At 35.1% G+C, this 139454-nt stretch overlaps 17 protein-coding genes, 2 long non-coding RNA genes, 1 other non-coding gene and 1 pseudogene across 24 annotated transcripts; 14 read left to right on the top strand and 7 right to left on the bottom strand.

Annotated features, from left to right (window-relative positions):
- The first annotated feature begins 7498 nt into the window (after positions 1–7498).
- LOC114714021 (myosin heavy chain, clone 203-like) lies at positions 7499–10197 on the top strand. The gene is made up of 2 exons (XM_028898719.1): positions 7499–7659; positions 8403–10197. Exons 1-2 carry the CDS (start codon positions 7499–7501, stop codon positions 10195–10197), a joined length of 1956 nt encoding a protein of 651 aa, XP_028754552.1.
- Positions 10198–10992: 795 nt separating this feature from the next.
- Positions 10993–17273, top strand: LOC114713996 (mechanosensitive ion channel protein 2, chloroplastic). 2 transcript variants are annotated; one of them, XM_028898693.1, is made up of 14 exons: positions 10993–11064; positions 11572–11792; positions 11897–11956; positions 12400–12563; positions 12801–12924; positions 13045–13142; positions 13225–13338; positions 13638–13701; positions 14451–14600; positions 14692–14802; positions 14981–15148; positions 15235–15348; positions 15743–15799; positions 16245–17273. In XM_028898693.1, exons 2-14 carry the CDS (start codon positions 11715–11717, stop codon positions 17004–17006), a joined length of 2064 nt encoding a protein of 687 aa, XP_028754526.1. In that variant the 5' UTR covers positions 10993–11064; positions 11572–11714; the 3' UTR covers positions 17007–17273. The 2 variants fall into 2 exon arrangements, with proteins under 2 accessions (XP_028754526.1, XP_028754525.1); XM_028898692.1 differs by having other exon boundaries at positions 11572–11798.
- Positions 17274–17337: 64 nt separating this feature from the next.
- Positions 17338–23745, bottom strand: LOC114713997 (O-fucosyltransferase 39). Its single transcript, XM_028898694.1, has 10 exons — positions 23393–23745; positions 21786–21848; positions 21604–21685; positions 21442–21512; positions 21272–21360; positions 20970–21173; positions 19978–20248; positions 18990–19217; positions 18533–18730; positions 17338–17783 (listed from the first exon to the last, which is right to left on the bottom strand). The coding sequence occupies exons 1-10, from the start codon at positions 23528–23530 to the stop codon at positions 17574–17576; spliced, it is 1554 nt and encodes a 517-aa protein (XP_028754527.1). The 5' UTR covers positions 23531–23745; the 3' UTR covers positions 17338–17573.
- Positions 23746–28364: 4619 nt separating this feature from the next.
- On the top strand, positions 28365–29265 carry LOC114714020 (very-long-chain (3R)-3-hydroxyacyl-CoA dehydratase PASTICCINO 2-like; annotated as a pseudogene).
- Positions 29266–29384: 119 nt separating this feature from the next.
- LOC114713999 (uncharacterized) lies at positions 29385–30054 on the top strand. Its single transcript, XR_003737400.1, has 4 exons — positions 29385–29437; positions 29547–29647; positions 29721–29801; positions 29888–30054. It is a non-coding gene; the product is annotated as an uncharacterized LOC114713999 (long non-coding RNA).
- An 877-nt stretch (positions 30055–30931) lies between these two features.
- LOC114713998 (guanosine nucleotide diphosphate dissociation inhibitor At5g09550) lies at positions 30932–36710 on the bottom strand. The gene is made up of 13 exons (XM_028898695.1): positions 36580–36710; positions 36185–36247; positions 36020–36103; positions 35380–35487; positions 35112–35284; positions 34423–34534; positions 33524–33604; positions 33381–33443; positions 33163–33264; positions 32931–33055; positions 32077–32287; positions 31776–31850; positions 30932–31007 (listed from the first exon to the last, which is right to left on the bottom strand). The coding sequence occupies exons 1-13, from the start codon at positions 36664–36666 to the stop codon at positions 30957–30959; spliced, it is 1335 nt and encodes a 444-aa protein (XP_028754528.1). The 5' UTR covers positions 36667–36710; the 3' UTR covers positions 30932–30956.
- Positions 36711–37846: 1136 nt separating this feature from the next.
- LOC114714012 (MADS-box protein JOINTLESS-like) lies at positions 37847–41311 on the bottom strand. Its single transcript, XM_028898711.1, has 9 exons — positions 40985–41311; positions 40607–40809; positions 38994–39072; positions 38825–38889; positions 38644–38743; positions 38509–38550; positions 38384–38425; positions 38162–38289; positions 37847–38028 (listed from the first exon to the last, which is right to left on the bottom strand). Exons 2-9 carry the CDS (start codon positions 40786–40788, stop codon positions 38010–38012), a joined length of 657 nt encoding a protein of 218 aa, XP_028754544.1. The 5' UTR covers positions 40789–40809; positions 40985–41311; the 3' UTR covers positions 37847–38009.
- Positions 41312–49846: 8535 nt separating this feature from the next.
- Positions 49847–66442, top strand: LOC114714019 (kinesin-like protein KIN-14B). Its single transcript, XM_028898718.1, has 24 exons — positions 49847–50207; positions 51780–51903; positions 52140–52226; positions 53584–53754; positions 53841–53947; positions 54181–54312; positions 54437–54615; positions 55177–55338; positions 56079–56170; positions 56999–57150; positions 57879–58052; positions 59268–59414; positions 59854–59884; positions 59986–60194; positions 60826–60897; positions 61406–61461; positions 61546–61768; positions 62228–62419; positions 62559–62750; positions 63234–63584; positions 64142–64240; positions 64694–64834; positions 64928–65086; positions 65841–66442. The coding sequence occupies exons 1-24, from the start codon at positions 49986–49988 to the stop codon at positions 66291–66293; spliced, it is 3927 nt and encodes a 1308-aa protein (XP_028754551.1). The 5' UTR covers positions 49847–49985; the 3' UTR covers positions 66294–66442.
- Positions 66443–67363: 921 nt separating this feature from the next.
- Positions 67364–74144, top strand: LOC114714008 (GPI ethanolamine phosphate transferase 2). Of its 2 annotated transcripts, XM_028898707.1 has the most exons (18): positions 67364–67557; positions 67743–67836; positions 68067–68111; positions 68232–68399; positions 68511–68595; positions 68689–68795; positions 68889–68969; positions 69130–69182; positions 69262–69364; positions 69981–70124; positions 70437–70533; positions 70712–70937; positions 71035–71125; positions 71218–72225; positions 72985–73077; positions 73192–73475; positions 73689–73842; positions 74005–74144. In XM_028898707.1, the coding sequence occupies exons 1-18, from the start codon at positions 67433–67435 to the stop codon at positions 74068–74070; spliced, it is 3024 nt and encodes a 1007-aa protein (XP_028754540.1). In that variant the 5' UTR covers positions 67364–67432; the 3' UTR covers positions 74071–74144. The 2 variants fall into 2 exon arrangements, with proteins under 2 accessions (XP_028754540.1, XP_028754541.1); XM_028898708.1 differs by lacking the exon at positions 72985–73077.
- A 2965-nt stretch (positions 74145–77109) lies between these two features.
- On the top strand, positions 77110–82023 carry LOC114714023 (uncharacterized). The gene is made up of 3 exons (XM_028898721.1): positions 77110–80648; positions 80769–80996; positions 81401–82023. The coding sequence occupies exon 1, from the start codon at positions 77171–77173 to the stop codon at positions 78254–78256; it is 1086 nt and encodes a 361-aa protein (XP_028754554.1). The 5' UTR covers positions 77110–77170; the 3' UTR covers positions 78257–80648; positions 80769–80996; positions 81401–82023.
- Positions 80772–81808, top strand: LOC114714018 (transcription factor bHLH131). The gene is made up of 2 exons (XM_028898717.1): positions 80772–80996; positions 81401–81808. The coding sequence occupies exons 1-2, from the start codon at positions 80772–80774 to the stop codon at positions 81806–81808; spliced, it is 633 nt and encodes a 210-aa protein (XP_028754550.1).
- Positions 82024–82244: 221 nt separating the features above from the next.
- Positions 82245–85417, bottom strand: LOC114713995 (IMPACT family member in pol 5'region). The gene is made up of 6 exons (XM_028898691.1): positions 85102–85417; positions 84874–84915; positions 84247–84362; positions 83670–83775; positions 83502–83555; positions 82245–83104 (listed from the first exon to the last, which is right to left on the bottom strand). Exons 1-6 carry the CDS (start codon positions 85348–85350, stop codon positions 82946–82948), a joined length of 726 nt encoding a protein of 241 aa, XP_028754524.1. The 5' UTR covers positions 85351–85417; the 3' UTR covers positions 82245–82945.
- Positions 85418–86445: 1028 nt separating this feature from the next.
- On the bottom strand, positions 86446–92784 carry LOC114714002 (ubiquitin carboxyl-terminal hydrolase 17-like). Its single transcript, XM_028898699.1, is given in 13 exon segments — positions 86446–86611; positions 86613–87206; positions 87300–87361; positions 88217–88429; positions 88542–88626; positions 88857–89014; positions 89118–89232; positions 89353–89515; positions 89605–89690; positions 90140–90228; positions 90329–91074; positions 91160–91275; positions 92153–92784. Coding segments are annotated over 13 exon segments (2760 nt in total). The 5' UTR covers positions 92425–92784; the 3' UTR covers positions 86446–86550.
- LOC114714005 (uncharacterized) lies at positions 88828–110535 on the top strand. Its single transcript, XR_003737401.1, has 3 exons — positions 88828–88838; positions 94595–94599; positions 110393–110535. It is a non-coding gene; the product is annotated as an uncharacterized LOC114714005 (long non-coding RNA).
- On the top strand, positions 94600–94681 carry TRNAS-GCU (transfer RNA serine (anticodon GCU)). The gene has a single exon. It is a non-coding gene; the product is annotated as a tRNA-Ser (tRNA).
- On the top strand, positions 95473–96693 carry LOC114714003 (mitochondrial uncoupling protein 5-like). The gene has a single exon (XM_028898700.1). The coding sequence runs from the start codon at positions 95632–95634 to the stop codon at positions 96562–96564; it is 933 nt and encodes a 310-aa protein (XP_028754533.1). The 5' UTR covers positions 95473–95631; the 3' UTR covers positions 96565–96693.
- Positions 99937–105532, bottom strand: LOC114714004 (uncharacterized). 2 transcript variants are annotated; one of them, XM_028898702.1, is made up of 2 exons: positions 105128–105532; positions 99937–100167 (listed from the first exon to the last, which is right to left on the bottom strand). In XM_028898702.1, the coding sequence occupies exons 1-2, from the start codon at positions 105449–105451 to the stop codon at positions 99997–99999; spliced, it is 495 nt and encodes a 164-aa protein (XP_028754535.1). In that variant the 5' UTR covers positions 105452–105532; the 3' UTR covers positions 99937–99996. The 2 variants fall into 2 exon arrangements, with proteins under 2 accessions (XP_028754535.1, XP_028754534.1); XM_028898701.1 differs by lacking the exon at positions 99937–100167 and adding an exon at positions 104562–105028 and having other exon boundaries at positions 105128–105510.
- Positions 110536–116473: 5938 nt separating the features above from the next.
- On the top strand, positions 116474–118576 carry LOC114714024 (uncharacterized). The gene is made up of 4 exons (XM_028898722.1): positions 116474–117096; positions 117343–117605; positions 117861–118085; positions 118173–118576. Exons 1-3 carry the CDS (start codon positions 116502–116504, stop codon positions 118083–118085), a joined length of 1083 nt encoding a protein of 360 aa, XP_028754555.1. The 5' UTR covers positions 116474–116501; the 3' UTR covers positions 118173–118576.
- A 1445-nt stretch (positions 118577–120021) lies between these two features.
- On the top strand, positions 120022–120848 carry LOC114713985 (uncharacterized). Its single transcript, XM_028898680.1, has one exon. The coding sequence runs from the start codon at positions 120090–120092 to the stop codon at positions 120771–120773; it is 684 nt and encodes a 227-aa protein (XP_028754513.1). The 5' UTR covers positions 120022–120089; the 3' UTR covers positions 120774–120848.
- Positions 120849–125049: 4201 nt separating this feature from the next.
- On the top strand, positions 125050–127599 carry LOC114713988 (cyclin-D4-2-like). 2 transcript variants are annotated; one of them, XM_028898685.1, is made up of 7 exons: positions 125050–125600; positions 126118–126204; positions 126318–126416; positions 126507–126714; positions 126793–126914; positions 127031–127300; positions 127409–127599. In XM_028898685.1, exons 1-6 carry the CDS (start codon positions 125289–125291, stop codon positions 127271–127273), a joined length of 1071 nt encoding a protein of 356 aa, XP_028754518.1. In that variant the 5' UTR covers positions 125050–125288; the 3' UTR covers positions 127274–127300; positions 127409–127599. The 2 variants fall into 2 exon arrangements, with proteins under 2 accessions (XP_028754518.1, XP_028754517.1); XM_028898684.1 differs by having other exon boundaries at positions 127031–127599.
- Positions 127600–130293: 2694 nt separating this feature from the next.
- On the bottom strand, positions 130294–136420 carry LOC114713987 (ATP-dependent 6-phosphofructokinase 5, chloroplastic). Its single transcript, XM_028898683.1, has 13 exons — positions 135727–136420; positions 135530–135620; positions 135010–135083; positions 134017–134128; positions 133508–133603; positions 133280–133381; positions 133115–133189; positions 132629–132769; positions 132413–132529; positions 132216–132320; positions 131996–132076; positions 131178–131306; positions 130294–130917 (listed from the first exon to the last, which is right to left on the bottom strand). Exons 1-13 carry the CDS (start codon positions 136050–136052, stop codon positions 130750–130752), a joined length of 1617 nt encoding a protein of 538 aa, XP_028754516.1. The 5' UTR covers positions 136053–136420; the 3' UTR covers positions 130294–130749.
- Positions 136421–139454: the final 3034 nt, after the last annotated feature.

Raw genomic sequence — 139454 nt, 5'->3', positions numbered from 1 at the left:
TATATAAACAAACTACGATTTTGATCCATGATTGCATTCACGTGTTATATATATCGTTGGCTTGTGCATAGTGTTTTTCAAACAAGAGCTTCTATAATGTCACAAGTATAAAATTCATTAACATAGCAAATTACAGTATTTATATTTAGGGACAAAGTACACATTAATTTAACACAGCAGTTGGCATGTTTTTCAGATTATTACCTTTTCCCCCGTCTGACTGTCTGAGAAAATATTAAGAATTTGAGCTATTTATTGTGATTAATGTTAAGGCTCTAATTAAGTTTCCTGATATCTGGTCCTATTGTTTAGGATGTTAGCGGGACCACTTATTTTGAACTCCCCAAGCGACTAAGGCCAGAGTAGGACCCACCGTGAGGATTATGGGGTTATCAGCATGGCACGTAATAGACGATGAATCACATCTGTAATTATTAAAGCTGTGACGTAAATCCAGCTTTGTTTTCTGGTTACAAAAAGTTTAGGCAAGTCAGGTCCTGAAAACTCATCAGGGTCAGGGTATATCTCTAAACTCAAAGAGTGCTTATAGAAGTACTTACAGATCGCCCACTAACATGGTCCTCACATCGGCAGCGGGATTCGAACTCACGACCTTGTGGGTTATGAGCCGACTCTCTACCAACTGGACCAACTCTTGTTGTTAATCCAGCTTTAATTTGCCTAATGACGGAAAGTAAAATCACACTGATATGTTGGCACCCTGAGAGCTTTAAGTAAATTAAAATATACTAGTTCCTGTCCTAAATATAAGAGATAGTTGACTAATCTGAGTAAATTAAAAAATAAGTTAAGTTAGTTATTTATAATAAATAAGTGTTATTTTTTCTAAAATATACTTATTAATTAAGTTTATTGTCTAAAACTATCATTATTAGAAAAATTATTTTTAAAAAATGAATAAATATGAAAAATAAAGTAAATTAGAATCTTATATTTAAAATTAAAATAAAAATTAAATAAGATTTTATATTAAAAAACGGAAGTGTTTGAAAAGACATTGATTATTCCTTTATTACCTCCGTAATTAAACACCACGGTGACGTTACTATCACCACTTACGTACGTTAACTTTCTCTGTCTCCTAGCTAATCAATTGAACCTCACGCTCAGACACACACACACACTCTCTCTCTCTCTCTCTCTCTCTCTCTGCAAATCTACCCCATCGTATTCAAATATTGCCAGGTCTGATTAGGGATATTTTTCATTAAAATATTCTTGCTTGGTGCTGGATAAGCCTGTTATTACAAGTTCAATCATTTCTAATTTTATTTTGAAATGACAGTGTCACTGTTTTTTTAGGGGTACGTTTAATATGAGAGATTTAAAAGGAAATGGCGAAGAGGGAAGAATTTTAATTATTTCTTTTTTTAGTAACACCTAAATTTTAGAAAAAAAGGAAAAAATTTTTCCTGCCCTTTCCTCCTCAACCTTCCCTCTAAAATTAGAAGGATTTGGAGAGAAATAACAATATTTTATCATGTTATGATCACTATATCCATATTTATTTTTAATATCCTTATACTACCCTCAATTCTTTTCTTTTTGTCTCCACACACTCCTCTCTTTTTTGTATGACCAAATATTTCATTCAAAGATGGGATACAGTACAAGTTGTGGCTAAACATTATTTCAACCTTTTTTCTAATAATACTTCATGTTCTACAGTGTATTAGAATTTTGGTATAAGTATTGCTCTATATATTAAATGTTATTTGCAATTCTATTTTATTAAACATTTTATAAAATTTGAAAAAATAATCTTAAGTTAAATAAGGACAAAATTGTCCGTGTAAAAATATTTTTCCTCCCCTCCTCTCATGAATCAAACAAGGTAATATTAAAACTCCTCCCCTCTTTTTTTTTTTTTTCCTTCTATTAAAATCTCTCCCCTCATATCTCGTATTCCTCTCATTGAGCCAAATAAATCCTAAAAAAATCTAGTAATGTTGTTCGTTTCATTATTTTTTTTTTTGGGTTACTTTTCAATTTGTATAGGATCCTATGCGTTGATTTTGATGTATTTATTGCTCTTGTATGTAAAGTAGCTTTTACCTTGACAAATAAGATAAACATAATCGTCACTAAATTGGGAAAACAAATAAAAAGAAAAACAAATCGCATGGCGCACGGTACAACGTATTCGTAGAGTAGGTGAGTTGAAAAAAAAAGTTGTTTCTTGTCATTAAAGAAAAATACGACTACCTCCGGTTCTTAATATAAGACCTCATTTAACTTTTATATTAATTCTAAATATAAGAGTCCAATCCATTTTATTTCTCATATTTACTCAATTTTTTCTAAGAAAATCTTTCTAATAATTATAGTTTTAATCAATATACTTGATTAATAAAGATATTTTAGGAAAGACAACACACATATTTATTATAAATAACTAACTTAATTTTTTTTTAATTTTTCCAAATTAATCAACTAACTCTTGTAATTAAGACCGGAAGTAGTATCATTAAACAGATACGACATACCCAAAAAGTAGTTCTAGACATAAAAGATGATAAGAGTCAGGTAAAGTTATTTAAATGTAATTGTCAGCTCTTACTTTATCACCTAATTATATTGAACAGGACCAGAGTTAAAGATTAAAAAATAAATAAAATAAGCGCCGTTCTTTTATGGGAGTGTGTAATCCACTTCATTATCTTTGCCACTTTTCTTATTTACATAGGACAATTACTTAATTAGCTGGAAAACAAAAGTACATATATTAATTCCAACTTTGGTGATGCATTCCCCAACACTGGTCACTTTGATCGGTTATTTTCGTAGAGAAGAGCTTTGTCATTACGGCCCGGGAATATATAAATATCCATTATCTTACTGTCGACTTCTAAAAATAATAAATTAATGCCTACTACTTAATTTTATTCAAAAGCATAACAAGTAGTAGTACTAGTTTTTAATTTATGAAAATAATTTTTTGCTAGTAAAATTATATATATTACTCCTTCGATCCTTAATATAAGGCCTATTTAACTAATTTGATTAAATTAAGGAAGTTAGATAAGTTAGTTAATTATAAGAAAAGTGACACATTTTTCCTAAAACACTATAATCATCTTTCTTAATACCCCTCTTCCTCTTTTACTTGATTATGGTTAAGGGAATATTCATAGGGGTAATTTAGAAAAAATTGATAAATATAATAAAAGAGTCTTATATTTAGGACCAAAACCAACTTGAGAATTGGGTCCTATATTAAGGACCGGAGGAGTACTTTATTTCCGTTCTGTTGTATGTGTAGGACCACGACACCGGCGCCTCTCATAACGCGTTCAGTCAAATTGGCTCCAAATTATATGTTTGTGGGACATGTCCTCCCACTTGCATTAGTGGTCTCTTCCTTTGTCACTAGTCACTGCCCCAAGGGGGAAAAAATGAAATAGTTTGTAAAAGTTATTTAATTATCTGTGTATATTAAAAAGTCAAATAAATAAATAAATTATAATAAAACTGATATGATTTTTAAAAATATTTCTATATAACATTAGATCGTATATTAATTTATAAGTTGTGTAAATTAATTTTGAGGTAAAAATAATAAATATGAGAGATAGTTAAAGATGATTGACATTTTATATTAATAACCAAATTGAACCCCAACTAATTCTTATGTAAAGATAAGAGGAAATACTATTTAAGTACTCCTTTGATCTTTAATATAAGATATAATTATTGAGTTAATTTTGATCTTAAATATAAGACCTATTTCTTATATTTATTAATTTTTTTCAAATTATTTCTATGGATACTCCCTCAACCATAATCAAGTAGAAGAGGGAGAGATAATATTAAGAAAGATGATTATGGTGTTTTAGAAAAAAAACATATCATATTTTTTATAATTAACTAACTTATTTAATTTTTTTAATATAATCAAATTAGTTTAAAAGGTCTTATATTAAGAATCGGAGGAATATTTATTTATCATTGTCATGTGTTTTTTAATATAACTACATGACATAACACAAGTCCAATTAAACGTTGTTGATTTCAAATATTAATCCCAACATTTTGTTCTAGCATACATAATTTGAACTCCAAACATGTTTAGAAATCGTATTTAATACTCTTCTGATTTTAAATATAAAATTTATTTTGTAGAATAACTTATATTAAAATAGGTCTTATATTTAAGACACAAAGAGTATTATATATATTATCATTCTATAATTTATATTCTCAATACGAAACCTAACTCATGATTGCTCCGAAGTTAACTTTTAGCTTTGCGCGGCCCATGGAAAACTTTCCATGTACACTGATAGCTTAATTCTTTTGCCGTATGTGATTGTTCTTTAGTGGATTAAAATACAATTTCATCTATAACTTTAAAAATTAATTAAGGTTAATGGGTTAAACCATATCTCAGAGCCAAAAGAATAATATTAAACTACATATATATATTTTCTTCAAAACTAGCCCTTAGGTGACCAATAATTTCGTTTGTCTCGTAGCTGACAGAGGCGAAACAATTTGATTAGTTTGGAGAATGGCGTCATGTTTAGTTAAAAAAAAAAAAAAAGACGAGTGGAAGTGATTCATAGTCCATATGTAATACCTACAAAAATTGATAAATCACTAAACCCTTTTTTTTTTTTTTTGAAAAAATAGTTCTTTTAATCCAAAACGATGCTTCGATCATCAAATTGATTGCTTCTTTATCACTACCAAACTAATTTATATATTTCCGTCCATTCACGTTATTGTTACATGGCCCTTGTTTATGGAACCTAGCGAGGCAAGCGAGGATACTGTACCTTTAGATACTTAGTATAAAAGTTAGATAATTAATTTATAAACATTAATAAAAATAGTTAAGTTAGTTATTAGTAATAAATGTATACTGGGTTTTTTTAAATATCTTTTTAAATCATATGTACTGTGATTTTTTTAAAATGAAAACTCCCTCACCATATGCAATTAATAAGAATACTTTTAAAAAAATTATAAATTTGAAAGACAAAATAAATTAAGATTTGAGAAGTTAAAACAAACCTTTTATTTAGCTATTATATCCGGTTCTAATTATAAGAGTCAGTTGACTAATTTGAGGAGACTAAAAAAGTAAGTTGAGTTAGTTATTTGTCCCAAATAAATGTTATATTTATTAAAATATCCTTGCTAATCAAGTGTATTAATTAGAACTATCATTGTTAGAATGACTACTTTGAAAAAAAAAAGGTATAAATATGAGAGACAAAGTGAATTAGGATCTTATATTTAGAATCAAAATAAAAGTCAAACAGGATTTTATATTAAAGACCGGAGGTAATATTATATTTAAGACTTCAGATAGTTTATAATAGTGGAAGTATCTATTTCTCTTTATATAAAGAGGAGAGTTTAAAGCTAGATGCTGTGAGGGGGTTTTGGCTTGATTTGTAAATGATGATTGGTGGAAATTGTTTAGGAGGGAAGTTACACCTAAGCCTAATAATAACTGGTTTCTATGCTGCGGAAATATAACTCTTTCCATTTCCTATAAGAAAGATTGGTTAAATAATTTACATGAATTAGTTAAATTCAATTATAATTTTTAAAATCATCCTTGATCAAGTTGAGATGAGATAGGCAATGGAAATAAAGAAAGAGTAATTTTGAAAATAACTCTTAAATATTTTAGAAAAAAAATCTTGTATTAGAAGTCATGAGTCACGAGTCTTGTATGATTCGTATTAACTGGCTTTTCTTTCTGTGAAGAAAAAATAGCTGGAGATAGCACATCATTGTACTTTCTTTCTTTTTTTTTTTCGCCTGAAAGATCATTGTGCTTGATCCTTGATGCACAAGGCCACAAGTAATCTCCAGCGCGAAGAGGTTCTAATTTTTATATTAATTATTTTCCCTTCGTCAATACATGAAATTCAAGAGAATAAGTTGATCACAATATATATATTTGTAAAATCATTTGATGTTCGATACGACAAACAAATTCAAAAATTCAAGTCGAGTTCTCTCACAATAATTTTTTCTATTCAGCATATTCACTAAAAATCATTTAATTGATATTAACCTGTCATGGGTGATGCTTTCCTCCCTCACCGTCTCTCTCTCTACTTGAATTCTTTTTAATGATCCTTTCAAAAAAAAAAAAATCCTTTGATATAAGCAATATATTCATATTTTATTTTATTATATACTAATGTATATTGGGAAAAAAAGCTACAGAGCAATGAAACCCTTTTAATTGGAGATTTAAAAAGAATTAATGATTTGTAAATAAAGTTAGACTATTTGAATACGAGAAGTTCCCCCGTTGTTCCAGGATTTTTCTTTATTTCCGCTTTTCTTCTCAGTTTTTGTCGATTGGATAGTACGGTTTAATACAAGGTAATAAAATGTTAACCCTCAAAAGTTGTTCTGACTTGCCTTTTGTATTCCCAAAAAAAAAATGGTAACCCATGCAAAATAATTAGTAAGTTAAAAATGAATATGAAAGCTCATATACCTTTTTTTTTTTCGTTTTTTAACAATATAGTAAAACGAACGAATATCATTATAATATTTTACTAAGGAAAAATATATTTGCCAGTCCTTATAGTTTGAGTAGATTTTGAACTATATCCCTATAATTTTTTTTTTTTATTGAATCCTTATAGTTAATTTTGTTAAATTGATCAGTCTTTTTGTTACCAAAGGTTACAAACACTGTTAATGTAAAGGGATGGGCTGTGATCTGACACTCTCTCAAACACAAGTTTGCTACTCTCTCTACCATCTGTCTTTCTCATCTCTCCAAGCTAACAACTCCCAGGGGGAGTGAAGAAGGACTCCCTCAAGTTGCTGGTTATTTGTTTAAAATTTATAGGTTTAGAAGTTTGAGAATACTAAAAAACTTTTAAATAAAGAAAGACAAAGTCCCTCATTAACGCTCCCTATACCTCGCTTGTTATGCCAACTTCCAAGCACTTGCGCAGTTTAAAATTTTGCCTATGTTAACGGTGAAGCAATATAGTGCCTCCCATCAAGTCATCAGATCAAATCTAGCACTCTTTAATGGAACCAAAACTTCCAAGCACTTACCATCTTCTCTCGTCTCTCTCTCTCTCTCTCTCTCTACGTCTATGAGGTCACAATTGCAAGAAGCTCCATTTTAAGAGGTCAACCATAATTGTTGCCGAAGTAGTGCCTGAGCCAAATCTTCAAGGTGTCTCTCTCATGGCAAACGACGACACTTTCTCTTCAGTTAGAAAGTATTCCTTTCATTTCTTCTCTCTGTTCATACGTGCTCTGTTTTTTTTTGTTTCAAGCATCGTGAAACAGAACCAAGAGAATGAACTAAAACTCTCCACAATCTCTCGTTACGACCAACTCGATATCATCTTCAGCAATGTCAAAGTCTTAGGGAATCAATCAAAGAACCAAAGATTGTCAACTTCGACGTCGACGAGTTTGACAGAGTCGTGCGAGTGAACATGAAGGGTGTAGCTCTCGGAATCAAGCATGCGGTAGAGTGATGATACGCAGGCGATCTGGGCACATCATATCAACGTCGAGCATCACGGGAGTCTTGGGAGGAGTGGGTCCTCATGCTTATAAAGCTTCAAAGCATGCCATGGTTGGGCTCATGAAGAACACAACTTCTGAGTTGGGGGAATATGAGATTCAGTTTAGCTTGTGAGTTGGGAAAATCTGGGCGCCATGGAACTCGACGTGGTTAGCTTGGAGAGATGAGAGAGACAGATGATAGAAGGAGCCACATGCTTGGGTGAGAGAGTGGCACATCACCCTCTGTCACTTTACATTAACAGCAATTGCAACTTTTACTAACAGAAGGACGGATGAATTTAACAAAATTAACTATAAGGATCCATTAAAAAGAAATAAAATTATAGGGGCTCAATTCAAAATCTACTCAAACTATAAGGACGGGCAAATATATTTTCCTTTTTACTAATTATAAAAGAATCATTGACATTCCTTGTCTTTAATTAGGAATTTCCACTACTGTAAAACCGTTAATTTTGCTTATAGAAGTTGGTCAACTACTTGTAGCCCTAAGCCGTTGGCTTTTTCCATTTTTCCTGAATCAAATGAAGCAAAACGTGTGTTATGTTACCAACATCCCCTATAATACGGGCAAGTTTTTCTGAAGATAACAACACATGCATTGTGTTCAATAACCTGATTTAACCATGTTATTGAAAACTTGTTATCTGGTTTTGCAATAACGACAAATCATGTTCTTGTTGGTAGACAACCCTGAATGTTGATTATTTAGTTTCGTTTTCTACTATGTAACCTGTAATAGGTTCTCTAAATTCTCACCTTCTCAGGCGACCACCTGAGTTAGCTTGAGAGAGCTCGGGTGGCCTCCTAACAATATTTTCATTTTTTTTTGTATGTTACATGTATCTCAGGGTTTCGTTTCGAAGATCATTTGGAAGGTCTATCATGATGGCCACCACCAAGGTCTATGTTTCCGAGGTGGACAAACTTAAAGCAGAATTGAAAGAGAAGACAGAATCTTTTGAGAATCTTAAGAAATCCCATGATGCTCAGGCGGATGAGATTAACGAGGCAAAGCTTTTGTGTGAAGATCTTAGGAACGATCTGGAGAACAAGGAGTCTATAATCAAGCATATCAGTTCTGCAAATGATAAACTACGAGAGACTTATGAGGAGAGGTTGAAAATATTGGAAGATGAAAAAAGGGCGTTGATTTTGGAGTTAGAAGAGGCAAAGGAGAAAGCTTGTTTATCAATTCCCATAAAGAAATGCTTGGAATCCGAGAAAAGTTTAAAAGCAGCGAATGAAGATGAGAAGTTTCACAAGTTGATAGAGGAGGAGAACAGAATGAAGGAAGAACAAGTTACATGGAAGAAAGAACAACTTGAGAATCTGGAAGAAGCACAGGTGGATAAGGAGAAACAAGAGGAGAAGATTAATAATGCAAATGAAGATCCAGAGTTGGAAACATACGCATTGCTTGATGATATCTCTTCCCTGCAAATAAAATTGCATTCTCAGACCAAAACTCTAGAGCAATTGGAACGTGAGTTGCATATGTCTAAACTAGCCCTTGCTCGTGAAGAAAGCACCAGAAAGCAACTAGAAACTCAACTTTCAGAATGTAAGGTTCAATTTAATAATTCGAGAGACACATCGAAAGAGCAAGAAAATCAAGAGTTAGAGGCAAGCAAGGGAAGTCTTCTTGAATCTTCAATAATTGATGAGTTGAAGTTGGAGAATGAGGAGTTGTCAGTGATGCTTCTAGTGTTGCAGCAGGCGATTTCTGAGGCTCAAGCCATGGATAATAAGGGTGATCACAATAATGAAGAAAGCGAGCTTGAAATTTACAAGGAAAAACTTGAGGAAGCTTATGATGCTTTGGACCAAGCAATCATTGAATTGGACGAGCTGATTTATGAAGGGAGCGAATTGGAATGTGAAGTGGGGACATGGAAGTCAGCTTGTGAACGATTAAAGAATGATTTGGAGGAAAGCCATGCAAAACGTAAAGAACTTGAAGCTTCACTTCTTTCACAGGTAATTTTTGGAGAAAGCCTCGAGCAAGAGAGAAGAGTGGATGAGAAACAAGTAAAGGAAGCAGAGAATGAGAGAGTGAAATTTCTGGAGATCATAGAAGAGAAGGACAAGATCCTAAAGGTGCTCCAAAAGGAGATAGAATGGCTAGAACAAGAAGCATTTAGAAGAGAATTTGAAAGTGCAGTGGTGGTAAAAAGCCTTACAGAGAAAACAAACGAGCATGTGAAAGACAAGTTCTTACAGCTAATGAATGAGCGAAAGATGAGAATGGATGAAATTATGCAGCAAATGACATCACTTGAAGAGCATTTCTGTAATTCACTGACCACTTTTTCTTCATTGCATGAAGATGACGAAGTTCCTCATAGTGAAGCAGAGGCCATTCTTCAGAAACTGAAGAACGAGAACAACAGATTGATGGAGAAAGCTCACAGGTTGTCATCAGAAAGGGAGCATCTGCTGGATTATTTTCTGGGGTTGGGAGATAAGATCTGTGAATTCTCGACTGTAGATTCCGAGCTAATGGATATGGTGGGAAAGATGGCGGAGTCTTTTGAGAACAAGGACGGTGATGATGATGATGATGATAACGAGTCCCATGCAAGTAAGAAAATGATTGAGCATCCTGCTACTGGGGTTAAGAACCTCGAAGCCATTTCGACTTAAGGGATTAACAATTAGTTGCTATGAGGAAAAAAAGATGATTTTGAAGCATGATCAATAAATTTTTTTAGATTGTATGATATTTCAATTGTAAACGACACTTACACATAGGCGATCAAGCTGTCGTTTCTTTTATTGTACGACTCTTGACCATTGACATTATTATTCAGTTCATTTGAAACATTTTCATCTCTGTTCTGTGGGTTGCTATCCTGAAAGAAGGCGATCCAGATTTGTAACAAAATCGAGTCATGGATGTTGACCTCACTGTAATAAACAAACTCGATATTTTTGCAACGTTGTTATAAGAATATTAAACAGGTACTTTAAAATTAATACAAATATATCTGTGACAAGTGATTAAGAAAATGAAAAATTGCAGAAAAATCATCCATTGCAATATTTATCATTTTGAGGGCTACAATCTGTGCAACTTAATAATTGAAGATGAGATCAACGTGACTTGTGGAGGCTTCTAAAGAAGTAATACTTAGCATTCATCTTCATGTAGAATACACATTGGACCATCACATATGCATTCGATTTGAAAACGTTTACGTTTTGGAATTTTTAGAGATGACTCCAAACTACCATTTATGGCCAAAAATTAAAAAGAAGAAAATGACCAGAACCATACAACTGATGGGAAGATTTATTTTGATCTTCGATGGCTGCGTGGTGAAGACTAACGGTACACGTGGAGAACAAAACCGTGTCTGAAAGTGAAAGCATGGAATTTCTTGCGCGCGTGTCTAGGCCACGACGCAATTAGCCCCATAATAATTTCATGCGCCAAAAATTCCTGTCACTTTGGATTATATTCGTGATTGCTATGAAGTTCTTCCGAGCCAGCTTCTTCGTCTTTGTCAGGTAACCAATGCGCCACAAATTTCAAGTTCTGAAATTTATGCAAGACTAGTTATAACTCATTTTATCACATTCATGACAATTTTCAGCGACGTTGAAAGTTTTATATAATCCCAGCGAGTGCCTACTTTTCGTGAATATGAGCTCGATGAGTTAGACTCTCTTTCATTGCGAATAAATTCCTGACAAAATTGAAACTTGCTGGTGCGATGAGTGTTGATAAGCAAAATTGGAGCTAAAACAATGACAAGAAAATTCCAGCGTTGAATATCTTGAATCGTGAGTGATAACACGATGGTTTTTTGTTTAGCTGTTGAGTGTAATTTTAGTTAGAAAACTACTTTTCAACGTGGTTTTGAGGAAATCGGTTTCTTTCAGAAGCCATTTTTTGTCATCCGTGAGAGTCGGTTAAGTGAAGTTTTTTCTTTTATGAGGAATTAAGGTTAAATTGTCTTCCCCTGCTCCAAAGACAACCATTCTAGTCCTCACACGAAGTTTGTTTCATTTCAGGTTTCTACTCTGACAGATTGACAAGTTTAATCTGCACTGCTTCAGCTGTGTTGAATTGGAGTGAAATCTACTGTGCTTCTGATTTTCTTTTGTCTTCTTTAGCGGTCAGCGAAACCTTGTTGGATAGTCATTTTGATTTAGGGATGGCTCTTCCCGGTTCTCTGCAGCTGTCCCATGATTTCGGACATTGCAGGAACCCGGGCTGCTATAACCAATATATGGTACTAGTACTAAATATTATATCCTTTTTTTTTTCGTTTTAAATTTTGTTCATGGTTTATTACGTTTGCTCTCAGTGCTTACTTTAATGTTACATAATTTGCAGGGGCTACTGTACAGAACCAAGTTAGATTTATCAAGTGCAGCTCCGTTATATCATGTTTCGGTATGCTCATGTTTCTAGTGTTATTACTCGCCTTGTGGATTACTGTTGTCGAATGTGAACGACATGTGCTGCTCCACCCGATCGATCCCTTCGAATATGGGGCTTCTAATCAGTATCGTACTTTTTCATGATTTGTTGTCTTTCTATCATTAGTCACAATAAATCTTTTCTACGATAATTTAAATCTATTGCAGCATTCAACAGCCAAGAAGTTTGTGCGTTGCATGAAGTATTATGTTTTCTATTTATAAATAAATTATTTATTTGCATCTGTCCTGCTTCCGCAATATTGTAAATTGCTGCGTGCCTGGGGCCCTGGACTCCAGTGATGCTTGAATCTTTATATATCAGTGAAATAAGCCCCACAAACTTCCCCTTTTGTATCCTTCTCATTCATGTTTTTAATATATTACAAAGGACTTCAATAAAATTTTTTATCGCAGTTCCTGAAGCAGGATTGGCGGAGAACTCAACTCTTTTGCAATATAAATAGGCCAATACATACCTTATTTTGCAAGTCACATGCTTTTAAGTGCCATTCTTTTCTTAGACAAGGCCCGCAAAGTGAGCTACCTATTTCTACGGTGGCGGCCACAGCACCGGCAAGGTAAATTTTATCATCTAACAGTTACCAAGTGCGGGGTTTTAAGCATTTTATATGTTGGCATGCACTGTTTACTCTCTGCCCTTATAACAAGCGTATTCTGAAGCTATGGCATCTTTGTTCTTAAAAGGTTTCAGAAGATGGTTTGTTAAGAAAAGTCTTTTTCACTTTTTCAGGGCTACATATTTTATTTTTACTGTTGTGTTTGCGGTAAAAAATTTCATATTTAATTCTATGCAGGTCTTATAATCTATTACAATGTAGTCCTGTCACAGTAAAGTTGATTCCAGCCATTGGCATCATCACTTTTGCAGTATGGGGTGTTGGCCCATTAATGTATCATATAAGAAAACTGCTTCTCCAGGTATGTTGTAGTAAATAGTGCTTTCATCTCTGTATACCGCGTCCATGATGATGGGATAACATGGTTTTCCACACACATTATCTATTACCTAAATATAATGTTGGACTCTTTTTCTTGCAGAGGAGCGACAATAGTTGGAAGAAAAGTAGCACACATTATGCAGTAACTTCTTACATCCAGCCATTACTGTTATGGACTGGAGTTATGCTTATTTGCAGGTATAACCGTCATGGCATAATTATATATATATTTTTCCAATGTGCCTAGTTTCCACTCACTCAATTGTCACGTCAATTGCAGAGCCTTTGACCCATTAAATTTACCTTCAGAAGCAGCTCAAGCTGTCAAGGAACGGCTTTTGGCTTTTGCACGATCATTGTCAACTGTACTTGCCTTTGCCTATTGTATATCACGGTATGCCTATTTTCTGGTCTTCAGCATGATCTATTGAAACTGTTGAATGGTTTGGTAATTCGTATTAATGTTACACCTAGCAATTTCTGGTTGAAATAATTTGCACTGAAGCTCTTCCAGCCTTTTTTCCCCTTCTTGGAGAGATATTGTCTTGCTTTCTATGGTATTACAAATTGCAATGCCTTGCTTGTTTACAACTATGCTTTTTTGTTATTCAATCTGATCTCTGTTTCCAATATGTGTACTTCATTTAATAGTTTACCAAAACACGGAACTTATTATATAATAATCTTATGCAGTATGATTCAACAAGCACAGAAATTCTTCACGGAGGGTGCTGCTGATGCCTGTGAGACAAGGAATGTATGTATCTATGCTTTATGGAAAAGAAACTGGCTTTATGATCCAGAAACTTGAATCTGTATATTATCAATTCCATTTCACAGTCTGTCTAGGATGCAATGATCAATGATATTGTTCATTAAAACATGATTTCCCAATCATTGAGTATCGCATTATGGTTGAATTTTGTTATTCAACTTTTAGATCGACCATTAACCTTTATTTTAGTCATAGATCATAGTCGGCAATTCACTAGATCTATTTCTACAACAAAAAACATACAGCTTGGAGCACTTGAATCCATTAGGGTAGCCTTGCTCTCTTCAGGGATACAAATAATTTAGTAAGGCTGCGTGTTTTGTAGATGATGTACCATATATGGAAAACTAATGACTTGGTAGCTGTGGTGCTCATAAGAACCATGTGTCATACACTGTCTTAGCTAATAGGATTTAATATTTATCAGTTTTGATTCCTTGAGATTATGTTTTTAATAATGCATCTCTAGATTCTTGGGTGAGATATGATATCTCTGGACCGAAGTTTCTCTATTTAATGTATTTGATCTATCATAAATAAAACAACAGAATTAGTTGAGTTCATGAGAGCTCGCTGTAATTCATGCTTACTATTCACTAATCTGCAAACTGCAATCTACTGTGGATAATGTATGAGAAAATCTAGAATTTGGGGAATATATCTTGTGGAAGCATAACTTGTCATGATTCAATTTCAAAGATAGAATGATTTATATTTGTCTGCCTTTTCAGATGGGATTCCAGTTTGCAGGCAAAGCTGTTTATTCTGCAGTATGGATTGCTGCCTTCTCTTTGTTCATGGAGTTGGTGGGCTTTTCTACTCAGAGGTGGGTTACCGCAGGAGGTCTCGGGACTGTTTTGTTGACTCTTGCTGGTCGTGAGGTGTGGGATTTATTGTTGCCTCTGTCCAGCCCAGTTCATATTTGTGATGTTATGATGAAGCAAAGTCTCACAATAAGTTTCGTCTGTTTAGATATTTACAAACTTCCTTTCAAGCGTGATAATTCATACAACTCGGCCTTTCGTGGTGAATGAATGGATTCAAACAAAGGTTGAAGGCTATGAAGTCTCTGGTACTGTGGAGGTATATGTTTGGTGTTCAACTTGCAAAAGTTTGAGCATGGGAATTTTATGCTTCTTATATTCTGTATAATTTTATGCAATAAACAAACAGGGACCAAAATTGCAAATGCATATTTTTGGCGCTTCCGAGGCCCCTTATTTTGATGCATTTCTTCACTGATGCTTGTTCTTTTATGCAGCATGTTGGCTGGTGGTCACCCACAATTATACGTGGTGAAAATCGTGAAGCTGTTTATATTCCAAACCACAAGTTCACAATGAGCGTCGTGCGAAACCTCAGTCAGAAAACACATTGGCGTTTCAAGACCCACCTGGCTATTAACCATATGGATGTTAATAAGATAAATGTGAGAGGCACTTTCATCACTTAGCTTTTGTTACCATCAAGTTCTTTATGACTATCCTTCAGTGACGTGGTAAAGTACTTATGCAGAACATTGTTGCTGACATGAGAAAAGTCTTGGCCAAAAACCCTCAAGTCGAGCAGCAGAAGCTGCACAGGAGAGTGTTTCTGGACAATATAGATCATGAAAATCAGGCTCTTTTGGTCAGTATGAACTAAGTGCTTAAAATATCTTACATGTAAATTCTGTGCCTTGGTTGACAAAAATCTTGAATAAATAAAATTTTGTCTGTTATTCCTCATGAACCAGTAAAACATCAATGAATATTTGAAAAATTAAGCTGAAATAGTTTATGCTGTTCAGTATGTAAAAGCTCGAATGGTTCAATTACATGCGGCTGTCTCAGGTTATGCATAACTGAAAGTTTTGCGTTGTCCTTCACTTTATCTAATTGTTACTCAATATCAATAGATGGGCCCTTCTTCAGTGCTCATATGCTCATCACTGTAATACAATTTGGATCATATTTGTATTCATGTCTAGCGAAGCATATCTGTACATCATTTCATCTCTGATCTTTTCCCATGTCTTGCACAGATAATGGTGTCCTGTTTTGTCAAGACCTCGCATCACGAAGAATTTTTGTGCGTTAAGGTAAGACTAAGTCCTTATGTATATTAAAAACTGTCAATCATGCGGCAATCGTATATATAGCATGTTATGCTGTCATCTTAAATTCAGTGCTAATTACGAAGTAACTTGCGATGACTTGTTTCTTTTTTACTTTGCGGTCATTATAAGCTTACGATACCATGACCTTCAGTTTCAATCTGTAAATAGATTAGTTTACCTATTTGGTCCCTTAAGAAGTTACTGCTAGGCAGTATAGTAGAACCAAATAGATGGGAAAATTCTCTCTCTCTCTCTCTCTCTCTCTTTGTTTTTTTTTTTGGGAGATCAAAGAACCAAATAAGACGTAATTTTTTTCCCCAAGTGGTGATGGATATTTTATTGAAGTGATCCTGGGTCTGGAGCATATCATCTTCTTTATTATTCAAATCTCGGCTGATTTTCAATTTATTTACCCCTGAAACATTAGGAAGCTTTGCTACTGGATCTTCTTAGGGTTGTTGGCCATCATCGAGCCCGACTTGCAACCCCAGTTCGAACACTGCAGAAAATTTACAGTGATGCTGACTTGGAGAATATACCATATGTGGATTCTGTATTTAGTGGTACTGGAACAGTATCAAACAGTACAATAATAATAGAACCACCGTACAAGATCAAAGCAGATGATACGACAAAGAGTCGATCAGCCACGCAAACCAAGGTTGGGCCAGCGGGGCCAGATCATAAGGTCAGAGAAACTCATTCTGAGTCGAAGGCAGATGTTGAAGCTGTGATGACTAACTCTGATGCGAATGGAAACTTGAAGGTCGCCGTTTCATCCAAACCCAACCCTGAAGTGGGTGAACATGAGCCAATGAAATCGGAGTCAAAGGAAAACCTGGAGGCTCAGCACGTGTCTGTTTCTAACTCCAAAGTTAGTGAAGCTGCTGTAAATAACATGACCGAGAAGAATTCTGATGTCATACAATCTAAGAATGCTGTCAAAGGAGGTGGACGTCCTAAGAATACGCCAACAAAACAGAGAGATGAAAGGAAACCGGCGGCACAGCCTCAAATGCCTAGGCCTGTCCTTGAAGAGAATATAGTACTTGGCGTAGCATTGGAGGGATCAAAAAGAACTCTTCCCATCGAGGAGGGGATCGATTCATCTACTGCTCGAGAGGCAAGAGAAATGGCTGCCCAGGGGAGAAATAGATCCTTGACAGCTGAGAACGGGGAAGATAAGTAAAATTTCATTTGCTTCAGGTGAAATATCTGGCAATCTGACGAAACAGGCTAAGTTCTAGGCTTAGTTCCTAGTCCTGTTCATTTCAACTTGGACATAGAGCCCCAGAAAGCGCGAGCGCGGATTAATTTCCTGCGTACGTATTTACAAAGAGATCGACCCGGGGTAATCTGATTGGTTATTGATTTCCTGTTAATACGACACACAAAGGGCTGTAATTATATGATTTGTATGTTCTTGCTGTTTTTAAATTGAATAGATTTTATTTGTTCAAACTACCTAGTTCAACAATGAGTTTATCTTCACATCCAGTGCTTTGAATGGATCTTGCTCCTCATAAACCACTATATATCGATCAATACTATTCCTGGTAAGAATGGTGCTGGTTCAACATGAATGAGATCCAACATACAAAATACAAACTACAAGCACTTTTATCAACATGTAGAAAACCATATATGATAATGAGCGCGGAAATGCATTTATTCATCAGCCACAACTGTCAAATAATCAGGACACTCGACTATAAATATAAAATACAGAGACTACATACGTGGACAATTAAATATACTATGCTCGGCACATGCAATCAGGTGCAGGATATGTATATATGGACTGTTTTGGCCTTCTCAGCCTGAGTTCACCTTGCCTATTGTGGTGTCCTTCAACTACCGCTTGCTGGAACTCTGACCATTCAATGCTCTTATTCAGGAAGAGTTGGCCCATTAATGCCATGTTTGGCCTTATAGTCTTCAAGTTCAAGTAAGTTCGGTGTCCAACCTATCAAACGTTGCAGCATTAATATTAATATCAGCTTGGATTCCACAAGCAACACATCAACATCAACTCATAAAATCTATTGGAATGTTAACTATTCATAAACTATGAACAGTGAGCTAATTTCAAACTTCATATCCGTTGGACCCACATCTAGTAATAGTAATAATTAATGGCAGTTTCAAGGATGTTAGTGCCCTGTGTCTTGGAACAACCAAGCTATAATTGATGAAAAACTGATACATAAGACCAAAAGCAATTACTTAACTGCAGTGTATCAGTGATAGGACAAAAGTACTGACATAAAGCCCTCGGCATGCAGTCATGCAGCTAATTTTAGGAGATTTTACGTCCTCATTAGTGGGGTATTTTGTTACATTTTAATGCATCAAGGGCGCCCATGCGGAGAAGGGTTAAAATATGATTTCTCATGAAAGAAACAAACCTTGTAACATGAAATTTTGTTTGCGTAAAAGGAAGTGCTAAAAAGACAGTTAAGTGCATTAATGTGATGGGTTCTTAACTGTCACTTGTTTCCAGTGACTCTTTTAAGTTTTGCACGGGGACAGAGAGAATTAAATATGAACATGAACCTTCAGAATCGATCGGATCCAACATCAACTTGTGGGTAACGAGTCACTACACTAGGCTAGTCCTGTGAAGTAATATTGCAGAGCTATAATTCGAGTTCTTAGGTAGAAAATGCATTGAAGAAAAGTCATCTCACGTAGAAAGGATCTGGCACTACTCACCATTGCATTATGCATATTTCCAGGGGAAGCAGAGATGAAGATGTCGCTATGCATGCCAACATAGTAATCAACAGCAGCTAACAGAGAAGCTTTTCCTTTTATCAGGGAACGCTCTTCTGCTGAAGCAAGGCTCTTTTTGCTTTCCATCAGAGGAAATAATTCTCTCAAGGCTGAAATCCGTGCTTCTCCCCCATATACCTGGGATTAGACAAAAGCTGTGCCTTAAAACTTGGTAAACATGAACGTTCCACCTTCTTATTTTAGCAAGGGGCACGGAGTAATTCAAATCAGGGACGGATTTAAGGGGGGCAGTGGCTGCGCTCCTCCCCATGTTACAAAGATTCTTTTGAAATTGGTTTGTTTTAATTTGTAAAAAATGTTAAAACTAATTCGAGATTGGTCCCTTGATTCAAATGCATGAATCTTGACGGCATAAAACAAAAGCAACATTACAGACCTTGTGAGAGGCAAGATACAAACGGGTGCTGTTGTCAAATCCCAAAGCTGCTAGCAGCAAACCAATCTCTTCTGGAGTCATTGGGCACCGGCCCCGGCTCCTCAACTCCTCATCAGTGAATTGAGAATTAAGAACCCTTCCTTGCCAGATCCGCTGTCGATACTTCGCAAGAGCCAATTTTTCAAGTTTTCCCCCACCAAAATCACAGGCTGAATGGGCTGCCATATCCTGTGACACAGAGATTTACAAACCTAGACTCCAAATTTACAACTAAAACATGTAACGGTGCAGAGAGTAACATATTCAATGGCAGAAGATCCATATGATGCTAATTATTGAGTGAATGGATTATACTTTCGTAGTCAAAATTTAGGGATCGAACTGATAATTGATGACAAGTTATTTTTTACCAGAATAATTGAAAAAAAGTTAGAAGGACCATAAGTTATATTTCCCTCTTAATTATTGTATTGGAAAACATCAACTTAAGTTATTCTAAATTGGAAAAACACAGCTATTTTATATTGGTAAAATAAATATTTAATACTCGCTATCTTGTACATTTAATGAATATAAAGATATTTTGGTCAGAATAGATGTGTTTATAGCTTGTCTTTCTGTTGCATAAGAGGTCACCGTATTGCATCATTTAACTTTAGGGGAAGAGATTTTATATTTTATTATTAGAGGGAAGGTTAGGTAACTTGTGCATTTCTCAAAAGAGCAAAAGGTAATTTGCCCTCATCTTGATCGTTGCTGATGCTGCTGCTTTTATCAAGAAAGTAAACTATCTCTTTGCTTAGAAAATCCCTTTATTTCCTGTAAAATTTTCCATTTTACCGACTAACTAACTAACTAATTATTGAATTTAAAGTTACCGGGTGAATGCAACCTAACCAGGCAGAAAATTTGCCAAAATTTGCAGCATCAAAATAAAAGAACCAAAAGAAGCATTACAAACTCGTCAATAGATGGATTAGAGCAATACCTTATCAAAGCGAAGGTGTAAAACAACAAACTTCCTTGCTCTTCTACTGTTACTGGCTTCAGTGCTCTCTTGAAGGTAGTTGGTACCCATTTCTTCAGCAGAATCTTGAGGGTAGCGAAGCCGGCTTATGAGTGCATCTCCAAGTGTTCTGATGTGAGGAACAAAAACTAATGCTTGAAAGTTGACTTTGCAGCGTAGCCGCTGAATATCCATTGGCAGGTTGTCATATGTAAGACGATGTGAGAATGGAGAAATTGCAGCAATGCCATAACTGCAATGAAACAAGAAATCAGGGTCCATGGTTCTAAGAGATGACAAAGTGATGCATAATCTCACTGTGCATGTACATTAAATTCAGTCATATCATTATAAACTTTCACACTATGCAACCAACTTCGATTACAGAGGAAGGTTGCATTGGATTATGCTTGGACTCAATATGTCAGAAATATTTTGATGATTGCTTGGGTCGTCAGCAAGGAAAGAGCTTCAGAAGTCAAAACTGAATAATTTTCAATATTTGTTGCTTCGCCCAATCTCTAAATTTTACAAGCCATAATAAAGGTAGTATGCAGCTTCCTTTACACAGAAGAAAAATCAGTGCCAGTGGGGGAAATGCTAAAGGTCTTAGGCCATTAATTTAAGCAATGATTCATAAAAGAGCTTTATTATATCAACAAATGCCTTCAAAATGCATGCAAACCTCTTAAAAATACACATTTTTTAATTTGGAATCTCATACTGCTTTCAGATATTAATTTGAAACACCATGAAAAGTGGTTATAGTTACTTTACAATGCAGGGTTCGGTCTGCCATGTGCTTATAAAGAACAACTTAGAAACAACTGACAGAGCAGACAAATGCTCGATTATGATAATCATGCACAAAACATTCAGCTTTAACGTTAAAAATAATAATAATAATAATCCTGAAAATTTCATTCATATCCAAATATCGAGCAACGCCCTAATAGGTTCAGGTAACCACCAACCTTTGTAGGACAGGCAAAACATTGTCCAGATACCATTGGGCTGTTGCATGAACAGGAGCAGCCTTGATTCTCGTTTCTCGGATAGCAGCAGCATAATACTCCCTTACACTCCAGGAAAATTCTTCAGGCAGCTCTTTAACTATAGAAATGTCATCCTTCAATACATCAATGAAGTGATCGACGTCAAATATATCCATGAAGGAGCTGCAGAGAAATATATTCGACCTCAGCATATAAAATCATTAACAATCCATGATATATATTTAATAAAAAAAAAATGGAACGATGGCCCCAGCAGGTACCTTGAATCCCGCCAAACAGGATTTACTTCAAGGTATGGGATTACAAGAGTTGCATTCAGTATCTTTGCAACAGCAACCGCATCACATATCTAAACCCAAAAACAAACACAGCATAAATCACACATCTTTTGGAATAATGATATATAAGATTTTGGGCTTTTAATACCTACCCCCATCCGCTGCTGGTTCAACCCTCCATCAAGAAACACCTGGATAAATCCCTCAGACCTCTCTGGTAATGCTGCTCCACGGAAAGATAAGGAACCATTTTAAGTACCAAAACAATCAAAGAAAGAACTTAACCTAAAGTGAAAGGTATTAACCTCACTCACATGGAACATTGCTAGGTTTAACGCAAGTTTTCCATCCTCGATTTTCTAGAGGACTCCACAGATTAGAAAGTTGTGACGCTGACTAGACAAGGAAATTAAATAAAAATGTAAAAAATAAACAGATATTGATAAGTAGAAATGAGTAAATAATTTGAAATTGCATATACTGCTCAATCTCTTACAGTTCCACGCTGTATAGCACTCCTGAGAAGACGTGAATGCCTAGGTTTTATAGCACCCAACTCCTGTATAAAGCAGTTGCAATTATAAGTTACAGGAAGCCAAAATTAATAGCGTGTGCAGTTAATAGAAAACAAAGCACGGACAGTGTCCCGGGCGGGCTCCTCTCTGATACTGATATGATGATCATTTTAATAGCATGGCAGCATATAAACACGAGGAATTACTTAAAAAGATAGACGTTTAGAATATAATCTTCCCTGCATTCTGATCACATGTTAGGTTTGGAGCATCGTGAAATATAATATTTTGGATTAAAATAGTATGAGTTTTCCTTAATGACGTAATGTTATAATTTCATACAGAAGTCTTATGATCTTGAACAGTACCCAATGCATTTTTTGTATTTAGTGGATACAATATTCCACGTTCAATAAGGATAAAGCTTTAGAATAATAAAAACCTTAAAAACAATATAAAATTTTGGCTATGGAGGTTAACCCATTTTTATTGTTCCTTTGCTGCCATATATAGAAGATAGTTAAATAACTTTTCACAAGTAATTAACATAACATTTTAGCTCATTGCTGCAGATTTACGGTGTCATCTTACTTAAAGCATTTAGAAATGTCTAATGGTCTAACAATATGGAACAATAGAAACAAACAAATACACAAGACATAAAGCACATCCAGATTTTTGGTTGAATAGTAAAAAGGGAGGAACAAAGGAAAACCTGCTTCTGTTAACAGACGAAAGGATTTCTAGGCAATAAAACAAAAACACTTTTTTCGCCGAAACAACAATTTGATGAATATTTTATCACATAAATTAGCTCAGAATTTCAACAGCCAACAATCATCATCGGAAGCCATAGCAACTTATATCCAAAAAAATTTATGATCTAACAATCGTTTACTATAACAAATTAACCAGGAATAGAGCAATCTGAACATCTTGACTGCTTTACTCAGCAGGGTAAAACTTCAAGCCGTTGCTTCCAAGCTGGTATCGTGTTCATCCTATGAACGAACAATTTTTCTTTCCTTTCTTTTCATCCTCACTTTAACAATTAAACCAGATGATGAACGAGAGTTGATCCAAGTTCAATATGAAGAGAATATGCTGACACAAAGGAGTCGATTTTTGTTGATGACTTTCTCTTTAAACTTGTTTTGTTGAGATTGGATATAATATATTTGGCGAATGATCCATACATATATATACTGTTTCAAGGGCGAAACTTGCCACATTTAATTAACAAAAACAAAGCCATCGAATTTCGCAACTTCTCTACCATTAACACCAGGAAATGTAATTGAAAATCAAATTTTATTTCCCACAATAATAAATGTTCTTGCGCAGCTCAGAAGATAACCATTACCGAACAGGGAACATAAAAAATTATCAGTCTGCAGAATCCAACAGTTTCTATGAACACTCGAGCGTTCAGTTACAAAAAGCAAATATTTGTGGTAAAAATAAAGCAGCTGGAGAGGCCGCCCAACAGAATGTTTCATAATCCACTAAAACTACAAGTAGGAAAAAAAACAAAACCAAAGTACCGGAGCAGAAAATCAAGCTAGGAAGGGGAGGAAACTGAACGTACTGGATTTACGAATGGCGAAGCAGAGGCCAGAGGAAAGAACAAAGGAAACAAGAATGCTGAGAGAGGCAGTAATAAGCAGAGGCTAGCCTGTGACGCTAGTCTGTGAGGCTGATAGTAGTTCTGGTGCTTGAGCTCCATGATCGTCCAGACTTAGACCGGGGATCTGCAAAGTGACAAGGAGTTTCCCCCACTAAAGACAATCAACGCAGGGATAAGAGGGAGGATGAACAAGGCCAAAGCCGAGCCCGTTATGAGGACAACAGATCTTTTCTCTATTGGGTTTTGCGAAAATTTGTACGGGAAAGAGAGTAAAGGCGAGCTCACATGGACACCTGGCTACCTTCACCGAGTAGAATAATGAGGGGTTGCGTCTTTTTCAAAAAAGATGGTTTTTTTACGTTAACAAAGTGGGAATCACGGGGCGAGAAAGAGAGACGCAAGATGATCTAAAGGTCACAGACTCTCACAAGTGTTGACACTGTGGCTGTGATAGCCGTGGAGAGATTTATTAGACCGTTGACGGTGGGTGTCCGCGTTGTTGTTGTTGTTGGTGTAGTAATTTTTGCTGGTGCCTTTTAATCAAGCTTTTCTGTGACCACCGACAGTACAGTTTCCCTGTCGCCCGTGGATGAGGATGGGAGCTCAGTAGCTGGCAAAACTACACATTTAAGGGGGGGGAAATATAATTTACACGTTATTTTCTAATTAAATATTTTAAAAATTGTATTCTGTTTGAGAATATTTAAGAATAAAAAATTATCATGCATTTTGATTTTTACAGTCTTTATTGGTATTAAATTCTGTTATGAAAGCGTTATGAGGACAAGACTAATAGTAACAATTTTAGAGAATGCATGTGACAATTTTACGAAACAGTCAGTAATAACTCACATGGCATGTTGTGAGTCTTATCATATTTATTTGTAATAAATTTTCTATTCAATGAAAAGAGTCCAGATCCTAAAACTTGTAATGAAGGGGGGAACTTCCTGCATTTGGCCTTACAAGGAATCTCCCATAAGAAGAAGCAAATAAGTGAAGATGCCTAGTTCTTGCAAAGATCCTCATTGCTGAGTTGTTGTAATGGAATATAAACTTCTGAAAATAGCTCAATAGAATCTCAAGATTGATTAAACAAATAAATATGCAAGTTTATTTCATTCGGTTGGTGTATTGGTTTTGGTTGGATTTGTAATGAATGATACTCCCTCCGTTCCTTATTATAAGAGACATTTGATGCTTAGAGCATGTTCCTATATATAAGAGACATTTAAAAGTTGTCTCTACTTTTTTGTGTTGATTTCCTATTTTACCCATATTTATTATCTCCAACTCACACTCTCTCTCCCTCCCACTTCTCTTTCTTTTAATAATTTAATTGTTCTTTCTCATGCTCTCTCTCCTTATTAATGAGGGCATTTTTGGAAAAAAAATTATACTTTTTTACACATTAATTGTTCTTAACTAATTTTAACTATTTTTTTGATCAACGTATTTCGGTTATTTGTCTCTTATAATAAGAAGAGTACACGCTAATTTAGGTGAGATTTGTCGGTGACAATGGTCTAAGTTCAACTTCATAGACCCAGAGTCTTCTTTTTTTAAAAAAGTATATTTTTTAATTCTTTTTTGTGAGTGGACTCATGTACTTAAATTCCAAGATAAGCATGGAATCTCAGATTATTATTAATTGCTTATAAAAGATTAATAATAACAATAATAATAATAATAAAGAGGTAGTCAGAGCGTGATCTTTAAGCGTGCTTGGGCACATACAAAATAAGCTATCGTAATTATGATCATAATATATATATATATATAAACGCACATCTCAGTTAAATCAGATCCAGCATCGACGTTGGTGTCCAGAACTAACGATCTTTACGAGGTTTCAAGCTGCATCACTTGGCAGAAAAATATGCTTATAAATTGGGTGGCTTGACTTTCATGACATGTTGGTTCATCATCCGAGTTACTTACATACCAAGTTAATATATAGAGTTTTTTCTTTAATTTTTTTTATTTTTATGAAAAGTTACAATTATTCTTAATAAAACATGTTATTTTTTGACTTGAAACACAAAATATTGAGGGAATAGAGCAATTGAAAAAAAGAGCAAGATAAATTTCCATCTCTTCCCAATAGTCTAACTTCCAATTTATTCACCCCCAGTGTGTTATGAAATATTTAGTAAAATATTTATGAATTAAATATAAGGGTAAAATCCCAAAATAAAAAGTTGAAAAAATAATTTTGGAAGAAATTCAATTCCTACATTCACGAAATTAAATAAATACATGTATGATACATCTAATGTGACAAAAAAAAAATCGACGTGATACATTCACCTCCGTGAATCTAAGAAATCGAATTTAGTAATTAAAAAAAGTCGGCTGGATAAGTTTGGCCGGAAAAAAAATAAATACGAATATATATATATATATATATATATATAATGCGTTGGCAATAAGTGTATGTATATAATGAGATGCAGAACTGGCGAGCTGGGACCAGCTGTGAAGAGGCATTTAAGTCATTAGCTGATATATTGCAGTTTTTAACATTATGCAATTTAATTGCAAACGATACATCCAATGCCATATTTAACTTCGCTCATTGGCCAAATGATATTTGGATTTGTTGGCAAAAAAATGATTTATTTGGAGTCATTCCTTACTTATTTATAGGACAAAGCTCACCCATGATCTGGGACAGGAAAAACTCCATATAAGGGATCACTACATATTACGAGTTAAGGTCTTAGCTTCAAGTATACCTCTTTTAGTATCTCGACTAACTTCAGGATCAAACCCCCTCCATGTTATGAGAGAGTTTGACCCCTTCGCCAGTTGAATCCAAGGATGAGGAGTCAAACAAAGTATATTTTGAGCGAACTAATTAATGGCTTATTGAGGTATTTTAATTTCTATGCATGAGATTTTAATCATTAAGAGTGTCGTACTTTTTTTTTAAAGTATAGATATTCTCATATTAAATTTAATTTTATTTGAATCATTATTCCATACTAAATGTAAATATTTCTTCCGAATTTTCCGTACACTCCTGGTAAATCTGTGAAAGTATCCTAAATTTACTTTAAATATATGAAATATAAATAATCAAAGAATCAAAGGGCAAGGTGTGATCGATCCAACTTATTTCCGCGTCTAATCAAATAGGGTATCATATTGTCTCTGTCTAAAACGGTAAAGCCAGCGGCGGGAGGAATGTTAATGACATGTGATGGAATATCAGAGGTTGATGGGTCTATTTGTTGCAAGCTGTTCTTGCCACTCCTTTTCTTCCTTTCCCTTTTTATGCTTTTCTGGCGCTTGCTTTACACCACATTGGAATTGGAATATCTCTTTCTTCCTCGCGTCCGCTACCACAATAAGTAATAGGGAAAAAGAAATTGCATATGATACCCAAATTTGAAATATAATTATAAGCAGTATAATAATCATTCTGGTTTTGCTGCTGAAAAGATAGAATTTATTCAAATTTATGAATTTCTTAATGAGAAGAGTGTAATATTAAATATTTTGATAATAATTTTCACGATAATTAATTGAGAAATTTATCTGTAAGTCGTCTAAGATTTAAGCTTGAAAAATAATTATAATATTTAAGCATGAAATTTTTAAGACTTTTTTGTTTAGATGTAATCCCCCGCGAAGTGGGTGCCATAGTTTCCCAGAATAACCTGCAAAATTATGAAGGGGGCAGCATTCTCTTTTTAGATTCTAGTCTGCGCTTCAGCGCTTCTCAAATTCAAATTCATGGGTATCATATAATCTCAAATCATGACAAATTAGTATAGTTTCGATCCATTTCATATTGGACTCCGGGATTGTGTTGGTTGGGTTTTAAACTATCATTGGCCCATGCCACCCAAACCCACATTATTCCGGCCATAGATTTAAGGGGTGTTTGAAAGCATTTTCGTAAAAAGAAACAAATTTTTTTATATATTTATTTTGTGTATTATAAAAATATTTTTAAAATTAAGATTTTAATTCCATCTAAATACCTCTTTATTCCTATTTCCTAGCAAGTATTCAATTCTTTTCTTATCTTTTGGTGGCACACAGGGTGGCCTAGAAAATCTCCAGTAAACAAAAACTACTTATCTCTATGCATTGGGAACCCGCTCACAATCACAAACATCCTAATCAAGAATACTGGGCCATACACACTTCCCCAGATCCGTATCCAGGGCTCATTTTCTCCCGAGAAATGAATAACTAACTAATAATAATAAAAAACCGTTAGTTATACCGATAAGAGTTGAGTCTAGTACAATAAACTAGTTCCTCACAACTTGATAAATTAATATCTGAATCTCAGTTCAAAAAGTATCTACATTTAGTACTCGGTTTTATCTTAAGCAGGACTATTTCCAATAAAAAAAAAACAACATGTACCTAAAAAAAAGCCATGTTAGTTATTTATAAAAAAAATTATGCTGGCTTATCTAAAATACTCTTAATTACTTAAATCACATTAGAAACGGAAGATTGAGGCCTTCAAAGCAAGTCTCTTAGCTCCTACAGCCAATATTTAAAGAAAATCATGAGAAAGAGAGAGCGTGAGCGAATCCAAAGCGGACGTGGCGTTGGGCATCCGGCGGGTCGGTGAGCAACTGGGCATCAGGTGTGCCATTTATTATTCATTGTTATTTATTGCCACTCTCCATTCTGTACAGTCACACTTGTTCCTATCTTCATCCAGCTTCACTTGTTCTTCCAAGATCAAGACTGCTCGGTACATGGATCAATGGCTTATTTCCTCCGATCAAGTTATGAAAATTTCTGTATTAAATTTTGAACAATAAATAGGCCTACCACTTAACTATCCATTTTATTTAGTTGTTGCATCTATTTTTCTCCAAGCCTTCCAGCACTCTCTTCATAGCTAGTTTCTGTCTTTTCTTCCATCCTTCCCCCTCCTTTCTGCTCATCACTTTCTTCAATGACAGCTTTCATCCTACTCATAAGACGCCTCTACCTTGCTCTGTACAACTGGACCCTTTATGTTGGATGGTACTAGCCCATAATTTCTTTTAGCCAAATACTTTGTCTTACTTTGCATTTACTATATGCGTTGAAAATTTTTAGAATGGAAGTCTGATCATCTTTTTTTTTTTTTTTAAATTTTTGTGTCAATCACAGTTGCACATTAATATAAATGAAATAATTTGATTTTTCCCCCCCTTTCACCTCGGCCTCATTTCTGTCGAGTGAGAAGGTTTCCGGTGCTGCATCTCGTTTTGAAGACATTGAAGGAATCGGGTCATGAACTTGTATACAATGTGGCCGGAAAGCCTTTGCTTTTTGCTCAAACAGCTGCTGTATTAGAGGTACCTGTACCAAAAACAACAGATTCTTCTTTATTATGGATAAACACTTCTGTTTGTTTCCTTGTGGAGTTATATTAACTTTTTCCCTTCTCTTTTTCCTTGGTATGGCTTTGACTTGAACAATGTGGTAGATATTTCATGGCTTAGCAGGTGAGAGATCCCTTGCTCATCAGTCATTACCTTAGTCTATGAAGATCGTCATTTGTGTTAAGAATCAGTGCTTATTATGGATTTCTTCTCCCTTTTCATTCTAGAAGGGTTGGTGAGGTCTCCTGTAGCAGCAACGTTACCACAAATAGCATCAAGGTTGTTCTTAATGTGGGGCATATTATGAAGTTTCCGTGAGGTTGAAACAAATTAAACTTTTTGTTGCTTTGTTTGCTCAAAGTTGAAGCATATATTATATCCTTCAATTATAAAGTTTTGACTTGTGACTATTAATGACAGACTCAGACTCGTGTGCTTGTTAGCTCCCCATCAATCAGCTTTTCTATTACTGAGGCAAGTACATGACTGATGCTTTGTTTTATAATTTATTCGCTTGATGAGACCGGAAGACTAGTTATACAAATAACATGTCTCTGCTTCTTGTCTTATTTACTAGACACATCGAGGCAGTACTTGAGATGAGAAAAAAAAGTCAGATAAGTCTTAAATGAAACATATGAGTTTATGGAATCTACAGGTTTGAACTTGCTCCATCATCCCCTGAAATAGTTGGCTTTCTTCTAGTTGCCTAATCCCTTTGGTCGAGAAGATGTGTGAACTATGATCTATGATCAGTAATACTACAGGTTCATCTTCTTTGTCTGCCAAACATCTAGGCCATTCGTTATGCTTTTTATGGGATGAAAGAGGCTTTTGGTTTTGTGCCTTCATGGCTTCTATGACTAAGGTATGAGGTTTGAATTTTGAGGTAGATTAACCCCCAAGTTGCTGTCGTATTCAATATAATTTTTGCTTTGCAGGTATAGCACCTTCTTTGTGATGTTTATAACGGCATCATCAGTGGAATTGGGTTAATGTGTAGTGGCTCGCCTGTTATTAAGGTAATGAATTTTAATCTTGTAGGAAACAGAAAATTCTGTCTTTTTCGTTTGTATTTAATCCTCGGGTACTCTATTGGGTTTTACAGGGATCAGAATCTCCTCAGATCCGTGAAAATGCAAAGTTAGAGAGGATTAGGAAGAGATTGTGCTTTTATTTCTACGCATGTTGATCCCATGAAAGTGAAGCTCATTCTTCTCTTCCTAATTTTCTTCATTGTGAAATTCTTTTCGGTTTCAAATAGTGAAATCCATCAACACACATTCCTTCCCCCCCCGGGGGAATTAGAGAGATAAATATCATAAGATATACGAGACCTTATTTCTAATTAGTTTCATGATTTCAATTTCTGATGTCTCACTTCCACACAAAAGTTGATCAAATTTGAGTGGGTAAACTAACAACTTTAAGGCTAAATTACACTTCAACATCAAATCACAACACTACTAATCCCATGGAGGTGTAGAGTAAAAAATAATTTATATTTTAAAATCACAACACTACTTGTGATCTATAACAAACCAAGAACTCAAGCATATTGGGAATGTATACGAGTTGGATTTCAAACAATTTAGAAATTTGAAAGACAATTCAAATCAACATGATTGAGAGATCAATTGACCGGGTCAAGTTGGATCCCACCTCGATGAACATATTTTTAAATAATTATTTTGACCATATAAATTTTGATACATACATCTTTTCAAAAATCTCTCCAATGGAGGCAAGAGAAGTGTTCAAAAATGAAATCGAATACTAATATAGAAGCTAAACTTTAAAATGTGATAATTTGGTCTTTGTGCTCCATCAATGTTTGGACTACTACTATTATCATTATTATTTTTTTTTTTTGGGTGATGATACTAGCAGCATATTTGCACAGAATCTTCAGCTACCTGTTAATGAAGAAACTTTTACTTTATTTGCAATGTCAAAGAGGTAAGCACAATTGTCAAACTAATAGGAATTGAACAAACAAAAGGCGTCAAAAGAAGAATTCTCCTTGCTCTTTGGACAAAGTAGAGGGCACACAAACTTTAAGGACAAAGTCAATCTTAGCCCGCGCGTTCGGGAGAAGAAATATAAGCAAGCACAATATCATCAATCGCCAGGCGCAATGGCGCTGATTCAGAATTTTACCGCTAAGATGCCCAAATTTATTCTTCGGCAGCACTCGCAGCACTCAGATCAACAGACAGGTCCAACTCCTGAGATTAGGAATCATTGAAAATAATGAATTAGTTGAAATACTTTAGTATTGACAGTATCTTTCATCCATGCGGAAAATTAAAAATGAAACTGAAAGGAGACCCTGATGGCCCAAAACCTTGAAATCAAAGCAGTTTGATGCATGAAGCTTGTCAAATCTTGAGGCATTTCTTTTAACTCCAAGATGATTAATCAGTATCCTCATTCATGTCTATGAGAGAATAAAAGATCGAAGGGCTAGTATTCTCTTTACAAGGATCATGGTTCACAGATTTGATAGACACTACCCCAATGCCTATAGATTTGCCGGGACTCTGAAATAAGCAGCTTGATATATAAAAAGGGGTTTTAGGACCACCCCGTATAAGCCCGGAAAAAATGAATTTGGATTCAGACTAAGGGGGTGTTTGGATGAAAACCAAACCATAGTTTTCAGAAGTGCTTTTACGGTTTACGATGTAAATATGTGAAGGAATTTGTCTCGTTTTACAAAAAAGTACTTCTGAGAAGCACTTTTGAGATTGCCAAACACCCCCTAAACGTGAGCTCCTTTTTTTGTCAAATCCTAAAAAAAGAAAGGCTAAAAGCCCAAAACACAGTTAAAACGCAGATGTCCGCATGTTCTTGTTTCCTACAGCTACACTAAAATACTAGAAACTTCAGCACGCAGAGGGGAACTTGATTCTTTAGTTCTTAGATGAGCTAATAAATGAAGGTTCGGCAACCATTTGTTCGCATGGTAAGCAGAGGATGAGAGAAATTATTACCTTTCCAGTTATCTTGCTGTACATGGCAATCACATCTCTCACCGTGGTTTCGAAATGGGTCGTTGCGTCATAGCTCTGTAAATAAAACTCTTCCCATAAGAATAACTTGTATAAACGAGTAGTTAAAGATGAAAATAAAAGCCAAGTTAACAATGTCATAACATTATCCTTTTGGGACGAGATGAATTAATGCTGAACCTATTCTCTCTCATGTATCAAACATTCGCGGCTAAAGTAAATGACACCAATTACACAAACTTGCCAGATCAGAGATAGATATAAAACTTCCCCTTAAACTTACCGTGGATATGAAGCAGTTGTCATCAGCGCTTTGATTGTCTGGTTCATATCTATCGTAAGTGTCAAAAAATATTTCATCTGTGGGTCCAAGAAGATCTATGCCCGGCTTCAATTCCACTTCAGGATTGTCAGTCTCTGCTTCTGTGGTAACAAAAGCGATGTATTTTCCTTTTGGAGCGACATTGTGAGAGTAGGAGCAGCAGAAAAGGTACCTTAAGCAATCATTAACCGAAAATAATAAGATATCCCGTTGAGCAGACTATTTCCAAGTCATTCAGATCAAGGGCCGGGGTGACAGCCCTTTTCTTATGTACGTTATTTGTGTAATCAATTTATAAAAAGAAAAATTATTCAATATTTCTTGAAAAATAAAACTCACGAGTAAAAATATTGTAACGTAGCTAATAGTTTTCATATTTTGCAATATCATGCTTTAAATGGTAGAAGGTTTTAGATTGGAACTTGAGCCTTTTCAAATGACAAAATTTAAAAACAATACACTTTTAACATTATATCTTGTTACTAAAGCTCAGAGAATTGCAGGAAATTAAAGAAAAACTTATGTTTTCATATTTATATTAATAGACTCAAACTTTAACATGTTAAGATAAAAATTTTGATTCAGTTGTTTTATTTTCATTCTCTCTTTCTTTCACTTTATCAGATATCATTTATTCTTAGTTTTTAAAAACATTGATCTCTTATTTGTAATATTTTTCAACTTGATCCTGTATTTGTAAAAAGCCTCTGTGTTTTCTTTAAAATTGTTTCTCATTACTAAATATGCGGTAACTAACTAACGGCTACATTCAAAACATGCTTAGTTCACTATTCGTAAGAACTTGATAAACGTACATATCGGATTTACGGTCAAGCTGTTTCTGAGGCAGAATAACCTGGACTGACGAAGAGTCATTAGTATTTGGGATCGGATGGCTCATAATACATATAGCACGGGCCACTTTCCCGACCTTCTTCACCTATTGATAAACTGATAGGGTTAGCTTAATTAATAAATAAATTTTAAGAAAGACTCAAAATGATCATCACGTAAGTTGGCAGTTGGTGGTCGTTACAAGTTTTGTACCTTGTCGGGTAAGTATGAAGGATCACAAACAACTTTCTTGCATTTAGCTGTCTCTCCTTCTGAGGTCACGCCCACAACCTTTCCACTTTCATCAAACTCAACCTGTCGTAAGTAAAAATAAAAAAATCCTGCATCAAGCTCTGATTATCGAGGAGGACCCTATAAGGAATTCATATTTTTTACGTACTTACTACTTGGAGTTATAAAAACATATATACCTTGCATTCTGGTTTGTTGAGCATGTAGGTACCACCATAAACAGCGCTCAAACGGGCAAATCCCTGCCAATAATTACAATAGTCAGAGTGACGAAGAAATTCCAAAGGCATGCTCTTTCTCCGCTGTAGTGTGTATTACAAACCTGAGGAAGCTCTCCCAGACCATAAAGTGGATATATATAAGGGGATCCACCCTGAAATCGTGCTAAAGACTCTGCGTATAGCTTTTGCAAAACCATAATTAAAATAAATTAGACTTTCAAAATCATTACTGTGAACAAGTGCATGCATGAGAGAAGACAAAACTCTCTTTCCAAATGAAAGCTCTAAGAGAACAAAATCCAATTCTTGTTATGCTTCAGACCATCATAGACCAGATGCGATGAAAAATCTTGCATAAAAAGAAAGTTAAAAATGAAGATTAGATTGATATCATGCATATGAAGTTTGAAATAGGCTTTTCGGAACGCTTCATAACTTCTCCCACTCCCATGATTCCATAACAAAAACCTTACCATTCTGATTTCGTTGTCTACATCCGAATCCAAACACCCCCCCCCCAAAAAAAAAAAAAAAAAGCGGAGGGCTTCATAAGAAAGTGTTCCAGTACGATAATCCTTTGACATCAGCCACACATTTATCACTGATCAATCTAAGGTAACGTTTATTTTTCTAGAAGCAGGAAGCACAAACCTACTTTTGCAGTGTTGTACTGGTCTGATGTTGATAAAAGGAGAAGGGAATCCCAAGAAACACTTAACTAACAGGCCATGCCAAAATTATTGGGGCAGCAAGTTGGCTGGTTAAAGGACACAGCGGGAAATAGGAAATGACCTTCCAAGCAACGGCATTGATGCATGATACGTACAAAAGTAGTATTCAAGTCATTAGATCCGTGTTACATCCATATATATATGCCCTATATACAATAACAAGCTTACTAACCAACCTACTGAATCTCTTCCCAACTAATTACAAATTCCCATATAACATGCACACGCACTGAAATCAAAAAAGCAAATTCATTAGAAGAACTAGGTACCTTCATTCTTTTCACAAAGTCTATTGCAGGCTGGTTCAGGTAAGCATCATCCAAATAGAGCGCCAAAGCATGGCCAATGAAGTCAATTGTGTTGTCATCTAGCCCGTATTTCCTAATTAGAAGCAAACTTCGAGTTATTTTGCATCGCGAATAATCATTGTGATGGAAAGCAAACAAGCATGAGATATTCAATATAGCGAATAATCGAATCAAAAGATTATTTAAAAGTTTATTGCCATAAAAGAAAAGAACGTCACTCCTCATCCAACATTTTGGACGGCTTCCAAAAATTTTATTACTGGAAAGTAAATAAATTAAACAAATATTTTTTGAATTTATTTTAAAGGTATAGAAACCTCTTCATTTTTAAAATATACATTAGCCTACTCTAAAAACAAAACTATACTTTAGTTGAACCACTTGACATATTTTTAATGGAAGATATCTTAATAGAAGGAATAAATTAATAAAGTGAAATATATTTTGAAAATAGACTAAGATCTGTTAAATTTCAACAAAAATAGAAGAGTGGTTCAATAATTTATTTTTTAAAAAAAATTATGGAGAACCCTACTGTGATTAGAAATATCACTTTCGGCTTGAATTGCTATTTAATTTGCAAGAAAAAGTGCTTAAATTAATCACACACAGACACACGATCTCAAGAGTAAATGACAGTGATATAGTACGAAATGAGTTCTTTTGCTGTAACTGTGTTAAGGTCCAGTCCTTCTTTAGATTTCGGATCATTTTCATCAAAGTCTTGGACATAAATGAAAAACTTTCGAGCGCGCCGCTTCTCAAACAATCCCATAAGGGGAGATTTCAAAGCCTCCACATCATTTGCTGGTACTTTATGAATCTGAAGCATACAATCCAAGTCATCAGTTTACATTTTATTTAGAAAATAAATAACTAGGCTTTAACAAAATTTTAGTTAACATCAGAACCTCATACCTTCTTTTTATTGTAAACATAACTGCCATCCACTGCCTTGAAATTCAGATATTTTGTAACACTAGTATGGATGAGAACACGAACCAAAGTTCCATTGGCCATCATGAACTGTTGAAGCGTGATTAGAATATTAATGGTAAGCACTAATCAGTGTAGGACAATCTCTAGCATTATATTGGTTTTTTTGTAATCTAAAGTGGTTCTTGCCTTTAATAAATTTGGCCAAAATTAGATGTCAATCAAAATTTTATCAGCAGGTCAATTATAGGCTACTAACTTTCAAGCATCACCAATGGTTTAGCAGTTGGTTTTTCTACTTAGTGTAAAAACCTAAAATAATCAAATGCTAAATAGTACAGGATTACGTGTTTCAGTCACACCTGTACCTTCCCTGTGCTAATACTTTAACGTTCCATGTAACGATTCAAACTTCATTTGAATTTCTCTTAACAAGTTTGTCATCAAATATCAAAAGCCAAACAGCAGATTATTCGAGCAAGCACAAGCCAAGTAGCAGTCAAAGAAGTATCAGATAGTCCTCGATATAAATGCGAAAAAAGGAATGTTTCATTTACTCTACTCTTGCAACAATGATCGGAATAGGTAATATATTTTAAGAAAATGTACTCGTCCAGCATACCTTTGGGATCATATCAACATTGTAGTCTTTGCTTGAGCCTAAATGCTCTGGAGGATTGTCATTGCCCCTGAATCGCTGCCAAAGCTACGCAAAAAGGAAATTCATGGCACTAATCATATAAATCCTAAAAAGAGAAACAAGTTCAGATGAATACTAATCGGTTACCTGTTTAAGATTAAGCGATGTGGATTCTCCACCATAATAGTCATTTCTATCCATATGCAGCACCTGATCAAAGCCGAGACAGTTAGATGTGACCAAAACACCAGCAGGTAGATGTGTACCGATAAGTCCGTGCACTAAAGCCGTAGGTAGATGCAAGGAAAACTACACGGATCCATCACTTAAAGGTACCGAGATGATAGAAAGTTTACGAAAGCATCTCTCACAAATCTGATAACATATTATTTTGTTCTTTTGTAATCCAGTTGTCATGTTATCGATAATCAAATATTCAGAGGGAGAACTGAGAAAAAACTTCCAGCGCTAATCAAATTGACGGAACGAGAGGTTCTTAAGAAAAAAAGAAAATAAACTTGGTGAGGAATTGAGAAGAGTACTTTGAGTCCATCGACAGAGAGGAGGCCACTCAGGATGCATTCTTTGAGTCCGGTTCCGAGCACTATAACATCATACTCTTCATCCATGGCGGAGATAGAGATCGAAGATACAGAAAAGACGGGAAAGAGAAAGTGCGAAAGAGGGAGTGAGAAATGGAAGAGAAAAGAAGAATCAGGCCTTTCATATTGGGAGCAGGGGAGAGGGAGTGGAGGTACCGGGTGTCGTGCCAGCGTTCCGCGAGATTCGATTTTACCGGTAACCTCGTGATGTTAACGACCCTCCGCACGTGTGAGGATCCGTTATTATTTTTGCCCCATAGAAATTCATCTGAAAAATATACGACCACGATTTTGTAATTTTATTGGGCTATTGTTAGCCGGACTTATAATAAAGCTGTGTTTTTAAGACTAAAATATATATTTAGTTTTTTTAAAATTAAAGATTTTAATTTTACTCCTTAATTTTAAAAAGTATATACTCTTCTGGTTTTAAATATAAGACTTTAAAAGAATATTTAGTTTTTTCAATCCTAAAATCCTTAAACTTAGATAATAATTTTTTATAATAACTATGATTTTAAAATATTTTATCAACATTAAAAATAGTAGTATTATTTTTTTTGTTAATAATTTTTTAAATTAAAAATATATTTTTTAAAATTAAGAAAACAAATAAAAACTTTATGTAAAGTTAAAAAACTAAATATATATTTAATTTTTTTAAAAAAATTAAGTTGCATCCAATAATTTTAGTAATAAACCCTATCTTTACCTCACTTTATAACAAACCTAAATACGGATTTAATGTAAAGCTTCAACTCAAATTTTAGTAGCACGTAAAAGAATTAAATAAACATTTTGACCCTGTAAATAAACATTTTTGAATCATTTTATGTACGAATATTAAAAAAATATAAAAGTATGTATCCAACAAAACTTACATATAAGCACACCTTTTGCTCATCATATTATAATCATAAATTTCAGTAAAAAGCACCTCGACATGTCTCGATATTGTTATGAAGCCATTTTTTCTTCTTTCTCTTCTCTATTATCCACCAAATTTTGAAGTCATCAATTTGTCTAACTTTTTGTTTGCTTTTGGTCAACACGAAGCAATCTAATTGGTCCACGTAATTTTTTTATTATATTCATTCCTCTAGAACTTGCACCGATCCAAATCCAGGTGATATGCGAAGTTACAAACAATTCCCTTACATGACCCACGCCATGCGCCGGCTACTTGTTACAAAATACCCGACATTTGCTCAATCCATACCCTCTCGACTTGTCATATTGTACTATTATAGGTTAGCAGTTAGCAGAGATAGAATCTTAGGATAGCACAGGTTCAAATGCAATTTAATTAAGGGAATGGAACTACTTTATCCTTCCTTTTTCTCTACGCTTTCCAACCCTGGAAATCTCCTTCAACCAGAATATGGTAGCCTGCAAGTAAGAGATCGACAATTCAATTCAAGAAAAAAGGTGGTTATCTCGGATTGAGTATATACATATGCCTGACTACTGAACATCTGCCCAGAAAGAAGATTTAAATGGTTTAGTACTCAATAGAACTCACCCCAATCTGAGGGACGTGTCTGAGTTGACATCATATTCTTGAGGATGCCCAGTGCAGCAAATATTATCGACAGACTCAGATGACTGACCTTCCACAACACAACATTCCTCACTTGGCATTTCTGTCACCTTCGGTCCCAACAACAAATAGACAAGGATTTTTTATTAGCAATTGCAGCAAACAGATGATAGGCATACAAATTGAACAAAGATCAATTCCTACCTGACGTTTTAAACGCTCATTCTCTTCCATTAATTGCATTCCCTGGTGGTCCGGTAAGATTTTAGTTGACGGGAAAAAGTGATGCCAATAAAATGTATAAAGTGTCCTGAGTTCTAGTCTCTAACCTTTCTTTCGAGATCAATGATCTCATCCATCATCATCTGTGACTGAAATTAAGCATTAAGATTTTAATTAGAGGGAATATCAAAGACGGCACGAAGCCAATGATTCCATAGAACAGCAATGTATGTTCAACAGACCTTCGTTTCAGTTACACGGGTCAACCCAGCTTCAAGAGAGGTCTCAAGTTGCTGTAATTCCTCGATATTCAAACCTTGAAGATCCTCTCCTCTCATTTGCCTGTATATAATTTTTTAAATAGAAAAGGTTCCTCCCACTCATGACCGAAAAAATCATTCACGAAATTGAGGGAATAAATACCGTAGCTGACGGGTCTTCTCGGTAATCTCCTTGCTCAAACTCGAGTAGTTGCTGTCCTCAACTAGCTACAATGTAGGTTATATTATACATCTTTTAAATAATTAACTTCAACCAAATTTTGGCATGACAAATTTAGATTCACGATACATATGAAACAGTATTCACTGACCTGCAACTCAAGAGACGGTTGGTCCAGCTTCGAGAGGTTTTTTGAGTGCAAATGACGCCTTTCTAGTATTTTTTTCATGCTTCCGGAAGCAAAGCGTCAAAAGATTAAGAATAAGAATCACAAACACACAATCAACCCTTGAAAGATTACTGAAAAATTCGCAGATGCCATGATAAGCCAACATAAGGAATTTTCTGAGCCACAAACTCCAAGTTCATAGATAATGAAATTGAGCAATGCATGTTAGAGAACTTCTTATAGCAAAAAAAGATTAGCAACAGCAGGCTCTGAAAACAACTTAAATTAAGATCACAGACGTTTAATTTTTAAATTTACATCGAATCACTTTTGAACGACAAATATGGCACAGGTTCGTTTTACGCGAGCCTGTTTTGTCACTGATCAATGATGAAGAAATTTTGATCAGTTATTACCGTGATGAATCGTGCTCATTCAGATTGGATGAAAACACTAACTAGAATTTAGAAATAATAATGATAATCATCAATTTCATAGCCAGTAAAAAAGTCAGTGCCGTTTGTATTTTGCGATAATATACATTTCTCACTCAGAATATGTGCGTGTGTTTAAAATAGAAGTAATGACCTCCTATAAAAACGTTAAACTACCGGACAAAATTATAAATGATACCAAATATTCAATACTTCAATAATCATCAACATATCTGTCATCACATAAAATTAAAGCCTTCCACTACTAAATATAAATCGTAATGGAAGTTCTCACTAATATTTGGGAAGTACGTGCTTCGATCTTTTTTTTAAAAAAAAAAAAAAACTTCACTTCATGCATATTGCTACTCAATAAACAGTGTCAAAAATAAATGACAATATATGGTCAGCCAAAAAATTATTGCATGATAGGCCTGGATGACTTGGACTTACTAGGCCTGTTTTGCACGCCGTGCACAGTTGTCTGTATATAGCACGGGGGAAAGATGCATCCATCTGATCTAATTTTACGTGCATTCACTCAAAAGAGAAAAATTTAAAGTGCATGTTTTTTGTGTTTTTACAGTATATCTAACACTCCCATCTTACATCTTATATTTTTAGCAGATTAAGCACTCTAACCTTGTCTTATTTTTAAAGGGCATAGGATGCATCGTATAATATATATTGACTCATCTTTAAATTTTAGAAATTAAAACAATACCCACATTTTGCACCGAAAAGAAGTCGTCACTACTACCCCTATGCTGTCTTTTGCATTTTCATCGCCTATTTCGATTAACAGTAAACTAGCAGCAATGAGTAAGAGATCTTAAAAAAAAAAAAGAAAGAACTCACTGATGACTTTTTCTAACTTTCTTCGGGTTTACACAACAAAGAGTGAATATAAAAATCGAAGCTTCAAGAACGCAGACGACATTACTATCTTCCTGATCTGGACGCTAAAAGGAAATAAAGTAGAGAATCGAGAGTCTGCTTCTCCCGCTGTTTATTAATTATGACTATGATTATGATATTTCCTGCAGACCGTTTGGATATTTATATATTTAGCATTAAAGACGCCTTTCAGTCAACTCATGAAACCCTCGGTTCAGTGATAATTTTGCCAGAAAGATGGAGATGTGATGAAGAGAGAGAAACCTTGAACTAGAGTAGTGAAAGAGCTTGCCGGTGGAGGAGAAGATCACAACAGCAACATCTGCATCGCAGAGAACTGAGAGCTCCTCAGCTTTCTTGAAGAGTCCTCTGCGTCGCTTCGAGAACGTCACCTGCCTCGCCGTGGCGTTGTCGATCTTCCTAATCTGAATTTTCTCCCTCGCCATAGTCTTCTTCTTCACCTTGTTCTTATTTGGGGGGAAAAAGCGAAAACATAGAACATTATCATTCCAAGTACGGGAGTCACTATCAAGGTCATATAATTAGAATTCGATTCTCAATCCGATCAGGAGAAAAAAAAAACAAAAGAATTTGGCCGAGTTTTAACACACAATAAACCAGCATGCAATTAAAGAAGGTCACCTGAAAAGACAAAGAAAACAAAAAAGTCAGTGAAGCGAAGGAAGGTTGGATGACTGTTGGTGGAACTTCTGGTGTATTTGAGCAAACGCAAAAACCAGGGGTGCCTGATACCAGAGCGACTTGTTATGGGAAAAGATAGGCAGGCATTAAGCTAAATTTAGGCTACAATCTCATCGGTAAACCTAGTCACTGAAAAAGTCGTCTCGTTATAGATTCAGATGCAGACAGCTAGAAAATTCTTGAACAACGGAAAATTTTAGATGCAGTAAAAGGCGACGAAAATGGTATTGAACTGTGAGATGGAGCCCATGAAAGCGTTGCTCGCTGGATCACGGGAAGGAGATGGTGGTGGCTTTGGTTAGAGGTGCCGTTTGGTTGTGCAAGAGCGTTTGTGGTGCGCTGCGTAACAGAAACTCGCCAATGGAGGCGTGTGCAAAAGAAGAGGCCTTTAATGATCAAGGGAAGGACTGTCTGTATATGTTCTTCCTATTCTTAATATTTCATTCGATTTTTGAGTTGATTTTGGTCTTAAATATAAATTCTATTTATATGGTTATTCCCTCAACCATATTTAAGTAGAAGAGGGAGAAGGAGTATTACGAAAGATGGTTATGACGTTTTAAAAAAAATGTGTCACTTTTTTTATAATTAACTAACTTAACTAGTTTTCTTAATCTAATCAAATTAGTTAAATGAGTCTTATGTTAAAAATCGAAGAATACGTAAAAAGAAAACAAACAAGAAAATGTAAAATATTGAGGAGAATTTTATAACTAATTTTTTAATCATGATTAATAAAATATAAGATAAATATGTTAAATAATTTTTATCTTAATTTACATAACACGTGCATTTTTTTGAAAGCCATCCAAACAGGAGAATATCTTACACATACATTGAATATAGTTGCATGTGAGGAGGATAGCTTACACACTATGAAAGTTAAATTGCACCCTCCATGTTTTGAAAATAATGAAAAATCATTTGCACATATTCGGAATATTGCACATAATCTTGCATGTTATGGAAGTTAAACTGCGCACTCCGTGTTTTGAATATAACAAAAGATTATCTACACATATACTGAATTTAATTGCATATGGGGCAGACATCTTGTATGTTATAGAAATTCGATTACATCTAATGTATGTTGCACATAATGAAATATCAATTATATTTATGGGGAGTTGACTTGCACGTAAGGAAAATGCAATTGTACCTAATATATAGGCACATAATGGAAAATTTAGTTATACTTAAAGATGATATATTGCACATTATTGAAGTTTAGTTTTTTTTTTTTTACCTGTATCATTGGAGTTCAGTTACACCTTAGGTAAGTGTATTTAATGAAAAATTAATTGCATCTACATGAAATTTAATTGTATTTGGGGATGATATATTGCACATTATTATAGTTTAATTGCACCTAACGTAAGTGTACTTAATTGAAATATCAATTGAACTTACACAAAATTTAATTGTATTTAGGGATGATATGTTACACGTTACTAGAATTTAGTTGTATTAAAGGTTAATTGCTTATTAGAATTTAGCTGTATTAAAGATTAATTACACCTACACAGAATTTAGTTACATATAGAGATGATACATTGCATGCTACTGGAGTGTCGCCGTGTGGGTGTGTACCCCTCAAATTGTCTTGCCCTGATTTTTCTTGTTGATTTCTTTTTTTTTAAAAAAAGGAAAAAGTTTTAGTGAGGATGATATGGTAATTTCATCTGGAATTTTTTATTTATATTTAAGGACTTCAAGCTCTCTGACATTTTTTCAGGGACTTATTCTCAGATAAATTTTAAATGGGTATTTTTTCTAGAAAAAATTAAAAAAAAGAGTTTGGAATTGCAAAAACATAGATAAGAATCTTTGATAACCTTACTTTGAGTTTTGACAATTTCAAGGTATATTATTTTTATTCAAAATTCAAAGTGAAGTTCAAAAATTTCTATTTGCGTTTTTATAATTCTAAATTTTTTTTTTGCAATTTATCCTATTTTTTATCTAATTTTCCCAAACTTTTATTATTTTAGAATAAATTTAATAACTAAATTTTGTGTGAAAAAGCTAACAAGTGACTGTGGAGCCGAGAGAATAGCAAGTTAATGAATCATGAATGTACCTGTCAATAAATACATATATTTATGAGAAGGAAACAGTGACTTTGGTTTCACTGCACAACAAAGACGAATGCCCAGAAGGGTGTGAGCCTGTGAGGGACTGTGGCGATTTGACGTGGGAGAGAATACCCAATCGGGGGTTCATAGGTTAAAGTGGGAGAGAATACCCAATCGGGGGTTCATAGGTTAAAGAAAAGCCGATAGGTCACATCGGACGTAACAGTGTTGTGGTAGTAAGTAAATATAGAGAGTTAGGCACAATTGTGGGGGGCTTCCCTGCAACGATGAGCCCAATCAACCTCGCCTTGCCCTGCGCAGTGACTGTGAGAGTGACTCTACTAGTAGAGGGCATCCTTTTACGGTTCGCTCCTGATCCGTCTATTTGGTTAGGCCTGGACTTCTTTTCCTCTCTGGTCACCACGCTCTTCCGGAATGCGAGGGCCCCTTGTCTTGTCTTCTTACAATTGTAAATGTTAGCTAAACGCCTAAACATGTAAAATTTGGCGCTTGTCTAACCATGTTTCTTTAGGATCTGTTTGGCTCGATAAGATAAAAAGAAGAGAAGAATTTTAATACTCCTCCGATTCTTAAGTAAGACCCATTTAATTAATTTGATAGATTAAAAAAGTTAGGTAAGTTAGTTAATTATAAGAAAAGTTACACATTTTTTCTAAAACACCATAATCATCTTTTTTAATACTTCCTCTCCATTTTTATTTGATTATGGTTGATGGAGTATCTATAGGGGTAATTTAGAGAAAATTGATAAATATGATAAATAGGTCTTATATTTATGACCAAAACCAACTCAAGAATTGGGTCCTATATTAAGGACTGGAGGAGTAGAAAAAAGGGAAGAAAAGAGAGTAGAAAGATTTAATATTACTTTATTTGAATTTATAAAAAGAAAAAAGAGATGAGGAGTTTTAATATTACCTTGTTTGATTTATGAGGAGAGGGGAGAGAAAAATATTTTAACACAAACAATTTCACCCTTATTTTATTTAAGATATAGGCATAATAATCATTATATGACAAAATATGAACATAATAACTACAATATGATAAAATATTACCTTTCCTTATAAATTCTTCCACTTTTGGAAGGGAGGTTAAAGAGGGGAGGGGAGGGAAAATTTTAAAATTTGTGTGTTACCAAACAAAAAATGATTAAAATCCCTCTCATCTTCTTCAAATCCCTCGTACCAAACACACCTTAGGGGATACGGACCAAACTAATACGAGGATTGAGGCTTATAAATATTTTCATGGAAATAACTCTCATATGATCTCGAAGGATATTAGACATAAAATTTGTTTGGGATAATGTCTAAAAGTACTTATGTTTTTATATAAATCAAAATAAAACTCTATTTATATATTTAGTTCATATTTATAAATTATAATTAAAAAAACTACTTATATATGTACTATTTTAACCTGATCCATAGTCCTGTTTCGCATAGCAGTGACAATTAAATCCTTTAAAATATAGAGGCTATGTTTGGATCTCCGCTAGAGATTAAAAAAAAACATATGAAAAAGTGTGCAACTGACTTTTATGGCTTATTGTGGCTCAGAAGATTATTTGAATATAGCTTCTTTACTAGCTGGTTTATGGATAAAAAATAACTTTTCTAACTGATTTATGAAAAAATTATATAAAGCTTATGATCTAATAGTTATGTGATTTCATTTACTTTAATTAAAGACCAAATAAATTTTAATTTATATTTATGTTTGTCTATTATGTATATTTAATTAATTATCTACAATGTGTTTTCAAATTTTTTCCCGTAACAACTATTTTTATTTTACAATTTCAAAAATAAACTATTTATATTTTATCATAATAATTTTACGTATTTTTTTAAAATTATTATCACATTAAAAACATAAAATTTCAAACACTATTATTCAGTAAAGTCCATGTTCTTTTTAGTTGTTTTACAGCTAAACAACTTTTCTATTAATCATCCAAGCAACTTTTAATTTTTTCAATTGACTTTTTATAAACATCTATCCAAACATAAATCATATTACACTAACTGACTTTTACTCTAACTTCAGTTACAAAAATTAGTTGGACTAAAAGTCAGTTTTGACCAATGCTAATTCAAACACACCCAAAACATTTGTCTATATCACCGTTTAAAGACCCAAACACGTCTAGGAATTTGTGAAATGAAGGGTTAAAACTCATTTGTGATTTTTTGTTTATTTGGATCAGCGTTATTAAAAAAGCTCATAACTGACTTATCACTCGACAAAGGCTATGTTTGGATTGTAGTTGGAGAAGCCCAAAACACATGAGGAAGTGTGAAACTGAGGTTAGAGGCTTATTGTGACTCAAAAGATTGTTTAGATAGGGCTTCTTTTCTAACTGACTTATAGGAAAAATTAACTTTTCTAATTGACTTATCCAACACGATCTGGATCAACTTTTCTAACTGACTTATGAAAAAATCATGCAAAGCTTATGATCTAATTAGTTATGTGATTTCATTTATTTTTATTAGAGACCAAATGAATTTTAATTTATATTCATGTTTGTCCATTATGTGTATTTCGTTAATTATTTACAATGTGTCTTCAAATTTTTCTCTGTAACAAATATTTTTATTTTATAATCTTACAAATAAACTATTTATATTTTATCATAATAATTTTACGTATTTTTTAAAACTATTATCACATTAAAAACATAAAATTTCAAACACTACTATTCAATAAAGTCCATACATTTTCCAGTCATTTTACAACTAAATTAACTTTTCTATTAATCATCTAAACAACTTTTAACTTTTTCACCTGACTTTTTATAAGCATCTATCCAAATATAAATTGCATTACACTAACTGACTTTTACTCTAATTTTAGTTATAAAAATCAGTTAGATTAGAACTCAATTTTACCCAACACCAATTCAAACATACCCAAAACCAACGTTATTTTTTGCTCCTTTTCCCACGTTAGCACCGCATCCAGCGTTAAGGCTTTTCACATGCCCATCTTCTCTTTCACACGCATCATTTCTTCCCTCCTCATGAATAATGAAGTCCATGTTAATATTTTTATTTCATTTTTAGTCACTATTATTTTAATAACTAATAGTCTGTCCCCAAAAAAATTAAAACAATTCACTGATTAAAAATTATAATTTTTATTTTCATTCTGATTTTTATGTTTGACTCATCAAAATAAAAAAATATTAAAATTAGCTTTTTACTTAAAATATGACAAGTTATATTTTACAAATTTTTCAATAATACTCGGACTCCTTTTAAGCCATTCTCACAATTAATTTTAATATTTCTCTTAAAATTGTTACATTATATACATATAATATAAATATGTATTATTTAATATAATTCATATTCTTTTAAATCATTTTATATCTAAACTTATTTTTTCATTAATTATCCAAACAAGTTTTGACTTTTTTAATTAATTTTTTATAAACATCTATCCAAACATAAATCACATTAAAATAAAAATGAGTTAAAATTAAAGTCAATTTTACCGTAACCAATCCAAACATACTCAAAACTGGTTCTGGGCGTTGGACCGCATCAGCGGTCTCTGACTAGCTTCAGCTCACAATGAGGCATACCTCCCCGCCCCCGAGGGGGCCCCCAAAAAAAATGAGGGCATGGTAATATCTACAAACTACAGCCAGCATAAGTCAAATATTAAACATCGTGCAGTACCTTTCCCTATTTCAAGTCTTTGTAAATTCATTCAAACAAAGCTACAGTTACTTACAGGGCTGTCTGTTGACGGAAGATGAGTGGGAGGAGAAAGGAAAGACAAAGAATGCTCTTTTTTTTTTTTTTTGTTTCCCAGTATAAACCTGAAACCCATGGATTATGCTGTGAATTGGCACGTGCAGCTTGTCTTTAGTCCCCCCTGGGGGGCCCGGGGGTGTCGGGCGGATCAATTGTGGCGAGGATAAGTAAGTACTACGTTTAATTATTCTTTCCGTTTTTTTGTTTGTTTGCTTGGAGTATTGTACCCTGCATTGCAAATACTGCATCCGTCTTCAAGCAACTTCACAAGGGGCACAGATCTAGTAAAAAAAACTAGTCTCTCGTAATATAATAAATTAAAGTTAAAATTCTTACTGAAAAAGTATTCATATTTAGTACTTAACAGTATCTTAAATAATATTGTTTCTTATAGGAAAATACTTATGTTTTAGAAAAAAAAAAAAAATTGGACAAGACGCTAATTGTATGCTTGATGAATGTACTCTTTAAGATGGTGCGGAAAGAAGAGCACCGTTGGATCCGGGACGTTAAGCTTCTCCCAGACTGAAGAATGGAGACGAAGCTTATAAAATATTGCTGAGCTAGCTAGCATGGAATACGCATGAGAGGCCGAAGGCTTTCCAGATCCGTTAGCCGCCCAGACAAGCTTGTCTTTACGTGTACCAGGCAAACACACAAGAGGGGGTTTCTAAATTGCATTTAACAGTCTAAAATAATTTTTTTAGTAACATTCATTATCTTGATTTAATTTCCGGTTCATTCGATACTGTAAATTATTAATTTTTTAGCAGAACTCATAATTGTAAAGCATTTTTCTGGTAATTTTTAATATATTCAGCATCTTAAAATATTTCTGTGGTAGGATTCCTTAGTCTAAGTTTAGCATACTCATTGTTGTTGAGAAAAGTATCTTGCAATACTGAATTAATCATTAGTTTAGGCTATTAGGAAGTGTTGGGATGGAAGTCAAATTATGACTTTAAACATAATTTTAGATATACTCAAGTCAAGTAAGTATGTGATAAGAGTTTTATCTTGATTTGCATGAGAGTGCTTTTAAAAAGTATTTTTGAGAGAAACTAAACACCCATTAAGTATTAGGACAAAAATACTACTTCCGATCCTTAATATAAAAGCTAATTGACTAATTTAAGTAGATTAAAAAAATTAGTTAAGTTAGTTATTTGTAATAAATAGGTATTGTCTTTCCTAAAATATTCTTACTAATTAAATATCTTGGTTATAACTACTATTATTACATAAACTATTTTAAAAAATAAATAAAGATAAAAATAAAATAAAAGTTAAGTGAGTTTTTATAAGAGATGAGGTAGTACTTCAAAGTGGTATATCTTATCCCTTTGTAAAGCCCAAAAGCGGCTAAGAGCTTGCAAACACCCAACATGGACCAGAGTTAGAGGCCGAAACTAGGAATCAGATATTGGATCTAGCAACGTGGTCTCCATCTTTCCTCTGTAAAAAGCTCCACACTCTTGTACCAAAAAAAAAAAAAGCTCCACACTCCACGGAACCCCCGGGGGGGGGGAATGCAAAAAAGGAAGCAAAAGCCCCGGTATCATAACGAAGATACAACTATTGAAGAAGCAGGTTGCATGGATTACTCGTCGACCAGAGCTGGGAAATTAGCTGGCTTTGCCTGGTTATGCGCTTGCACACGTTACTCATTACATACCAAACAAATGTAAATCCGAATACTTAGAAACACAAACCAGCAATTACTGCTCTAATGTCCTCTCATTAGTACACAATTACAGCAAAACAACACATCCGAAATTACTAAGCACATACGTACGTCACTGTTCAATAATAATGGAATGACTAAACGTGAACCTGAAGAAAATGGGATGGAAAAGCTGGGAACCTACTCGAGAATGTTCTCATCTTTGGTTCAGTATGTCTCTTCCTCACAGGGCTCTGACATGATTTACTAAATATATTTATTATTATTATTATTGTTGTTGTTGCAATTTATGAATATGATTTTTGATCATGATACGTTCAGAACAAAATTGAACTTGAAGCTTGAGCCGGTAACGGAACTCTCCAGGCCACACGCTGGCGTGGCGCCCTTTCTGCCTTATCTTGGAGCTCCACCTCCAATCCAAAAGCAACACAAAATCCTTCACAAATTCCCGAGAACGAAGTGTGAACGAATAACAAGCGCACATTAATTTGTGACCCACAAAGGCCCAAGAGTGTCCCATTTAAAAACGACACCGTACATACGACTCTGCTTACAAACCTAACGGCGAAGGAATATTTCCATTTAAATTTTAACATGTAAGATGAATTAATCCGAACTAGTTTTGGTACAAGTTTATTAGATCTGGACTGTTTATATCTTATTTAAATGGTTCAGATTTAAAATCTTTAATTGATTATTTTTAAACAGAAAAGACTTTTTTTAAAAAAATAATAATTAAAAGATTATCTCTATTTTATATTCTATACATATTAAAATAATTACTTTGAACAAATAAAAATAAAAAAAATCAAATTCAGGCTATTCAAATAAAATATGAACAATTAAAATCTAATAAGTTTAAGATATTTATTAAAGTAACGAGCAGTGAAACTAGTTCAGAATTAATCAATTATATATTGCCAAAAAAAAAAAAGAGAATTAAATCTGCAGAAAGATGTGCTGTCTTGGTTTCAGATAATATGCAAAGAACCCGTGAAGTTAATAATTACTGTATTAATCAATAGTTAATAATTAATTAACCAATTTGAATGAAATATTATGTTTTTACTTTATCAGTTTTATACTTTTATTTGCCAACCTTTTACCTTATGAGTTTTAAAATACAATTTTGAAACAAATATATAAAAATTTGTCAAACGTTTATGGCGCAAAAAGGTGAAGGACATCACTAGTCTAGTCCCAGTGATGACAATAATGACAAAAATAAAGCTCTTGAATTGAGCCTATTCTTTTCCTTTTTTTACTTGAATTTGTTTGATGTTTGAGCTTTTTGTTTTTGGGACGAAATTTAATGTTCTGGATTGCATTCTCAAGTTTCAAATTTTAGAGGAAATCCAAGCACAGATTGAGGGCTTTGCAGCCAATCAATGGCGGAACAGAAGAACAAATGGAACTGGGAGGTGAGTGGGTTCGACCCATGGAAGTCTCCGACTTCGTCTTCCTCTTCTTCATTTGAGCAACACGATCAGAAGCCCCCTGCACCATTGGTAAGGAGGTATTCCATCTCCACCTCCTCGGTTCTTCCGCACTCAGAGATGTCCAAACACTCCATGGCCTCCAAGCTTCACCGATTGGGGGACAAAGTTAAGGTAATGGGTTCTCATTCCATCTTTGCTGCGTCTCCTCCTCCTCCTCTTCCAACCTGCTGGATGAATTTTGGCTTTCAGCTTTTTCTTGTGAGAGTCTTAGCGTCTACTCTATGTTAGCGTTGTTAATGGCAATGTATGTATTCTTGAGAAGGGGTGCTTATCAGTGACGATGACGAGGAGAGCATCGTTTTAAGTGCATGTCTTGAAGTTCCAGAGTCTAACCCCGTCTTGGCTAATGTCAATAGAACGTCGCGGAATTTGGACAGTATACTCTGAACTAGGTTAGGACATAAAGTCACCTTTCATTCTGTCCACTGTGGTGCGGTTAATATCTGGTTCCCCGCGTAAGACATTATATTGAGAAAGTACTTTGCATAATTCTGGAAAGTCGCCGCTTCCAGTTTTAAGCTATAATTTTGCTAGCTGGACAGCAGGATTTAGAGGGGCAGAATGTGCCTCTTTTTATGTACAGAAGACTGTAAGAAAAGAAGGTTTTCACCGCCTTCAATCCCGAATCCTTATTTGAACTGTTATTGGAGCATGTGGATTCAATTTTAGATGCTATCTTCTATCAGCAATTGCTTGAGATATCAGATTCAGCTAACATTTGTTGAGACTCCAGTACGGAAAACCAATTGATTTCTTTTGCTACTATGCATAGCATGTTGCTTAAAATTTAAGGTGCATGTGACACTGTGACAGTGCTAATGAAGCTCATCTTTACATTTCACCAGCAATTTTCTATGTTCAATGGAAACGTAGGGAGCAGGTTTAGTAAGATCATCTGAGGCATGCTGAGGCTTTTTAGAGCTATATGCCATGTTATCCAAAACTCGTATGGTTGCTGGTCGATTGAAAAATCTTACTAAACGATCAGTTTGATTGTTGAAGATTTGGCGTCATTTATTCTATTGTTGAAATCAATTAAGTCACAAGCTCCCCATTGTGTTTGGTTGAACCTTATTTGATTGCTGGATGCGTGTTGTCATGGTTGTAATGTTTGATGGACTGTGATGATGAGAAGAACACATTGATGGTGGTCTCACAGTTTCAATGAAATGAATTTAGCCCCAGATATGTGTGGGTGGCTGTTAGATCAATGCAGTAATTGAGCAGAATGTTAGGAATGTACAACTTATGAGCAAACCAAGTGCTATTTTGGAGATTATGAAGGTGCATTATTGGCTTATTAAGATGAAATAATCTTCTACAAAGAGCGTGGATTATTGTCATTGTAAAGATTTGCCATATTAGTCTAAATTCTAATCACCAAATGTTAGAGACAGCATAAAGCTCTTTTTCTTACCAAATATTATTGTTTCCTGCATTTGTGGCTGATAAATATCATCTCAATATATTTTTAATTCATTCATATAATTGCAGTATATGGAACACTATTGGATCATCCAACCAAAAAAAAAACAAACCTGCATTGGATTCGAAAGTACATCGTTATGAGCAATTTTAATATGATTTTTTCAAAAGCATGTGGTTTACTAGTGGATCTTTTATGAACCATTAATTCTTAATTTAAGCACCTGTTTAAACAAATACATATGATATTTTGCACAGCTCGCTAGAGAAGACTACCAGCAGTTAAGGCAAGAGGCGAGTGAACTTCAAGAATACTCAAATGCAAAACTTGACCGCGTTACCCGATACCTTGGTGTTCTTGCAGACAAGACCCGCAAGTTGGGTATGAAACTAGTTTGTCGTGACATATAGTATACATGTGCTATGACTTTGCAACAATGAGAAATATAGCAGATTTTCGTTTGAGGTGTTTTTAGTTTCTTACAATTGCACAAATTAAATGTGCCTAGATTTGCCTGCGCTGGTTTTGTGGTTATTATTATTAGTGTAGTCATTTCACTGTTGGTTTTCTGTTATTAAATTTTTAATTTCTTTTGGTGCCACCTATATGAATGTTAGATCAAGCTGCCCTTGAAACTGAAACCAGAATTTTGCCAATTATCAACGAGAAGAGGAGATTGTTCAATGACTTGTTGACATCTAAAGGTAATTGTCCTTTATGTAATATTAATAGTTGATATTGATTAATGGTTGTTTCTATATCTACTTTTATTCAGAGATATTTTGTGCACATCATATGATGTAAGTTTGGATCTACAATGGGAACTGGGGCACATATTGTGGAGATTGTATTAGTTCCTCTACTGTGAATTTGGAACTACCCCATTGCCAATTATTAGTCAAGAAGGATGTGGTTTAAAATTAGAAAACATCAGATAGACATCACTGCAACTATGGAGGAAGAGAAATTTACTTTATTTGTCTAAATCCATTGGTGTCTTGTATGCCCACACTAAATCTACTGCAAGTTTTATTACTAATCTCATCTGCCTCTTAATAATATTACTTATTTCTATTTTTGAACCTCTTACACTTGTAGTTGCGAGGTACCAAATCTTGGGAAATAAATATCGATTTTGTAGTATTTGCTTAAAAAGCCATGTCTAAAGCTAGTCTATTAAAATAGATGTTCTTAACTCTAACATTATAAAAGTAACTAGATACTTTCCCCTTGCAATGTACAGGATGGATAAGAACTTGAAAGTTTTGTTAAGATTGTATTTGTTTTCTTAACATTTAAGCAGTGCTGAAAATGGAGAACTAGATTAAAGAGTTGCATGGGGCCCAATTAAGTGTGTGGAGAAAGATTGAAAGAATAAAAAAATTATGCATGGAGCTTTGGAGGAGCTGTGCATTTCGTGACTTATAAATAGTTTGGTTTATATAGATTATATATTTTATGTTGATATTGATCTTTTTAATAATTTAACAAATTGTTTAAATATTCTTTTATATGGATGCACGGCAATTATAGTCATCAAATAGCATTGCTGCATCTGCCTCTGGATCACAGTATTTAAAACTTAAGGTAGCTGATCTTTTGACTTTTCTAAGTATATTCTGGTGCTAATGTTTTGCTGAGCTGATAACGTATGTCTAGCTGCCAAAACAAGTACTTATGTTACAAATAATAAAGAAATATTATCTATAAATATTTCAATTGGGATTTTTTTTTAATTATTGAGTCAATGTTTATTGGAATCTAGTCAGTTATTTATTTATTTTTATTATTTAATATCTGTTCTTATATTATAAATAAGGCGAAAACTAGTAGAGATAGGCAAAGTAGATTTTAAGATTCATTGTAATTTTGGGAGATTCTCCTTAGGCTTTACTAGCAGTATGAGTTTAAAACCCTTGCTCGTATTCTAATAGAAAATTTTCTTCCATCTTTATTAATTTATGATGTATTATGTTATATTCTGATTCCATATTTTACAAAAGATTTTTCTGCCTTCGTTCTTTCTACATATCTTGAATTTTGTCATACTATTATTTGCAGGAAACATCCGAGTATACTGCCGTGCAAGACCATTATTTGAAGATGAAGGTCCCTCAGTTGTTGAATTCCCAGATGAATATACTATTCGTGTAAACACTGGTGATGAATCATTGTCCAACTCCAAGAAAGATTTTGAATTTGATCGTGTCTATGGACCTCACGTTGGACAAGGTAACATGGTTTTGTTTTATGTAAGTACATTTGGGCAATCATATAATATTTTGCATGAATAACCCTTTTTATTTTTTTATTTGTAGCCGAATTGTTTAACGATGTTCAGCCACTGGTGCAGTCAGCTTTGGATGGATACAATGTCTCCATATTTGCATATGGGCAGACACATTCTGGAAAGACACACACTATGGTTGATTTTTCTTTCTTAAACTTTTAGCATGCACATGCATGCGTGTGCAAATCACCAGCCCTGCCTTTCAAGAGAAAGAAAGAGCTGAGTCGGGGTCTTAAATTTAATACTGATTTAATAATTCATATGCTTGTCCTGTGTGTGGACCCTTTTCTATATTTTCTTTTGCTTCTCAATTAAATGAATTTTTGGCCTAATGAATTGCTTCTTGGATGATCATTTGTCTTTCTTAGGAAGGACCAAGCTATGATCGAGGTTTATATGCTCGTTGTTTTGAAGAATTGTTTGATTTGGCCAATTCAGATTCAACTTCTACTTCTCAATACAAGTTCTCTGTTACAATTTTTGACCTTTATAATGAACAGGTTTATTTCTCTTGCCATGTACAATTTACATGGTTGTGTCTATGGTTTGATTTGCTGGTTTTTTGTTGTTAGGAAGATAGGGTTTTTAAGGTTCTTACTAAGCCCCTTTAATGTGGTTATGCAGACAAGGGATCTACTTTTGGAGTCGGGGAAAAGCATGCCCAAACTCTCTTTAGGATCACCACAATATTTTGTGGAACTGGTGCAGGAAAAAGTTGAAAACCCTATTGACTTTTCTAGGGTTTTGAAAAATGCATTTCAGAAGCGAGGAAATGATTTATCGAAGATTAATGTCTCTCATTTGTATGGTTTAAATTCCACGTTAATGTTATGCATTTATTCTGCTGTGACCTTTTCCTTTTCACTGTTTTCTACTGTATGACAAACCTATACAAACAGCACATTTTCACCCCCTAAAACAAATCTTTCATGGATTTTTTGTGCACTGCCTCTTAACTTCTTGACTATGGTTAGCTTAAAATGATCGGAGAGGTTATGCACAAAAGACTGTTGAAATTATTTACTTTTAGGATGTAACCTATTATGCTGGAGGGAATTTTAGAAATTTTCATTGCATGACTTGAAATACTGATGGGAAGCACAAAATTGGGAGGGAAAAAAAAAACATTGGTAATGAATGGTATGTGGTTTTAAAGCTTAAATGAAGACTGATTTTTCACTGGTTTGCGATAACATTTTTTCTGTAGTTATCGCTGATTTATTCTGTAAAAGAGATGACTTGTGATAATTCATAGTAATTAATTGTGAAGTTGATATCTGGATCCGTCTATTTTATGTAACTAAATAATTTTCTGAGTGCTTTCACTAATTATGCTCTGTGGATTTCATGTGTTGCCTTACTAGGATTGTCACAATACATATATTTTATGACCATTTGATCACTGGGGAAAGCTCATATAGCAAACTTTCTCTGGTTGACTTGGCTGGAAGTGAAGGTCTGATAACAGAAGATGATAGCGGGGAGCGTGTGACAGATTTGCTGCATGTTATGAAGTCACTGTCAGCGTATGTCATTCTCATTACCTTTCTCTTCATCAACAATATCCTCTCTGCTTGATGGTCAATCAGATGTATGTCCAGGTTGCTCATGTGACTAGGTGTAATAGCACTCAAGTTTTCTTCTTCTAGTATTTTTGATATGCCACATCGGAATTTATTTCTTGGTGTGGATGTTGCTATGTTAGGCTGTGACTTTAAGCATTCTGAATCATGTATATTTCATTATGGTGTAGAGGAGATATATACAAGAGACCAAGTATCAAATCTGGCCAGATTCCCGCAGTGAGATCGGGGAAGAATAGAAATAATTAGTCTAAAGATACTGCCTGATTATGTTCCTAGAAAACTGGGACATATACAACAACAACAACAAGCCTTATCCCTAGGTGGGGTAAACTGTGACATATACAATAGAAAATAATTACAGATAAATATGCGATCCTAACAACATAGGCAACCAGTCTCTTAATGGCTTTAATTCTACTTGGAGATCAGAATTATGGATAGTTGGTGGTGGTGTCCTATAGCCTGTTTCAGGCTCGTCTTTCCCTTATCCTTGTGAGGCAAAGTATACTAAACATCCACAAAAACTGAAATCTAATCTTCCCTCACTCCCCCACTCCTTTGCTTGTTTTCCTGTTGAATTTATGGAGTTTCCTATTCCATTCATACTGAAGTGCTCGACAAGTTGGGTGAAAATAAAGAGGAAACACTTTTAACTATCTTCTCGCCGCATGTTTTTGCAGGTTGGGGGATGTTTTGTGCTCTTTGACCTCAAAGAAGGATATTGTTCCTTATGAGAATTCAGTGCTTACAAATCTGCTTGCAGATTCAATTGGTAACAATTTTCCCTTCAGTCATTCTGTTTATTTACTCATGGTCAAGTCTATTTGGTCTTAATAGACAGTAGTTATAGGAATTATTTCTTGATTAAAGGTAACTAAAAACTTTCTCTGCTTGTTAAGATGTTCATAAGCTTTTAAATGTTAAGGTGCAATCCAGTCAATCCTTAGATGCTCTGCCACATGAGCTTTTGATTTCACTATGCTGTGAATCTTTGAGCTAATATGGAAATGCATGCTGCAACTGCACTTTCCATTTGTTCTAATTCCTTTTTATTTATGATTATTCAATTATTGAACCGTTATTTTTAATTCAAAGTTAATGCTCTGTAAGCCTTTTTTCTTGTAGGAATCTTTCTTAAATTTCAATTAAAGGTCAAGTCCTGTGTGAAAGAGTTTATAATTGATTACTGCTGAGAGAAATCGTTGTTTTAATAACTCATTTTCTGGCAAAATAGAACATTTTTACAAGAGAGAAGGATGTAGGTAGGCAGAGGAAATAAGATACCCTTTAGCAAAGTCGGAAACCAGTGAGTAGATGCACACAGCATTTATAAGTGAAGGAGCCAAATATCCTGAAAGCTTAACCTTTTGACGGTTGACGCTAAATTTCTTAGCTACTGTTTTTAGGTTAAGGTGATCTCTCTTGGGTAAGATTAGCCATCATTAAAATACCTGAATAGTGACATGGAATTTGCATCTATCCATAATTTGAATACACCTCTTTCTGAGGCCCATTCTGGTGTTAGCAAAGTGAGCTTCTTATATCTTGAAGGTTTTACTATTGTGAATGTTTTACACACATGGTCCATTTCTTTTTGTAGGTGCGAGTTCCAAAACTCTGATGATGGTAAATGTCTGTCCAAATGTTAAAAATTTGTCCGAGACATTATCATCTCTCAATTTCTCGGCTAGAGCTCGAAATTCTGTATTAAGCCTAGGAAATCGAGATACAATTAAGAAGTGGAGAGATGTTGTAAGTTCCTCTGCGACCTGTTTCCTTCTGCACGAATGATCCTATGCTCTATTTTTGTGCCTAGATTATAGATATTTGATTACTTTCATCAACATTAATTTCATCAGCCAATGCTCGAAATGTCTGTATTTGCATCTATCCATCTTGAAGGTTTAACAACAAGATTACTTTCATCACTTTGGATTTTGTGGAAGGCAGTTTAGTATGCTGTCTAAGTTTCAAAATAAATGTTGCTTTGAAATTATGTGCAAGGACGAGGAATTTACTATAGCCTAGATTATAATAATATCTGATACTATTTTACTAAAATACCCTTAATGAAGGATAAAATGGTACAAAAATTAATTAATGCCTTAATCAAACTTTAAAGAGACAATCGTTTTGAAACGGGAGGAAGTGATAACCTACTAACAATTGCCTCTTAGAAATGTTATGAGCGAAGAATTCTGATTTGGCATCTATCTAGGCTTGCTACTTAATAAAACTTATATGAGGAGAAAGAGAGTAATTTAGGACCTACTTCGAGTTCATTATATATCCCTATTGTATATGCTCTCAATGAGCGTGAGTAGGAAGTTCAATTTTTTTAATTCATAAGCTGTTTTGGCCTATATAGCAAAACATTTTACAAGATATTCTTGGTAAGATATATGGTGGCGATTGTGATAAAGATTTCACTGCTAATTTGCTGTTTATCTACTAAATTTAATTTTTTATGGTTCTTGTAGGCAAATGATGCGCGGAAGGAGTTGCATGAGAAGGAAAATAAAGTCCAAGGTCTGAAACAAGAGGTTTTAGGACTGAAGCAAGCATTGAAAGAAGCTAATGATCAGTGTGTCCTACTCTTCAATGAAGTACAGAAGGCGTGGAAAGTTTCTTCTGCCTTGCAGACAGATTTAAAGGTCTTGTAGTCTAATGCATTTTAGCATGGTTTTCAATTTTACTTAGTGACAGGTTATTTTTAGTGATGTGACAATTGAATTTTCTGCTCATGGATTCCACAAATATTATTAATTCCTTTAGTCATATGCGTTTTTCTTGCTGCAAAATATCAGAACAATTATGCAATAATACATGGTTTCATGGGTGATTAAATTACATTAGGGATGAAGCGCAACTTGTGGATATTCTGATGGAATTTGTTCATAGTTGGATTTTCTGTTCAACTTTTTTGCATTATTGCATGAATTAGGAAGGTATAACAAGTGCAACGACCTGACTTCCCTATTGGGGTCAATTGTGAGTAAAGAGAGCGAAAAAACCTCATTAAGTAGGATTAGAGAAGTATAAAAAGTGAAAGGACCCCTATATTCCTTTAAAAAGTTCGAGATTTGGTGTCAAACTCACTTGTGTACTTTCTCGTAAAAGTTCAATTGAAAAAAAAAAAAAAAAGAGGACTGAATAGTGCTCTTTGGTGTTTGAGCCTTTTATGGGCCTTAATAGTTGTGTTAGAGCTGATGGTTTGATTGAGACATGTAGACGTGGCTCAAGTGGGTTGAATGCCACGTTTGCACCCATTTGGAGGGCCTATTAGTTGCGGTCATATTGACAAGGTGGGCTCTTCTGAGTGGATTGCCATTGATGGAAGAGATAAAGGAGAGCATGTTTGTGTGATGATGTGATCGACTTACAACTGAGAAAAAGACAGTTGGGGTCAAATGTGAGTAAAGAGTAAGATAAAGTTTCATATTTGATAGAATTGGATTAAAGAAGTATATAAGTAGACTGGATCCATGTACCTTTTTCCTTGAGGTTTTGGGTCAAGAGGTGGTATGGAATTTATTTGTATCCTTCTCAAACTTCAATGAGGAAAAGACTCAATGGACCTCACTGGTTTTTGGAGCTCTCCGAACGGTTAACATGTCCTTTAATCCTTGTTTCTAAGTGTTCCATGTTATGAAGAACGGAGCAGTGTTAATTGGTATTCATTTGAAAGGATTGATATCTTATTTACATTGTTTTGGGAGATTCAGATATTGTATTCTGCAAGATCTGCCAATTTCTGTTCTTTCAGCTTTCTTAGCATTCTGTTCATGGATGGTTGGTAGCTCTAGACATAGTATTTCTGCTTAGGTGAGGCCTGTTATAAGCTATATTTCTGCTCTTGTTTGCTGCAGGCAGAGCATATTATGTTAGTGGATAAGCATAAGATAGAAAAGGAACAAAATGCTCAGCTTAGAAATCAAGTGGCTCAATTGCATCAGTTAGAACAAGAGCAGAAATTGCATATACAAGAGCAAGATTCAACCATCCAAAGTTTACAGGTATGTCGCATTTTTGTTGTTCGATTCAATATCAGTTTAGAAGTATATGAATTTTCAGTCTAGTTTCTGTCGTATTCTGATAAGCACATCTGTTTTCTGATGTAAAGTTGTGGAGTATTAAACTGCCAGGAAGGCTTGTATTCTTTTTAAGTTGGATGAGGACTCAGATGCCAAGCACAGACTAGAGAATCAGCAAAAATCAAAGTTTTAGTTGTCATTATGCTTTGCTGTGTATAATAATGATATTCTTTTAGCTGATGCAGAGATCACTTTTTATTATGGGATAGGGTTTTTTATTTCTGAATTCATCAGACTTACGATGGAATACTGATTAATGGATTTGCTGTAGTACTTCTAACACACAACTGATAGAGCATTGTTTCTGCCACAAGTTGAAGCATTGGGCATTCTTGAACTTATTTTTCTCATCTCTTGGAAGTTTCAACATGATCGTTTGTTTCCTTTGCTGGGTTATTTTTTAATATGGTTTTGATGAATTTAATTGAGGCGTTAGAAAGAATGTATCAGATCATCTTTTTTTTTTTTTTTTTTTGCCCTATGTGTTTGGCAGCTTATCAAAGTACTTACTATTACAGGCTCAAATCAAGGACTCTTGAAACGCAACTCAATGAAGCCGTGAAGTCGAACGGACCTTGTTCAACATTTGACTCCAAGCCAAATTCTGGAGCTCTATCCAATGCCAGAGGAGATGGCATGGATTCTTCTGCAGTTACCAAGAAACTAGAAGAGGAACTCAAGAAACGAGATGCTCTGATTGAGGTCTGCTATAATTTGTGATTTGATGCCTGAAATTTTCTGTACTGGTCTCCCATTTGTTGTCTGTTATGAATGACTGGTTGTTGCATTTGACTTGGTTGGTCTACATTTTGTCTTTGTAGCTAATTAAAACTATAACAGGCATTAATTGGAAGCCACTAGAAGTTGGCTGGTATCAGTGACAGGGTTTAGGTAGCGTTGAAGGAGATCTATGGTTCAAAACTTTAATCTGTCATATTGCTAAATAAAAAGGCATAACTGGTTATAACACTGCATCAATACAAATATTTATGCATATAAGAGCATATTAAAGTACATGTTTGCATTCACGGCTCAAAGAAATTTCAGCAAAGTGAATGGGAGGATGGATCATGGATTGATTAAATTATTAGGGTCTGGGGTGGGGATAACTGGAACTGCAGCCTAGACATCTCAGCTTGATATTTCGGTTTTCATCTTTCATTGAGCTTTCTAGAAACTACTTGCTAAAATTTTTGCTGAACCTTAAGTTAAGTTCTGAATAATTTTCTGTAACGTTCATTAACTATTGATGTCTTTATTGAAAAAAATCATTAAGTTTTTTGCTTCCTTCAGTTGCATTATATTCTGGCCAGCTGAATTTTCTGTTTTCCAGAGGTTGCATGAAGAAAATGAGAAGTTGTTTGATAGGTTGACTGAGAAAGCATCGCTGGCTGTGACTCCTCAGGTAGCCAAAATTCGATTCATTACAGAATAGAAGCATTATATGATCTTTTGTCAGTCCTATCGTCAGACAGCCTTTTTTTTTTTTTTTTTAAATTTTTTTGCCTTCCATAATTTCATAATTTTGGTGTTTTATGATCAGTTTATGCTCCACCTAGTATTTTTGTGTTCTTATAATGGATTGTAATGACAAAGAACTGCAACTAAATGATGCAAAGTCTCTCTGTTCTGTCTGCAAATACAATTGTGATTCAGAAGATTTTCTTATCCATAAATCGGTCCATCTGTTTGGCTAATATCCAATATATTCATAGCCCTTGTGCCATCATAATTCCCATTGTTTTCATCAACCAGTAACATATGCCATTTGGTCACATATATTAGCAATTAGTGATTCAGCAATGTATCAATCTATACCATGGCATTTAATTTGTATTGAAATTGATGTTTCTGAGCTATCTATCCATATGGTGCTTCTGATATCTGAATCTTAATGGACACTTTGTTTTCAGCTTTCAAGCCCATCATCTACAGGGACAACTAATGCTCAACCTCAAGATGCAGGGAGGTATAAGCTATTCCACTTACGGTGTGTTTTCCTGTTTTAGTACAAGTGTGTGCTATTGACCTTCTTCTAACTGGCTTGAAACAGGAATGACACCAATAATACAAGAGCTCGTTCTATGGATGCCCTTCCTTCACCTGTGGCCTCGGATAAAAATGATGGAACTGTTGCCTTAGTTAAAGCTGGCTCTGAAAAAGTTAAGACTACCCCTGCAGGTGAATATCTTACTGCTGCACTGAATGACTTTGATCCAGATCAAGATGAAGGCCTTGCTGCCATTTCTGATGGTGCAAACAAGCTTTTGATGCTGGTATGCGTTTTGATTGATTTATGGTTCAACTAGCAGAAAAGTGTTGCCATAAGATTTATCATGAATGCTTTGTACTTTCCATTTTGTGTTGAAATTTATATTTGGGTTGCAAGTCTATTTTAGTCAAAATCTAACCAGGATTGTAAAATGTTTAGATCCTTTTACCTCTTCCTTGATGGTATTTGCTTTATGAAGCAATGACTACGATGAAGTGAAAAAATGTTCAGAGGTTCAGCTTATAAGTTTGGCTTTAGTTCGTGCTCTGTCAATGCATCCTAATTAAATTTAAAAATTAATGGAAGCTTAATTTATTAGAATGTTCTGATGTTTCGTTTTCAATAATATTGATTGTTACTCTGCATCTCAAACAGTGCCTAGAGAAGTTTCAGCCTCTTACAGCATGATAATCTCTGTTTCAAGCTAGATAAATTTTATTAACATCCTCTATAATATTTGCAGGTTCTAGCTGCTGTAATTAAAGCCGGTGCCTCCAGAGAGCATGAGATACTTGCTGAGATTAGGGATGCTGTTTTCTCTTTTATTCGAAAAATGGAACCAAAGCGAGTAATGGACACGATGCTTGTTTCTCGTGTTAGAATTCTGTATATAAGGTCTTTACTTGCTAGATCGCCAGAACTGCAATCCATCAAGGTAATTGGGTAGAGGTTATCAAACTTAACTTTCTTTATGTTTTTATAAGGTTATCTCAATGTGTTTTTAGCAGTGTTCTGTTGAACGTATTGGGCATACCATTTGTCAATTTGCTGAATTTTGCACATTGAATTTGAAGGTCTTGCCTGTTGAGTGCTTTCTTGAAAAAGCTAACACTGGGCGCAGTAGAAGTTCAAGCCGGGGGAATAGTCCTGGAAGATCCCCTGTGCAATATGTTGATGAGCAGATCCAAGGATTTAAAGTTAATCTGAAGCCAGAGAAGAAATCCAAATTTTCATCTGTTGTATTAAAGATACGTGGAATTGATCAGGTAGCTGCAACTATAATCTATGCTTTCTGTGTTTATGCTCTACAGACTAATATGAAGAGGAGCTCAACTGAACGATTGGAAAATTCATGAGGGTAACCACAGTTTGCTAACCAGACTGGGAAAAATGGGAACTGATCCTCCTACCAATCCAGTCACCAATGAAAACCGACAGAGCAGAAAAACCATAGTTTGCTGCTATTTTTGGCCCGTCTTTCATTCTGTAGAGCCTGCTAATTTGGTGTTTTTCCTTTTGCTGTAGTCCTCTGTTCTATCAACTAACTTGAGTGTTTTTTAAATAATTTCTTTTTCCTTTTTTTTTTTTAATTTTGGGCATTATCCTGAATTGAAGGTTGAACTTTAGCTATATGGATTATTTTTCTTTTCATCTAGTTTATCTTACCATTCTTTTTCTTTCTTTCCTTTTTTTTTTTTTGGTTGGCCTTTTTCCTTTCTGGTGTTGTTTGGGGGGTGGCGAATGTGCAGGACACCTGGAGACAGCAGGTAACTGGTGGGAAGCTTAGGGAAATTACTGAAGAAGCCAAAAGCTTCGCAATTGGGAACAAGGGTCTTGCTGCGCTCTTTGTGCATACTCCAGCTGGTGAGCTGCAGCGGCAAATTAGATCCTGGCTTGCAGAGAACTTTGATTTTTTATCTGTTACTGGAAATGATGCACCCGGGGGGTCAGCTGGTCAGTTGGAGCTTCTTTCAACTGCAATTATGGATGGTTGGATGGCAGGACTCGGGGCTGCCATGCCTCCCAATACTGATGCTCTTGGCCAGCTTTTATTTGAATATTCAAAACGCGTCTATACTTCTCAACTGCAGCACCTGAAGGTATGTGTAATGTTGAACTGTGATGTCCTAATATACTTAAAGAAGCTCTGTAGTTTATATTGGGAAATATGTTGAGAGTTTGGATACTTATCATCACATCTGGTAAACAAGTCTACTGATGATGGAAATAACATTCAATGCTCAGGACACTACAGTTGGTTTTTAATAGCCTCATGTGAGTCTAAAGTACGCTCCTATCATATTCTACTTATTAGCTTAACCTTTTTTTCCCTCATTTCCTTTCTCCACTTGTTAAACTCTTGATCTGAACCCCGTTTGAGCCAAAATGTTGCCACAGAGAGTAATGCAACATCATTTTCTTTTTCTCTACTTACTAACTTGTTCATTAATTCAGGTTGCCCAATTATCGCTATAAATGCTGTCTTACATTACAATAGACGAATTGGTGTGGAAATATTTAATTAATAATGAACAATTAATTAATGAATAAAATGCATGTCTTATTCAACTTTTTTTTTTTTTTTAATCCATGAACTTCTGACGTTTACATTTTAGATAATGTGTTGGATGTATGTCTTCTGACATTTGGTTATCAGGATATTGCTGGTACCTTGGCAACTGAAGAGGCTGAAGATGTTGCACAAGTAGCCAAGCTGCGTTCAGCTCTTGAATCTGTTGATCACAAGAGAAGAAAGGTGCTTTATTTTGTTCAACTATTATAGCTTATTTCTGCCTGCTTAACATATTAACTTCTGTTGCATGTATTAAAGTTCCTTGATGAATTGAATTGCAGTATTTATCATGGCATTAGCTTTTCAGAAAATGATTGCACCAAAGAGGGGAAGAAAATGCCCTCACTGAATACAGCTTATTATGTGCTATTTATACTTTTAGATGATAACTCTATCCGAATCAAAACCAAACACTTAAACTAATCCTTAACGCATGGAAATGTTATCTAAAAATAACAAAAAACAAATCATCCTAAATTGACTGGTAAAAAAAAAAAAAAATCCTAAATTGAATTAAGAACTAAAATTAAAACAAATAAGCAGGTTTTGTACTCAACTAAAGAGGAATCTCAACACTTTCTTGTCGGGTAAATGTTCACTTGTCATGCATTGACGTTGTTTGCTTCTCGTTATCAGATTTTGCAGCAAATGAGAAGTGATGTGGCTTTGCTGAAATTGGACGATGGTGGCTCACCAATTCAAAGTCCTTCTACTGCAGCTGAAGATGCCCGATTAGCATCCCTCATTGCACTTGATGGCATATTAAAGCAAATCAAGGTTCTTTTCTTCCTCAAATTTATTGAACGAAAAAAAAAAACTATTGTTTATCATTTAAATAAGAAATAATAATTCAAATAATTATTTGAACAGGATATAACTGCACAGGCTAATGTGAATGCCTTGAGCGGCAGTAAGAAAAGAACAATGCTTGCTTCTCTGGATGAACTAACACAAAGGATGCCTTCGCTTCTTGAAATTGATCATCCATGTGCTCAGAAGCAAATTGCAGATGCTTGCCGCATGATTGAGGTATGCTGTCTGCCAAGAGTTGTGCTCGGCTTTGTCTGTAAATTTGTTGTGTCAATACAGAAGGAATTAGATTGTGCATTGGAATTAACCTGGCATACTTTAGTGTCAACCTTTTGCTCTTTAAATGTTACTCCTCCAGTCCTTAATATAGAACCCAATTGTTGAATTGCTTTTGATCCTAAATATATGACCCATTTCTCATATTTATCAATTTTTTCTAAATTACTCTTATAGATACTCCCTTAATCATAATTAAGTAGAAGAGGAAAAAAAGGTATTAAGAAAGATGATTATGATATTTTAGGAAAAACGTATCATATTTCTTATAATTAACTAACTTACCTAACTTCCTTAATCTAATCAAATTAGTTAAATGGGTCCTATATTAAGGACCGAAGAGTATATGAACAAGAAAGCGTGTCTCGCAAGGAGCAGGAACCATTTGATTTGGGTGCCTACCCTCCTTTTACCTGGTGTTTTTGTGTACTTGGTGGTAGCTTTTTAGATGGTGAATGGATTACGAAGTGAAACCAAGTTAATTGTTTGCACTTCTCTTTGGGAGTAAAGTCTTGTGTTTAAACTCCGGTCAAAAAAAAAAAAAAAAGGTAGTGTGTTTAAACAGATCAAAATGTGGTGTAACATTATTATTCCTTGTAATAATGGATAAGTTTTAGACAGATTTTCGTGACATTACTTGGGTTCTTTGGCGAGTTTTGCTATGCCTAATTCTTTTCTTCCGTTTTATATGATCCAGTCTATTCCCGAAGATGACCGTATTCAGGATCTACCACATGCTCGGAAGGCATCAACTGATGTGGGGTCTGGAATTGAAACTGACGTGGCACAATGGAATGTTCTTCAATTTAACACAGGCTCTTCCACACCATTCATAATCAAATGTGGAGCAAACTCGGACTCAAAATTAGTCATCAAAGCCAATGCTCGAGTTCAGGAACCTACAGGTGGTGAGATTGTGAGGGTCGCCCCGAAACCATCCATTTTGGAAAATATGAGCTTGGAGGAGATGAAACATGTGTTTTCTGATCTCCCAGAGGCTCTGAGCTTGCTTGCCCTAGCCAGAACAGCTGATGGAACTCGAGCAAGGTATTCTAGATTATACAGGACCTTGGCTTTGAAGGTCCCATCGTTGAGGGATATGGTTAGTGAGCTTGAAAAAGGTGGTGTACTGAAAGATGTGAGGACATAAACTTCTGATTGGAGAGTTACTTGAGTCGGTTGTAAATCTTACATGATGAGACATTATATCTGAGGACCCAATTCTTTACAAATTTAGGCTCAAGAACTTCAAAGATCATAATTATTTTTCATGATCAAAGTTGCCATAATATTTTATAAGATGTTCTAAAAAAGATTCCTACTAAATTTTAGGGAAGTATCATGAAATTATAACATTTTTAAAATTTGACAGCTTTCTTAAAATTTAATGGTACATCTCATAAAATATAGTAGCAGTGTTTATTCTTAAAAATGATTATGATTTTTAAAATTGTCTAATCAAAATTTCAGGTCTTCATATGTATTTTCCCCCTTTCAGAGGGTTAGTCAAGCAGCGTTGTCTCTTGTATTTTGCATTATTCCAGGGCGGCAAATGAATCTCTAGGTACAATGTAACGTTTATTCTGTAAGTTAATTGTTTTTGTGGCTAATTATTTTAATATTTTTTCTTTTTTAATTAGAAAAGTCTGTAAAGATCTCTAGTAATTTAAATCAGGTTCAAATGAGACTATTATGAAAAAGATGGATAATAGCATATATAGGCACCAAGCATCTGTTTAACTAAGGTCTGAGCTCCTTTAGTTTGTTTGCGCTACAAATTAAATTTTACATTTAGGTCAAGATAATTAATTTAGTTATTGTTTAAGCATGCAAGTTTTTGTCAAATCTTTTAATTTTTTACAGCTAAAAATTATTTGATATTAATTTTGTAATCAGGTTTGGAATTTTAATCCCTCTTTATTCAGTATCACTTTCGATATTTGTGTAGGAATAAAAACCTCGAATTATATTCACACAAAAAAGTCAAATTATTTCCGCAAGAAAATAGTGTTGTGATAATTAACATCATTATTATATATATAATAAAATCTGTAAACAATTAAATTATTTATAAATGTAAATTATATTCATCTTTTTTTGGGCCAAAATTTAATTATATTTATCTGAATTCAAACGTTGGTGGGATTTTTCCTTTTTCATGTTCAACCGTTTTCTGGTTTGTTTCATAAACTCACCTTCCGCCGGTGCTGACTGTGCTGCTCTTCCTCTGGGAGATCGCAATCTTTTCCGAATCTCCGAACTGTAGCTCGTAGTTTCCACTTTCCATAGATGTCTTCAATTACCTGTACTAAGCTAACTTTATTGACGATAGTCGCCGTTACCATCCAGTGTATCGGCCTCTCCGTTTTCGTGTTCGGCTTCTTCCCTGTCAAGCCTGTTCTGTCTGGCTACAGGTACATCCCGCCCGGCCACAATCCATTCGAAAGCAAAAACCTGGAGAGTTTCGGAAACTTATTCCATGAGAGAGAGAGAGAGATCTTAACTTTTGACTTCGCTAATGTATTGAGTGTTATTTCCTCTGGAGAATTTCAGAAACTTGATTTCTCAGTAATGAATTGAATTTTCTTTGTCCTGCTAGTGGTGTCGAGAGCTTCCGACCGCCTACGTGCAATGGCATTGAGAATGAGAGCGAGCCATCTTTGCCTCCTGATCGGCTTGAGTCGTTGTATCGGGTATTTGGTCGTTTATTGGTTCTTGTTCTTTTCGGTGGTGATAAGAGACTCCATTGTTCTATCTTAATGCATGTTCAATTAGAAAAGCTGCAAAGATGGGCTGTCATGAGAAATCTTTGCTCACGTTAAATAATATAAAGTAGTTGTTTTTACTACAAACATGTTTCAGTGCTTGTTTAGATTTGTGCGTTCTTATCTATTTAGAAAATGATTTATCGTTTATTGTGTAGGCAGTATCTGAAATCCCTCCTTCATTTGACCGACTTGTCTTCATGGTACGTAAAACTGTTGGAATACATAATTGTCGAGGTCCAAGACTTTTCAGTCATGCATACTTATTAGTTGTTAATGGCGATGTCAGAATTAAGTTATCATCTAAAATCTTGCTGTTTTAGGTCATTGATGGTCTTCCAGCTGAATTTGTGCTTGGCAAGAATGGCCGGCCTCCAAGCAAGGCTTTTGTGGAAGCTATGCCATATACTCAGTCGTTGTTAGCAACTGGTAAGGCAGTTGGGTATCATGCAATTGCCGCAGCTCCAACTGTTACCATGCCCCGTTTGAAGGTTGGCTTGCTTTGCTGATTTAAAAGTGGAAGAACAAAATAAGTGCACGTGATTTATAGGTTTCCTTCCCTTTTTCTTACCCTCTTGCTCTATCTTTGAATGACATTTCAGGCTATGGTTTCTGGAGCCATTGGGGGTTTTCTGGATGTGGTTTTGAACTTCAACTCCCAGGCATTCCTAGAGGACAATGTTCTTGGTTAGCATAGAAATCATGTTTGAATAATTGATCAAACTTCTTAGAAACACGACTCTAGGAGTGGTAATTCTCATTGTCACTTACTTCTTTCAGCCAAGTTCTTTAAGATTGGGTGGAACATGGTTATGCTTGGTGATGATACATGGCTGAAATTATTTCCTGGTTTATTTGTGAGACACGATGGTGTGAGCAGTTTCTTTGTAAGTTGAATGTCAATTTCTACATAGCAATTGTATTTATTGATCAGCTCATATAGCATCTCATGGGTTTTGACTAGCTTCTTGTTGATATAGGTTAAAGATACTGTACAAGTAGATCAAAATGTGTCTCGACATCTTGGGAATGAACTTGGCCGGGATGACTGGAAATTATTAGTAAGTCAATGTTTCCCCTTCGTGCTATTGTGGCACTGAATCCGTGTCAAATGTAATCTTGCATGTTATTTTATAATTTGTTGTTCTAGATAGTGTAATTCTTTTAAACAGTAGTTTGTTTATTTTTATTTAAATACACTTGACTGAGTTTATATTTTAGATTCTTCATTATCTAGGCTTGGATCATGTTGGGCATATTGGTGGACGCAACAGGTATCATCATTATCTGATTGCTCTATTCATATAACACTATTCTGTTCTTTTAGCTTCACTCGGGTGTTTATTCTTTCAGTGCTTTAATGATTCCGAAACTTTCTGAAATGGATGAAGTGGTGAAGTTGATTCATATGAATACTGTAAAAAATATAGAAAATGGCAAAGGAAGGACTCTTCTGGTTTGTGACCACCTTTTCGTTGTTTCTTTCCTGAGTTAATTTTTTGAATCTGTTGTATTGTTCATTGCTACTGTACGGACAATGAATATTGGCACATCTAGTATTTACCAGTTGATTATCCTTTGGAAACATTATAGATCTTACTTCTATAATTTAATTTAACAATTACTTTCATATGTGAGCCTGGACACTTGCTTGGATAAGAAAACAGAACGAACATTCAATTTATATTGAGAAGCTTGCTTATTAAAGTTATTGTTAAATGACCATTGGCTGTGTTCAAAGCTGTCGATTATCTGGCAACATTAAGTAGACACAAATGAACTTAATACCATGATGTCTCTTGATTCTAGGATTTCGGGAATTACTGATGATAGTTTCCTCATTCTTCCATAACATGTCCGTATGACTGATGTCCGTATTTATTATGTTTGTCGGCAGTTATAATCTTTATCAATTATGGGATTGGCCTTATGTCTCTGCTTCTCTTACTTTGATCCTTTTTTAATGCTCAATGTGTTCCCCCCTTTTGGGGCTATTGGTAACTATTATTTTATATGCCTAGTCTATTGATTAATCTTAGATTAGTTCATCTCTGTTGAATATTTTTATTCAGGTGGTGGTTAGTGACCATGGCATGACTGAGAATGGTAATCATGGTGGTTCTTCACATGAGGAAACTGATTCCCTCGCTCTATTTATTGGCCTGAAAGACCATGTCTATGATCATGCATTATCCAATTATGCCCAAGTTTCACAGGTAATTAAACTCTATTTCCTGCCTATGGGCTACGCACTTATTAACCCAAATATGGAAGCTTTTCTGCTCTTGAACCTGAAACTGCTATTAGAACAGTTTTAAGATGCTGATTACTCGGGGAGAATCTTTTTGCAGCAAACATACCAACCAACTTCTGTTCTTATCCATCCTTATGCAGCAAGTAGTAAATGTTTTGCATTAAACTATGCAAACATCTTCAATGCTTGACACAATGCCATTAACTGAAACCCTGGATATTGTCATATAAGTGATTACATATTTGTCAAATTACATGTTGTTATTATGCTCCAGGTTGACATTGCACCAACATTAGCTCTGCTTTTTGGTGTACCAATACCTAGAAACAGTATCGGTGTCTTGATCTCCAAAATATTTGATTCTCTGACAGGTTAGGTCACTTATTCCCTGGGCTGGTATGCCTGTCTATACAAGGCTTAAATCAAAGAGAAGCCATTTGGTGCTTTTGCATCTGCTTTCATTTTTTTGAACATAAATGTGTTTTTGGCTGGAAAAAAAAATTGTTTGGTGATCTTATTTATTATTTTTCAACTTATTTGATGGAGCAGATGATAAAAAATTGAGAGCGCTTCAGTTGAACTCTTGGCAATTATTTAGATTACTTCAAGCGCAATTGCCAGGCTTGTCTTGTAAAAATTTCCCATGTGAGGACTTCATTACTGATAGTGGATCTGGAGTTAGTGAATGTAATGGTAGCAAGGAGGAGATGTTTTGTTGCTTATATCTAAATGCTGCTGCTCTTCATGATGCATGGAAAACCAAAGTGATATCAAGGTGGATATGTGATGATTCTATTGTGCTAAATCTATAACATAACTGCAGAGAAAGTCTGGTTGATTATACTTTACATCATCCTCAACTTATCTTGTAGGTTCAACAGCACAGACAGCAGCAGCGTTATTGCTGCATATCATGAGTTTCTTAAAAGAGCAAGTGAGTGGCTGTCACACAGATCAACTGATGTATGTGTAAAATTGGTTGTTTCATATCCGGGAATTTTAAAATTATTCTTTTTTCTCACTTTCTGTTCTTTCTCCTGACGACTCATGTACAGAAACCAATTGGTCTACTTGTTTCTGGAATCACTGCGATTGCCATGTCATCCCTGATGCTATTGAGTCTTGTGATTCTCATACACAAAGAAGTTCCTCCTAGGGAAGAGAAGCACAGTCTTGTTTATTTGAAGTCATGGAAGATGGATGAGGCATTTATTTTGCTTGGCATAATAATTATGGTTATAAGTATGGGATCGAGTTCTATGATCGAGGAAGAGCATTATGTTTGGCATTTTCTTAACTCATCAATTATTCTAATATTTATCCGCAAGAGATTACAGTCATTTGAATCTAATAGCAAACATGAATATCTCAATTTGATAAAAGGAGAAATCAAAAGGTCAGGTGTTGAAATGAGTTTGTTATTCTTGATTCTTTTTTGTGGAAGAATTTTGAGAGGCTGGCATCAAGGTGGTGTGAATTGGACAAACCTTCCTGATGTATCTAAGTGGCTTGAACAGGATGGAAGTCAGTATATAAAGTTGATTCAGCTGACATCATGTGTCCTTATTACCTGTTTAGGCCTTTTTGCCTTATATTTAATGAGGTACAAGACTAAAGTTGTTCTGGTGGTTGGATTCAGCTTCTTAATGTTGGGCATTTTGATATTTCAACATGTTATGAACCATCAAGACACATTTGCATCATCCAGTGATGATGCTACCCTATCAATACAAATAATCTATGTTACCCTGGGAATCACCACTTTTGCAGCTGTTGTGGCTTTGCCATGGGTTAAGCCTATGCAAAGTCCTGATATGTGCTCAAGATGGATCTCCAACAAGTTAACAATGCTTCCTGTTGAAATTCAGAATGTGACTCCAATTTTTGAATTTAAAGATGCTTTGTATATGATTGGGTGTCTGTACGTGACGTTTTGGTGTCTCCTACAGCTGTTGCTGCAACAACCTATTAATGCGATGCCTGTGTTGTTGCTTTTTGTTCAAGTATTGGCCAGCATGCTTACATTTTCTTTCAGTGAATTGCATCGTGAGCAATGGGTTGAGGTTAGTTGCAAGATCCTCTTATGAATAAAGGTCATTCTCTCAATATATAGAGTTCAAATTTAGTTATGAACTCTTGAGCTTGGCTCTATCTATGGTAACAACTGCGCCAACAATAATGCTAGACTAGAGTTTCAAGATGTGACCTTTGCTACTACATAGAATTATGTCAGTATGGTGTTCATGATCACAGGTGTCTATTCTTGTGTTGAACTTGAAATTTAAACAGAGATAAAATCCTAGGCAAATTCACCCATATTTTGACAAAACTGGCAATTTTGATTTATATGTATTTCGTTCTGCTTAATCAACGTTGGTAATTCTTCTATCATCAATAAAGATCATCGTTGTCAGATATGTTGATATCTATAATTTTCATTTCATACTAGCCTCCTTTGACTATTTTTCAGAAGGATCAGAATTATTATAAAATGTTTCTTTCCATTAATTGTTTGCATGGTCTAGTGTATATACAAGGATGGAGAGCATGAGTTTCTCGTTTTGAGATGTAGGCAATATAAGGAGCACAAGTTGCACAACTTAAATGATCACTTGTCCTGCCTTAAAAATGCCTGATTGGTTCAAAACTGCTTTACAAAGATTAAGATTTTCGTAATCTGGATGTGAATTAGCAAATTGTACTTGGATAACGCCACCAGCACTTCATTCTCACATTCATTTTCTGGTAATGCATAATTTTTTAGTGAGGGCTCAAAATGTAAACCGGGTACTGAATACTGTTGTCTTGCATTTTGTTCTCAGATTATGGCACTGTGCTATCTGGGATCAGCAGGTCATTTTGCTCTTGGGAACAGCAATACACTGGCTACCATTGATGTTGCTGGAGCTTTTATTGTAACTAACCTTTTATTCACTGGGTTATTATTATTACAAGGCTTTAAATTTTTGTTCTGTGGTTGAAGACTTGTGAGATGGCCATCTTCTAACTATTGAAATATTCAATTGCAGGGAATATCAAGTCACTCAACATTTCTTTCGGGTCTTTTAATGTTCATCATTACCTATGCATCCCCCATGCTATTCTATGTCAGTATGGTGCTGTACATCTCTGTAAAGGACACCGTCTATTCTCTTATTTCCAAGGATGGAAATTCAGGAGAAGTTCTCAAGACTGTGCTTGGGTTGTCTTGCCTTGTTCCCCTGAGCATGAATTCTGTTTTGCTGACTGCATACACGATTGTGTTGCTGTTGATGAGGAACCATTTGTTTATTTGGAGCGTCTTTTCTCCAAAGTAAGTCTTCTCTGAATTCAGTGCTTTGACTGCTGTTGAATGGTTGGAAACTCTGAACCGTCCTAACTTTTTAAAATTTACTCGCGATGAATTTTTTTCCCCTAAAAAAAAAGGAACTCTTGAAGTTCAAGGGATTTTTCCTGAATTTGTTCGGCTATTATCATCTTCACAGGTCAAGCATTGCGAGACTCACATTGATCATTTTTTCTGCAGGTATGTTTACGTATGTGTTGGTACTGCAAGCGTGTATATTGGGGTCTTCATTGTAGCAGTGACTGTGATTTATACATATATGGTTCTCTTGTGGCGTAAAAGAAGGAAGAGTTTTGCCTTCAGTAGCAAGCAGAACGGTACCCTGTCAGTTAAGGTAAAAACAACTTAGTATTGAACTGCTGGAATCAATTTTGAAATTCCCCCCGTGAATATGGCTCTATTTTTTTTTTTTTTTTTTGCGCCTGAAAATATTTGTTCATTTCCGTGATACCCGAAAATATGTAAGAGAAGATATTTGACTGATTGATGGATGTAGTTGTGCATATCTGTGCTGCGCAGGCAATCTGAAGATGCTCAAGAAAAGGACCATAGTGTAAGTTAGGATGTGTATTACTATTTCCAATACTTGATATAAGAGTTTAGATAACTAATTTATAAGAAAACCAATTAAGTTAATTATTTGTAATAAATAGATATTTTTTCTAAAATACTCCAATCAATCATATACCTTGAATTTGGGATATTAAAAACATATGTAATTACTATAAAGATTAGTTAAAAGTAAAATGAATAAATATTAAAAATAAAATAAATTTGGGATTTTATATTTAGAATCAAACTGAATTTCCAACTAGTTCTAGTTATAATAAGGACAAATAATATTTAGCATTCAAATTCCCCACATCTACAAAAGCTAGTGTGGACACAATTAAAGAATAGGATGTGGCAATACAAATGATTAATTTCTTTCATGTCAGTTTACCTGTATAAAATCATCAACATTTTATGGTTTACATCTTTACATTACATAGTTGGGAAACTTACAAGTGGAGGTTCTCCTTGAACATGTTTTGAAAATTAAGTCATATCTATACTTGTTCATATTATAGCAGATATATGTGTGTATAATTAATATATAAATCATAAACAGTACGATTTTTGTTTAGTTAATGGCAATATACACTAAATAATTTACAAATGTATGTATCCATGACTCTGTGCATATACATTACTATTATGTGTTTGGTTGTAACTAATAATGACCTACGTTTTGCTATTTTTGTATCAAATAATTTTATTATATTTATTTGGCTAAAGTATATATTCGGTCCTTTAACTTTGTATAAGGTTTTAATTTGGTCTTTTAACTTTAAAAAGCATACATTAGATCCTTTACCCTAAAATTATTAGGCTTTAATAATGATTTTGTGTAACAATTATGGATGTTTTGAAAATTAAACATAATATGTTAGCATTTGAGAATATTTTATCAACATTCAAGATCTTAATGTCATTATTTTTTAAAAAAAAATTTAGGGTTAAGGGACTAAAAGTATACTTTTTAAAGTTAAGAGACCAAATTGAAACCTTATACAAAAAGGATCATATGTATGCTTTAGCCTATTTATTTTTAACATATATGAGAAATTATATTTTATTGTTGTTTAAAAACAACATGAAAATAAAAATGATTATGAAATAAAGATGTTATTTTGTATTTTTCAAATAAATCATACTTGGACTAAAAAATATTTGATATCAAGTAATGAGGATATTTTGTATTAAATGAATTTATATTTTCTTCTGCATTTTTAAAGCACATCCAATTTAGTATATATATTTAATAATAAATAATTAAACTACATATATAAAATTATCCGGGTATAGAATTTAAAAGTCAATTTTGTACTATCAACTATGGTAAAAAGGTCAAAACTTAATATTTAAAGACTGCCATGATTAAATAGGAAATGATCCAAGAATACAAAAATTCAAATATCCAACTTAATTTAAAATATGTCAAGAGTGGGCTAAAAATATTTGAGGCCCAATGCAATAATTCATCATGAGCCAACCAAGCAAAACATCCATACAAGTCATCTCAATGGACTGGTCCATACATAACTATTTAATCCTAACTCATCGAAAACCCAATTCACAGCTCTCTCCCAACAAAAACTCATAACTCGTTAAGCCGTTCATTATTCTAATTCCGTTCATAAACTATCACCTTCTAAATATGCTCAAGGTAGAGTTCCTAGGGAAAAACAGTCCAATTCCAAGTGCACTTAGCAACCCAATGCATCTCCAATGATATGAAAAATCATGTAAATGTCTTTAAAACCAATAATATGTTCAAATGGGATATTATAGCTATGAGTATGTCAAATGACCAAAAGGATCCTAGGCGGCAACAATACAATAATTAAGCACATGATAAATGGGAACGGGGCTATGCAATAAGAATGCAAGTCTCATGTCACGGACAACTTTTCTTTAAGATTTCTTATTGATATTACTTCAGTAACCAACAACTCGATTCAAGACATATACCTTCACATCATCGTTCTTGTATCCGCGTTGAAACCTATGACTGAACACAAGATCACTCATGATATGTAGTCATGCCAAAGGCAACAAAACTCATATAGGAAAAGGGGATTCCCTCTCTTACCCACTAGGCTTAAGCGGTATTATTGCACACGAGTGGATCACAATCTTAGACTAAGAGAAATGATCACAACCTAACATTTTTCTTACAAACATTAACTCTAAATTCTTCACATCATGAAGTAGAGTAAATTTAAATTGATTGAACACTTAATCTAATTTCATTAATTCATTTAAATACAAATCAATCAGTAGGGACTTCTTAGGGTTCAAAGTCCTCCAAACCCTAGCCTTTCTCATTTCTTAAAACCTTAGATAGAATATAAGTTAGAATAATTTATTAGGGAGTTCAAAAGTTTTAAATAAGAACTCAGGACTTGAAATTTTCCCCAGCAACCCCATACATTTGGTTTTTCATCTTCCTCATGCTTGTTTTTGTGAACCATAACCGATTCAATGTGGACATGTGGCATTGATTATGTGAGTAAATGAGATGTCCAATGCCTGACATCTTAGTTTTGGCTAAATTATGAGCCTATTCAACCTAATCACGTTTAATCTAATTATCTAATCTAACCGTATTCATTGTATTCATAAATGATGAATAATATGATTTACTTCTTTAACTTTATATGATACACTAAAAACACATCTTTGTTTTTTTTTTTGCCAATAACACTAAAAACAATCTAATGTTAGTTTTTTTTCTTTTTTTTAGGTCGCCCACCCAGTTTACCGCAGCTTTGTTCCAATTATATCTGGATCCAACCCACGTAGCGCACCTGGTTGTGATAGGTAAGTCTCCCAATAAGAATTTTTGTATACGCTAAGGCTCGAACCCGAAACCTCGCTTAAACAGTACCAAGCCGCTTACCAACTCCCGTTTACCACGAGCAAGTTTAACTTGGATCAAACGATACACGATTATTACTCCGGCCCGGCCCCCGGCCCATGAGTACCCTAGCGTTGCCCTCCCTTGCTCAAAAAGTGCAGTGGGAATCCCCTTAGGCTCCACATCAGCTAATCTCTATTCTCTTACCCGCTTCCCTGCGACGCTCTGTGGCTGCATTGACTTGATTAAGGCAACGACAATGGAGCCAGAAAAGGGCACCGCCGGACGCGGGTCCGGACCCGAACCCGGAAACTTACACTTCCTCGGCTTATGCAAGTCGCTGCTTCGTCTTCGTAACTTCTCCAGATGCCGCGAGTTCGCTCTCAGGATCCAACGGTCCGACCCAGACATCTCCGACACCGTCGATCGAATCCTCGCAATCACCGACGTTCACCTCGCCGCCGAGAGGCGCCTTCACGGCCACTTCGACTGGTACGCTATTCTCCAACTACGCCGTATTGACTCCGGAAACCACCAACTCATACGTGATCAATTTAAGAGGCTCGCGCAGCTCTTGAACCCAAACAGAAATGAGTTTGCATCCTCAGATGAAGCGTTCGTGTTCGTGCGCGACGCGTGGCGCGTGCTTTCGGACCCAGAGAAGAGAGCCGAATACGAGCAGGCGATCGGCGATTACGTTCCCCAAGAACATTGCACACATAGTAGTGGGAGCAAGCAAGAGGGATTTGGCGCTGTACCCAGCAATGGTCCTAACGTGAATGTAGGTGAACAGAAAGCCACATTTTGGACTATGTGCCCTTATTGTTGGTCTCTGCATGAGTATGAAAACATATACGAAGATTGCTCTCTGCGGTGCCAGAAATGCAGGAGGGTGTTTCAGGGGATATTGGTCAAGCCTCCAACGAATGACATGTTAGTGAAGGGTAAAGACCAATACTATTGCTTTTGCGCGCACGTACCTTTAAGGTATCCACCGTCGCAACACTCAGACGTGAATGGAAGCAAGTCCAATATGGAAAAACCGTGGAGTATGGAAGGCTGGTTTAAGAATGGAAAATCTTCTGCTGATACCCCCGAGGACGATGACGTCGACGATTTATCAAAGAATTGCGGAATCGGTAAAGAGGAAAGGGTTTTGCATGCGGAGCAAGCGGGGAGTGGGGGAATGTATGAAGATTCGGGAAACGGGAAGCGGCGGATGAGGGTGAAAACTGTGGCTAGAAACACAAAGAAGATGACCGGGAACAGGATGAGAAATCAGGCAAATATTTCACGGGATAGTGATGGTGAGCCGTTGGATTTGGATGCAGAAGATGGTGACTGAGTTGGAAATTACAGAAGGAGATGGTTTTGTTTGTGTATGACTAGCTAATTAATGGAAGGGGTACAGAAGGTGAGGACCTTGTTTGTGTACGACTAGCTAATTAATGGAAGGGGTACAGAAGGTGAGGACTTTGGTAACTTTTTGAGTAGTCCTAGCACCATGTAGCAGATTTCAGTGTTCTTGGCTTGTGTTCTACTCACTCTGAAGATAAAAAATACTTTAGGTCCATATGATAGGTGTCGATAATGTATAACGTCTAGTAGGAAACGAGGTATTGCATTGTCTTATTATTAACGGTTTCTGCAATACCAATTTTGTTCTACTGATGAAAAAGTACTGTAAATGTTTGGTTTCCTTGAAGAGAATCTGTGTCAACTGATCATAATCTGTGTTTTTCATTTTAAAAAAAAAAAAAAAAGAGAAGAGAAATACTGAGCATGATCTGTTCCATGTTGTGGGTGATTTGGTTTTTCAATTCTATAGTTTTTAGAAGGTATGCCTATTTTTTGGAGAAGATGGATGTTTTTACCTTTTTCCTTCAATACAGTTAAGAAGTTAAGCTTCTAGGAAATTTGGATCTCATCTTCGGATTGTTCTGAAATTTTTTCATCTTGATGATGCTCAGCCTGAAGTGGCTGTTACTGGTTGGTAGGGTATAACGGAAGTCTTAGCGTGTATTTTGGCTGATTTATCATATTCAGCTTACCTCAGACGTGTATTCTGCTGAATTTCTTTCTTCGAAATTAGTGATTAAACTCTTTTGAATCAAAACATTTCCAGGTTTAGTTCAACTTCAAAATATCTGATCTATTACCCATAATACAATCATCATCAAAACATCGCATGAACAGCTATGAATGGGATAGAAAAAAGAACAAAAATTTGGGAACCGGAACTTCTCTTGGCTATAATGCCTTTTCAGCCTTATTGTATGATATATCCTCTGATTTCAACATGTCTTTCTTTGAGATGTCCGTGATTTGATTTGTGGCTTCCATTCCAATCTTAGCCCCTTGCTTTTCTTCTCTCTTCCTAATTCGAAGGTTTGTTTTTAAACTGATGAATATAAACTAGAAATGCATATCATGTTGAATGTCTGAAGTGTCCCATTTACTGAATGTGTTGTACCTGAAACACTTTTCTCTTCTCAAGACCAAGATGATGAGCTAAAAGACCCTTCGCCCCGTTTTGTACGAAGTATTGAAAATGAGAGATATGGATTGAGATTGTAATTGAAAAAAATCATTAAAAAGTATTTAGCATAAATAATTGTTTATTGCATAGGATTAGGCAAACCTATGAAAGTGGAATTGGTAAATACCACTTCTCCCTATGGTAATCCCCAATCCCACATACATGGGTATATCTAATGTCATGTAACAAGCAATCTCTTATATTAAACACTATGTTGATAGAATTTCTCAATTCTAATCCTAATTTGTATCCCTCATTTTCAATACTTCTTACCAAACGGGACCTTAGTTTTTAGCTAAGAATCCTGAACCTTGTGAAACTTGGCGGTCATTTTGGTCAACAACAACAAAGTCTTATCTGAGCAAGCAGGTGGGGTGGGCATTCTGGTTGTGCGATCAAAAACTTTAAAAACAGAACAGTAATAGATCTTATTATTAATATAAGAATTGACTAGTTACTTCATTAGCCTCTAACTGTGCATGAGTGAACCTTGACGACTTGATCAAGAGGGATATGCAGCCTACAAGACTAGCAAACATTGTATGCAGCCTATAAGATTCTGTGATTTATGAATGCATACAATTGTTCAAAAATTTTAGGATCTTCGGTTTAGTACATCATTTTTTCACACACACAGATCACAGGTATATCTTGTGACTTATCTGCTTGTACATAACATATTTTTATAATTACTGTGGAGTCTCATAAAGACTTGAACATGCATAACCTGTACGATATGTGCTCTTCAAAATTGTGTCCTACATTCTCAGGTAGAAGAAGAAAGGCCAAAAGAAAAACAGACTCTGGATTTTTTTGGGTTGATGACATAAGAACAGATAATCTATTTATGACAAAGATTCTAAAATTAACTTTGAAATCACCTCACTTTTAAATGCTGATTGAGTTATGACAGGATCATCCTCTGATTTGCTATTAATAAAAAGCAAATAAATTCCCCCTAATCCTATTAAATTTTGATATATTTTTCATTTGCAATGAAATAATTAATACTCATTAATAATAGACTGTCACCTCTTTACCTAGATATATTTTGTTCTGTCTATTCAAGGTAAAAAAGTTTCCCAATCTCCCTTCTGCGAATTTGCATTGCTTGCTTTTTTTCCTCTTTTCATCTCTATATATGCTATCTGTTACAGAAAAAGAATTCAAATTCAATTCAATGGTCATAGTTCGGCAGGTACGTGGTCCCCATTTAAGGTTTTCATGAAGTTGTTTTTTCTCAGTTAAAAGTGTCTCCTGTCTTGTTTTTTTTCAAAAGTTCTATTTTATTTTACTTTTACTAACGTATTTAGAACAGGGCATGCGGATTCAAAATTACTATAACTCGGAAGTATACAAGCTAAGAAGAAGCTTTCCTCGAGGGACTATCTCGGAGACATACAGAAACTCATTCTTAAAACCAAAATCGAAGGCAGAGATCAAGTTACTCGCTGCCAAGAAACACAGTGAAGCAGAGAAGAGACGCAGGATGCGAATCAATGCTCAATATGCCACCCTTCGCACCATCCTCCCCAACTTGGTCAAAGTGAGCGGCACTTAACCTATCAGAAAATTATAAGTTCATTTGCAGCGCCATGAATTGCAAGAATTACATAAAAATTTAAAGTATCAGTGAATTTCACCGCATGATACTCTCAAGTGTACATTACTGAGAATTTCCCCAACCTATCTTGCAGATTATGCATTCCTTTAGTCTAGCCACGGAATTTAAAAATTAAAACCGACACCTCACACCTGCAGCTAGAGACTGTGGTGAATTGTATTTTATGAATTACCATTCAATAACTCAAACTTTCTCATAAAACAGTTCATCGCATGGTGTCAATTTCTAACGCATCGAAATTTTTATTCAGTGGCTTAAGCATACCAGTCGAATCGATCGGGGTATCCAAATTCCTTATTTTGTACTTACTTTGGGTTGATGAACAGATGGACAAGGCATCAGTACTGGCGGAGACTATAAGGCAAGTAAAGGAGCTGAAAAAGAACATATCGGAATTGGAAGCAGCTAGTACGAGTAGTTCAGGTGAGATCACTGTGTTTCCCAGTGCAGTAGACAAGTTGAACTTGGAACACTGTAAAGATGAGGAGGGCCTTGTAAAGGCGACCTTGAGTTGTGAGGATAGGCCAGGGATAATGTCAGCCATTACAAGGGCTCTTAGGTCGGTGAAAGTCAAGGTGGTAAAGGCTGAGATGGTGAATGTAGGAGGGAGAACCAGAAATGTGTTGTGGGTTCAAGGCCTGGAAAAAGGAAATGAAGGGATGGTTGTCCTGAAGAGGACGCTGAAGGCTGTCATGCGCAAGCCATCTTTCAAGATGCATCGTCTGACTCAATAATTGTGACTTTTCGGTGTTGTAATTTTTTAGGATTACTTGGATTGACGCAATAATCAAATTAGTATAGTGCTAGGATACAAGGTCAGGTTAATAATCACGCTGTATTCTGTAGAAGACAGGCTATCTAGGGGCTAACCGTGGCTTACAATCCTCTCTATTAGTGCTAATCATGTTTGTGATGTTTTTGTATATTTATAAAAATAATCATGCCTTAATTTGTTTGACTTCTATTTTTTTTTCAATTATACAAAAGTAATTTTTTTTTCAAGGTCCAAAATTATTATTTCTTTTTTACTATGCACATCCTTTAATTGGAAGTAATTATATTCAAAACATTATCAGACACTTAATTATTTTCCAAAATTACCATTATGCATGTTAAGCAGATTTAATATAATTGACACAAATTATTATCCCTTACTCTGGAAATGAAAAATAAGACAATAAAAGTAAGAATAAATTACTTATAGAACGAGGCAAAAAGGAAAAAAGAAAAGAAGCAGTTTGCACGGATATTATGACGGTAGACTTGATCATGACACAAACATTTATTATAAAATTCTCCGATGAATTATCACATGTATTTAATTGCCGTTTCTCCATTCTGCAAATTGTCTCATGGAGGTCTCGGCGCCCATGCGATCCTCTTTTTTGAATGCCTGCCTCAGACCTGTTCTGTGGTGGATACTGGATACAGCGCTATCGCTTGGATAACCGAATTCAACCACTTCCTCTTTCCACTATCCGCAGGAACAAAGAGCTTTTCCAGCTCTCTCCAGCTGCCCAGTACTAATTGTAGACAACGAAGATCTTTCCCCCATTTTCTCCTTTACTTGCTGGACCAATATAATATCTAATTATAACTTTACTTTTAGTAATTCCTGGCCTACGTGTCAGGAATTATCTCCGTAATCTTTTTATTACGTTTGCTATCGTTTTGCTTTATACATTAAATAAATAAATACAACTGAATACCCACCTAAACCAGTAGGGTTATATCAGTAAACCAGCTCAATTACCAGCACAAAGTTCCCCAAAAAGGGGCAAAATGAAAGGCATTTGCTGAGCTTGTAGCTGCAATTCTCGCCAACTTCATCAGTGCCATTTCCTCAACGAGAAACAAGAGTGAGGACACTCTCACCTCTTATAAAAGATCAGATTTCTGCTACAATTGGCTTTCAGCGCATCTTCCAATTTCTGAGCCTGATCAAAATCAACTTTGAAGGTGACCATGGTTGTGCCGTCTTTACCAGTATCATAATCCTGCTTGATGCCTTCAACATTAAAAGACTGCAGCTGAAGATGACAAAAACATCACACGTCAATGAAAGCAACATCAAAGTGAAAATAGTGTCAATGCAGCTCACATTCATTTACCATAACAACGTCCTGATTAGCTTGAACTACTTGAGCCAGGGATGCAGAACACAATGCAAGAAACGAAGCGTGGGAAAAAAAAAAAAATCCAAATATCAAGCTCAAAATAGATCGGGGTACGATAACTGATTACAGGGCTAGTCATGATGGTTAATATATACCTAAAATTAAAAAAAAAAATCGAAGAGAAAATCTTGTACTGTTTAAGTTTTTCCACGGTCACTCCTACTCTTACCTGAAACTACTCGAGTAAAACCACGGAGCAGCATACTAGGACAAGTAAAGGGGACATTAACATGCATCTAAAAGAACTTACCTGATGGTAGACCACTCCCAAAAGGTCAAAGGGAACCTCTACACCCATTGGCACCTAAATTTTCATAAACGTTCACATCATAAGCATATTGAGATCTAAAAACTTCCAAGAGGTGGAGCTCCACAAAGCAAAAATCAAAGATTCATTACAGTGCAAGCAAAGAACTACCTTGGTTTTCACAAGGCATGTTGGGGCGTTTCTCAGGCACTCTGACGCAACTCCACCATAAGCCCTGACCAATCCTCCGGTGCCTAATTTGATACCTCCAAAATACCTGGAAGTTAATAAGTTGCCAGATTATGATAATGACTTTTAAGTTAATAAAATTGCACGGGTATAGATAAAAGAAATTCCACCATCATACTTGCTTAGTTTCTTTTAAGGGGAAAAAATGACATGGAAGCTACAAAATACAAAAGCCCATTAAACCGGGCCAGGTCTAGGGGCTGACAACCCCGAACATCATTGACATTGGAGCTTAATGGTTTGACCAGGTTTAATTCACACTACACAGGACTCAACTGACGCTAAAACTATAATCCTGTACAAAGGGTCTAAGGGCACAAATGAACTTGAGGGAAGCTGCCACCCTGGCAGTTCCAAATTACACTTAGTTTAAACCAATATGCTTGACAAGTAAAAATTGAGTGAGATTGCTTGCACATATATACGAATGAAATTTAGAGAAAGCAGTACTAATATAGACAAGTGAAAAGTTAAAAACCAATACTGCAAAGACTTTAACCTGATCACAACCACCATTACTCTATCTATGCCAGAGGATTCGATAGCAGAATGTATTGGTTTCCCAGCTGTACCTGAAGGTTCACCATCATCATTGGACCGGTATTGATCTCCCACCTGTGATAAACGGGAGGAACATATAAAACCCAAAAAAAAAGAAAGACACAGAAAGATAATCATAAGAAAACAGAATCCAGAGAATGCACATCGCGACATCTACCTTCACTGTACGCCTCTTCTTAACACACAACATAACCCAAGGTACTTGGCGAAAATGCTACATTAAGAATCGCCATTTTATTCGCATGTGGTGCCAATGATTGAACAAGGACAAGTACAATGAGCCACCCTGAGGTGGAGGCATTCTTAAACTAATAATCAATTTTCCATAGTGAGCCGGAATCTCAACCTACGCTCAAGCTAGCAATTAACGGTCATCTCCAATTCTGAGGCCACAGGATGGGCAAAGTAAAGATATGACTAAAGGCATGTAATCATATCCTACTACTCACAATCTTCCTTATAGTGGATTCTTCACCTAAAAAGCGACAGACAAAGCTAGAGAAAACAACACATGCAGTGGGAAGCATCAAAATGCGATTCGGCATTCAGCCAAGAAAACGTTTACCTTATAAGCCCAGCAATTGTGAGTAGCACGGGAATCCCGAACCTGACAATAAAAAAGGCACTGAATAAACTACAAACTGTTTTAACGAATTACCCATCAGCTAAATCAACTCACAGAAGCAGGAGAGATGAACATAATTGAGAAATCATCAACAGTAAATGAAAACAGACCAGCATATTAGACTTGCCACGAAGAATTAATGAAAATGACGTTGAATAAAGAGAGGACCTGGGAAAGGAAAGACATGGCGGATTTCTCGTCGGAAATGGGGCCAGCAACAGCAATAAATTTGCTTTTCTTGATCTCCTTTTCGAAGGTGACCTTCTCTTGAATAGTGGTGAAAGCCCCCGAACTGCCGCGGCTAGTGCTGGCCATGGTGATATTCTTGGCTCTGGCGAAGGAGACGAGGGAGGCGTAGAAATGGCGATTTAGCTTGAGGCGTTGATGGCAGCTGGGGATAGTTACTGCCGCTACCATCTATAATACCCCCTTCGGAAAATTTCTATGATACAGAATGGTCGAAATTCATGCGAGGATCCATCCATATTCCTCATCGCCCCCCAGCCGTCCCAAGTCTTCCCCCTATTATTTTGAATTGAATGATTTTTTTTTTTTTTTTGCCAACTGAATTGAATAAATTATACATACTCCCACCAGATAAATAATATTTAATGTTAATTATAAAAATTAAACAGGATGATTGAAAACGGTAGAAATATGCACAGGTACTTCTTTTATCATAAAAACTCATCGTGAACAACAAATTAAATTTAATATGGGATTTTAATATCTCAAAATTAAAAAATTAAAAGTTTTCAAATTATTTGCAAAATAAGAAATATAAGAGATAACAATTAGGTCCCAAAAAAATTTCTAATTAACAATTAAGTTTTAAAAAAATCTCGTTAAAAACCGTTTAGCTAGGAACCATAACAATTCTTTTTTTCAGGCCTGAAGGAACCATAACAATTCAAACAACTGCAAACATCATGATTTCAATCGTAAATCACTGGAATTAATATATGAAAATGCTTAAAGTACAACTAAGTTCTCATATTTATAACTGTTTAGGTAGACATTTATAACTCATCTTGCAGCAATGTTTTTTTTTTTTTGGGAAATTTAACTATCATTCTAACCGCTCTTTATAATTAAACATTATCTTTTTTATTACTTTGTCTACAAAGACAAGTTGGCTTCAAATTTAAATTAATTTCATTGGTAGTAGGTTCTTTTGTTGAGGATAATACTTAAATCAAGTTTTTTATATCTATTATATTAAGTTCTCCCGCTACAAATAGCCATGCATTCTATTTTTAAAATATTAACATTTAATATCATTTGATTATAAACTCGCATAAAAAAATAAAATACATGATCATGTATAAATATATAATTAGAAAACTTGATATACACAGCTCCACCAAAGTATTCTTCCTTTGCTTATATTGGACCATTCAACTTCGCGGTAAAACTCTCCCACCAAGTATTCAGCATTATTTAAGGTTCTTTTCATGTTGTCAACCTAATTACTGTACAGGCATAGTAACTTGGCCCCAAAAAAAAAGAAGAAAAAAGAATTGAAAAATGTTATTCATGAAGAGATTGGTTGACTGAAAAAAATTGATTTTCACTGTACCCATGGACTCAAATGGTTACCGATATCTCAACTCAAACTCAATAAAAACGTTTGAGCTGACGTATATCCCGACTAGTTCTTCTCACATGTACACCAGAATCTGTCACATTGGTTAGCAGAGACGTACCTTTTAAGGTCACTTCCCCTGCTGCCACTATGACTTCTATTTCTGTTAGCATAAAAAACAGCATTATCTTCTAACTCTCTGTCCTGCCTCAGCCTCCTAGAAGGATCATTACTACCCACTAAATAATCTGTGCCCAAATTTTCACAATACGTGACCAAATTTGACGAGAGCCCATGGTGAGTCTCCCAATTGGGCGCCATCTCACCAAATATGTACTCAGAGAAGTCAGCAGTATTGCCTGAGTCCTTGGTGCTAGCAGTACTGCAAGAACTTGCGTCTGAAGAGCTGAACAGGGAAGAGCTCTCGCTACATGAATCAACCGTTGCGTTTCTATTCCCATAGTGGAATCTCCATTCTTCCGGATATACAAACTCGCTGCTCAAGGGACCTTCACCAGCATTCTGATGAGGGTGCCTGCCTTGCTTAGGCTGTGAGGTGGGAGGAAATGCATTTCCAGCCAACGAGTTTGATCTGGTTTTAGAAGCAGGAATTGCCTCCAAGTTCCTTCTCTTGTACTTTCCAGAGATTGCATTGCTAGTTATTGATATTGGGGGCTTTGGAGAGTGCCTAAATATATTCACATAATCAAGAGTATTGCTGGTCAGAAGAATTTTTCGGAGAAATTAGAAAATTACAGGACATGGCAAAAGGTAATGTTACCTTGCATAAAGAAGCATGTACGCCCTTTGTGACAAAACAGTGGACAATTCAACGGGTGTCACCTAAACAGAACCACAAATGATATCCTCAGTATACTAACAAATGCCTCTCATACCCGGTGTGCGCAATAGTATGAGCACATGAATACAAAGACTACATTGTACTGATTCCAAAACTCGCTAAGGTGATAACTAGAAAATCTAATGCACTCGTGCAAAGGTGTTTCACTCACTTATTTGTCAGTAGGTTAATTTACTAATCATAGAAGTTAGATGAAATATACATTTTAAAATTCATTGCAGTCTTGTGAGTATATTTTGGTTTTTTTTTCCCCCAACAATAGTAAATGAAACATAATCACCCAAAAAAACGCAGCTGAAAAATAAAATTCCAGAAAGTTGCCGAGCACTCAGTCTTTCAATTAACGTATGGTTAGACTTATAACAAATCAGAAGCCACATTTTAAAAAAAGAAAGAAAGAAAAAAAAAAGAGCACATTTTTCCAAATGATACCAAATGCTCCTTTTAATTTCATAATAGCACATAAATGAGAAACCGAAACCAATCCCCTTTCCTATATCTGGACACACTATTGGAATAAAAAGGAGAGGATGCATCTCGGAAGAGCAGTAAGCTTTTACATGACATTGGCTTCAAAAGAATCAACAAAACAGGAATTTGCTTTCCCTCTATTAACTTCAATTCTTAATATATTAAACTTAAATTCAAATGTTTCCTAATGAGTACTTATTGTCAAATAAAAGGACAAGCATGTACATGAGCCAAAACTGGAAAGCTAATGACCACATCATTTATGAAAGCTAATAACTCATTTGAGAGAGAGAGAGAGAGAGAGAGAGAGAGAGAGAGAGAGAGAGAGAGAGAGAGAGAGAGAGAGAGAGAGAGAGGAGATTGACCATGCTGTCATCAATCCTAGACCATTCTTCCTGAAAGTTCTTCACATAGCAGACATAGTGGCCTGAATATGCAGCATTCATGATATCCAAATGGACGACCACTGCATAAAGGTTGTATAATGGAGATTTATCTTTTGTTCCACTCATATACGGAGCCAAATTCAGAACCTCAGGGAACCGCACCAACTTATTCAACTTCTCAAAATTACCAGACTGCCAACATGGACAGGAGAATAAGCATGATCTCGCATTATAAAGAGCCAGCATAAATACATATACACGAAATATAATAAGTGACACGTCAAACTTGGTATCAAATATGTACCTGGAATCTTTTTAACACAATTGTAAGAATATTTGGTGCCTCCAATACTGTCAACTTCTTCCTGGCTTTCTCGTATGATTTACATCTAAGTAAAAAGAAATGATAAATTGCTTCTTAAGATATGCTCCCTTCGCCACAAGATAGGAACGTTGAAAATAGAATGAGAACATAATACGAGAGAGGGGAAACTATAGTGAAATTGCTATAGAAACAGTGATAGTAAGAGTAGTATATTGTACTCGTTAAAAACATGAAACCAAGCATAGGAGCCCATCAACTTTAACAAAGGTCACAATTGTAAGGAAATCAACAAACCTGCCGCAATAATACTTGTTATCTTTCTCCAGGATTTCCGGTGTTGTAAATTGACCAAGAGCATCCTCCAACGTTCCAATGTTCCCATCAATCTCAACAGTAAGATCCATCATTCTCTCATACCTCTCAGATTTTCCAAGGCACCTTAAGCACTTTATCTGTAGTTTGCAGCCAATAAATTGAAATATTGAGGAAAATCATCCCGTTCTCCTTTAATAAAAGTTGGGGGGAAATCTTGAGCAGGCTTAGATAGGAAACCACCTTAGATCGAAGATAGCCCCCAAAAGTGTACCCAACTAGGGTTGTTTCTTCTGCCAATGGAGTTGAGACCCCAGCTTCCTTGAGGCAAATGGATTGCATGCTCTCAACCGCACACCTGCCATTTCAGCAATTTATTGTGTTGCGTAAAACAATTGTGTAACAAAAGTGGCATTTTTCTCACACATGCCAAGGGGAACATGGGAAAAAAATCAGCTTAATCGATTATTTGGCTCACCTCAAAAATTCATGGGCATCTTCCTCCTTTCCATGTCCAAGGTGGCTCCCAATCTTGTGTATTTTAGATAATATCCCAATGGGAGAAAGTGGGTTAGTCCCTTCTTTGCCCTTCTGAATTAAGTATTCAAATTCACACATAAAACACCATCCATTCTTCTGACCTAAGGCCAACATTGCAAAAGTAAATTAGCTAAAATTCAAAATAAATGTACTAGTTAATTTGTCCAAAAGTCAAGAAAGGGTAACTTGCATTGTTTGGAATGTAGCCCATGAAAGAAATAGGAAGTCAATGGCCGAGTATATGCCAAGCACTGGAGTACAGCATTAGCATAACAGCTGCAGAAAACTCATTATTAGCAAAGAGATAAAATCAATATCCAAACTAACACTAGATTAACCCCCCCCCCCTTCTAACCACATAAAAACAAAATATAGTGGCAAACACTAAGTACCAGTAAGAGAACACTGAGAGAATCACCCTTTTATAACAATCGAAACAATTAGCCACAACAAATACCACATTTTAAAAATATGTCACCACAAATTTCCTTGGGGCATACTTGCACAAATTCTTCTGCCCCAGCTATCATACTCATCATATCTTATATTTCAAGGACTATATCTTCCAAGAGGGCGTTTAGGAAAACAAGAACATGACACCTTTAAAACAGGGTAGAATCAGACTCCTAACGCTCTCCTTACCTCCTTCCTTTCACTCTATTTCTAAACGAGACAGTAACATCACAATGTACCAAAAATGGAAAGCCAGAAGAACTCTACAACACCTGTTCCCACAGTTTGTAAGGCCAAAGGGGTATAGCTCCACCTTGTCATGACAGTAGAGTTCCGTAAAGAGTTCATAAGGAAAGCCCATCTGCCAAGACATAGGAAGTTAAAACTCGTAAAACTGACAAACACAAAACTGTCAACTTAAAGGCTATGTTGTCCATATATCAGGTAAACTTATTCTCAACCTCATTTTCAGCAGATATAAGGCTAGACACTGAATCTGTGGAGCTTCTGAACTGCTGGACCACTTTTTGCACAGATGTTTTCAAGCCATTACGAACATTTTGCTGCAGACTTTGCATACCTCCCCCTTTTGCTGGCAAGGCACGATAATTTTCAGATCTTAGAGATTTGGCATGCAGAAGCAAATCCCCTTTAGTAGCTGAGGATAGCACATGGACACTGTATGGTGATTTTCTTGCTTCTTTATGCTTGGATATATGTGGTTCTTCTTTTGCATTAGCAGCTACAGCCTCTGAACTTGAATAATTCATGGAAGGCAAGGGCCTGCTCTTAGACGTATCTGTTTCTGATTTCTCAACTGTGGAAACTTTTCGTTTGTGTACATGGCCAACCAAATTTGCTGCTGCATCATGAGATTTGTCGGTCTTGGTTTTTGGCAGTTTTGATCTAGGAGCAGTATCATCAGCAATATGACTAGAAACCGTCTTACTTTTTTTGCTTGCACTAGAGTGTTTATTTTCAATATTCACTGAACTTCTAGCGTCTATGGGAAAAGAGGTGGTCGGCACTGTCTCAATGGCATGAGAAGATGCCTCAGCTGTACTATGACATACAGGTTTTGCCAATTTGCTACGATAATCAATGTCAGATGATTTGCTTTCAGCAACAGATGGACTAAAGCTGGAATATGAATTATTGGAAGAAGCAGTACCAGCATGTGTTCCTTCAGAGTCAGCAGAAGGTCTAACTACATTACATACCATAAATGATGCTTCACAAAACATAATACAATTTTCAAGCAAAGCCATTACCATAAGCATCAGACTGTGTACCTGATACTGCAACCCTGTTAGCATTACTTTCCTCTCTGAGTTGCACAGGGAAAATTGGAGGGGAACATTCATCCTTGTGGCCTTGTCTCCAGTGAATAATTTGACACTTGCCAGAACTACAATAAAGCATGCTTGTGAAAATGAAGAAAAACTACGATCATAAAATAATATGTCCAAAATGATGGCTTCAGACATGTAAATATAAACGCCAGAGGCTTAGGCGAAGACTAGAGATGTTGAGGAATGTGACTTTGTCGAGTCATTGCGACAAGGTACAAAAGGTAAGAAGGCTGGCCCAAATTGACTTGCACGCAAATTGCAAACAAAACATTCCAAATTTTTTTTTTTTTACCCTCAAAATATCCATAACTCTGGACACAAGGAAAGGGTAAGCTTGATAGCTCAAAACTTAAGGAACATGCTCCTTAATTCATTCTTTAATTTCCCCGCCATTAGAGTTCTCAGTACAAATAAGGACACAGGACCAACCAGTCAAAAAGAGCAAACTGCAAGGAGAATCAAGGCATCTTGCATCAAGCAGACAAATAGCAAATAGAACTCTCAAGCCCAGTTCTTGATTACGCCAATTCAATATTGATAGGTCGATATGAAAATTTATGGGAAATCGGAACACCAAAGTCTAAACATGTGCGTCAGGGAACGATAACAAGGTGTTCCTTTAGAACAATACCTCGTCTTATAGCAACACTGGCAACACATGGAGAAGATGATCCATGTAAATTACCATTGCTCCACAAAAACAAGATCCAACTCCGCCCATATCCTTTCTTAATTAGTAACTAGAGAAATTCCCATCCGTCCCTTCCACTTAAAATCTGTAACAATATCCTCTTAAGCTTAAGACAACCTATTAACGGAACAGAGAAGTTCCCACAAAAATAAAGTACTGCAAATGGCCACACGGAGACACATGTTCAAGCATTACTGAAGTTCAAATTGAAAGTGCGAAAGACTCTAGGAAAGAGAACGAACCAGTAGCGAACAGCCTTGCACTTGGAGCAGCGCATGGTAGTTGGGGAATAACAGACGGCACATTGATACTCGCGGGAAGCTGGAACAAAACTGGACTCCACTGACGCCTCCATTTCTGCGATAGCGGCCTCTTGAGACGCCATATCGACGAGCCTTATGATCTCCTCTTTTCTAACCTCAGCATTCCTCCACATGTGACGAATCACCAAAAAAGTGACCAACAAGAAGACATACAGTAGGCCCTGAAACCCTAAAAGCTCAAGGATGAACATCTCTTTTTAGCCAGCACCCAGGATCAGGCCAGAACATAAAATGCAGAAAATGGCAATCTTGCTATACATAGATTCGTCGACGACAGAGGCAGCAGTGGAGGGGAAGAAACCAATGAAGCAACGGTGGCGGGCGCCGAAGGAGGCGGAGTAGGGAAAAGGAGGAGCAAAAGGGGGAATTGGGAAGGGAAGTGGGAGTAATAGAGGTGAGGAAAGAGTGGGGGCATCTGGATTGTGGAGACAGACAGGAAGAAGGAGGGCGGGGATGCGCAGAGTGTGGTGAGAAAAATTGGGTCTGGCTCTGAAATTGATTTTAGAGCGAGACTGACATGGTGAATTGCGAATATGCGCGAGACCAATCTCTTTGTCGTTTGTCTTGTCGTGGTAATTGTAAGGACATCTTTTGCACTGCAACTATGACTGGGAAATGCACAGGCATTGTGCTGTGCGTTTGGACAAGTCATTTTGTGCCCATGTGTAAACGTCCTTATGAGTCGTGACTCATGCCCTCAATAGGGAAAAAAAATAATTTTTCTCCAATCTGATAAAAAAGATATGATTTTTTTGGATCCATAGCCTTCGAATCCGCGACAACATTTGACAAGCTCCAACGTTGGGCTGAATCTGGGGTCATAATTTTGGCGGGAAAAAAATATATTTATTGGTTAAAAAAAGAGCTTATAGGCAGACACCCATGTACAGAGATTCAAACAAACCAAAACCGACAGAACAGCAAAGTTTACAAGCCACAACGATAGAGGGGGGAAAAACCAAAAAAACTAAAAGAAGATTAAGGCAAACGCCTCCATATTGCATTTGTAATTTCTGTACTGCACTGATCATAATAACGTAACAGCTAGAAAATTGGTCACCATGGTTCAATTCTCACTGGCAATTTCAGGTCGCAAAAAAAAAAGGAAAATTACACTCAGGTCCCACATAACATAATTAATATCAAAAAAGTCCCTGAAAATTGCGAAATAATTCTGAAGTCCCTAGGGACCTGTGTGTAATTAATTCTAATTATGAAATTATCTACTTACCCTTATTAATTTGAACCTATTTACAACCTCAATAGTGGCTGTTAACAACCCAAGAAAAGGTGGTTAACAACCTCAGCAACGCCCCTGGCATCCCACAGAGTGAGTTGTCAGGAGCACTGTCGAGGTTGTCAATCACTTCTTTTCGGGTTGTCAACAATCATCTCACAGAGTGAGTTGTCATGAGCACTGTCAAGGTTGTTAATCATTTCTTCTCGGGTTGTCAACAGCCACTGTTGAGGTTGTAAATAAATTGTTGCAATAAAATTAATAGGGGTAAGTAAGTAATTTCACAATTAGAATTAATTACACACAGGTCCCTAGGGACTTCAGATTCATTTTGCGATTTCCAGGGACTTTGTTGATATTAATTGTGCTCCATGGGACCTGAGTGTAATTTTTCCAAAAAAAAATCTCGTTGGCAACTTTACACACACATCTGCGCCACTGAATCATTATTTTATAATTTTTATTTTCTTTTCTTTGAAAATGATTGGACTGGTTCTTACTTCTTGTATCTTATTCTTTGGTCGTTCTGGCTTTAGAGCAAATTATATTAGTGCAAACGATATGAGACCTGCTTTAAAATATTGTTCAAATGGACAAACAGCTAGTGCATGTAGGGTCAAGTTAGCGAGAGTTGAAAGAAGTGATATTTAAATATGTGAGGGTTAGATCTAAATAAAAAAGTTAGTCATTCATAACGTAGTGAATCAAAGTTTAAATCTATCTACATTTAGTATTTAACAATATCTTAAACAGTATTATTTCTAATAAAAAAATACTTGTGTTTAGCCAAAAAAAAGTGATTATTTTGGCTTCTTTTTCTATGTCAAGTTGACGGCAACTAGGAGCAAAATTCTGTCATGTAGTTGCACGAATATTTCATAGAAAATGATAGATCATGTAGAATGGTATATGTGATTTGCTCGATATCAAAAACTTCTTGTGGGTTAGTTTTCCTATGTGAAAACAAAAATCATTTAATAATGAGGGATGTACGAGCGATACTAGCAAAATTATTTACTGCTCGGGGTAGGAAAGGTTCCATGAAAAATTACTGAAACACAGGAAGAACGAATTGTGCAGCTTTAGCCATTGGTGAACAATTATTATTGACGCGCCACAAGCAGATAACGTCGCTTTGGCCGAGTGGTTAAGGCGTGTGCCTGCTAAGTACATGGGGTTTCCCCGCGAGAGTTCGAATCTCTCAGGCGACGTTTCTGGTTCTTTTCCCTTTTTTTTTTTGGAAAAATAAATTTCATCATGGAGGATGCAACAGAGGGCAGGCGGAGGGGGCAATCGTCCTTGCAGAGGACAAGGGCAAGCTAAGAGTAGGACCCCAAGAATTCGATGCCCTCCGTTCACGCACGCCTCTTAACCACTCACCCCCACCTCCTTCGTCCTCTTCCCTCTGTCTTTGTTCTTTTCTTCCATTATTGGTCTCTGCCTTTCCCTCTCATTACAATGTTGCATTCATTTAGTCAGGGTCTCATCCCACCTGTTTTGTCTTCTCTCATTTTTGTCCACTATCACCTTATCTATTCTTCCGTATGTATTAATGAACTACCGGGAGTGAAGTTAAAAGACTATATTAGATGAAAATTAACTCATTATTTATATAGAAAAAGTAAAAAAAAAATATTAAATGCTCTCAATAATAGTAAACTAGACTTATAAATGTATAGATATTCTAGGTAAAACCAATAAAATTAAAATAAAAAAAAAGGAGAGAAACACAGTCCAGTAACCGCGCACACTCCTGCTTCCTTCCAAAAGTGACTTTGAATTGCGTCCTAAATTAATTGTCCAAACTCAACATTTTTATCTCGTAAATATATCTGAGAATGCAAGGGTCCCACACAATCTCTTTGCCATAAATTGGTTTTTGGCTATATTTGCATTCCGCTGTCGCTCATACCAATCAATTCGTTTCTTCGTTGCGTTTGTGTCCTCTTATGGTTTCTCTTGCTTGTTCTCGTACTACTATTTCTCAATGGCCTAACGTTCCTCACTCTTCCTCCATCCATCACCTCTGTCCTTCTTCTCCTTTCCTAACATTAACCCTAGCTGGCACTCCTCCTGTATCTTCCTCTACAGTCTCCCTCCATATAGTTTCCCCCCCCTCCCTCGTTGCTTCCTGTTTGGTTCCCAAGAAAATTCATTCCATATGACTATCAAAGGTTTTGTTGAGGGAGGCATCGCTTCCATCGTCGCTGGATGCTCCACCCACCCTCTCGACCTCATCAAGGTCCGAATGCAGCTTCAGGGCGAAACCCACGCTCCGACCGTTCACAACCTCCGACCCGCACTCGCCTCCGGCAGCGTCGGGCCACCTCCGGCTCGTATTGGTCCTATTGCAGTCGGCGTTCGCATCATCAAACAAGAAGGTGTTGCCGCTCTTTACAACGGCGTCTCCGCCACGGTCCTCCGCCAGAGTCTCTACTCCACCACCCGAATGGGACTCTACGATTACCTCAAGCATAAGTGGTCCGATCAGAAAGCCGGAGGCAACATGTCTCTTTCCAGGAAGATCGCCGCCGGTTTGTTGGCTGGAGGTGTGGGGGCAGCAGTTGGAAACCCGGCGGACTTAGCCATGGTTCGCATGCAAGCCGACGGCCGTCTTCCGCCAGCTCAGCGGAGGAACTACAAGTCCGTGGTGGACGCCATTGTACGAACCGTGAAGCAAGAGGGAGTAACTAGCCTGTGGAGAGGCTCGTCGCTTACGGTGAATCGCGCTATGCTGGTGACGGCGTCGCAACTAGCGTCGTACGACCAGGTCAAGGAGGAGATACTGAAGAAGGGGACGATGAGCGATGGGCTCGGGACCCACGTGACGGCGAGCTTTGTGGCGGGTTTCGTGGCGGCGGTGGCAACAAACCCGGTGGACGTGTTGAAGACGAGAGTGATGAACATGAAAGTGGAGGAAGGTGGGAAGCCGCCGTACTCCGGCGCCATAGATTGCGCCGTTAAGACGGTGCGAGCAGAGGGTCCGATGGCGCTCTATAAAGGATTTATACCGACGATTTCAAGGCAGGGACCCTTCACCGTGGTGCTGTTTGTGACGCTCGAAGAGGTTCGCAAGTTGCTGAAGGATTTCTGAGGGACAGAACTTCCGTGAAGGGATGGACGATGATCCCCACAGCTTCGATTAAAAGTGGTTAAAAGAAGTATTAAGCACTTAATTTTTGTCTTAATCTTTGCCATCTTACTATATATTATTGAAATTTTGACAAAAATTAGTCTTTTCAAGCATTATTCAGTTTAAATACAGTATAATTCCATTAGTTTTAATTGTTATATGATAGTGATCTTATTAATACCATCAGATTAATACTCCTCCGGTCCTTAATATAAGATCCAATTATTGAGTTGGTTTTGGTCCTAAATATAAGACCCATTTCTCATATTTTTTTAATTTTCTCTAAATTACCCTATAGATATTCCCTAAACCATAATCAAGTAGAAGAGGGAGAAAGATATTAAGAAAGATGATCATGGTGTTTTAGGAAAAACATGTCACATTTCTTATAATTAACTAACTTACCTAATTTCTTTAATCTAATCAAATTAGTCAAATGGGTCTTATATTAAGGACCGGAGGAGTACAACTTTAATTATTAATACATAGAAGGATGAATACGAATTAAGTAGAGGGTTGGAGGGAGAAGGATTTGTGTGGTGATATGAAGATGGGCCAAAGCTTGCGAGGAATGGGCCAGGAAGTTTGGGCTGGAAGGAAAGACTTGAGGGATGATAATTTTAATTAATTATATAAAGAGAAAATCATGACCTGAGTAGGGGTAGGGCATGGAATTTGACCCTCTTATGTTTTTCGACTGTCGTCTTCTTCTTTCTCACTGCTTCATCTCGGCCCCCCTCTTGCAGTCCTGAACACTGCATAAAAATCAATCTGGGATATTCAATATATTTCATAATTTTCTATCGTGTCAATTTTCAATTCTGAATCACTGAGAGAAGAAAGTGACGCCTACCACTTTTACCACAGAACCATTTTTCCGAAGGATTCTCTTGCGCACAATTATAAACATCGTCCCTAAGCTTTCTTTAAAACTTTGTTAGAGATCTAGAGATCAAATAGACAGATCATATAATTCTCTTGAGTATCCCATAGTATTCTTAATAGATGAACTAGATAATTAATTTATATATATTAAGAAAATAAATCTTGTTAGTTATTTATAATAAATGTGTATTAATTTTTTTTAGAATAATTTTTTGGATAATGTGCACTGTAAGTATTTTTATTATATGAAATTAATAAGGATATTTTAAGGAAAAATTATAAAATTAAAAAAAAAGTGAAATAAGACTTTGTATTTAAGATCAAATCAAAATTTTACGTGTTGCTTGACAGTGAACTTCACATCCAACTCTCAGTTTGACCCGCAGATATTTCTCACCAAATTCTTGAGGGAAGACATGTGCGTATTATGCCATTCTCGCAAGCTATATAATTATGGATCCACCTTCTCTCCTCTCCTCTCCTCTCCTCTACCCTTCCTATCTATTGCCTCTATGCTAAACGCACCGTTTCCAAAGTCAAATTTGTTGTCACCTCCTTGCGTTTTGTTGCGCCGAGGGGACGGATGGGTGAGAGACGAGCGAGCCACCGAACCTCAAAAAGTTGATAGTGATGAAATTTCAAAAGAGGAAAACTTGATGATAAAAAAATCTTTTATATAAGCACAAGTCAGCATAAATTTTTTTTATTAAATCTTGTTATCATTACTCAGTATTTATTTTTTTCACTAATTTTTATTTACAAAATATAAAAATATTTTATATACCCCAAAATCACATTCTCGATTTGGTTTCTTCTTCTTTTTGACCAGGGAATTTGATTTCTTCTTTTGTTTAATTTTAATGCTTAACATTTTATAATTATCTATAAATTATGAACATTATACTTAACATTTTATTATTATAGTTATCTATAATAATAATTAACATTTTATTACTCTTTCAATCTTCAATATAAGATCCAATTAATTAATTCGAATAAACTAAAGATGTTAGTTAAATTAGTTAATATGATATGTCTCTTCTAAAATATTCTAAACATCTTTCTTAATTTTTCTCTCCCTCTCTTACCTGATTATTATCTGAAAAATTTCAATAGGGTTAATTTAAGAAAAATTAATAAACATGTAAAATAAGATTAATATTAACTCTCCAATTAGATCCTATATTAAGGACCGAAGAAGTACTAATTATGAATATTTTAACTGAGTACAACTTCATTCTTAAATTTTAAGCCAGTTGTATTATTTCAGCTGAATTTTGATTTGATGCAATTCAGTTTCTACAGTCTTAACCATTTAAAATTTTTAGTCTCTAAATTTGATAAAATATATAATTTTATCTTTTAAAATATACGAAATGAAATTAGTTTGCTTAATTATTAGCCGAATTCTCTCGGAGTAATGAGAATCCTCGCCTATCTATTACTATTACTACGCTGGGGAATTGCATTGTGGGGGAAAACATGGATTTTTGTGAGGAATAATGCTTCGGATATGATTTCACGGCGGAAGGCAGGATCTGTTGGGGCCCATCTCCCCTCCCATAGCTTGGAATTATGTAAAGGACTGTTAACCTGTTGGTCAACCATTTCCGTTGGGCTTCAATGATTTTGAGAAAAAGAAAAATAAGAGAAGTAACTGAGTTAAGTTCACACTCAGGTCCAAAAAAAAAAAAAAAACTGAGTTAAGTTCACCCATAGGGAAGCACGTGCCTAGCAGCCTTCATCATATGCCTCAGCTGTTTGGAGCATGGCATTTCTGAAAAAATGGAAACCTCAAATTTTCAACCCAACAAAAAAAAGAAGAAGAAGGAAGCAACCTCAAACAAGCTTCCAGGAGATGAAACCAGTGAAGCCACAAATCTATCTGCGGACGTTTGTACTAAATAACTACTAGTAATTGGTGAGTGTTCTTACGATAGATTTTGGTCCTCCACAGACAATGCAAGCATCAATTTGCACCTTCAAAGATGTTTTACATCACAAATTGAAATACAAGAAAGCGAGTCAAAACAAGCAAATTGGTACAAATTTGCTTCTTTTGATAAGTCAATGAAGAGGTCCAACTCTCTCTCGGCCAAGAATCACGAGAAGGAGGAAGGAGGAGCGGATGGGATTACGATGCAGGAGGAGGATCAAGAGAGAAGGAGGGAAACGAAGAAGGGGAAGAGGGATGGAGAGCATAGAAAGAATACTCTCTAAAAGAGATAAACTTAACAGTTAATTTATTTTAATTCTTAAAGCCCACAAAATGAGATGGGGTAGAGATATAATCTCAACTCTAATCTTAAGAACTAAAAGACGAACATTCCAGGTGGCCCGGAAAAAAAGCAGAACATTCTAAAATACAATTAGAAAATATGATAAAAAGTTCATAATTACGATAAAACAGCTGCCCTGAGATAAAATAGTTGACAGTCTCCGAATTTGGTTCAGATCACAGCGTTCATCATTTCCAAATCTACCGTCAAGAAGGACAATAGAATGACTTCAAGCATGCTTCTTGGCGTTGGCGGACATTTGAGGGCTCTTCCCAAGGTCGTGAGGGGTAAGCAAACCTCGGAGAGTTGCCAATAATCCTACAGCATAGTAAGGGCCGTATATCACGAGTAGCTTAGCAGATGCTCTTCCGGAACCCACCATTTCTGTTAATGTAGGAACCTGAAACGCAGTGTTCATCAAAACATGAAATCACAGAACACACATATATATGTACAGATCTTTGAAAGATCAGGTGATTAATTAATTATACATACCATGGAAGCAGTCATAGAGCCGCCGTAGATCAAGAGAGTGGTCCTGAGCCAGGGCTTGGAAGTCAACAAGCCGTAAAAATTGCCAATAACGAGTGGCATTTGGTAGGCGATTTCATGGAAGACGATTCCGACGAAGAAATATGGCTTCTCTATCATGAGATAGTGGCCAGAATAGCGGAGGAACCAGTCGCTGAGTTGGACGAGGAAGCGGGGGTAGTACTCGCGAGGTATGAAGACTTGAGTATCCAGAGCAGGAACTCCCAGAATCAATGTCACCCAGAAGAACATGAGGATGGGGTCTATAACTTTTACCAGAGAACCCATTTTCCATAGAATTGAACAAGCCAACTCTATTCTCCAGTCTCAAGATTCAGAAAATGGGGCTCTTATGAGGAAAGCATGCAAAGGGAGTGGGACAGGCACGGGGATAGGTGTTTGTTATGACTCATTATTGTTGCTTCAGTAGTGGCCCACCGTTTGGATGGTAGGGATCAGAGAGAGAAAACGAAGTGTAGTCAAAATCAATTAAAATATATAAAATAATCCTGATTTAAAATTTAATAATTTTCACATTTTTTTAAATAAAATTTTCCTTTTTTAATAACAAAATAAACTTCAGAGTCTTGCCACTCTTGAATCTGTCCACCATGTGCCAAAATTAGCATGCAGTCTATAGTTTAGTAGCCAATTGACAAAGTCATCTATTAGTCAGTGTCGCGCCACCTCCGGCTCGTGTTGGTCCTATTGCCGTCGGGCGTCGGCGTTCGCATCATCAAACAAGAAGGTGTTGCCGCTCTTTACAACGGAGCCTCCGCCACTGTCCTCCGCCAGAGTCTCTACTCCACCACCCGAATGGGACTCTACGATTACCTCAAGCATAAGTGGTCCGATCAAAAAGCCGGCGGCAACATGTCGCTTTCCGGGAAGATCGCCGCCGGTTTGTTGGCTGGAGGTGTGGGTGCAGCAGTTGGAAACCCGGCGGACTTAGCCATTGTTCGCATGCAAGCCTTCACATAAGCAGAATTGGGTAGGACAATACCCTTGCGTGATAGCCAGCCCAAGGTTTGGCCATACCCATAAAAAGTCCTAATGAGTTTGGACCGGATAGGACGGGCTTTTGTGCCAAAAAAAATCAATATACTACATTAATTAACTACTATTTTTTATTTTAATTATAAGACTTTGTTTGTAAACTACAAATAAGATTTTATAATTAAGATCATAGGTAGTATTAACTAATTATTTATATTTCTCTAAATAATCTAAGGTAACTTTATACTAAAATAGCAACTTGGCCTGCATTTAGTTATTTCTAATTAGTTTACTATTAAACTACATAAAGGAGTGGACTATGACAAGAAAAACGTTATTAGTATATTTTATTAAACTTAATTGCTTTTCTGGTTTTTAAAATTTCTTAATACTCTTAAATGCTCATAAGAGGATGGAATCAGTTATATTTTTTAAAAAAATCTCTTTGTTGTGGTTTAGTAAATTTTTAAAGTATCCTATTCAGTTTTTAATTGTAACCAAAAAGAGAAAGCAATTTTAGAAAAACAAGAAACAAAACAAATTTCAAAATAATTCAATTATCCTTCTATGGGCATTATATCTAAGTCATGCTCAAAATAAACTATATATAATTACTTATATGCCAATATACAAATTGCCAATGGCCATAATATTTGCATTAAAAAAAAGGCCATACATATCTCAATAAATGATAAGACGTCTGATTCTTATAATCATTTGAAAATAAAAGCAAGTATAGTAAACATTAAATAATGATACAACAATACGTTTGATTTATGAGGGAGGTGAATAAAATATATAAATAAAATGTCTGGCCTTGTCCGACAATTTGTCTGGCCCAAATATGCCCAACATTTTTTTGGGCCAATTTTTTAGGGCAAGAGGCATTTTTTGTGTGGGTCTAGATAGGCAACCAGGCTTTATGAACGCTTATAGGGGTAAGGCATGGAATTTGACCCTCATGTGTTTTCCCACTATGGTCTTCTTCTTTCTCACTACTTCATCTCTGCCTCCCTCTTGCACTCCTGAACACTTCATAAAAATCAATATAGGATATTCAATATATTTTATAATTTTTTATCTTGTCAATTTTTAATTCTTGGTCATTGAGTGATCAACTTTTACCACATAATCATTTTTCCAAATGCTTCTCTTGCGCACAATTATAGGCATTGTCCCTCAGCTTTCTTCAAGACTTTGTCTGTTAAAGATCTAGAGATCAAATAGATTGAGGAGTTCAGTCATCTCAAATCATATAGTTCTCCTAAGCACTCCGTAGCATTCTTAACATTTGAGTTGGATAATTAATTTGTGGATATCAAGAAAATAAATTGAGTTAGTTATTTATAACAAATGTATATTGATTTTTTAAGAATAATCTTTCTGATCATATGCATTGTATAACTATAGAATTAATTAAGATATTTTAAGAAAAACTATAAAATTAAAAAACGAAGTGAGGTGACTCCTTGTATTTAAGATGAAATCAAATTTCTGGTCTAGTTGCATGTCTCTTTACACATGTCCCTCATGTATTGCTTGATAGTGAATTTGACATCTAATTCTCAGTTTGACTTGCAGAAATTTCTCACCAAATTCTTGAGGGAAGACGTGTGCATATTATGCCATTCTCGCAAGCTATAGTAAATTAGTAATGGATCCACCTTCTCTTCTATAATCTCTACCCTTCCTATCTGCTGCCTTTCTGCTACCTTCAAACGCACCGTCTCCAAACTCAAATCTCTTGTCACCTCCTTGCGTTTTGCTGCACCAGGGAGAGGGATGGGTAAGAGATGAGTGAACCACCGAACTTCAAAAAGCTGATGGTGATGAAATTTTAAAAGGAGAAAAACTTCATAATAAAAAAAATCTTTTATATAAACACAAGTCAGCATGAAAGTTTTTTCATTAAATCTTATTATCATTACTTAGTATTTATTTTTTTTCTAATTTTTATTTATAAAACATAAATATATTTTATATCTCCAAAAATCACATTTTTGATTTGGCTTCTTCTTTTTTTTGACCAGGGAATTTGATTTCTTCTTTTGTTTAATTTTAATACTTAGCATTTTATACTTACAGTTATATATAATACTTAAAATTTAATTAGTTTTCTGGTCTTTAATACAAGAAGTAATTAATTAATTTGAATAAATTAATAATATTAGTTAGATCAGTTAATATAATATTTTTTTTTCTAAAACACCCTAACCTTATGTTTGGTACGAGGGACTTGAAGGGAAAGAAAAATTTTAATAAGCTCAATTTATAAAAATTAAAGAAGTAGGATTCTGAAATTTTGATAAAAAGAATATACAAGATAAAAGAAGAAGAGAATTTAATTACAAACTTTTAACCTCACTTCTTCAATTTTTTAAATCAAACTCATTAAAATTTTTTCTTCCTTTCCTTCCCCTCCGTTTCCCTCATACCAAACTGACGATAAACATCTTCTTTAATTTCATCCCTCCCTCTCCTACTTGATTAGGGTTAATTTAGAAAAAAAATTGATAAATATGTAAAATTGTTTTTATATATAGGACCAATATTAATTTCACAATTAGTTTTTATGTTAAGAACCCGAAGAGTACTAATTATGAACATTTTAACTAAGTGCAACTTCATTCTTAAATTTTAAGCCATTTGTATTTCAGTTTCTGAATTTTGATTTGATGCAACTGAGTTTCTATAGTGTTAATCATTTAAAATGTTTAGTCTCTAAATTTGATAAAATATCTAATTTTGTTTTTTAAAATATACGGACTAAAATTCGTTTGCTTAATCATTAGCCGAATTCTCTAGGAGTAATGAGAATCCTCTCTTATCTATTGCCATTAGCATGCTGGGGAGTTATATTATGGGGAAAACGTGGATTTTTTGTGGGGAATCATAATGCCTCAGATACGATTTCACGGCGAAAAGCAGAATCTGTTGGGGCCCATCTCCCCTCCCGTAGCTTGGAATTACGTAAAGGCGTGTCACTGTTGGTCAACCATTTCCAAAAGGAGTACTAAATAACTACTAGTAATTGGTGGGTGTTTTTACGATGGATTTTGGTCCTCCAAAGATAATGCAAGCATCAATTTGCACCTTCCAAGAAAGCAAGTCAAGACAAGAAAATTGGTACAAATGTGCTTCTTTTGATAAGTCAATGAAGAGGTCCAACTCTCTCTCGGCCAAGAATCACGAGGAGGAGGAAGGAGGAGCGGATGGGATTATGATGCAGGGGGAGGTTGAAGAGAGAAAGAGGGGAACAAAGAAGGGGAAGAGGGATAGAGAGCAAAGAAAGAATACTCTCTAAAAGAGATAAACTTAACAGTGAATTTATTTTAATTCTCAAAGCCTACAAAATGAGATGGGGTTTAGATATAATCTCCACTCTAACCTTAAGAATTTAAAGCAGAACATTCTAAAATACAATTACAAAATATGCTAAAAAGTTCATAATTACGATAAAACAGCTGCCCTGAGATAAAATAGTTGACAGTCTCCGAATTATGGTTCAGATCACAGCGTTCATCATTTCCAAATCTACCATGAAGAAGGACAGTAGAATGACTTCAAGCATGCTTCTTGGCGTTGGCGGACATTTGAGGGCTCTTCCCAAGGTCGTGAGGGGTAAGCAAACCTCGGAGAGTTGCCAAGAATCCCAGAGCATAGAAAGGGCCGTACGACATGAGCAGCTGAGCAGGTGCTTTTCCGGAACCCACCATTTCTGTTAATGTCGGAACCTGAAACGCAGTGTTCATCAAAACATGAAATCACAGAACACACACACACATATATACACAGATCTTTGAAAGATCAGGTGATTAATTAATTATACATACCAAGGAAGCAGTCAGAGAGCCGCCGTAGATCAAGAGAGTGGTCCTGAGCCAGGGCTTGGAAGTCAACAAGCCGTAAAAATTGCAAATAACGAGTGGCGTTTGGTAGGCGAAGTCATGGAAGACGATTCCCATGAAGAAATAGGGCTTCTCTATCATGAGATAGTGGCCACTTTCACGGACGAGCCACTCGTTGAGTTGGATGAGGAAACGGGGGTAGTACTTGACAGGTATGAAGATTTGAGTATCCAGAAAAGGAACCACAATAAGCAATATCACCCAGAAGAACATGAGAATGGGGTCTATAAGTTTTACTAGAGAACCCATTTTCCAGAGAACTGAACAAGCCAACTCTATTCTCCGCTCTCAAGATTCAGAAAATGGGGTTCTTATAAGGAAAAGATGCGCAGGGAGCGGGACAGGTACGGGGATAGGTGTTTGTAATGACTCATTATTGTTGCTTCAGTAGTGGTCCACCGTTTGGGTGGTAGGAATCAGAAAGAGAGAATCAAGTGTAATCAGAGTCAATTAAAATATATAAAATAATCCTGATTTAAAATTTAATAATTTTCACTTTTTTAAAATGAAATTTTCCCTTTTTTATAACAAAATAAACTTGCCACTCTTGAATCTGTCCGCCATGTGCCAAAATCAGCATGCAGTCTATGGTTTATTGGCCAATTGACAAAGTAATCTACTCATCAGTATGTGCCTTGCGTGGGTCAAGCTTCATTGTTTCATTGCCAGCTACAGGGTAACTCATGACAGATTATGGGTGCACAACGGGATCTCGTGTAATCCGATGCTCATGAACAATTATTAAATCAAAATTAAAAATAAATATAAATACTTGATTTTCTTTCCCCTAATCTTATGAATCAATGAAAATATTCAGATGAAGCAATTAATTTTTTTTACTACTAAACACAAGTATTTTGTGATTAAAGACAATTATTTTCGATGTAATAGATTTTGTTGCTAAACTTTATTCAATGGATTTTGATTTTGAACGAAGTTCTGTTTGCATGTTATTTTGAGGGAAGGAAACTTGTTTATCATCCTTATACACGTAGGCACAGTTATTTAGGAAAACAATTACTCCTCCTGCACTTGATATAAAATTTAATTAACTAATTTGAGTAGATTAAGTATATTAGTTGATTTAGTTAATATGATATGTTTTTTTAAAAAAATCCTAAACATCTTTCTTAAGTCCTTTTCCCTTTCTCCTATTTGATTATTGTTAAAGGAATAATATCAATATGGTTGATTGTGAAAAAAATTGATAAACATGTGAAATAGATATTTTATATGGGACCAACATCAACTTTCTAATTAAATCTTGTATTAAAGACTGAAGGAATATTTATCTTCAAGAACGAACCCCTTTGTTCATGAGTCAAGTGTCTTTTGCAAGAACCATTTTAGTTGATAAGATTTAAACATTAATTTTTTTGCCTTCAAACCATGCTATGTCTGATCAAGACATGGGATTTGCAGAAATATTAAGTATAATCAAACAGTGGTGTTACCAACACATGTTACCTTCAGACTCTCTATTCCACGACCCAAACTGGACCCTAAGTGATTGTTTAGAATACTTATTATAAATATTTTATAAAAATCAAGATAAAATTTCTCTTACATACCTATCTAAATTAATGATTTGTTATATATAACTAGTTTTATTATTTTTTTAATTTGTCCAAATTAGTGAATTAACTTTTGTATCAAGTACCAAAGTTAGTAACATGTACTTTACTCATGTTTTTTACCTATTGCTTGACAGTGAATTTCACACCTAATTCTAAAGTCCGACTTGCGGATATTTCTCATCTAATTTTTGAGTGAAAACGTAAAAATGGTAGTTTTATTTGCTCTCTTCCTGTTTATTCCAGTGGCCGCATTATTAGTTTATGGCTATGCTTAATCAGTCGAACTCTTTAGGAGAAATGAGAATCCCGCTCTAATCTAATAATGTTTGAGAATTATGGGGAAAACATGATTTTTGAAATAAAAAATACTACTTCCTGTCCTTAATATAAGTACTTATTTAATTTTTATTTTGATTCTAAATATAAGACCTCAATTTACTTAGGCTGTGTTTGACATCGCGTTTCATGGCCTAAACGTACGTCTCCACCGGTAAAAGTTACTTTTGGGATTTTGAAGTTGTTTGGATTGACTTCTTTTTGTGATGGGCTTATGGGGTCTAATGAGCTATTGGGCAGAAGCTACTTTTTTTGGCTTTTGGAGTGATGAGCGGTTGGGGGTGAGGGACGGTGGGGTGTGCAGGAAAGAAAAAAAAAAGAAGGAGAAGAGATGATGATACTGGACATGAATAGTTTTTTTTTTTGACATTCACATGTTGTAAAAGTGGAACAATAAATTAAGGATAATATTTTTTTAGTAAATACTGAACATAAATTATCACAAAAGTAAATACTAACGTAAAATTGGAAAAAAAAAAGAAGAACCATGCTATTTTTTCATTTATTTACTTAATACTCCTCCGGTCCTAATTATAAGACCCAATTGACTTATTTGAGGAAATTAAAAAAGTAAGTTAAGTTGGTTATTTATAATAAATAAGTGTTGTCATTCCTAAAATATCCTTGCTAATTAAGTATATTGGCTAAAACTATCATTATTAGAAGGATTATCTTGAAAAAAAATGCATAAATATAAGAGACAAAATAGATTGGGGTCTTATAATTAGGACCAAATAAAAAGTCAAATAGGGTCTTATAATAAAGACCGGAGGAGTATTTTTTTTTGTAAAAAAAGATATCTTTTTGTTGTGGGCTTTTGGGAGAAGTAAACTTTCGGTGCGTTTTGGGGTGTTGTGGGCGGTGAAAGAAACCATTAGAAAATTTATGGTTGTGTTAAAAATTTTTTACCCGCCTGACCCTCACCCCTGCATGAATATTCTCTCACCTCAATAATAAAACAAAATCACAAGTTCACAACACACACACTCCTCCGTTGGAAAATTGTCACATTATATATATAATTCCTTTATAACAATAAATTAAATTTTCTTATTTTTAATAATTTTATTTTCAGTACTTTTTTTAAAATGGCCACATTATACATATAGTTTTTTTTCTAATAATAAATTAAATTTATTTAATTTTAATAATTTTATTTTCCTTCTTAAAAAATAGTCACATTATATATATATATATATCTAATATTAGATATATACTATTTAATAAAATTCATGTCCTTTTAAGTCATTTTATATCCAAACTTACTTTTATATTTATCATCCAAACAAGTTTCAGCTTCTCAAACTGACTTTTTTTCAAAATCCAATCCAAACATAAATCACATTACCCTATCTGACTTTTATCCAATCTGACTTCTGTAAAAGTCAGATTGAAAAAAAAGTTACTTCTCCACTGCTAATCCAAACATACCCTTAGTCTCTTATATTTATCTATTTTTTTTCCAAAACAATTCTTATAGTAATAGTAGTTCAAACCAATATACTTTATTAATAAGAATATTTTAATAAAGACAACATCTATTTATAATAATTAACCAACTTAATCAATTTTTTTAATCCACTCAAATTAGTTAATTAGTTTTTATATTTAGAGTTGATAATTGTAACAATTAATGCTTAGGATATGATTTCACGATGACAAGCAGAATGTGCTGTGGCCCATAGCTTGAAATTACGTAAAGGAGTGCTCACCTAATGTTCAACCATTTCCGTTGGTCTTTTCCAATGATTCTGAGGGGAAAAGAAAAATAAGAGGAGTAGGTGAATTGAGTTGTTGGCCTTTTCCAATGATTTTGAGGGGGAAAAAATAAAAATAAGAGAAATGAGTGAATTAAGTTGTTGTGCTTTTCCAATGATTTTGAGGAAAAAATAAAAATAAGAAAAGTAGGCGAATCGAGTTGACTCACAGGGGAGCACGTGACTAGCTGCTCTCATCATATATTTCACTTGAACTCGAGACTTCATACAAACAGGGTAAATGATATGGCTATTTGCTGACATGTCTCACCTGTATCGAACATGGCATTTCTGATACAATGGAAACCTCAAATTTTCACTGGAAAAGAGGGAAATTACATTAAGATCTCAACAAAAAAATACAGCAAGAGTTGCAAATTATAGTAATTAGAAATCTCAACGGAACCTGAGTGTAAGAGATTTAATTTAGTGAAAATATAAAAATACCTTATTGTCCTTGTTAATAGTCACGGCAAGTGTTAATATAGTTAATTTAATTATTAATAACAAATGTCTTGTGCAAGTTGACATAAGTTGTTAATATACGGCAAAACAATTGTTAATACTTCCACTTTAACTTATCATTTTTGTAATCCTAAGTCTGATATAAAGTTATATTTTCTCACGTAAAATGACTTTTTAATGCAATATATTTTCTGCTACTTTAGGCTATATATGATAATTTAAAGTGATTATGTTTTGAATATGAAGTTAATTATTTTAAAATAAGATAAAGTATTTATTTAGTCCGTTAACTTTAGATAAGATTTTCACTTAGTTTTTTAACTTTTAAAAGTATAATTTTAGTTTTTTAACCTTTAAATCACCAATTTTAAAATATGATTTATTTGTAATAATTATGATTGTTTTGAAAATTAAACTCAATATGCTAGTATTTGATAATATTTTATCAATATTTAAGATATAAATATTATTATTTTTCTTAACGGTTTTATGATTAAATGACTAAAAACATATTTTTTTAAAGTTAATAGACTAATATAAAACTTTGTATAGAGTTAAATAATTAAAAGTATATTTTAAAATTTAAATAATATGAGTTGTCAAGTTGGTATGGAGTGGGGAGTGGGTAGTTATATTTGGTACCCTCACTTATAATCAGTGCTCCTTGACTTGTTGATAAATACAATTTCACATTTCAAATTATTTCATGCTTGTACAGCCCATTTTGATTATAAATATAATAAGTGATATTGATTCTTAGTCTGACAAATAGGTAGAAAATATTTATTTTTTTTATTTTCTTAGCTCTTTAACTTACTTATACCTTAGCGTCTTAATCATGACTTGTTGTGATTTGATCCCTAAATCATTGATTCACTTATGTCTCAATTTTTTATCTTTTTTATTTTATTTTATTTTATTATTCCTGTCATTCGTCCACCTGCATTCTTTTTGTAAAATGTAAATAAAAGAAGGGCGGGCTGGAGGACCGACGAAGGGGAGAAAAAGTTGCAAGCCCACAAGCTTGCCGGCGTCTTTGGCACTGAGATTCAAAGGGGAGCGGCTTCTCTCCACTGCCTTCCCGTTCGCTGCCTGTCCGCTGCCTTCAACGCAGCGCCGTTTAGCTGGGTGAAATAGGGGTGATGAGATGTGATGGTCTGACACTCGCATAAATGGGAGAAGCGGAGAGCCCCAAAGCTATCAAATATATATATATATATATATATATATATATTTTGACCAGCCAAAGCTATCAAATATATTACGCATTCGATGAGCCTCAACAATATAATAAATAATTAAATATATTATTGTTGTGTTTTTTTGTCTGAAATATATTATTGTTGTTATCAACAACAAGTTTAGTTTTTATTGCAATCTAGTTAATATTCGTAAATTATTCTAATCTCATTTCATAATAATAAATTAATTACATTTTACAATTAAAAATAACTAAATCTTAGAAATAATTAATTTAACAACAAATTTAGATTTTCATTACAATCTATTTATTATTTGTAAATTATTCTAATCCATTTTATAATAATAAATCAATTATATTTTACAATTAAAAATAATTAGATCTTAGAAATAATTAATTTCACCATTTGTTATAATTTCAACCAATTTTTAATGAGGTTTTCTATCTTCTATTATATTTTTATAGTTTTTCCTAGTATAGTCATTAACTCATTTACTCATATGATCATGTACTTTATTTTTTTAAATATAAATTTTAAATTAAATATTATTAAACATTAAATTTTTAAAATAGAATATATGACTATATATGATTGAATAACTTAACATAATAAATTGTCCTTTTTTTAATCTATTTTTTCACAGAAAAAATTGACAAAAACATACTTAACATTTAAGAACAGTAAACAGTATCTTGTAAAAAGGACTAAACCAATTTAAATTTTAAGATCTTATAAAAAGAAGGGAGAGAGGATAATATGCAAACTTATATATCTCTTAATTTCTTATTTAGCTTATTATGACCATATAAACTAATGGCTACATTGAGAAACACTATAAAAATCTTATAAAAGATGGAAAAGCCTAATTAAAAATTGAGTGAAATTATAACGATAACTTTTCAATTGAGACTTAGTTTTTAAATAAATATATTTAATTATTTATTATATTGTTGAGATCCAACAGGTGGGTAATATATTTGGTAGCTTTTCCGCCTCTTCCATGTATGCGAGTGTCAGACCATCACATCTCATTGCTCCTCTTTCACCCAGGTAAACGGCACTGCGTTGAAGGCAGCGGACAGGCAGCGAACGGGAAGGCAGTGGAGAGAAGCCGCTCCCGATTCAAAGAAACAGAGTAAGCAAGCATGACTTTTATTCTGAGCACTCCTAATTTCAGTGTTGAAGTCAAATCAAAAAAACACTGAATCTGTACTGTACCTCCCTTGCGCAGCACACCCTGCTCTCACGCACACATACCATGAGAACAACCTGCTCTTTCTCTTTAACACGTCGCTTCCAGGTCCTGATTCAATAGTCCCTCCACTTTCTTCAATACCCACGAAACTGACTCTTTCTGGTTCTCGGAGTTCAAATATGCGACATAGCATCGATCACTCTTTCCACTATGCAAAATTCTGTCGAGCCATTTTTCCCGGTTGTTCATTTATGGAGGAATTTAATTTCTCCATGAGGAAGAAGAGGATGATGGTCTCTAGGCGAAGATGCTGCAGGAAGCAAGGTCCGATGTGGAACGAGCGAGAGCCGATTCTTTCTTCCTATTACCATGTTTCGATTCAAGTATTTTGCTCACATGGCTTCTTCGTCGGTCTCTTCCTCTCTAGACTGCATGTTTTCAGACTGAAAGCCATCATCCTCTTATTACCCAAAAAAAAGGGGGCTTGTTTCTTACATAATGCCAACTATAAAGTCATCATCAGCTTGGAGCATCTAGAAGAGGAAATGCCAGAGCAAGAAGAAGAAGATAATGGCGTCTATCGCTTTTACCACAGAACCCATTTCCCGGAGAAACAAGCCAACTCTGTCCTCCGGTCTCTGACCGTGTGTAGGATGCAGATCGCGGGCGTTGGGTTCTTATGAAGTGAAGTGTGAAGGGACACGTGGCTTTTCATGATAGCTCTCATGACTTATTTGCTTCGGTGGCATTACAGCGCTGGAAGACGATGGGAGAGAGAGAAAGAGAGCCCCTCTCTCCCCTATGATGTTTCAGATGAAGCCAGTGATTTTGTCAATGTTTTAGATATTCTGTAGAGGATTGACGCATCGATAACTTTGCTGACGAATTAAATATCTTTTGCAAGTCCCATTTCATAAGGTTTGAGCATTAAAAATTTTGTTGGCAAAACCAAAAGATAGTGATGTTACCAACACGTTATTACATATTACTGCCATTAGGGCTCCAAACAATAATCATACACACACACACATATTATATCACTTCTCTACATGTGAATCGAAAGTAAACTCCTCGAGTCAGACACACACATCTGGTTTGATTTTGAACTTTGAAGGTCCAATTTGCAAAAATATTAAGCAGATCTCTTGCTTCTCTCCATATTTCCCTACATGCATTAATTTGTCGAAAACTGGTAAGAAAAGTGCGTTATTTGGCTGAGGATGTAAGGATTAAAGAACACGGCTCTAACAAAGTACTATCTCCGATCCTTAATATAAGATCTTGTTTGACTTTTATTTTGATCCTAAATATAAGACCCCAATCTATTTTGTCTCTCATATTTACTCAATTTTTTCTAAGATAGTCCTTCTAATAATTATAGTCCTAGTTAATACACTTGATTGGCAAAGATATTTTAGAAAAGACAACATCTATTTAAGACAAATAACTAACTCAAATTACTTTCTTAATCTCCTCAAATTAGTCAACTGGCTCTTATAATTAGGACCGGAGGTAGTAACATATAGTTATTAATTAGTTAAGAACCATATTTCAACGTAGTAAAAAGGCAGATAAAGAAGAAAGATGCTAAAAGAATAATAAAGAGAGAATTACTACCCCACATGGAGAAAACCTTTAATTTTTTCCCACGAAATTGTCACCTTTATCATCCTCGCGCTTGCCCTTTTTCTTTTGTTAACAGTCTCCTTCTCGTAATTTGCCTTCCGATATTTTTCATAAGATTTGAGCATTAAAAATTTTATTGTCAAAACCAAAAGGTAGTGGTGTTACCAACCCATTTCATTACATATTACTGTCATTAGAGTTCCAAAGAATAATCATATACTCCTCTGATCTTAAATATAAAACCTATTATGTAGTGTAATATTTAAGACCTATTTTGAAGTGTAAATTACACTACAGAATAGGTCTTATATTTAAGACCGGAGGGAGTATATATGTATATTATATTATCTCTGTACATGTTAATTGAAAGTAAACTCCTCGAGTCAGACACACACATATAGTTTGAACTTTGAATGTCCAATTAGCAGAAATATTAAATAGTCTCTGGCTTCTCTCCGTATTTCCCCGCATGCATTAATTTGTCGAAAACTGGTAAGAAAAGTTCTTTTCAACGCTGAGGATGTTAGGATCAAAGAACGCGGCTCCAACAAAGTGACATATAGCTAATGAGTTAAGAAAGAACCATATTTCAACGTGGTTAAGAGGCGGATAAAGGAGAAAGATGCTAGAAGAATAATAAAGAAAGAATTAGGACCCCACGCGGAGAAACCTTTAATTTTTGGGAAATTTCACTTAAGTCCCATGGAAGGGACTTTATTGAAAGTAAGGCCCAAAACATTCTAAAATATCAATGGAGTCTTTAAAGTTTAAATGAAATTAAATTAAAGTTGCCCTTAATATTTGCAAAGAAGAAAGGGGATCCTATAGGGCATAATCATCGTGTTTCTTCATGTCTGCATATTCTTAGTTCAAATAATAACAAAATAACAACTCAAAATATAAAAATTTATAAATCAATTTACAAGTGCTTAGATAAGTTACAACTGGGGATACAAATTTTAGAATTAAGGAAGAGAAAAATAATAATTCTACGTATAAAAATTTATAACTCAATTTATAAGTACTTAAATAAGTTGAGGATACAAATTTTAACAATAAAGAATAGAAAAATAACAACTTTACATATAAAAATTTACAATAAATAATTAAAAAATAATAATTCAACATATACAAATTTACAATAAAAAAAAATAACAACTCTAGATATAAAAATTTACAACTCAATTTACAAGTGTTTAGGAAAATTACAAGTAGGGATACAAATTTTAACAATAAAGAACTAAAAACATAACAACTTTACATATAACAATTTGTAATTCAATTTACAAATATTCAAGTCAGGTACAAATGAGAATAGAAATTTTAACAACAAAGAATTAGAAAAATAACAATTTTGCGCATAAAAATTTACAACAAAAATAGCAGCATAATGTACAATTTTACATAGGAAAATTTACAACTTAATTTACAAGTAGGAATGGATTTTTCTTATCCACTATAGATGCTGAAATTGTCCATGGACATCCATGTACCATGCACAATCCAATCATGATGCTTGTTTGAAGTTTTTTCCTTGTCTCACCAACATATACATAATGATTGCTATTGTTGTACTCAATTATTTTTTTGGATTTCTCCATCCGGTATCCCAGGACAATAGGCGTCTTTCAGCCGTGACATCTGTCCCAGACTAATCCGGATCGAAGACTTGCAAGAAACATTTCGGTCGGCGCCCTCTGGCCCCTCAAGGTGCTACGTTCCCACGGCTCGAACTCAAGACCCGTTGTTAAGTTAGGACAGCCCCAGCCAGCTGACTTAAGCCCTCGGGGTTGTTGTACTCAATTATTAGTTGTGCTACTCCAGTATCATCTTCAATATATAATAGTGCCTCTCTAACATAACTGAGTGTGTGCTTCATATCAAATCCGCCACTTTCATATCACATATTTGTTGCCACAAGACTTCTTAATTCTTTATATGTCATTTCTTTTATTATCAATCTTTCAATTATAATCTTGTCTTCGTATATCATTTTCCTATATAAAGTATTTGCATATTTTTCCTACACGAAAAATGCAAAGTTGTTGCTTTTCATAACTGTTAGTCAGATACCATGCGTATTTGCGATTCATAATTATATAAATGTCAATTGCTTAGCAAAATTGAAACAATTTGTAAATTTACAACACCAGATTAGCATTTCCACAACATATTATGGATAAATCGTTTTAATATCATCAAACTGCAAACCAGATAACTTTTTCAACAGCTAGTGCTACCCATATGCCATTTGTCTCAGCACTTCATTATTATGTGAATTTCAATTACTTAGCAAAGCTTAAATAAACTATCAATTTACAACTACAATTAGCATATTCACAACATAAAATTAGTATTTTCACAACTTGAATTCTGAGCAAGTAAGTTTAATGCCATCAATATCCGCCATCTTTACCGATTTGTTCAGACTATAGAAACTGGCTAATATACCCATTGTAATGTAACTCATGCCTTCCAGGCTTCCACACCCATATCCCCACACTGTCTACCCATCACAAGCTACAACTCTTCAGCAGTTTAGATGGAGAAGAAAGAGCTTTTAAAACCCAAGTTCAGAATTTTCCTCAAGCACAGCACAATTTCCTATTGGTGGCAAGGCTCAACCAAGTCGCCACTGGAGTTCCCACATTGGTGCTATTTCAGACTTCATACAACACTCTAATTCATACTACCTTAAATGATTGCAGAATGAGAATCATAAGCCACCACATTATTCACCATCGCATCAAGTTGGAGAAATGGCAGAGAGTATGTTGAGTTGCATTTCAAGCACTCATGCTTCTTCTTTTGTCTCCTTTATTCTTTCTTTCAACCAAAGGCATTTCTGTAAAAAGGCATATCATATTAATTTCATTATGGGATAAAAAGACTGATTTGAAATTTCAGGATCTTTTGAGACTTTTTGTTTATTAAGTTCAGATTGTGGACCTTACGTGAAATTTTCCCTTAATTTTTTTCCACGAAACTGTTAACTCTCCATCCTCGCGCTTTCCCTTTTTCTTGTGTTAACAGTCTTCTCCTAATTTGCCTTCCAATATTCTTCACGAACTTGTACCTAATGCTCTCGATTTCAAAACTGCAATGCTTATTAAAATCTCAAAACGCATCCTCATTCATCCGATGTTCTGGAGAATTCTGGGCTTTGTGTCAAGCATAGTTGCATTTACATGCTTTGCCCAGAGCCCCTCTTTCTATGACTCGTTTGGCAGGTGGAATCTGTTCAAAAGCGCCATCTATAGCGTCATTAGTTTGGGCCTAACCACCATGATGCTATTTATCAAGAAATGCGAGAGATTTACAAGATCAGTTCTGGTCAAAGCACAGGTGGGTTTTCTGGTTTTGATGCTCACGTCTCTCTGTTCCATTTGGCAAGACCAAGTTGGCCAAAAGGAGAACGAGGAAACGGGATCGCGTGGGAGAATCCTAAACATGTGTTCCTTTGGGGCATTTGCGTTCATGACACTGAGCTTCTCAAGACAGCTTCAGCTTGGTTTCGAAGTGGGTATCTCCAACTTCTTATTTGGGAGTTTCTTGGTGCTGCTGATGAAGAAGAACTTCAAATTTATCCCACTTGCAGCATTTTGTTGTTACGTGTTTATACATATCCGGTCCTTCTCAGATCTTTTCAAGGAAATGCGTGGGCGAGTCCACACTAGTGACCCGGTACCTGAAGATATAGAGAGTGGTAACCATGGCATTGAGTTGCAAAGAACGAGTAAGATTGAATTCAATCCTCACAGCTTTTCTTTTTCCTTCCTATGGTTCCTTGACAAGTGACTCTGTCATTTTTTTTTTTTTTTTTGCGCCTCTTATCTATTTGATAGTAATAGTTAAATAGTACGTACTATGATTGAATTGCCCAAAGAACAGGAGTGGTCTGAAACTAGTTAGATAAGATCTTTTTGACTTTTTGTGCCTTCAAATATTCTATAACTACTGAATTGTTTATTATTTTAAACAGGTGTTTCAGAACATTGTATGCACAAAAATCGGTTAAAAGAGCATGCTGAAAGACGCCACATTCCACTTCCCACTTATCAATCTGTGAATGTTGGACTGGCCCATCGCCCACAATTTAGGTCAGCAGTGTCGATTGATGGAAAGAGCTATATTTCGGAAAATCTTTTTCCCAAACTAAAGGCTGCTGAGCAAGATGTAGCAAGACTTGCTTTAAAGCACATAACAGAAGGGGTCAAAGATGAAGGCCTTTCTCTGATTCTCGAGGTTTGTTAGCATGGGATTGTCGTTTCATGATTTTATCATTTATATATTGCCATGACATCGTAGTCCACACCACATTGCGTAGAAACTAAGCTGTGCTATGCATTCTTAAGGTTGTTTCTGCTAATTTAGTTTGGCAGCATTATTGAATTCAGTCCTTTGCATTAATTTCAGATTATTGGTTAGTAATAGTCTCTGGTTTTGCATTTAATATCATGAAACCTAAGGTTACTACTTCTCCTTGTGATCATATTCCAGAGACCAACTTCTTTCAAGTCTATCTTAAATCACTATGCAAAGAAGATGAACCTTGTAATTCCTCCATACGACACGGTTCAACAGGAAGGGGATGCCGGGTATTTATCGTCTTTCATTTTCAATGGTAAGCGCCATGCAGGTGATCCAGCCAAATACAAAAAGGACGCCGAGCAATCCGCAGCTTGTGCTGCTGTTCTTTCAAATCTGGAAAGCTTCCTTCTTTAAGTAAATACTTATTTCCAAATCTTGTATTTGTCTATAACTATAGGTGACCGATTCATTAGTTTTTTTTTCCCTCTCTTTTAAATGCAGGCAATTCCAGGTTTGATGCTTCTTTCTGAGATAATGAAGTCATAATTCGAATTCTGTATCACCCATAGCAAGACTCTAAACTTCAAATGTGTCTGTGGAAGCAGTTCAACAACAGCATAATAGTTCAGATTTGGAAAAGAAAAAACAGAGAAGAAGAAGGAGAAAGACTCTAAGGAGAAGTATCGGAGAAAAGCTCGGTACTTTTAGGCTTCTTGATACATGAACTCTGTATGTTACCAACTTTTTTCTTACATGGACCCTATGCTCTCAACTGGGTCTTCTGTAAAGAAAAGTATTAATAAAAATAACAAGGATTGCAAGATGAGAGCAACTCAAGGAGGGCATCGCATATTCCATATCAAAGGATAAGACTAGTGTTTCAGAAGTTTGGATTCAAACAGATTGCTTGAGACTTACACTGGAAACTATATGCCTATTTGAGATAGCGGTAGAATTTCTTTGTAAACACGTTTCACGTAAGTCGAGACAAAATTCTTCTTATATATTTGTCTCGTATTTTATAAATCACTATTGAAAAGCTACTTATAAAGTGTTTCAAACAGGCCTTATGTCTTTAAAGGATTGATGCCCAACATGGACATTGCAGTTTGTTTATTTGTATTTATTTCATCCTGCACCAACGTCCAGGATAAGGCTGTATCAGGAAAAATATAGAAAAGAAAAATTAGTTACAGTTTTTTTTTTCCCATCATTGTTCTGTAACTTTAGCTATATTATTATTTGTCATTGAAAATTTGACAAATAATAATCTTTTCTTTGTTTTTCAGGTCAAATCACCCTCAAGTTTGGTGATTTTTAAATATAAATATCACGTGAGTTTTTTTTTCATTTGATAATGAACTTCTTAATACTTTCAAATTTATACATGCAACTTCTATTATTAACATGTTATCTTTCTAATTATTTGCTGCTCCCTAGTCCTATTTATAAACTTCAGTAGTGTCCTATTTATAAACTTTAAGAGTATGTTCTATTTTATAAGTTTTAATTTAAGTTTATTTTGAAATTTAATGCATTTTTTAATTTTACTTTTCATTATTTATTCTTTCTTATTTTTCACACTCTCTCACATTACATTTTTCTATACATTTTTCTTTATCTTTTTTTATTTATATTTAGAAAAAATATATATTTGGTTATTGAAGATTTGTCCTTAAGATGCAACTGACTTCTTGTTTTGACGTAGATGTATTGGGTTGGGTGTTCATATTGATGATGCAATTATGTATAGAACGACTTCAAAATATTACTTCCGTTACTTTATTTTCAATTTAGTTTTAAATATAAGATTTTAATTTATTTTATTTTTAATATTTATTTATTTTGTCTTTAAGTAATTCTTACAATAGTTACATATATGTTAAGGAGTTATTATTAACAAATAATTCAAACATATATGATTAATAAGAGTTTTTTTAAAAAAAATCTATTACTATAAATAACTAATTTAATTAATTTTTTAATATTTTTAAATTAATCAATTAAGTTTTATTTTACTAGCAATACAGAATTCAATTTATCGATTAACTTTCAAAAGCAAATTTGAATATTTTAAACTAAAATTTAAATAATTAAAGCGTGTGTGGGCCCGTGAACTGCGCGTGAAGTAAGACCCTTTTGCTTTAACTTGGGGTAGGTATGGTAAACAAAAATGAATCAAATTGTAATTTTTTTTTTTTTGGGGGGGGGGGGGGGGGGATGTAAATTAAGGGATTTTCAAACTCATGAACGTAGCTACCTAGTACCCCACACGGAAAGCCTCTTTCCAAGAAACTGTGATGAACTCCTCATCCTGGCTCTTTCCTTTTGGCTTTTTCTCGTGTAAACATTCTTCTCCTCCTTAAATTGCCTTCCAATATCCTTCGTCAACTTGCGCCTAATCCTCTGGATCTCAAAATGCAAATAATAATTAAAATCTCAAAACTCATCCTCATTCATCCAATGTTCTGGAGAATTCTGGGCTTTGTGTCGAGCATAACTGCATTCACCTGTTTTGCCTTGAGTCCCTCTTTCTATGACTTGTTTGGGAGGTGGAACCTGCTCAAAGGCGTCGTCTACGGTGTCGCTAGTTTGATCCTAACCATCTTGATGCTACTTATCGAGAAATGCAGGAGATTTTCAAGGCCAGTTCTGGTGAAAGCACATGTGGCTTTCCTGGTTTTGATGCTCACCTCCCTCTGTTCCATCTGGCAAGACCGAGTTAGCCAAAAGGAGAACAACGCGCGTGGCAGAATCCTAAACCTCTGTTCGTTTGGGGCATTTGGGTTGATGTCGCTCAGCTTGTCAAGACAGCTTCAGCTTGGATTCGAAGTGGGTATCTTCAATTTCTTGTTTGGGAGTTTCTTGGTGCTGCTGATGAAGATCAACTTCAAACTGGCCCCACTTGCAGCAATCTTGTGCTACGTCTTTACAAATATCCGATCCTTCTCAGATTTTTTCATGGAAACCCGTGGCCGTGCTGACTTTAATGACACGCTACTTGAAGATATGGAGATCGGTTCCGCATCTTACATTCCTTCTCACAAAACCTCCAACAAGAGCCAGATATCCTATGGCGACTTGATAACTCTCCATTTTTAGCTCATTTTGAGTGATAGTTGGAGAGTTGAGATCTTGTGTTCTGGGTACATGAGAAATAAAATCATAATTTTACCTTTTTCTTATTTTATTTTACTGTTATTATTTTTGGGGAAAAAAGACACTAAAATACCCTAAAAAATGTTAAAAGATAAATTAGGGTTAATGAATTTTAAAATCTTAAATCAAACTCCTTGTACTATTTTGAAATTTTAAAATATTATAAAATGACAACATTGTCCTTATTCCTAGTGATTACTTTCACATAGTTATTGACTACTTTTAATTTAATTATTGACTACTTTAGTTTTTAAAGTTCTAATGATTACTTTTATATAACTATTGATTATACAAAAGTAGTAAATAACTAAATAAAAAATAGTCACTAGATCTCCAACAACACTTAATACATTTTTTTAATTTCTGAAACAATAGTAATCAAAAGCAAAACTAGAATAGTCAATAGTTAAATAAGAGTAGTTATTAAATTTTTAAAAATAAAAGTAGTCAATCACAATACTAGAATGGTTAATAGTTAAAGCAAAGTAGTCATTGGAATTCTAAAAATAAATATAGTCAATAACTAAAAAAATAGTCAATTCATATAAAAAAAGTAATCATCAAAATTTCGGTGACCGGTCATTGCAGTTCCAATGACTCCAGCTGCAAGCCACCAGCACCAGAGCTCCGGTGGTTGGAACTAGCTAAGGGTGTTGATGTGGCCATATTTTTTTTAAAAAAAGTGAAGAGCATTTATGTAATTTTGTAATATTTGAAAATTCTAAAGTAATACTGGGGGACTCTCAAGCATTTTTTTTTAGAAGTATTTTTGAAGTAATCAAATGCCTTTTAGTTTCGTTTGATACGAAGCATTAACATTTAAAAATGAGGAGTAAAGATTAGGATTGAGATTAAAACTATGTACCAAAAAAATGTTTATCATGAGTGATTTCTTATTTTATGAGATTAAACAATCTCATGTATATAGGATTGGAGAATACCACCTCTCCTCATGGTATTTTCCAATCTTATATATATAGATTTGTCTAATTCCAAGTATCAAACAGTTACTCATGTTAAATACTCTTTTAATAAAATCTTTCACTTTCAATTATGATCATTATCTCTTATTTTCAATATTTCATACTAAACGGAACTTATAAAACCAGTAGTAGCCAACCTAAGGAGCTGCGAGACGCAACACGTTTTGAAACTCTCAAGTGGACTCTTTATATCCATACGCACACACATTTGCATTCGATATTTTGATAAAATCTTCTTTTGTTCGTTCTATTTTAAGTTCATTTTACTCATTTTAAATTCAGTTGTGTTTGCTCACTTTAAAGAAAAGTGGAAATCTAATGCCTAACAACTGATTAATTGAGTCTTTTTGTGGGATCAGTCTTGATTTACTACTAACTATTTTGCGGTCCATATACTAACCATGAGCATCAATTTTTGGTAGCATGAGAATTGAATCCTGAAATCGAATTGCTCCAGTGGTCTGATTCTCAAATCTCATAGGAGCAGGATTGATATGTAAACTCGTTAAATAAGATCTTTCTGTGCCTTCAAAATTTTTAATAAGTAGTGCATTGTTCATCTGTTTTCTCGACAAATGTCCCAGAACATTCTATGAACAAAAATAAGTCAGGAGTGATGCAGAATGGCCCTTCATACAACTTCCCACTCAGCAGGCAATGAGAGAAGCTAAAGAGAAGTGGTAAAGCTCTGCACTGTTAGGCCTGACACATGAGCTCTGAGTTGTACTGTCTTTTTAGTTTTTTCTCAATTAGGTCCTTTTGAAATGTAATGGAAAATACATATAAAAAAAAAAAAAAGAACAAGGATTGCAACTAAAAAGGTGTTTAGATAAAAACGAAATCATAATTTTAGAAGTATTTTTATTATATATGAAGTATATATAAGAAAAAATTTCTTTATTTTATGAAAAAGTATTTCTTAAAAGTACTTTTATATGTTCCCAAACACTCCCTAACTTGAGGAGGGCATTGCATATCTTCTTCTTCTTTTTTGTTTTGGGGTATACACATCGCAGAAAATTAAATAAAGAACACACTACTTGAGAAGGCCCAGAATGATGGAGTGTTTGTGAAGGCCCAGATTAGTTGGTAACCCAAATGCAATGCAACCCCATTCTCCTTCCGCTTTATCATCTCATCCTTGGTTGTACCGTTTATGATACTCCATCCATCTGGTCTTCACAAGCACCTCTGGCGTACTTTATAACATAACACGGTTTTTCCCTCTCTTTTGACTAACTATAACATTTTTTTAGTTTAAAGTATTAATCTTTTCTACTTAGTATTTTGTGTACTTAATATTCCTAACTGATTATAAAACTTAACCAATTAATCAAACTCCTCTAACTAGTGACTTTTATTAAGGGTAATTTTGATATTTGACAAGAAATAGCTAATTTTAACTAACTTTATTAATTCAAATAAAGTTACTATTATATGCTTATAACGAAAACTAGATCAAGTAATTATAAAAATTTGAGACATGAATTGAGATTTTTTTTTTGTATCACACCATTCCTGTACATTTAGTAGTAGAGGGTGTATGCGTAAATGGTGCAATACATTACTATCTTTGGTCATAAATATAAGAGGTATTTGACTGTTCTAAATATAAGACTCTTATTTACTCTGTCTTTCAAATTTATAATGTGTTTTTAAAAAATATCCCTATTAATTGTAAAGTGTTTTCACCCAAGTATAATTTCAATGTATATAATTAAATAAAAGTAATCTAAGAAAGTCAACACATATTTGTTATAAATAATTAGTTTAACTAATTTTTTTAATCTTTTCAAATTAGCCATCTCACTATTATATTAAGGATTAGAAATAGTAGTTGAGAATAGCAATACAAGTCAAGAAGATTATTGAGGTTAGGTATAAGCAATGTAGATACTGTTTGAAAATGACGACAGGAACACGTGATTTGGACTTTGGAGGTGGGGAATTTCTGGGGAGAGAGGAAGGAAAAAAAAAGGAGGGGAAGAAAGAGGTAGAATCTCAAGGGTGAGTTAAAGGGTTATGAATTTGTGTTTGGTGATAAAGCTTATAAAAGTGGCTACACCATGCATGCATGCTTGCTTGCTTCCATATGCTTTTGGATTTCCACTTCGAGAGTGCATTTGTGTGTGATACTCATGAAACAAGGATCCCATTTGCCAATTGCTACCACCTTGGCTTCCAAAAAACACAAAAGAATGTGCTTTTCTTATGCATATGTGTGATCAGATCCGCTCATAAAAATCATACTACAAAATCTTTAATCCTGTGATGAACTGCTTATGTACTAACAAATTTCCTTCAATGGGCTTACACATAGCATCCAAAAGCAAGTCTACAGGTTGTATCTACACTCTTTGGTTTCAAATGTCTCTTTTATATATATATATATATATATATATATATATAAATATATATAAGTGTATATATATTTATAATATGAATTCAGCCGGAAGAAATTGTACTCCCTTCTATCCTTTTTATAAGAATTCCAACAGTATCCTCTTATTTATAAATTTTAACTGTGGGAAAAAATAACTTTAACTGTATTTATTGATTTTGATGAGTTAATAGCGTGTAATTTTTTTTTTTTAATAGGATGTGTGAATCATTCTTACTATGTTTTATTTTTTCTGCCATCATTCTCTAGAGCCAACTGTTCAGAGAATTTAATTCAAATTCAATGGAATGTTAACTGGAATTGAGGAGAGAAGGAAAGTTGGAGACCAATATTTATTATTTTGAATCTCACGAAAGCGAATCACCACTTCACATAAAATCATCATTTTACAGGATCTTATTTACAGCTTGTCATCTTTTACCTTTTAGCTCTACTTTTTTACCCCTGCTTCTTTTACATGTGTTAGCTATTGAATTAATATTTTAGTTATGATCCTTTAAAATGTTAAAGTGTTCTTTTAAATAAGACAAGGTATAATGCAAAGAATTGTTGCATTCATTTTTTTCGTCCTTTTTTCCTCACCTTAAAAATTTGAAGAAATGCAAAATATAGCAAGTATATATAAAAAAAATAGCTGGCAAAAATAATTATTGTATCCTGAACAAAAAATAATGAATATTATACAGCTCATCCTTGTGCAAAGATATCTTCATAACTCGAGCAAAACAGAAGACCAAGATTTCTTCTGGCGTTTTATTCTCTCTCTTGTTTCAGTCCAAAAGCAGTCCCCCCCCCCCCCTCCTTTCTTCCCTTCTATGTCTGCGACTGTGGATGCCCTGTTTTCTTCCCTCCTTTCACCCTAATACTACCGTATGCCTCCTCACTATAAAGTTCGTCTCTTTCACTATTACCTTTAGTCCCACCCTCCTACACCGTCATTCCAATTCCACAGCCATCATAGCTACTTGGTTCATCATTTCACCAGAAATATTCTATAAAGATCATTTCTTTATCCAACGCAATACTAACTTGATGAGGTTCCTCTGCGCTTCATAGCGTCTTGAGGGCCTTTCAATGGCAGATAGCTTTGACAGGACGACCTCGACCCTTCTTTGTTCGGAGGACAGTGATACCGGCGTTGCTGATTTCGAATGTAATGCTGCAGATGATTCTGAAATTTCCCGTTCTTTGAACCACCAAAACGCTGGTTCGAACTGGGGCGGGTTCGAATCCGTATTGGGTTTTCCCTTGCAGAGTGAAGAAACTTTGAGATTATTGGCTGAGAGGGAGAGAGTATATATGCCCAAGGATGATTACCTCGTGAGATTGCGTAGTGGGGACTTGGACTTGAGTGTTAGGAGAGAGGCTCTTGATTGGATTTGGAAGGTTGGTTGGTTGATCTTTTCAATTGGGGTTGTGGGTTTTGGGAATTTTCCTGCCCCATCGAACCTTTCATTCAAAGAAAGAGGAAAGAAATCTTTCTTTTGGATTGTTTTTCTCACTGATATGGGCCATTCATTTCGGTGTTCAAATTCTCCTATTGACATTTAAATTTTTAAAGTCTTGTTTTGCTTTTCTTGATCTCGAGTTTGTTATAATGTCCGGCATTCTTATTTGAATTGCAATTGAGTTCGACAGTGAAATTTCTGTCAACTTCTAAACTGTCAATGCAGCTGTTTTTGCTTATGCCTATTCCTCAACTGGTTTTGCAGAAACTCGTCTACGTTTCAAATTGAATTTTTGATTTCCTTCTTATATGTTTCTCTTTTCAATGAATTTTTTATTTCCTTCTTAACGTGCTTCCTCTCATTTCTTGTTGAAACTGTGTGATGAATGTTTCTTTTCTTCATTTCTTATTGGGAACTTCGGTAAGTAACCTTGTTTCATATAACGTGGTCAACAGGTTCACAACTATTATGGTTTTGGACCATTGAGCTTGTGTTTATCCATCAACTACTTTGATCGGTTCCTATCGATGTATGATTTGCCTGTAAGATCATCTATTAAACTTGATCATTCTGGTGTTTTACTAGCTTTATGTTTGCATGATCTCTTTTTGATAGTCTGTTTGGTTTTGCTGGTCCCTTCTCCTACCCTGTTTAGAGAAGCCACAAATGGACTGGGCAATTGTTAGCCGTGGCTTGTTTGTCAATAGCAACCAAAGTGGAGGAAACCAAAATGCCTCAATTGATAGAATTTCAGGTTTAGAACCACATTATCACCTAAATTCCTAATTATACCTTTTGTTACACATTTTCCTCTTAGTTTATCACCAATGTTTGTGATTTGCAGGTTGAAGGAGCGAACTTTTTATTTGAAGCTAGAACCATTCAAAGAATGGAGCTATTGTTACTGAACACATTGCAATGGAAAATGCATGCTTTCACTCCTTGTTCCTTCATAGACAACTTCCTCGCTAAAATCCCTTACCACCAACATACAGACACATTCAAATCATCCATTTCTAGATCAATACAGCTCATACTGAGTATAACCAGAGGTATACCCTTTACTCTTTCTGTGCATTGTTCTTTATAAGCAATGAATATGAACTGTGCATGTTGGGAAATCAATGCAGGTGTTGATTTCTTGGAATTCAGGCCTTCTGAGATAGCCGCTGCCGTAGCCATTTCTGTTTCAAGAGAACTGCAATCGACTGAGCTTGATAAGGCTATAACTTGTTTTCTGATTGTGCAAAAGGTAAAAATGGTGACCCTCTCATAACAAACAGGAGAGTGAGAGAGTCCAGAATGAGATACTCGGTGTATTGTTTGAAAAGTTGAATTTTTTGAGTTATGGGGTTTTTAATTTTGCAGGAGAGAGTCCTGAAGTGTGTTGAACTGATCAGAGATTTGTTTTTGGTTAGTGTTTCCTCTGCTAATTTAGGGAGAAACTCGGGGGCATTTTTACCTCAAAGTCCTATGGGGGTGTTGGATGCTGCAAGCTTGAGCTATAAAAGTGAGGAACTAACAGATGGATCATGGCCAAATTCTTCACACGATAGTCCAAATGCCAAGAGGAACAAATCAGGCAAATCTGAAGACACTTCCAAGTCATGAAATGTGAACTTTTTCTCCTTCACGAAGGTTCTATTAGTTTGGATGAATAACAGATTTAAAAGAAAAAAATTAAGAGATCTCATGCTTCTAGCATTGGCAAGAGAGGTTGATAAGCTGTTTATAATCGGATTTCAGAAACAGCTGCAAATTCTCCAGAGATGCAGATGGTAGAGGAAATTTTGATCAAAACCTGTTTGTTCTTGTGGCATAGAATGTCTAGCATGGGTATGCTATTTTGAGATAAAAGTTATAATTTTTTTTTTAAATTCATTTTCTCTGTTGTACTGAGAAGAGATAGAATATATGGAGGGAGATTCTTTTGTTTTCTTTTTTCTTGTCAGCTTCCTTGTGTTGGCGAATGTTGAATTTCAAGAGAACCGGAAATTCATCTCTCTGCCATTTTAATAAAAATAAATGAATAAATAAAAACCCTAATAAAGATTAGTAGACAGATTTCTGTTGAGCAAAAAGGTGCCACCGAATATGGTGAATTGGTGTTTAATTGCATGGTGAGTACTGTTGTTGATCAATCTTCATTGAAAAGTCATATCTTTTTCCTCATGGCTATAAGAAGCTAAATGATTTACTACTTTAATTCTTATACAACAATTGGATTTTTTTTATGTGAGATTTTCAACGTGCTTTGAGAAGCTGTTCACAATTTAGCAACCCTGAGATTTTCAATCTCCAGGAATAAAAATAAGAGTACCTATGTCAATCACTTCCATTGTTAATATTTAGATAAAATGTGGTTATAAAAATTATAAGTTTGTAAACTATTTTTTTATTTGAAAAAAAGATAATGGAAATAATTTATTCCACGTATATTTAAAATCTCTCTTTAAAAGCCATGCTCGGCTTTAAAATAAATTATTTTGTGCAACAAACTTGAAGAGTAACAAATTAAACAGCAAAAAATTTTATAAATTAGATCGGGTCGTGTGCTTGACGAGATGATTCTCTTCTTCTTTTTATAATTTTTTTATTTTTCTTGATGCAAGACTTAATTAATTAATTCAAGTAGTTTAAGATAATTAAGTAATATAATTTTTTCTTATATTACTTATTCTTCTCCTTTTTATATTAATTTTATTTTTATAATATAATTAAATATGAAAAACAGGCAAAGACAAAGATATGGGGTATTTATGGCTCATGAGAGCCTGCTAATCGAAGGCCCACCTGTTTTGCGGTATTTGACCGGTCAATATTTGGCTTCTAGCGACAAAAGAAGAGCATGGTACAACTAGAAAGGGATTATGTTATTTGGGATCCATTCAATATTGTTTTGTTCTTATTATTATTTGGACAGAGTACAATAACATAGTGTGATTTATGTAATCAACCCTACCTAGTAGGATAAGACTTGTTGTTATTGTTATTTGTTACATTTTAAATTAATACTTTCCAAGGAAAAAAATTCTATCTTATTTTATTACCCCCAGAAATTCACATCTTTTATTTTTTCCCCCTAAATAATATAAAAGTTTCTTCATACATTAATATTTTTAATTCGTTGATACTTCAAAAGTTGAAATGCGAAATTTTAATTCTAAAATGTTTAATTAAAATTCTTTATATATATATTTTAATTGATTTAGAACCTCCATTCAGGCATTCAATACGATAAATAAACTATTTTATTTTAAATTGATGGAATAGCATTAATGATTATAGTATGGTGAACTTGACATTATCGCTCACGAGTCACGAGCACAACAGTCGGTGATTTTATTTTAATCGTAGTGGGTTCTTGGGAAAAAAATGTGAAAAAAAAAGTGCACATGTTTGATACAAACCATCCTAACCATCGACCCGAATTTTAAAAAAGGTATCCTGATTGTACGAAACAGCTGAGCATGTTCAATTGTATCTAACCACTGAATCCTTTTTAAGCGATCTTCTTCTCCCCAGTTAGACTTGCCTAGATACAGTAGCTCTAAAAAATGCTGAAGGTAAAATAAATATTGCTAGACAGAAATTCTACATAATCTGACTCAGATGGAAAAACAAGAACAGAAAGAGAAATTGAAGAAATATTGTGTTTTGATCTTTAGTTTTATTGGTGCATGAGCAAGGCATGTGTTTTTCTGTGAAGCAGTAAGTAGTGGGGACTGAATCCAGAGATGAGTGGGTCTGTGTCAGTTCCGAGACTCAGTGTGAGGTTGTTGCAACATTTTATGCAGCTTTGAATGAGACTACAGTGAGTGTGTGAGCAACTTCTTGATTTCAAGTCTCATCTCAATGCTCTTTTTTCGCAGTATTTCACTGTTCATTCTTAATTCTGCTTCTGTATTGGGACTCTGAACCAAACCGCACACCACAACATCAGTTTTCATCACCTCCTCTTTCTTTTCTTCTTTTTTTCCTGCGTAATACACCTGGTATCCTAGGCCGGCCTCTTTCTCTAAAACTGCATGGCCCAGGCTAACTCAGATTCAAGCCTCATGGGGACCCTTGTACCTTCACTGCTACATTCCCAAGTTTGAAACTCAAGGCCTCTCATTAAACTAGCACAACCCTCCATCCAAGTGGTCTGCGTGCGCTGGTATCTTCTCTCTCAAGCTTAAACTCTATGATGATATATATGTTTTGGGATGTTAAGGTTTAAAGAACCTATCTTAGATTGTGTGCTACAATTGTCACCACTCACCAGCCTGTCAAAAAGAACTATAAGGATGCTGTCTATTCTGGAGTAAATCAAATCATGAAACGTGAAGATGATTGATATGGAGCGATTTTCAAAAATGTTATCCCAGAATGAGGTTACTACACATTGTCAAAATTTCTTCGACCTGCAACTATGGATAGGGAAGAACCATAAATACATTTAAAGGACAGGCCGGTGCACAAGCTACCCTGCGCTCACTCAGGGTCCGGATCCCATAGAATATGATGTACGCAGCCTTACCTTGGAAATTATTTCCAAGAGACTAGCTCCGTAGCTCGAACCTGTAACCTTTTGGTCGCACGGAGACAAATATAAATTAATTAAAATTCACAGAAGAAACAAATATAAATTAAAAGCACAAAAACGAAAGTGTATTACAAATAAATCTGCATAAGACAGCTTTTATCTCAAATATAAATAGGAGCGGACAATCCAACATCAGAGGCCTGAATTACGAATACAAACAGATCATCTGCTTTACTCTGAGTACTTCTATTGAATTGGCCTTTTGGCCCTCAATAAGTTACAACCAATGTTACAAATCAATGAAAAATCAATCACAAAATCTTTGACATTTCCTCTCAGAATTTTATTGGGTATGCAATTTGCAGGACTAAGAAACTGCCATGCTATACAGGAAACAAATTTTTCCAGTTTTCAAAGAGGAAATATCATCCTCGGTATTATTTCCAGAGGGGTATGTTGGAACAGGTCGGCCAGAAGTGTTTTGAACCTATCTTCCTACCATATAGTCTTTGGAAGCCTGAATTTCAAGGCTCTTGAATAAACTAAAAATCATAGATCATCAAATGAAGTCGGGTTGGCCGGTTGATGTTAAGCAACGATGCCACATTCGACTGTTGGGATCCACCAGCCTAGGATGAGATATTACTTCTGGTATGGGAAGGTAAGCATAGTGAGTGTTACAAATGCCTACTGTTATGCCACTGAATCCAGCAAAAGCACCATGAACCTGCAAAAACCATCAATCAAATATCAGATATACAGCAATACGCCCATGTGTTCATGTTTCGATGTTACAATATTCAATATTTCACTATCCTCTGTTCTCGAATTCCCAAACCCTGTAATATTTCAATGGAACATTCCCTCCCGTTCCATTATTCCCCATCGAAACATGAGATAGAGGCATGAACTGTGAAGTTTGTGCCAATGATAATGCTTTTATATTCAAGCATACGACAATAAGCACAAAAGGAGAGAGAGACTTACAGCATTTTGCCCAAGTACAGTGCATAGAATTCCATCTGATGCGTTTGCTCTACATGCCCGGATCATGTACGTTGGATCAATATATTTCACATCACCATGAACACCAATGTCCTTGAAATATTTTTTGGTCTGAAATATAGAAACTCTAAGTATAAAATGTTCTTTTTTTCGGAAAATATATTGTAAACTATAACATCTATCTATTCCCACTAAGCAGCAAAAAACAATTACAGTTACTCGAAATACAATCTCAACTTAGATGCATCCTTAAAAAGAAACGCATATGTAAGTTTATCATTATACATCATAAATATACAAATACCACATATATATTTATATTCAATGGAATAAATCAAGCATATATTAATTTTAACATAAATGGGACCGCACAGGGTGAAGAGTATGGTTCTCTTCCCCATCCCCCTATTCTTGGCGGGGTAATCTATCCCCGAATCCCTGCTTTGGGGCCACCTATCAAGGTTCCTTGTGAATAGGGGAAATCGCCATCCTCGATAGCATCTAAAAGACAGACACACAGTCAAATTTTACTAATTTCAATGGAAATCTTAGTGGCTAAGGAGTTCTACCACACGTGTTTGCAGCGCATTTTGATCAAAGCATACAACTTAGGATGTAGAAAACGAAAAATAAGTATAATTAAGCAATTTAGCATAACTCAAAGAATCCAGGCTGTAAAACAAGATGTGCTTGCAAGATGTTTTTTTTATGTTGGCAAAAATTATCATGCTTAGAGCAGAGAGCTATTTTCCACAATGCATATCTTCTATCACCGAGTTTCAAGTCATGCAATCACAAACCTCTTGTTGAATGTGTACACCAATGTCTCCAAGGACAGCATTACCCGATGCATCAGTTGCATTAATCTTTTGAAGTAAATCCTGCATCAAGAATAAATCTTAGAAAGTTTAAGTGTCTACCTCTAGTTTAATAATCAACAAATAAAATTTCAGTATCAGTTAAAAATAATAATCATTTCTGTATCCGTTTCCTTTAGCTCAACGTAAGACTAAAAATCACCTGTCCAGCTCCCTCTGCTACACACAGTACAGCTGATCCTTTTTTTTGTAAGAGGTACTTGAGATGATTTAAGACTCCATGTGGTCCATGTAACTTGAACGGAACCTAGAACCACACCCAGTAACTTGTGGTGAACTATAGTAATGACAAGGAAAACAGAAAACCCATCAATTATTTCTGTTATTATAATTACATACCTCAGGAATCAGGCATATGTCAATCTGTCCGCTAGCTAGAGACGCATGCATCGCTATAAAGCCACTGCTACGACCCATCAATTTCACAACCCCAATTCCATGATATGCACTATGTGCCTGATTGAGAAGAGGCAAGAGATGGAAAATATTTCAACACGCACCAACTTGAAACCAATAGTGGATAGAGCCAACATCATTCAGAGCGATTAAATTTACCTCAATGTATGCAGAATTTATTGCTCTTTGTGCTTCTTCAACAGCCGTATCAAAGCCAAAAGTTTTGTCCATCAGTAGAATATCATTGTCGATGGTTTTAGGCACTCCAACTACTGCTACCCTAAGCCGCCTTTTGCGGCACTGAAAGAACAAAGATTGAGATTCATCACAGGCAAGCTATAAAAATCCAGTGGAAGAGGGCATGATCATAGATTTGCTGCTCAAACTTTGAACAGTTTTTAAAATATATATGAAGACCTTCAACATCACTCATTAATGAAACTTTTTACAGACATTATTACTATGTAGTTTAATTTTTCAGTTTTTAAAAGAAAAGAGTGAGTCAAAAGAAATTGAGAATCCAACATTTCTGTGAATATCCAATGTAGTATGTTTCCAAGTTCAGGCCACCTCAGAAAGTCCATCATAGCACAAAATTATCCATATCAAATGCAATTGGTAAATACAGGGCTAAGGATTACTAACCTCATTGTGAATTGCATTGGCACCAGCATGTGTACCATTTCCACCCAACACAAAAAGCATGTTGATCCCCCTTTCCTGAAGTCAATAATACATAAATCAGATAACACCGTCCAGAGGAAACATGCCATAAAGTTTAATTCATGGACCGATGGATCAGTTAACCACCTCCAAACTATCCACTATTTCATTTACACTTGGTCCTCCTCGGGAAACTCCTAACAAACTTCCACCAGAAAGATGAATATTCTGAACCACCTTCCTGGACAGCTGAGAATGTAACAGAAAAAAAGTCATGAAAAGGAACTTGTTTTTTCCTTAGCGTTACAATTGAGGCTCATGTTTATGCAAATTAGTTATTGAACCAACGTCAGCAAGGAAATAGCCTGAATTTACCGGAACTTCTGTCAATTCTTGGTCAGAAAATCCACGATAACCAAAAGGAATCCCCACAATTTTTGTCACACCATAGATTTCTAGCGTGATTACAATCTGCAGCACATTCAATATAGAAGAGAACCGTAAGAAACTTCAACAGACCATGATAATGAGAACAAGGTTACCACAGAAGCCAAAGTGGGAAGATCCTTGAGTATGAACTACAGAATAATATACATGTATTAAGCTAACTGCTAAATATATTAGGTGGCAGCATTTATAGAGATTGTAAAGCAGCTATACAAGGTCAAAGAATACATTTCAGGTGATGACTAAGGCATTAGCTAAGGCGGTAATCACTTTGCTGCTCAGGATGATATCTCACGTTTATGAGAATACAGTCAATAAAATAGAATTTATTGCAATAGTGGTGTGCAGCATTAAATTCAAGATTTCTTGCCAAAATTTTCTTTTCACACAAGGTAAAAATGTTAAATCTTTGTGCAAAGCATCAATAGAAAACTCACCTGTCTGATGACATCATTAAGACCAGGGCAGAGCCCTCCACAGGTTACAATCGCAGCCTTGACATCTTCTGGTTGAAAGTAAATTTTTTCACGAGGCCCAGCTCGATGAACCCTAAAAAGATATTAGAACATTTTACCAGGTGATAATCTCAAAAAATAACATTGTTCACTTCAAGCAGATTTAAAAGGCATTGAAACACAGAATTGCACGATGAACCTCAAATACGGTAAACCAGAACAAAATAAATAGTAACCACTGCTTGTATGAGAATTCACTAGTATCTCTTTCTTTCTGTTCTGACTGAGAAGAGAAGCGATGCAACCATTACGATGTTCAAAGTCTACATCCCACACATCTGCTAATAGGTTAAGGCCCTAATTTGTTTGCTAAGCATGAACAAATGGTGTTTCAGAATTGTGTTCTGTCAAAGAAAAATTGTTATTTTTCTCTGCTGCTATGAAATACCAATATGGAATCTATTAACTGTGATACTGTCATATTTAATTTATGCCTTGCCTCCTTCAAGACAGAACCACTTGCTGAACACATTGATAACAGAAATATTGCTAAAAGCATATTTGATTGAAACTAGATATCCTTGCATTGATAATAATGCAAAATTCAGAGATCTGGGGAAGAATGTACATTACTAGGCAAAACTTCCGAAAAAAATGGCAGGTTAAATTACGACCCATACATGAATACATAATTGGAATTGGCATGCATTACCTACAGAATAAAATCATCAAGATATTGTGCTGCCGTAACTTCCTACAACAGGGCAAATGACTTCTCAATGACCAAAATTTCCTCTTGATTTTAGTGAGATATGAATATTTTTCATAATCAATTTAGTATAATGTGTTCTTATTACCCATCTTCTGAGACAATAATACCCGTTCAACCTCTCTCATTTCATTAAATGATAAAAGCACCTAACGTATTAGCAGTTGCCATAACCCAGTATTAAATTGGGGAAGCAAAGATTTTACCATTGTTCTACCCATGAACAGCCAGGATCAATGCACACAGCACCAGCAGATGTAGGTGACGAATAGTATATTGTCTGAAAGATCAAAGCAAAAGGAGAATCAAACCCCCATCTTTTACCCAGTCGTTGCATCTCAATAAAATTTCATAGATATCAGCAACTCACATGCCGAAGCAAGAAAATGCCAATAAGCTTTTTCCTTACAATATCAATACTGATCGCTAAATGAATGAATACATATAAGCTTTCTTACAAAGGCTGACAGATTTTCAAAGAACATAGGAGTGGAGTAAAACATGACCCAGCAAAAGGAAGTACTTTGATTTAGAGTGAAATTAAAACAAAATGAAAGCTCAAGAATCACGAATGAAAAAATTTAAAAAGTTGAACAGTAAAAAAGAAGACAACCCGGGACACAAGAGACATCGGCGGAAAACAACAAAACAGTATTAACAGCCAATCAACTGCCTCTACCCAACGCTCTGAATGTCAAATAACATCAAAGATGAACGCAAATATACCTTAAGAAGCACTCTGTCATTGTTATTAATGTATCCATGCCACTCTTCATCAGAAGGATAATTGCCAGGAAAATCTCCAGTTATGGGAGTTCTGTGACACAAAACACAAGCAATTCAGACCACAGATTCCACAATGCGTGCCTATTAAGCCTCCCTCAGAGATAGGAAAAAGTACAAGACCAGAACAAGCAATTAACCTCATCTTGAGACAAAACGTGGAGGGAATAGGAAGATCATCTGGGAAGACATCTGTAATATGAGGAAGTCGGAAACGGGCCTCGAAGTCCTTCTGGAACTTGGCTTTCCAATCAGGATCACTGAAATCAATGGATGAGTCGGAGATAGTACTGGTGCTCTGACTCTTGAGCTCTGAAGAGACACGAACTTTCCTTGGTACCCTGGCGAGTTTCAATGTGGGGACTCGACCATTGGACGGGGGGAAGAGCAGGCCTCCATGAAAGCGGCTAGAAGTTAGGTGGGGAAGAGTGAGTTTGGGGGTGATCACGTGCGAGATAGTACCCATCAAAAGAGAAGAGATTTCAGTCAATGGAGATCTCAGAGGAGTGATTCAGAGCTGAAGAGATGTATGCAAAAATGGAGGGAAGGAATGAGAGGGATCGGAGAAAACGAGGAAAGGTAACACGCAAGCGGGGGTTGGAGAGTGGGTCTGACTTATAAAACCAAGGATCCTTTGTTTGAAAGAATTGCAACTCCCATATTAGGTAATACTATTCTGCGTAGGAATGTGAGTTGGCGCAGGCATGAACAATTTTCTGTTGAATATGTACCCTGGTAAGTCTGAAATCTATAGCGCCGGCACCTAATTGAAACAAGGAAACACAGTTTGATCATGCGAAGTTGTTATTGCTGTCACAAACTGGCAAATTCAGCAAGATACTATAAATCGCAAACAATCTTTCAAATCAGGAGTCCTTTGTTTTTGCGGAAAACACAGTTTGGAGTTTTTTCCTGACGTCCGGCGTTTCATTAAAATTAAGAAAAAAATTTTAAAAAAATTAAGAACCTTTCCTAAATCCTAGGAAAGGAAGTTGAAAAAACAGGAACTTTTAAAAATGCCGTTCTTATTTATATTTAATTTTTAATTTAAAGTTTCTTTCTTGTGACAATTTGCTTTTGGGCGACCTTTCTTGTGACATTTTTTTTTTTTGGTGAATTTTCTTGTGACATTTTTATGAAGAAGAAACTGGAAAAGTACAAAACAGGTTTCTGCCTCTCATTGCCTCAATTTCGATCCTCAGTATGGGTCTTTTAGTAGAGAGCTTCCATCATCCCAAACATAGAAATCAATAAATCATATTGTAAAATATCTCTGCATCATTAGACAATAATTTTCATTAATCAGCAAGAGATTACATATTATCATAGTTGTGATAATTAACTGTGATTTATTTTCTAAAGATACTATTTTTGTTACTTGGTTTATTTTTGGGACACAACCCATGGGAAAAAAACTCAGTGGCACTCACACCCTCTTAAGTGGCAGGAGTTGTGAGCTAAAATTCTAAGTGGGAATGTTTACAAGTCAAACACTTTAAATTTACAAGCAAATCTCTTTTAAAAAAATATTTGAGCATTTATAAGTCAATCCCGTATATATTATATAAATTCAATTGTAAAAAAATGTAAATATATGGATTCATTCGTCAGTCTAAAATATTAACTTGTAAATGTTAAAGTTTGAATTTCTGATTTGTAAACATGCGGAGTTTAAGTTGCAAATCTTAAAGATTGACTTGTAAATATTAAAATAGTAATGTGTCAATAAAAAAGATGTGTTTAAAAGAAAATATTTGTTATCATAAATGTCGCGCTCAGCACCAATTAAAGAAGGTAAACTTCATCCGAGGGCGTTTGTATCATTGTCTGGGGAAGAAATTATTTATTACGACTAAATCTCACGAGACTCAGCATTTTCTTAAACTGGTGAGACTTACTTTCTAATTGGCACCTATTCATGATTTTCTTCTTTCAAAAAAAAAGGGAAAAAAAGAAAAGTTCCGGAACAGAATATTCCCATACTAGATTCGCATGTCCCTTGTAAAGTTATAAGCCTTTAGGCGAATTATTCAGCGGGACACCATATGATAAGATAAGTGTCATCCAATGTTAATAATGATTATGTACGTGTGTATCTCTGTGAAAGGACGAGGTTCACATTCACATTTAATGAAATGAAGATTTAACTTTTAAATAATTAAAGTCGAATTAAAAAGTGCTCCCAAAATCTGCCTGGCAACAGTTGAGACCTCATATGCACCAATCAAAGATTAAATCAGCAACACATATGAAGTAGATCCTTTTCACATGTGTCACGGGAATCATAGCGAATACTCTGGCTAGGCTAGGCTCTAGAATTGTCTAGTGTGGCAAAATTTAATTTTTCTGGCATTTAAGAAATTTCTTATATGAGGGTATATGTCACGATGAATGAATGTACATGAGTATTGATTTTAATTATTTTAAAAATTAAATTAAAATAGATAAAAATGTGGAAATTAATATTTAAATATATTTTGTCATGTTTGTTAAAAGTAGTAAAAAGTAAAAAACATGAGCTTAAAAGAACCACAGGCGCTTTAATTTCTAAGACAACGCATGAATTTCAAATACTATCTCCGGTCCTAATTATAAGACCCAATTGACTTATTTGAGGAGATTAAGAAAGTAAGTTAAGATAGTTATTTGTAATAAATAAGTGTTGTCATTCCTAAAATATCCTTGCTAATTAAATGTATTAGTTAGAACTATTATTATTAGAAGGATTATCTTGGAAAAAAATACATAAATATGAGAGATAAAATGGACTGGAGTCTTATAATTAGGACCAAACAAAAAGTCAAACGGAATCTTATATTAAGGACCGGAGGTAATAGTTTGAAATTGGGAAAATGCGAAGTGGCGTTGACTTGTGGCCAGAAAGGTGGGAGTGGGGCGCAACAGTGAAGACAAAAGAAAAGAGATGATGAAACAGGAGAAGCCGAGAAGGGTTGACGAGGCAGCAGGCCTGCGCATGATTTGAGTTCGTATAATATGCCCACACACCAAGTCACCAACCCCTCTGCTTACCTTTACTCTTTTTTTCTTCTTGGCTTGTAATAGCAAGACTATTGGAGTAAATTTATATGAAGCATTGCGGAGTACTAAATAAAGTTACTCTTTTTAATAATGATTTGAATTGAATTTTCAGGAGTGTTTGCCACGCCTAAAAAATGCTTTAAAAACATACTCCTCCGGTCCTAATTATAAGACCCAATTGACTTATTTGAGGAGATTAAGGAAGTAGGTTAAGTTGGTTATTTATAATAAATAAGTGTTGTCATTCTTAAAATATCCTTACTAATTAAGTATATTGGCTAAAACTATCATTATTAGAAGGATTATCTTGAAAAAAAAAATGTATAAATATAAGAAACAAAATGGATTGGGTCTTATAATTAGGACCAAATAAAAAATCAAATTGGGTCTTATAATAAGGACCGGAGGAGTATTTTCTTCCAAATTGACAAACGAGATTAATTCGGATCGAGTCATGTTAGGACCTATATAGGTGGTGATCCTACCATTTACGTTGTTGTGTTCCCAAAAGATTGAACTCATAACCTTTGATTATCAACTTCTACCTGTTCATCTAAACGCTCCATACTCTTTGGTTCCTTACCTTTACTTAAGGAGCTGACGTTGGGTGTTGAGAAATGGATTGGGCCCAAAACTCTACGAGCAGGCCCATCTAACCCAGACACTCATGGGCTCTTGTCGCTTCGGGGAGAAATCTGGGAGTAGGGACTTATGACCCTTCTTAATCTTTTATTTGAACATCATACCACACTGCACTGAATACCCCCCACAGGACCAGGAATTATGACCCTTCGATCACCAGCCAAATTCACGACTAACCTCTCTCGAG

This window comes from Neltuma alba, unplaced genomic scaffold (genome assembly GCF_004799145.2).
Source record: "Neltuma alba isolate B1F8T4 unplaced genomic scaffold, ASM479914v2 tig00011483_pilon, whole genome shotgun sequence".
NCBI classification, from domain to species: Eukaryota; Viridiplantae; Streptophyta; class Magnoliopsida; order Fabales; family Fabaceae; genus Neltuma; species Neltuma alba.
This window is presented reverse-complemented; position numbering and strand designations above follow the sequence as displayed.

Coding starts and splice junctions, on each gene's coding strand:
- LOC114714021 (XM_028898719.1), top strand. CDS start 7,499: ATGATACGCAGGCGATCTGGGCACATCATATCAACGTCGAGCATCACG. Junction 7,660..8,402: donor TATGAGATTCAGTTTAGCTT/GTGAGTTGGGAA, acceptor CATGTATCTCAG/GGTTTCGTTTCGAAGATCAT.
- LOC114713996 (XM_028898692.1), top strand. CDS start 11,715: ATGGCTCTTCCCGGTTCTCTGCAGCTGTCCCATGATTTCGGACATTGC. Junction 11,957..12,399: donor CTCCGTTATATCATGTTTCG/GTATGCTCATGT, acceptor TTTTTATCGCAG/TTCCTGAAGCAGGATTGGCG. Junction 14,803..14,980: donor AAGTCTCTGGTACTGTGGAG/GTATATGTTTGG, acceptor TCTTTTATGCAG/CATGTTGGCTGGTGGTCACC.
- LOC114713997 (XM_028898694.1), bottom strand. CDS start 23,530: ATGGAGCTCAAGCACCAGAACTACTATCAGCCTCACAGACTAGCGTCA. Junction 19,218..19,977: donor TACACCTTCGCTTTGATAAG/GTATTGCTCTAA, acceptor TCTGTGTCACAG/GATATGGCAGCCCATTCAGC. Junction 18,731..18,989: donor TGTATCTTGCCTCTCACAAG/GTCTGTAATGTT, acceptor GTCTAATCCCAG/GTATATGGGGGAGAAGCACG.
- LOC114713998 (XM_028898695.1), bottom strand. CDS start 36,666: ATGGATGAAGAGTATGATGTTATAGTGCTCGGAACCGGACTCAAAGAA. Junction 33,605..34,422: donor ACTTTGTGAAAAGAATGAAG/GTACCTAGTTCT, acceptor GTTTTGCAAAAG/CTATACGCAGAGTCTTTAGC. Junction 33,444..33,523: donor GTCTGGGAGAGCTTCCTCAG/GTTTGTAATACA, acceptor AATTATTGGCAG/GGATTTGCCCGTTTGAGCGC.
- LOC114714012 (XM_028898711.1), bottom strand. CDS start 40,788: ATGGCGAGGGAGAAAATTCAGATTAGGAAGATCGACAACGCCACGGCG. Junction 38,890..38,993: donor AACCGTCTCTTGAGTTGCAG/GTCAGTGAATAC, acceptor CCTACATTGTAG/CTAGTTGAGGACAGCAACTA. Junction 38,551..38,643: donor CCCGTGTAACTGAAACGAAG/GTCTGTTGAACA, acceptor GCTTAATTTCAG/TCACAGATGATGATGGATGA.
- LOC114714019 (XM_028898718.1), top strand. CDS start 49,986: ATGGCGGAACAGAAGAACAAATGGAACTGGGAGGTGAGTGGGTTCGAC. Junction 51,904..52,139: donor AGACAAGACCCGCAAGTTGG/GTATGAAACTAG, acceptor TATGAATGTTAG/ATCAAGCTGCCCTTGAAACT. Junction 63,585..64,141: donor CTCAACTGCAGCACCTGAAG/GTATGTGTAATG, acceptor TTTGGTTATCAG/GATATTGCTGGTACCTTGGC.
- LOC114714008 (XM_028898707.1), top strand. CDS start 67,433: ATGTCTTCAATTACCTGTACTAAGCTAACTTTATTGACGATAGTCGCC. Junction 67,558..67,742: donor CCTGTTCTGTCTGGCTACAG/GTACATCCCGCC, acceptor TTGTCCTGCTAG/TGGTGTCGAGAGCTTCCGAC. Junction 70,938..71,034: donor AAAACCAAAGTGATATCAAG/GTGGATATGTGA, acceptor CTTATCTTGTAG/GTTCAACAGCACAGACAGCA.
- LOC114714023 (XM_028898721.1), top strand. CDS start 77,171: ATGGAGCCAGAAAAGGGCACCGCCGGACGCGGGTCCGGACCCGAACCC.
- LOC114714018 (XM_028898717.1), top strand. CDS start 80,772: ATGCGGATTCAAAATTACTATAACTCGGAAGTATACAAGCTAAGAAGA. Junction 80,997..81,400: donor TCCTCCCCAACTTGGTCAAA/GTGAGCGGCACT, acceptor GTTGATGAACAG/ATGGACAAGGCATCAGTACT.
- LOC114713995 (XM_028898691.1), bottom strand. CDS start 85,350: ATGGTAGCGGCAGTAACTATCCCCAGCTGCCATCAACGCCTCAAGCTA. Junction 84,916..85,101: donor CCATGTCTTTCCTTTCCCAG/GTCCTCTCTTTA, acceptor TTTTATTGTCAG/GTTCGGGATTCCCGTGCTAC. Junction 83,556..83,669: donor CATGCCTTGTGAAAACCAAG/GTAGTTCTTTGC, acceptor ATGAAAATTTAG/GTGCCAATGGGTGTAGAGGT.
- LOC114714003 (XM_028898700.1), top strand. CDS start 95,632: ATGACTATCAAAGGTTTTGTTGAGGGAGGCATCGCTTCCATCGTCGCT.
- LOC114714004 (XM_028898702.1), bottom strand. CDS start 105,451: ATGGGTTCTCTAGTAAAACTTATAGACCCCATTCTCATGTTCTTCTGG. Junction 100,168..105,127: donor GCTCTCTGACTGCTTCCTTG/GTATGTATAATT, acceptor ACTGCGTTTCAG/GTTCCTACATTAACAGAAAT.
- LOC114714024 (XM_028898722.1), top strand. CDS start 116,502: ATGTTCTGGAGAATTCTGGGCTTTGTGTCAAGCATAGTTGCATTTACA. Junction 117,097..117,342: donor CATTGAGTTGCAAAGAACGA/GTAAGATTGAAT, acceptor TATTTTAAACAG/GTGTTTCAGAACATTGTATG. Junction 117,606..117,860: donor GCCTTTCTCTGATTCTCGAG/GTTTGTTAGCAT, acceptor ATCATATTCCAG/AGACCAACTTCTTTCAAGTC.
- LOC114713985 (XM_028898680.1), top strand. CDS start 120,090: ATGCAAATAATAATTAAAATCTCAAAACTCATCCTCATTCATCCAATG.
- LOC114713988 (XM_028898685.1), top strand. CDS start 125,289: ATGGCAGATAGCTTTGACAGGACGACCTCGACCCTTCTTTGTTCGGAG. Junction 126,205..126,317: donor TATCGATGTATGATTTGCCT/GTAAGATCATCT, acceptor TACCCTGTTTAG/AGAAGCCACAAATGGACTGG. Junction 126,915..127,030: donor GTTTTCTGATTGTGCAAAAG/GTAAAAATGGTG, acceptor TTAATTTTGCAG/GAGAGAGTCCTGAAGTGTGT.
- LOC114713987 (XM_028898683.1), bottom strand. CDS start 136,052: ATGGGTACTATCTCGCACGTGATCACCCCCAAACTCACTCTTCCCCAC. Junction 135,621..135,726: donor ACGTTTTGTCTCAAGATGAG/GTTAATTGCTTG, acceptor TTTGTGTCACAG/AACTCCCATAACTGGAGATT. Junction 130,918..131,177: donor CTGTACTTGGGCAAAATGCT/GTAAGTCTCTCT, acceptor TGGTTTTTGCAG/GTTCATGGTGCTTTTGCTGG.